General features: G+C 38.0%; 2 protein-coding genes across 12 annotated transcripts in view; one reads left to right on the top strand and one right to left on the bottom strand.

Moving 5' to 3' along the window:
• Nucleotides 1–2,368: 2,368 nt before the first annotated feature.
• PIKFYVE (phosphoinositide kinase, FYVE-type zinc finger containing) lies at nt 2,369–111,462 on the bottom strand. Of its 9 annotated transcripts, none has more exons than XM_053597624.1 (43): nt 111,301–111,448; nt 107,166–107,346; nt 104,217–104,369; nt 103,923–103,958; nt 100,843–100,961; nt 98,806–98,977; nt 92,367–92,574; nt 90,837–90,926; nt 73,532–73,670; nt 63,331–63,488; nt 62,098–62,209; nt 59,872–60,019; nt 59,170–59,337; nt 52,083–52,142; nt 50,038–50,167; nt 49,147–49,327; nt 48,185–48,259; nt 45,147–45,254; nt 41,254–41,394; nt 40,525–40,651; nt 39,132–40,300; nt 36,609–36,709; nt 34,732–34,803; nt 33,924–34,095; nt 31,298–31,476; nt 29,637–29,750; nt 28,253–28,361; nt 27,984–28,138; nt 26,046–26,136; nt 23,101–23,161; nt 21,599–21,736; nt 20,575–20,695; nt 18,476–18,571; nt 15,993–16,076; nt 15,050–15,147; nt 12,748–12,912; nt 11,037–11,096; nt 9,919–10,095; nt 9,032–9,135; nt 8,163–8,291; nt 6,785–7,046; nt 6,150–6,224; nt 2,369–5,615 (listed from the first exon to the last, which is right to left on the bottom strand). In XM_053597624.1, exons 2-43 carry the CDS (start codon nt 107,335–107,337, stop codon nt 5,500–5,502), a joined length of 6,345 nt encoding a protein of 2,114 aa, XP_053453599.1. In that variant the 5' UTR covers nt 107,338–107,346; nt 111,301–111,448; the 3' UTR covers nt 2,369–5,499. The 9 variants fall into 9 exon arrangements, with proteins under 9 accessions (XP_053453599.1, XP_053453598.1, XP_053453600.1 ...); XM_053597623.1 differs by having other exon boundaries at nt 111,122–111,401; XM_053597625.1 differs by having other exon boundaries at nt 103,923–103,955; nt 111,122–111,401.
• Nucleotides 111,463–120,651: 9,189 nt separating this feature from the next.
• Nucleotides 120,652–121,896, top strand: part of IDH1 (isocitrate dehydrogenase (NADP(+)) 1) — a 21,761-nt gene continuing 20,516 nt past the window's right edge. The window contains exons 1-2 of one of the 3 annotated variants that reach the window (XM_053597468.1): nt 120,652–120,795; nt 121,704–121,778. The gene's annotated coding sequence lies outside the window, so the exon portion shown is untranslated. Of the gene's footprint in view, nt 120,796–121,061; nt 121,160–121,444; nt 121,616–121,703; nt 121,779–121,896 lie in introns of those variants that run through there. The other 2 variants (XM_053597470.1, XM_053597469.1) reach the window with 2 other exon arrangements.

Genomic DNA, 121,896 nt, shown 5'->3' with positions numbered 1-121,896 from the left:
ACAAAATTAACTGTCGCATAACCCAAACTTCTGTGGAAGGATGAATGGACAAAATGTGGTACCTATATATAAGGGAATACTTCCATCAGTCATCTTTATAAAGAAAAGAAATCCTATCACATGCTACAACATGGATGAAACTTGAGAAATTATGTTAAGTGAAAACAGTCACAAAAAAACAAATACAGTGTGATCCCATTTACATGAGGTATGTTAAGAAGTCAAATTCACAGAAACAGAAAGGTGGTTATCTGGAGCTTGGGAGTGGAGAGAAAAGGGAATTATTTAGTCATGCAATATGAAAAAGCTCTGGAGGTCTGTTTCACAACAATATGACTACACTTAACACTACTTAATGGTGTAATTAAAAATCGTTGAGATGATAAATATTACCATCTTAACGGGGCACCCCACCCCCACCCCTAAATCAGAGCACTTACCCGGAGTGCCAGAGTCAGCAGGCCCGATCATCTGGGGCGCAGATTGAGCACCTACAGCCTATGGCAGGTGCAGCCCATCAGCTGCTGCTCTCAGAGCAAGGGCCACACCCAGGTCGCTATCTGGCCTAAAAAGGTGGTGCACAGCCACCAGCAGAGCAGAGCCAATGGGCTAAGGTCCACAACCCGCAGGGACGAAAGTCACCTCACACAACACGTCGCACGAACTGAAACGCGTACCGGAGAGCGCTGCAGGGCTGACTGCTTAGGAAGCCCGGGTGTGCGCCAGGTCCCCAATGAGGAAAAGTCTAACAGTTTGCCGCTGAGTCCCAGGCCGCGGCCGGGTCACCTCCGTCTGTTATCTCAGCTTGCAAGAATGGTGAGTGTCCAAGCACATCGCCTAACCCATTCACCCCACCATCCTCAGTCTGGTCTGGCACCCCAAAGCCATGTTTCTGGCCATCAGTTCCCATACCTACAGGGTCTTCTCGGCCTAGGTAGAGGAGGAGGGGCGGCTGGCACTCACACTCACACCGCAGCTCCAGGATGCATTCTGCAGAGCGGACACACGAAGTCCAGCCCACTGGCCAATGCCAACAAGAGGATGGCCATCGCAAACCTAGCACCACAAATGCGGCAGCTGCTGGTTTTACACCTTCAAAAGAGAAAAGGCGTCTAGTGGCAGCAACCCGGGGCTGCTTCCCGGTACCGCTTCCCGGTACCGTCTCCACCGTGGCGCGCTGGGGATGCTACGCCAGTGTTTAATAGGCCAGAAGCTGTTTACACGTGTTTCCTTCAGCAGAAGCCTGCATGAGCCAGAGCAGAGTTCTCTACGGCTGGACAAGAGGACCAGCAGGCAGGGCGGCGAGTTCCCGGGCTTCGGCCAGACCTTAGTCTTGGGGCTCCGTGCAGACAAAGCCAAGAGTTCGCCGTTCAGCACCATGCCTCCCAGAACGGACCTCAGAAGAGAGGAAGTCGAGTCAGCCTCAAAGGGCTTCAAGGTCAGAGGACCTGTGAGGAGGACGCTGCCCTCCTCCCAGCTGCTGGGGTAGCGAGGCAATGAGCGCGGGCGAAGGGAGGTCAAGGGTCACCTTGCTGAAAGTTTTTAAGGTATCAGTATAGGTCCCCAGGGGAGCTATTCACTCAGAGCTGGGGTGCTTTTCTTACCTATTCAAAGAATGTTTACATTTATGGTACAAAAAATGCCCCCAAAGCACAACGACGGTCACAAACTGCTTCAAAATATAAAAATGTAATCTCTACCAAAAAAAAAATGTAATTGTGGGGCAAAATATAATTTTTGAAAAAAAATTGTTTCTTTAAGCAAAAACCCAGGAATTTTATGAGATAATTAACTTCCGACACAGGAGACTTCCAGGTGACCACACGCTGAGACCTCCCTGCACCTCTTCCCACTGCTTCCTCTCAGCAGGGAAAAGAGGAGGCGCTGAGCCAGAGGTGCCCGCCCCGCCCGTCTGCGACCTTCCTGTCTGGGTCGCAGCCTCTGCCAGACACTGTCCTTTCTTTCGCCCGTGAATCCAGGGAGGTGGTGGGCAGCACGGCCTTTAGTCCACAGCAGCCACAGGTAACTGAAGACCTGGTCCCAATTCTCCAGAGAGGCTACAGCCCACAGCCCCATCCCCCCACCCACCACAATTCAGCCAATTGCAAATAGGAAAAGGGGCAGGACTTCCTCGAGTGCCCTATCAGGAAAGGGAAAACCGAGGAAAGACAGCCATGCCCGTCATTGGGCGACATGAACTGTGGGTTAAGTGAAAGACTCATTCATATCTTCTTCTAGGAAAAACAAAGACAATGAACAGAAAGAAGCGAAGGCCAAACTGCCAGGCCAGGGACTAAGCTGGAGCACCAAATTCCATTCATTTTCTTTTGTTGTTAATTTCCACAAACGGATTCAAAACTAAGAGGGGTTACTAGAGTCTTAGTTTATTGTAAGTCTTATTTATTTACAGTACAAGTCTCCAAAAAGTCAAGGCAGTTATATTTTAAATAACATGTCAATCATATAAAACAGCAGGAACCAAAGTAGAGAAATATATACAATATAATACATTAACTACGTTCAATATTGTTGAGTTTTTCATATTAAATTAAGAGGCTGTTATGATTTACAATGTCATTTCTCTAGTTTAAAATTCAATCTGTCAAAAGACGTAATGTACATTTCTTTTACAAAACTGACACAGCAGTACTAATAAAACTGCTAATGATTGTAAATTTTTATTTTTTCTATAATACACTGTGCCTATGTTACAAAAAAACAAAAATTGCACTAGATGGTTTGAATACTGTGTAAGTCAGTATGTTAATACTTAAAAGAAACTCCTGATCTGTTTCACTATCAGGCTCATTCACAATAGTTTTCACTCTTCAAGCTGAGCAAACTTTTTCTACAGGTAGGTTACTTTCATTGGCAGCCCTGTTAAAAACTGCCAAGAAGCTGCTGGCTACAGCACCATCACAAAAGTTGATGCCAATCTAACCATCCTATTTACATTACCCAATAAAAGCCAGAACTAGAAAACCACTCACTGCTAAATCATGGAAAAAAATTTTAAGAGATTTTGTAGTAGGAAATTTTGGATATCTATAAATTTAAAGTATTCAACAGACTACAAAAGGACTTGCAACAGCTTATTCCCAGTTTTTTTCTTAAGCTACAGTAAGAAAACACTAAATCAATTTTTTAAAATAAGTTTCAATGGCACTGAAAAGCTTCACATTTACAAATAAGATGTTTATATAAAGCATTATGGTAACAGTTTTCTCTTGCTACTATCAATTATTCTCAAGATTTCATACTACACTCTAAGAAAGGAAGTATTTATTAAGATTTCTTCCTCATTCCTAACTTTTCAATATTAATATTCTCTAGGCCTTGAAAGGGAACTCAAGAAAGGAAAATAGTCAATGTTTAACACTAAGAAGCACAATATTTGAAACATCTTACAGAGAGAGTGTGAGAGAAGCAGTCTAAGAGCAGCAAGAAGCCAGGCATACAGTTCTACCACTCAAAACAAATGGTTAAACTGTATATTCCTCCTTCATTAACACAGCCCAGACATTAATTTTAAAAGGAAAGACTGTCTTTGTATGGTAGAAACTATTGCTTCAGAATATATTCTATTAGAATTTTTTAACCACAAAATTATCTACAAGGCAGCAGTATTTTAAAATGTAGTTTTTCAAGTCATGGGCAAGGAAAACAAACTCAACATGATACATTATTGTCAAGAGCCATTCCCATGAAGTATCCTTGCTATGTACATGGTACTGAAACTACAAAAACAAACTATTTGCTTATAACTGGGGGTAGACATCATGTACTTTAGGTGTTCATGACAAAGGGGGGTGGGGGTGAACAGGAAATGAACAGGATAAATAATCCCAACTATGCTGACTGGGGGAAAAAATGAACACAGAAGACAAAGCAATATTAGCATTTCAAATCAGACACAAAATCCATTGTTCCTGTACAAAAAGGAAGTTAATAATGTTCCACATACCTTTCACCTCTATACAACTCCTTTCCTAGTCTTTGATATCAAAACTAAAATCATCAGTATTTTGTGTTTCTTCAAAAGGCACATACGCATGTTTTAAAAAGAGGTCAGAGACTTAACAGATCAGTCATAAATACTTGGTCAATTTTTTTCCAGCTTTTATCCAAAACAAACCATATTTTTAATAAGCACAAAAACCAAACGATTGCCTTCTTCTCTAAAATAAACTTTCTAAAATGTTCCTACTTCATGTACTCTCTATAACTGAACTTATCCAGACATCTTACTCTTATTTTGTGAAAACTGAGGTGCTATTATACGCAGACTACAAAGAGTGGAATCTTTAAAACTTAAATCCCGAAATTATCCTTGTTACAGAAAGAAGCCAAGAGGAAATATTCTGGGGTTACAGAATCTCCTCAAAGATAGTTTAGTCCTTTTCATCACTTTTAAAACAAACAAAAATGCTGACTATTAAACAAGAAATTCCTTACTAAGAATAATATTATTATTTATCAGTCATTGGAACTAGCTAGTATGTAGAAAGTTGGAAAAAAGAAAATGTTCACACCAGAAATTTTTAATTTTACAGATATTTTACCTCTATAAAAAACAAGCATAGGTCTTTCCTTCTCACCCAGTTTTTTGGGCCTAATTCCTTTTTGATATTAAAAGAAAATTCTTGATGATTTCTTGCTTTAAGGATTTAGTTACTGAGGACTAATTTACTAATGATAACCACGTTTCCCTGATAATGGAGGAAAAAACCTAGAATATGAGCATATGCAGGTAAATAAAATTTAGTATATTAATTACACAAAAGTTTTAAACAAGCTTAAAAAAATAGCTTCAAAGAAAGGCTTAAAGTTAATAGCTATAAGCCTTCTGTCATCCACCAAGAAGAGAGAATTTTAAAAATATCAAACCAAGTTTAAAAACACTCAAAACCAAGTTAAGCTGGGAAAATAAAGAAACTTAGAGGAATCCCAGTTTAAGTCAAATTCCTCAACAAAACAGTAAGGGCCAACCTGTTTAAATGGTCATTAGTGGAATAAATCAGAATTTTTCTAAAGGTTTCAGAAATTCTGATAATAGGCAACATTAAATTATTACATAAACACACATAAAATTCAACAGCTCTACAAATGTTTTTCCAAGAACATGTCAAATATGATGCCAAGAAAGTCACATTGCTTCTTCTTAAAACTATTAAGTTAGCAAATATGACAACCCCATTTTTTTACTCTTATCTACTTATCTCTAACTTTAGCCCTTTCAAGTCTTCAATGAGAAAATCTGCATGCAACTTCTCAACCTGCAGACAGGTATCAAAAACCTAATCTACAGGTATCAAAAACCAAAGTGCAAATCCACAGAATTTTTACTCTTCGACCACAGACATTCTAAAGAGCTACAGAACTTAGAAGTCTTTGCAAAGGTGAATATGATAAAGAAAACAAGTAGCTTATTTTTGGTCCTTTGTTCCTGCCTCTTTTCCTTCATCATCCATTTCAAAATATGTGCTTGATTGATTGATTTCAGCAATTCAGACCCAGGCCTGTCCAGTGGTCTGGTACCATCAGGAAATATTTGTCCATTGCTTCACAAAACCTAGTCCTGTACAGTTCTGGTGAGACCACAGTTGGCATTTTGCCTAAGAGTATGAAAGAGAAAAAGGGAAAAGAAGCTGTTATATAACTGACTGGGCAACTGACTATATTCTTTCATACAAACGCCAATAAAGATACAGACAACCAGAGCAGTGAGGAGTCAGGGTTATCTCACATGCCATGGGATAGAGTCTTGCCTGACAGGAGTTTCTATTTTAAAAAGTTAGCTTTTTCCTACATAGGAGAGATGTTTAAAAGTAAACGTGAGACTAACAATGCTTAGAAAATGCAGAGGGTCTCAAGGGCTAAAAAACCTCTTATTCAGAACCTCTGGCTTTATGTTTTAACCTTCAATTGTGAGAACCTCTGGCAGAGGTTCTCTTTAACACAAATTTATACCCAGTATTTCCCCCCGTAGAATTTCCCCTATTATGATTTGGTGCATAATGATGAAATAAGAGATAGGCACTTGTGTTTTAGAATTAAAAAAAAAAAAAAGCATCCATTTTTAAAATTTTAATTGATAATAAATATATGAGAACACTTTAAAGAGCAAACAAAACAAAAATTCTGCTCACCTTGTCCTCCTAAAATTCCTGTTGACTTCACAACCATCTCAAGCTTTTTGTCCCATGTAAATGTTCGAATATAATCTGGGGGTAGAGGAGGCAGGTGAAATCAGCAGTAAAACCATGCAAATGGTATCACTACTATGTCTGACATGGTTAACTTTCACTGAGTGCTGACAATGTGTCAGGTGCTGTTCTCAGGGATTCCCCCATATTAATTTGTTCAATCCTCATAACAATCACAAAGGACCTCATTTATTACTGACTTTTTTTTTTCTTTGAGACAGAGCCTCACTCTGTTGCCTAGGCTAGACCGCAGGGGCATCACTATAGCTACTGTAACCTTAAACTCCTAGGCTAAAGTGATCTTCCCAACTCAGCCTCCTCCGTAGCTGGGACTAAACGTATGCTAACATCCTGCTAATAATAACTTTTTAAATTCACATTTTTGGTAAAGATCATGAAAACAGAAATGAGGAAGATGAATAGAAGGGACTAGAATGAAAAACCATTATTTTTAAAGTTTCAAATGAAAGTTTGTAAAAATAGTCAATGAGCTATTACTAAGTCAGGTTCAAGAGCATCTGTAACTTTTATTCTACATTCAATCATGAACTGTAAATAAAGTACACTTATTGACTTACCTATAATCCCAACTACTAGCTCATTGCTAGTATCATCTCGCCCAACCAGCAAAGAATAATCTATAATGAGGTGGCTAGAAAGGAAATGGGCATCACTATGGATCGAGGTTCTGAGCACAGCTTTGGAATGAGAACGAATATACAGGGGATTGTCTCGAACCATCTTTAGGAGATTTTCATCCAGCAAAACCACATCACAACTCTCTTTCCCAGTGTCAGTTTTTACATTTCGATTCCTAAGTGAGCCCTTCAAATCAAAAACCTAGCAGAAAGAAAATCTTTGTCATTTATAAAGTGTGAGCTGACAAAATGGTTAATTAATTTCATTAAATTTAAAAGGCAGAAAGACTCTTGTGGTCACTATCATTACATACCTGTTTAACTTTAATTTTTAAATTTAATCATAATTTGTATAACAAGTCATTAAACACATGCTGATATAATTGTATAATATATAAAATACATGGTAATATAATTAGATCATATGAAATTAATACCTAGGTATTTAATTACTGAAACAGTTCAGAAATACACTGGCCAATTTAACCAACTTTAAGATGCATTAATAAGTCATTCCAAAAATATATTGCTGGATCATAAAACAACATTTTTTAAAAAAGGGATGCAAACAGTCTTAGTAAACAAAGTTTTGACACTAAACTCTTATAATGGCAATAGAGAAGCAACAGCATTATTCCAGGAATATTTGGGTGGTGGGAAAAGCAAAGCACTCAAAGGTCAGAAGACTTGAGTTGTACAATATGACCAGTCCAATCGGGAGTGTTTTCCACAGACCAGTATTGATCAGTTGCTCCTGGTTCACACTGATGTCAGGAAACTAGTGTCAGAATGTAAATCAATTACATCTTTAAGTAGCCTGTTTAATTTAGCTGATGTTTTTCTCATAGCCAGATCCTCTCAATGAAGAAACCAGCACACTGAATTATAATCTAGCACAAGCTCCTTATCTCATCACATACTGGAAACAGTTTAAAGACCAGCACTTTGCAAAGCACTGTTCTAGAACCTACACCAATCTGAGTTCTAGGAATAGTGAGTGACTTTGTAGAAGTACTTATTTCTCTAGGCCTCAGTGTCTTAATCTTTAAAACTAACATGGTTTAAGTAGATCTACCTTTTTATTCTACCAATTCTGTGATTCTATAATATTGGATGTGTTAAATTTTAAGACCAAACCATATCAATAATTCTTCTTTATTCTTTCCTCCAAGGCTCAAGAAGTCAAAAGTTAAATTTGACCTAGTAACCGAAGTTACATCTTTACTTTAAAATACTACTCTCTGATTTATTACATTTAAAAACCAAAAGGACAAAGGGTTCTAGTAGCCAACTACTTCACATAGTTCAATATCCTTACCTGTGCCATCTTTCTCCCATAGAAAAGATTTTCCATGACAAGGAGATCTAACTTCTTCTCAGTGTTATTCTGAGAGTTCTTATAACCAATTCTATAAACACCAAGAATTTTGGCCAATGCAGTGGGCCTCTAATAAGAAAAGATCAAAGTAAACTCTTATTAAAAGGAACTCTGTGTAATTTATTACTGATACCTGGACTATCTACATAATGTCTGAACGTTATTTTTTACTGATATGATCAGCCAGAGGACCTTAAAAAAAACTCAAACCCCTGAATTTCAGAAATGCATATCGCAGCAATGCCAATAAAAATATCAGAATAACATTCTTCCATGGGATAATCCTTCAGTTGTTCAAATTTCAAAAACTTAATTATAACATGTCATTTTCTCCAATAACAATAAAAATAAATAACTTTAAAGAAAAACTCTTTATAACTCCTTCATATCTTATGGAAGGTGAGGTCACCACTCAATGTTAAGTGGGCAAATCTGGGCCATTGGCCATCTAGCAATGGAAGGCATCCCTCATTTCTCAATACATATTTCAAATTTCTGTTCTAGTAAAACTACCAATTATTGAATGTGTAGCTAATTTCACCCAGTATTGATGTCTTAATTGATGACTGATTTTTATTTACATACTAGTAAAAAGCAACTTGCTCAAGATCATTTGGCTCCTGAACGGCAAAGGTAAAACAATTCCAGTTTGAAATCTCTGCATTCTATCACACCTCAACAGCACAAGAGAGATCCAGTCAAGTCCTATTCGTATCTTACCTCAATAGCAAACTGCCATTAGGACTAACCCTCAGGATGTGCAAATGCCCAGTAAACTCTGATTATGGACCAGGGTTTGGGATTTCTACCTTTTGTTGAACAGCATTTGTAATATAATTGAAGTAGTGTGGTGCAAAATCGAGGAAAGACTGGACTTCCAGACGAGGCATTTGTTTCAAAATGAATCTATCATCTAAAAGGCAGAAATTTCAAGCATTTATTCAATCACAAATATACTGTAATCCATAATACATTATTCCAAAGTTCTCAAATTATTTGGTTGCTTTATGATTTTAGGGATATTTCTTATGTCACAGTGAAAATTTTGATCAGAGAGTAATTCTCAGGTACCTGAAATGTCAGAAGGCATCCTGAGGATTTTATACAGTCAAGAAGCCTCTACTTTTAACAACAGCATACTTAAATACATTGCTAGACAATCTGCTTTTTTAGAGCTACCAAGGAAAACTTTATAAACTCTTTTGTTAATAATTCAGTAAGTCATAGTTATGAAAGTTCTTATCACGCAATATCCCTTCTGTTGCATTTTCTCAATCACATTTTCAGTGGGTATAGAGAATGGGATATGAAGTACAAATGGTTGTGATATTCTGTAAGCCTTTACAGGTTAAGAACTTGGCCTTTCTATTTTGATGTTAAATATTTCTATTTTTACCTTTCTCTTACCAGTCCTGAGGTATCCTTTTGTGTTTTCTAGATGTTCTGTTATTTTATACATGTGGAAAACTCAGAACTAGAGAGAGTTTAATAAGAACTTAATCAGCACCTAAGTCTCATTACAAATGTAGTACATGTATATTCTTTTATTAATTTTATTGCATCCTCTCAAAGCATAAGAGAAACAAAAACTTTGTTTGCCAATAGATGATACCATACTACCTCAGTTCAAGTGATTCATAAATTATCTGAGAAAATATAGAAATTGCTTAATCAGTAAATGACTGAAAAAGTTTACCTTCAGTTGCATAGAAGACAGCTCCTGATTTGCCTCCTCGGGCCTGCCAGAGTGACGAGTGGGAAAGGGAACGAATGAAATCTTCCTCGCTGCTGCCCAGAATCACGTCACGCATCTTATGAAACTCTCCCGCATAGTAGAGCCGACAGTAAAATTTTGCATTAGCATCAGAAAATTCTATAAACAGAAGTTATTTTTAAGTTTTTGTGAATCAGAAAATACCTTTTCCTTCTCCCCACTACCCCCAGCCCTGGCCAAATGCAACTATTTCAATTTCTCCATGATTGTATTTTTTTTTTTTGAAACAGAGTCTCAAGCTGTCACCCTGGGTAGAATGCTGTGAGATCACTGCTCACAGCAACCTCAAACTCTTGGACTTAAGCGATTCTCTTTTCTCAGCCTCCCAAGTAGCTGGGACTACAGGCACCCACCACAATGCCTGGCTGTTTTTGGTTGTAGTTATCATTGTTGTTTGGCGGACCCAGGCTGGACTTGAACCCGCCAGCTCCAGTGTATGTGGCTGGCTCCTTAGCCACTTGAGCTAGAGGTGCCAAGCCCATGATATTATTTGTCACATTAAGTCTAAATCCCCATTTATCATAATTCTTCAAGGTGATCCTCAAGGTGAATCAAAGAACTCTTACAATCACCCTTATATATTTTCAGAAAAAAATCAAAAACAAGACTCAGATCTAACTTTATATTGGTTACTGGATTTTCATTTATAGTATATTTACAGCAATTATTAACAAATACTTTAAAATTTACTGTATATGATATTACTCTGGACAATATATTTCTGGTAACCATATATAAAATCCTAAATACTTTGTCAATACTCTGTGATGCTAGATTATACAGTAAGTAAATATTTAAATATCAAAAATCAAAAGCATAACTTATAAATTAAATTATAATTATCTACATTAAATTTATAAATTGAATAATGTAAATTTACAAACTAAATTATAAATACACCTCATATCAGTATACGAAGTTAATATTCATTTCAAGAAATAGGATATTTATCTAGGAGGAAACTAGAAGTCTCAAATAATAGAGTCCACCCGATTATAGTCCTTCTCCCCAAACAAAAGATATTATTATTTCATACTTACGAAGTTCCACATGAGGATTTGTGATTTGTTTCTTCTGTGTATCTCCTCCATCAACCTCATCTAAAAGGTTTAATGTAATTAGTAAAGACAAAATTTTAAGTAGTCGCCAGTTTTTTTTCTTTTTTCCCTGATATAACAAAAATTAGCAAATCGAAAGTAAGAATATCCTAGTAAAGTCACCATCAAGCAAGCATGAAATATATAAACCATAGGGCAGCGCTTGTGGCTCAGTGGGTAGGGTGCTGGCCCCATATACCAAAGGTGGAGGGTTCAAACCCAGCCCCAGCCCCAGCCAAACTGCCACAAAAAATAGCTAGACATTGTGGCGGGCACCTGTAGTCCCAACTACTCGAGAGGCTGAGGCAAGAGAATCACGTAAGCCCCGGATTTGGAGGTTGCTATGAGCTGTGATGCCAAGCACTCTACCAAGGCCGACAAAGTGAAACGCTGTCTCCTATGCCATACTTTAAATCATTTATAGATTGCTTATAATATTTAATAAAATGTAAATGTTATGAAAAAAGAAAAGAAATACATAAACCATGTAAACAATTTCAATGTATCTTTTGAAATTTTAATTTTTAAGTTAAAGAAGAGACAGGTTGAGTAACTTTTCTTACATTTGGGTAATTTCTATGATAGCAATATAGTAACTCAGCTCTTATGCCAAGAATTTCCATGGCTTCTTTATCAGTTTTTTGACCAGTTTTCTCCATGTGTGTGCAATAATGCTTCACTGATAGTTTGTACTGTTTTATCATATGCTAACATATATACAATATATAAAAGAGTCATTTTTGTATTTGTATTTGTCTAGCAAACCTAGTCCCAGATCCACTCTGCTTAATCATAGTTGATTTGAAATATATCTTAAGATCTAGAAGAACAAATCATTCCCCAGGTTTCACATTTTAAGATCATCTTTTGAAACATCAGAGCCTTCCAAGGATCACATTTAAAACCTACAGACTAACAGCAGCCTATTGAATACTAAACAAACACCTTAATTATTAATCAAAATTTATTATAGCAGTCACTATATTTTAAACTACTAATCACGGTCTAACTCAGGGATCACCAAACTGTTTCTATGAAGAGCCTGAAAGTAAGTATTTTAGTTGGTTGGTAACTATTCAACCTACATGTGAGAACAAGCATACAATAAGTAAACAAATGAGTGTGCCTGTGTCCCAATAAAACTTTAATTACAAAAACAGGTTCACATAGTCTGCCAATTCCTGGTCTACACCCATAGCCAAACACAATAATGTAAAATGCCAAATTTTTTAAATATTGAGATGAAGGTGAACATAATAGCCACAACCCCACAGGAACTGGAAAAGGAAGAAGACATCTAAGGGATGGTAGAATGGAAACATCTGCATATATGCTGTGAGTTATATAGTGAGACCGATGTATCACCCATGTAATGTCACATAAACCTTGGAAGACACTGTTTTGCCACTTCACAGATATGAAACCTAAGGATTTCTGATGCTACTATAAAGTGATAGCAGTAGAATCTAAAACCATTTGGACTCTTCAAGTTCCATGCTTTCCCCATTCTACCACATCGAGGAGTGAGAAGAGGGGGAATGCTGCAGCTTTGGCAATAAGAATTATAATCATCTGTAACGGCTATAAAAAAACAAACAACTAAAATATATAACTCAAAGCCTAGAAGAAGCACATTTGGTCTGCTTTAACACACCTGGAGGCTCAGTGCCTTGATTCTCAGTCCCCTCCTTGCCCATCTGCCCAACTTGGTAGTAAGCACTATCTGCTCCACGCAAGGTCTCTCTCTTCTGGGAAGAGAGATCAGGGCTTTTTCCTGCTGTCCCTCTGAAGAAGGACAACATTCCAGAAGGCTTTTTGGCTTAAAATAAGAAAATAGCATTAAGTATAGGTCACTGGAAAATAAAAACTTTCAACTCCCGTGTTAGCAGTAACCATTATACACATGAAGCTAATAGATCTGAGTAACAGATATTTTCAGTTGCACAGATTATCATTCCATTTGCTGCTGTTTCTGAGCAGTCAAGCACCTTAGAAACACAGATGGAAAGCAATACTTAGCTAGTTGAACACAAAAATGTGAGATATTCTCCAGAAAATATCTTTTAACAGCAATTTCTTAAGCAACAAGATTACATTAGGGTTGAGTTCTTATAATACTGCCATACAGTTAATTAAAATAACACAAAACTACTTCACAAGCTAAAAGAATTCAGTTAAAGGTAACATCTCTGTGTCGTTTGTATTCCTTCATTTTAACACAGGAAAATAAAAGATTTTGTTTTTAGCATGTTTCCAAAAATAGACCATCACGGGCGGTGCCTGTGGCTCAGTGAGTAGGGCGCCGGCCCCATATACCGAGGGTGGTGGGTTCAAACCCAGCCCCGGCCAAACTGCAACCAAAAAAAATAGCCGGGCGTTGTGGCAGGCGCCTGTGGCCCAGCTACTCAGGAGGCTGAGGCAGGAGAATCGCCTAAGCCCAGGAGTTGGAGGTTGCTGTGAGCTGTGTGATGCCACGACACTCTACCGAGGGCCATAAAGTGAAACTCTGTCTCTACAAAAAAAAAAAAAAAAAAAATAGGTCATCACATGGCCAACAATTTACTAAAGCTTACTGTATAATTTTGTTCCTAGTTTTGAGGTTCATTCATCATACTTGTAAATTACCATTTACACATGTCATCCAGAGAAATTATACTTAGGGTAGGAGAAACTATTATTGCCTTCTAAGCATCCACTTCTACCTGGTTGTTAGTTACCAGAATTCTGCCCTGGAGGCGGGGGAGATAGCTATGTGTAGAAGCCCAGGAAATGGACCATGATTTTTATGAGCCAAGCAGGACGTGCTGCTCCCTACTTTCTTGGTCTCCTTCACATCAGAGCTGGCCCTGAGACTCAGTTCTGACCAATGAGACAAAAGGGGGAACCTCTACCTCCCTAATGAAAGACAACAGCTGCAGCTTGCACCTCCCTTTTTTCTGCCTCAAAAGTGAACAAAAATGGAACAGTTTTGACCCTGAGGAAAATTTAAGAGAATTATAGAGAAATTATCCCTGTACTATAATAATAATGCTGAGCAACTAAACCAATGCCAGCAAGTGCCCATACCCTGCTGTGGTTATTTTAAGGAAAGTAAACTAGCCCTTTATAGTTAGGTGAATTTTCTGCCATTTGTAGCTGAATACATCCTAACCAACAAAGAAACCTAAGTTCAAATCCAGGGCCACCAGTGACTGTCTAACTGTGAGCAAGTTAATTTTCTTTCTGAAAAATCAAGATATGACAAATAATCCTTTTTTGACTATTGTAGGAATTAAAGGAGATAATGCATGAAAATTTCTTTTCATAGTGCCAATAAGGCTAGGAAACTGTGGCTCAGTGAGCAGGGCGCCGGCCCCATATACCGAGGGTGGTGGGTTCAAGCCCAGCCCCGGCCAAACTGCAACAAAAAAATAGCCGGGCGTTGTGGCGGGCGCCTGTAGTCCCAGCTACTCGGGAGGCTGAGGCAGGAGAATCGCTTAAGCCCAGGCGTTGGAGGTTGCTGTGAGCTGTGTGAGGCCATGGCACTCTACCGAGGGCAATAAAGTGAGACTCTGTCTCTACAAAAAAAAAAAAAAAAAAAAGAAAAATTTTAAAATTAACTTGTTTATATCTTGTTTATATCTTAGGTGGTACATTTTAAACTGAGGATGGAAGGAAGGAAGAAGGGAGGGAGAGGAGGGAGGGAGGAAGAAAGGAAGGTCGGTCCTCCTTTTTGCCTAGACCAAGGAGCAATTTGAAACAAATTGAATAACTCAAACATCCATTAAAGATAAGAATCAAAAAGGAAAAGTAAAACATCTATAAAAGATGATATTAAAAATGTTTACATTTATATATATTTCAAAGACCAGAAGTACTAAATCCTTGTCAGATGGCACTTACTGTTTTTATGTGTTCTCTTTTTCAAACCATAACTTAAAATAAAACTTATTATAAATACTTCATTGTAATCTTACTTGGTTGTGGTTCTGCTTCTGCCGGACGGTTTGTCTGTCCCCCACTGCTTTCAGGTAATCTAATAGGGCTGCTACTCTTTGGTCTATTGTCTAAAGTACTAAAATGAAAAACAAAGGGAAAATTGTTTTATACTAGTTTCAGATAGAAAATAACAAGTAGTCTGATTCCTACACTAATTTACTTCCCACCTAACCCCACCTATAATATCAGAGATTTGACTTGTAATTCACATAAACATAGGCTGGAAAATGGAACAAAAATTCTTTAAATATCTACTGGATATAAGAAAGTAGAATGCTGTACTACAAAAAGATAGGGAAGTATAGACTTTTATAATGTTTCCCCAAGTTCATTAGCACTAGGTCTCTTCTTTATTTAAGTCAAACAATTATAGAAAATACCAATTTCATTTTGCTCTCCCTGGTCACCATAATGATAATTCAGATGAAATTTCGTCACGTTAGTAGAGTTAGAAATTCTATTCCAGTAAGACTCATAACAATGGGCCTATGTCAATTTCTATCTAAATGTCTAAAATACTAAACATGCTAAAAAGAACTGGTTTGGATTTTTTTTTTACTATTAGGCACTTTAGTAATAATGAACAATTCACAGATACTTTAAATTACAAAGGCAAGCAGCAGCTTACATATTTTATGTTACTATTTTTTAAATCAAAACTTTTCAAAAACATTTAAGTTTCAATCTGTAATAAATATTGAACTGCTACAGCAATTGTCAGAAAACTGTCTCCTAAGGAACTGTTTTAGGTCTTGTGCAGTTCCTTTAAATCTTCCTGTCTTTTTTATTGGTTGAAATGAGTGCCATTGTCTGGATCCTAGAAATTTTTACACTAAGATGCTATAATAAAACTAAAGTACAAGCATATACAAAATAATCATATAAGTAAATTAAAATAGATTGTACTCAATCAAAAATCACCTATTTGTTGGAAATCCTTCTTCGGCACTGTTCCACAGAGTTGCTTTAGACAATTCCTCTAAGGCATTTCGGTATTCTTTACAACTTAGGGAAGAAAAATGTCAAACATTAAGTTCTACTTTTTAAATGTATCATACATTTTAGAATAAGTTTTGCTTTATGGAACACAACCATTTTAAGTGTATATAATTAAATAAATTTTGGTTAACTAACAAAAACAATTAAGTAGAGACCTTACAAGGAAGGGCTACAGAACATGCACACAACAACCCACAAGCAGTGTCAACAAACTTAGTATTTTGGGTGCAACTGCAAGAGGGACACTACCTCACAAATGAAAACACTGTAGCTAGTTTGTACTCTCACATTAACCAGAAATTTAAAAAAAATATATATATATACTCAACAAAAATTGTAAAATCCTATATACTAACATTTAGATCAGATGATTTCAGGGATTGAACAGGTAACTGAAAAGTCTGAAACCTCAGGGTTTAGTACAATAGAGAATAAAGGAGCTTGAGAATGCTTTTCTACTAAAGGTACTAAACTTTAAGGGGAAAAATTGTTAATGCTCTATTAACCAATCTGACTCTTGGACCAGCAATCTGGAAGCACTGCTTTAGATATATCAAATTTGGAACAAGAGAAGCATGTTAGGAAGTATTAGTTTTCCAAGACACTGAAAGAAAATGACCTTAACTAGAATACTTGCTTCTAATAGTATGAAAAATATTTTTGATTTGGTTAACTTTCCTACCTTTCGTATCTATTAATGTATTATAACTAAGCAACAAAGTGAAAAGCGAATATGTAAGTCACTAGAAAGTTTTGAGAAAGACTGTGGTATGGTCCATTACTTCACTTTCAAGAAACACAATCAACAGCGTCCTTTCCGATTCACCCAGGCAAATTCCAACTTGCTCAGCTTATCAGTGTTGCTGAGAGGGCTTCATTTGTTTCTGTCCATCCAATTTTATGTTTCCTGGTTTCTGTACGTCTCAAAACTTTCATAAGGACTCATGTACTGTCTTCATAAAGGCCAAAAGGCAAACATAAAGAATTCATCATATAGAATTTTACAAAGGAAGAAATTCCTCATCATCCCAACAGTAAACTCTGAACTCCATAAGGGCTCACTCCTGCACATCCAATACTTAGAATGTCACATTTTGTAGACATTTAAATATTTATTGAATGGAATTATAACCACTATTTAAAAAGAAAATTAAAACTTTTGATGGCTCCCAATGGAAAAAACATTTTTTAATCAAATATCCGAGATTCTACTCAAAATAAGAGTAGATTTAAAAGCTTGCTCTATAATATAAATTATAATATATTTATAATTTTAAAGTAGGATGCCTCTTTATGACATATGATCACAGTGTAAATTAAAAAGTCAGACTTGTCTATAGGGGAAGGCATAACAGCTTTACAATAGTAGTACCCACTTAGCCACAGTTTCACCTTCCATGTGTTATCCATCGTCAACTGCTGTTCTAAATTATTAACATATTTTAAAAAAGAGAGACTACATTCATGTAACTTTCATTATAATGTACTGTTACAATTGTTCTATTTTATTATTATTGTTGTTGTTAATGTCTCATTGTGCCTAATTTATAAATTAAACCTTATGCCCAATGCAGTGGCTCACACCTATAATCCTAGCACTCTAGAAGGCCAAGGCAGGTGAACTGCTTAAGCTCAATAGTTCAAGACCAGCCTGAGCAAAAGCAAGACCCCATCTCTATTAAAAATAGAAAAATTAGCCAGGCATGGTGGCGTGCACATGTAGTACCATCTACACGTGAGGCTAAGCAAGAGGAGCCCAGGAGTTTGAGGTGGTTGTGAGCTATGATGCCACAGCACTCTCCTAACCTGGGACAATAGAGTAAGATTCTGTCTCAAAGAAAAAAAATTAAACTTTATCATAGGTATGTATATATAAGAAAAACATGGTGTGTATATATAGGGTTCATGACCACCCATGCATTCAGGCATCCGCTGGGAGTCTTAGAACATATCCATCCCAGATAAGAGGGCATTACTATATTCTAAGTAGGAACACTGTACCTCATATATGTATGAAGCAGGAAGGAAATGAGTAAAGAGTATAAAAAAAGATATTCAGATGATACAAGGCAGGATGTTCCAAGTATTAGGTCAATAAGTAAATTAAAGTATGGGATTAAGAGATAATTATAACATAATGGTTACACAATTCAAGGATCAGTAAATAACTTGCCTTCTCAATTTAGTTATTAGGAGCTTACTTAAGAATCGTCCCATGCCCCATTATTTGGGTAAAGAAAAGGTTTTCAGGTACAAAGAGAATAGGCCATCATGACTAAAGATGTATTTTTGCTTATAATTAATCATTTTGCATTATTCTATGTGAAAGACCCCAAAATAAAATCTATAGACATACATAAAATACATAGAAATAATCACAGGTGAAAAAGTCCCAAGAATAATACCTGAGAGCAAAAGCAATGATGGAGCTGGGTTCCTTCTCACAGACTGCAATGGGCACTCGCTCATGTTCATACATTAAGTAGTGTTTATCTGGATCACTGTTTGAATTTTTTAAATACATAAGTAAATTAGAATACAATATGAAAAAAATATGTAAAAACATGTTACAAGTAAATCTTGTAACAATTCTAAATAAATACTGCACAGTAAGAATACAAAGAAATACTTAAGAAAGCCAAAATGCACGTAGATGCTGATAACATGGATCAAATAGGCAAGAAAAAGATATCAAGAGAAAGTGATGAAGGTAATTAGAAAATTATCAGGATTAAGTTACAAACCAGAGAGTTCTGAAAGTCACTTCAAATAAAGATTTCCATATTGCCAATACTTTAGTCATACTAATTTCAAAAAGAATGAAGTCTAAGATATTGAAGTCTAAGATATTTTGTTCTACTATAAGCTTGAGAGGAAAGTCTACAAACTGTGGAGAAGACAGACATACTACTAGTCCAACTATAAGTAACATTAACACTCTAACTCCCTAAGCAGTGTTAGGCATAGTCATTGATTTCATTTAGGTGATATTTACCAAACACCTCATGTGCCAGGGACGTGATATGAAGAAAAATTATTATTAAGCACCTTACACGTGTGAGATGTTAACAGTTACAATGGTGAAAAAGATAGGCATCATAGAGTTTATAGTGTAGTAGGTAAAGAAACAAATAATCTTACAAATAAATATCATCACTGTGATAAATGCTATGAGGGAATTGTTATATAATAAATGTTTGTGTTTTTTCTCCCCAAATTCATGTTAAAATCCTCACCCTCAATGTGACGGCATAAAGAGGTAGGACCTTTGGGAGGTAATTTAGATCATAAAGATAGAGTCCTCACTAATGCTCTTCCCACTACGTGAAGATACAAAGAGAAGGCAACAATCTACATCTCAAAAGAGGTCTCCTCCAGAACCTAAACATGCTAACACCCTAATCTCAGACTCCTAGCCTCCAGAAATGTGAGAAATAAGTTTATGTTGTTTATAAGCTGCCCAGTCTATGGTAATTCATTTTAGCAGCCTGAACTGATTGCAACAGGAATCATGAGAGCATATAACAAAGAAAAAAATAACCTGGCTGGACAACAGGGATAGGCGAGATCCTAGTAATGTTTTCCTAAGAAAGAATACGATTTAATGATTAAGAAAGAAGGTGAGAGCATAAACAAAGGCTATAAAATAAGAAGGATCATAGCCCATTCACGAAACTGAGATATTTGGGTCTGAAGTAGAGAAAATAAGGAACTTGTACGTACTGTTATACTATCATGTAACACATCATACTGTACTCAGTCTCTACTTGTCTCTTCCCCAAGATTATAAGCTCCTCAGAACACTAATTTTTTTCCTTATAAATCTTATCCTACATCATAGGGCATCAGAGTAGGCACTAAATGAAAATTTGAATGTTTACTGAATAAATACATAAGTCAAATAAGAAAAAACAGAAGGTCTTACTAACAAATGTCTTCCTTTCGGATATACTTGTACTACCCTAACAAGAATAGCATTTCATGGCCACACAGGTCAACCAGTGGAAGAAAAGCAAACTTTCACAGCCAGCCTATGTTCTTTTCCAATCTGAGTGAGCCTCGTGCAAAAAGATCATCTAAAAACTTCTATGGGTCACTGTAATTTATCATCACTGCTAGAAATATGACATGTCCCAGTAGTTAGACCAGTAAGACCATCCTTACATACAAACAGCAGTGGTTTTATTATAATGAGATAATGAATGTAGCAGTATTATCTTTTTTTAAAAAGTATATATATATATATTATTTTTGGCACCAGAAATACTGTTGTTTAATTCACATTAGGAAATGCTTTCTTCATCCACTCATCTACTATCTCATCTACAAATTACATCATACCAAAAGATACCTCTTTTATTATGATGAAATAAAATGTAGGATCAAGAAATACATACATATCAATAAACAAATATAGCTCACATCTAAATATGCAGAAAATAAGTCTAGATATTTTTTTAAATTAAAGAAAAATAAAACACCCATTAGCTTTAATAATACTTACAAAGGAAATGGAATAGGATTATAGCTATTTCCTGGAAGCAAATTTGCGAAGATGGCTTTCATGGTTGACTTTTCTTTCACCTGGCTATCTGTGGATCCCAGCAAATGTCCATCAAACACATCTAAAATGAAAAATAGGTATTCTCAATGAATCCCAAATAAAAAAAAAAATGAAAAATAGTCTACTTATATATTATTGTTCAAGGAGAATAAAGAGTATAAATTATCCCCTTTATTTCTCTTCCGTTTAGAATATAGACAAATGTACTCTATAATTACCAATTATAGTTGAAAATCTCTATCTAAGAAAAGGACTCCTGAAGCAACAGTGAAGTACACACAGCACTGACACTAAGGGTCTTTTAAAAAAGAGAAAAATCTTTAAAACATTTCTTTAAACATTTTTTAACATCTCTGAAATTGAGATCATCCCATAATCAACCACTGCAGCAGCCAGATAGCAGCCATGAGGGGATTACTGCTTGAGCTTGCGTGAGCTTAGTCACAGATGTTCATGCTGTCACTTCAACTCAATTATGTGCACTGCGGCTACCACACCTGAATTTAATAGCAATTTTAAACTTAATTCCAAAGCATATACTATAATTAAGTAGTTACTGCTTAAATAGAAAGCATGGAAAGAGAGAAGCAAGGTATAAACTCACTGTTATGAAGCAAACATTTGTTGTTGGAGAAATGGCTACAATTTTACTTTCTTACAAAGCTACTACCATGTGCTTTATGAAACTTCAGAGAGCTAGATTCCCCAGAAGGCAGATGAAGCCGAATTTGTTACTAAGATATTTACAAGTCAAGCAATACAATTAAAGGGAGAAATAATACGATACAAAGCTATATCTAAAGAAGCATTTTTAATAAGCATAAAATAGAAAACTCCAAGGGATAAGAAACCATTATGTCAAAGAATTAGCAGTGTGTTTTTCTTCCTTGGAGACATACAAAGCAAAGATAACATCTTTCAGTCTAAGAGTCAGTGAAACACGTTGAAGTGACTTAAACTGCACCTTCAGAACTGCTGGCTGTATCTGGCTCAGGGGGCCCTCCCACCGACTGCTCCGACATGACTTCAGGTGGAGTAGGCAACTGGAGATGGGTAGAACTGGTAGAGCCCTGGCTAGACAGGGTTGTTAAGAAGCGATCCTCTAAAGAAAAATATAATCTTAAATGAGTCATTTATCACTATTACATCCATTTATTCCACCTAATATTAAATTTTTTTTTTTTTTTTGAAAGAGAGAGAGAGTCTTACTTTGTCACACTTGGTAGAGTGCCATGGCATCTATAGCTCACAAAAACTTCAAGTGATCCACCTGCCTCAGCCTCGAGTACCGGGGACTCCAGGCGCCTACCACAATGCCCTGCTAGTTTTAGAGACGGGGTTACGTTTTTACTCAGGCTGGTCTCAAATTCCTGAGCTCAAGTAATCCACCCACCGTAGCCTTGATATTAATTCTTTTTAATGTCAATTCATAGTTCTACTCTCTACAACATAAAATTTTTACTTTTCAAACATCATCCAGGTCATACAGCTCATCCCGAAAGGTTATACATGACTTGTACGTACGATGGCAGTACTGCAAGTGTCAACCAAGTCTGACTCCTGTCCAATACTCTCTCACCACACCACAACGTCTTCCTAAGTATTAGTTTATTTAGTTTAACAGAGAATGAAATTAGGATACTGTGGGAAAAACTAGATGCTTATTCTAAAGTGGTTTCTTCAACCACTAAATCATAATAGAAAAATAACAAGAATTATGAAATGAGCTCTGGCTCTATAAAAGTAGTCTACAGAAATTTCCCCAGAAAGTTTCTACGATGATATCAAGTTGTTCAATGAATACCGTGAAAGACATCTTAACTCTAGAAAAATTTCTAGTGATATTAAAAATGTAAATTAGGCCAGGCATGGTGGCTCATGCCTATAATCCTAGCACTCTGAGAGGCAGAGGCAGGTGGATCCCTTGAGCTCAGGAGCAAGAGTGAGACCCCGTCACTAGAAAATATAGAAAACCAGCTGAGTGTTGTGCTGGGCACCTGGAGTCCCAGCTACTTGGGAGGCTTAAGCAGGAGAATAGTTGAGCCCAGGAATTTGAGGTTGCTATGCGCTATGAAGCCCTGGCACTCTACCCAGATCAACAGAGTGAGACTATATCTCAAAAACAAATAAATAAAATTTAAAAATGAAAATGTAAATTAAACACTATAAGATTTTTATAGTGAAACCTAGGTGTTGACTTGAGATAAGCCAAATAGGTATTGAGTTTCTTTTTTCTGTTTTTTCCTCCTCTAATATCACCACTTTTTATAGTTCATGGATTTCTATAACCCAATTTTGTCTTCCTGTAATATGCCATATGATAATCTTAAACTGATAGGGTTACAGGAAGAAGTCTATATACAATCGCAATGGAAAAATAAGCTCAAAGTTAACAGTTAAAAATAACTTTACACTAAGAAATCTCTTTAAATCCAATGACAAGTGTCACTAGACTCTAGGACCAACCTTTTTCTCCATTTTGAAGTCCTGGGGAAATATTCCGTGGAGATGCATCCATTGCACTTATCTACAAAGAAGTGAATACTTCGTTCTTAAGGAAAACATTAAAATCACATTAAAAAATTTTAGCCTGGTGAATCTTCAGTTTTTTGGTTTCAGGATTTGTTTGTATTCTTAAAAATTACTAAGGATCCCCTCAATTTAAAATAGTTTTCCTCTAATTTATTAGAAATTAAAACTGAGAATGTTTTAAAATATCCATTAATTAAAAAATAATAAATGCATTACGTATAAACATAAGAACATATTTATTAATAAAAACATACTTATGTTCCAAAATTAGAAAAAAAATAGGTGAAAGAGTGGATACTGCTTTACATTTGGACGAGTATCTTTAACATCTAGTTAAATAGAAGGCAGCTAGATTCAGATATGGCTTCTGCATTTAATCTGTTGAGAAACATTGTTTTGATTAAATTGGCTTCATACTGGTACACAGTTGAAAAAGAAAAAATATGAAGGGCCTATGAAAGGGTCTTGGACTCTCAGTCATACTTTGAGAAAAGTATTCTGAATAGTAGCTTATTATTAGCATTCAATTGTTTAGAAATACTCAGGATTACCCACTAAGCCTAATAATCTTACCAAGAAACCTTCTCAATTCCTATTATCTACATATAAGAATATATCTAGAATAACTAAAAGGCCCATGTCCAATTTCATTACAAAGTCATTTCTTAGGTCTTCAATTAAAGTTCACCATATCAGAGATATCCCTCTGGCCACTCTATATAAATTAACGTACTACTTATTCTCTCAGCAACACTCTTTCTCTCTGACTCATTTTTGTCTTCATAGACTTTTTTTATGTTTTTAAATGTTTGTTAGTCTCCTCTTCATTAGACAAATATTTCATGAGGACAGTAACTATAGTCTTTGTTCATAACTGTAACCTCAGAACCATATGCAGCACTTAATAAGCACTAAACAACTATTTATCACGTAAATACAGTAGTCCTTTCATATCCGTAGTTTCACTTTCGGCAGTTTAAGTTACCTATGGTCAAACTTGGTCCAAAAGATAAAATAAATGAAAAATTACGAAAGTAAACAATTCATAAGTTTCAAATCACATGTTGTTCTGAGTAACATGATGAAACCACATGCCATCCTGCTCTGTCCTGCCCAGGGCATGAATTATCTGTTTGTCGAGCATATCCATGCTGTCTACACTATATACCCCTTACTCACTTAGCAGTATTAGATTGACTGTTGCTGTATGGCAGTCTTGTATTCAGGGAACCCTTACTTTACCTAATAATCACTTTAAGAGAAGTGATGCTGGCATATTGCTATAATGTTCTATTTTATTATTATTTATCGTTAATCTCTTACTATGCCTAATTTATGAATTAAACTTTATCATAGGTACATATGTACAGGAAAAAACATGTATAACTACACATAGGGTTCGTACTATCTGCAGTTTCAGGCATCCACCAACGATCTTGAAACACATCTACTGCAAATAAGGGGGACTACAATAAATGGTAGTGCCACAGGATTTCAAATCAATATTCAGGCTTTCAGAAAGATGATCATCTGGGCCGAGTGAGGTGGCTCACACCTATAATCCTAGCACTTTGAGAGGCCAAGACAGGCAGATCACCTGAGCTCAGGAGTTCGAGACTAGCCTGAGCGAGAGCAAGAGCCCATCTCTAAAAAATCGCCAGGCACCATGGTAAGCACCTGTAGTCTCAGCTACTTAGGAGGCTGAGGCAAGAGGATCACTTGAGCCCAAGAGTTTGAGGTTGCTGTAAGCTATAACACCACGGCACTCTACCGATGGTGACAAACTAAGACTGTCTCAAAAAGGAAAAAAAAACTGGTTGATCATCTGTTGAATGATTTTGCATTATAAATTCTTGGTCTATGTGCTAAAATTTAAAGGTCTTACACCAGTAGTTCTGCAGTTCGCTCAGTGGGCAAATGGAAAGGCCACCAGCAGACTGCATTTACTCATTAACAGCCCTAGACTAGTTTTCAAATACTAAAATACATATCATTTTTGGTAGACTTATTTAACTCTCACCCAAATTTTAAGGAAAAGTGATTCTTACACAGTTAAGAGACAAAACATCTCAAGACTCTGTCTCCAAGGGAAAAAAAAAAATCAAACTCTTAAAAAGCAAAAATTCTTGTAACTTCCCTAACTTTGCCCCAGTCCCACTACTTAGCAATAACGCCCTTCGTCACATTGTGTTTTCCTTTATTGTGGTTATCTTTAAAACTTAAAAAAGAGAGAGAGAGACACAAAAAGGAAGAATTCATTATATAATCACTAAATAACAAAAGCATCTTGAATCCATCATTCCATGAAAATATTCCCCTAAGAATAAGGCAGAGCCTGGGCCCAAACCTTGATTTTAGCTGTGTGAATTCAGCCATACATGCCAGAACTCTGAATTATAAAAACTGTGAAATAATAAATCTACACTTTTGGATACTAAGCTTGCAGTAATCTGTTACCAAGCAAGAGAAAACTAATAAAGTTGGAAAAGACTAACCAAGTCTATGTATAGAACTTACCCAGTTCAGACACCCTAAGGAGAGCTTCTCATTTAAGTACAAAGATAAAGACCATCTAAAAATGTACAGTAAAATAAATGAGGACTATTATACCCTCACAACAGCTAAAACTTTTCCTCTGTAGCACTTCCTGTCACTATGATTCTATGCTCAATGATGCCAGTAGACAGAAGCTTTATAAATATTTCAAGTAAATGTACAGTAACAGATCGTTTTATATATATAAATAATTCAGATCCTATTTTCTTAAAACCTCACAATTTCAAAACACAAAACTCTACTTGTTATTATTAGTAAACTATGTGTTAAAATACCACTTCTCAGTGTTATAAACAGGACTACAGACAGTGACATTTTATTACCTTGCTTTCCTCCCCTTGTCTCAGCCTTCCAGGACTTGGAGGAACCGAAGGTCGCTTTCTACCCTTTTCCTGCTGAAAAAGGTCTTGTAACCTATGGCCAAAGTCAAAAGCAGCAGCAGAAGGAAGAAAAAAAATAGGTGGTTTTGTTTCCACACCTTTAATGATTATGAATTTTCTCTTTACAACCTTGAAATGGTAATGAATTTTGCTATTTGGATTATAGTAAGACTTTAAAAATGTGTGTAGGTAGACTAAGTATCTTAGTATATATTAATCAACTAAGAGATCTTCCTGATATGACTATAGCTACAAAACAATAACCAATTATCATAAAAATAAAAAATTAAGACTTTTTTAAAAAGAAAATTATTATGAAGAAAAATATTTCTAAAAATATTTAAATAAAGGTATGACACAAACAAATCAACATTTGAAATTCCTGGCCCAAATACCAATAAATCATTCAAGGCATTCTAAGTCAAATATGATTCAATAGAGCACACATTTGAAAAAGCATTATTTCAGGGTGGCACTTGTGGCTCAAAGGAGTAGGGCGCTGGCCCCATATGCCGGAGGTGGCGGGTTCAAACCCAGCCCCAGTCAAAAACTGCACAAAAAAAAAACAAAAAAGGTATCATTTCAAATTATATTGGAAACAGCATTAAAGGGTGTTCTCATCTTTTGTTTTCATTTTCACAAACTACCTAAGATCTGAGTGTATAATTTAAAAGATAAAGGGGTATCAAAAATACACTACTGGGACCTGATCAAACTAAAAAGCTTCTGCACAGCCAAGAACATAGTAAGTAAAGCAAGCAGACAGCCCTCAGAATGGGAGAAAATATTTGCAGGTTATACCTTCAATAAAGGTCTAATAACCAGAATCCACAGAGAACTCAAACATATTAGCAAGAAAAGAACAAGTGATCCCATCTCAGGGTGGGCAAGGGACTTGAAGAGAAACTTCTCTAAAGAAAACAGACGCACGATCTACAAACACACGAAAAAAAGCTCATCATCCTTAATCATCAGAGAAATGCAAATCAAAACTACTTTGAGATATCACCTAACCCCAGTAAGAGCAGCCCACATAACAAAATCCCAAAACCAGAGATGTTGGCGTGGATGCAGAGGAAAGGGCACACTTCTACACTGCTGATGGGAATGCACACTAATATGTTCCTTCTGGAAGGATGTTTGGAGAATACTTAGAGACCTAAAAATAGACCTGCCATTCGATCCTATAATTCCTTTACTAGGCTTATACCCAAAAGACCAAAAATCACAATATAACAAAGACATCTGTACCAGAATGTTTATGGCAGCCCAATTCATAATTGCTAAGTCATGGAAGAAGCCCAAGTGCCCATCGACCCACGAATGGACTAGCAAATTGTGGTACATGTATACCACGGAATAGTATGCAGCCTTAAAGAAAGATGGAGACTTTACCTCTTTCATGTTTACATGGATGGAGCTGGAATATATTCTTCTTAGCAAAGTATCTCAGGAATGGAAGAAAAAGTATCCAAAAAGTATCCAGCCCTACTATGAAGCTAAATTATAGCTTATACATGAAGGCTATAACCCAAATACAGCACAAGACTATGAGGAAAGGGCCAAGGAAGGGAAGGAAGGGGAAGGGAGGGGGGAGGTTAGGGTGGAGGGACGGTAAATGGGTGGGGCCACACCTACGGTGCATCTTAGAATGGGTACAGGCGAAACTTACTAAATGCAGAATACAAATGTCTATATACAATAACTAAGAAAATGCCATGAAGGCTACATTGATCAGTTTGATGAGAATATTTCAGATTGTATATTAAACCAGCACATTGTACCCCTTGACTGCACTAATGTACACAGCTATGATTTAACAATAAAAAAATAATAATAATGAAAAAAAAAAGAAAAGAAAACCAGACTGCAAAATCATACCTGTTATTCCAAGCTTGTAGCAATTCACAGAGGCTTTGTTTCTTGGCAATCAGTGACTCAAAGACTGACTGTAGTTGCTGAGGAGTATCTACAGAGGAAGACATGAGCCTTGCTTGCATCTTCTCAATCCAGTTCTTAAACTCACCTTCTTCCATCTACAAAGAACAGAAAAATTTCATAAACTAAGACATTATACACACATACACCAAAAGAAAGGTCTAAGAACTTAATAGTTAGCTCTTTAATTTTCTATCAAAGAAATGAATTACCTCTTTTTGTGCAAAGATATCTTCCATTTTTTCTTCTCTTGTTTTGCTAAATGTATCAGTTTTCAATGATGCAAGTCTTTCATCAACAGCAAGATATACTTGTGAAACCCTAACGATAGAAAGAGACAACATTAAACACTGGATAAAAGGTAGAATCAAATTTTCTATCTCACACAAATAGAAAAGATATTACATACAAAACTATAACTGAAATGTTTTACCTAAGAAATCACATAAAATTTTGCAGAGCAAAAAATACCTGAAAGCATATACAATAGAACCTCCATATTTGACTACCTCCTACCTGGACCACCTTAAGTTGACTTAAATTTCATAGACCAGACAAACACTACATGTACGAGGTGGGACATTTAAGTTTGCAAACTCATCCCAGACTGCCGATACCTCACTGCTGAATATGTATATATATATATATATATATATATACACACACACACACACACACACACACATATCACTATAGTCACCTTTGCGGAACTCCCCTTTGAGAAGCTATGCACCAATACCAGTGCCTGGTCCACCCTCAAAGCACTTTTTCTAAGATAAGTTCACGAACTTATTGTCAGACCCCATACAACAACGATCCTGATTGGCCATTCCAGAAAAAGAGTTACAAAATTACTTTGAAGGGTAGACTAGGTGCTGCTATTGGTGCATAGCTTCCCAAGGGGAGTACTTTGAAGGTGAGCATAGAGATATTCAGCAGTGAGGTATGTAGCACCTTTTCTAGAATGAGTTCACGAATTTCACTGTCTGACTTCATACATATCATTACAGGAGGTACAGTTTCTTATGCTAACCACCTCTGTATGCTGACACATTTGTTACAATCCCTTGGGTGGCCAACTTATAGAGGTTCTAGTGTACTTTCTACAAAAAGAAAAAAAATTTTCTTTTTGAGATAAGTTCTTGCTCTGTCACCTAGGCTAGAGTACAGTGGCTTCATCAGGGCTCACTGTAATCTCGAATTCTTGGGTTCAAGCAATCCTGCCTCAGCCTCCCAAGTAGCTAGGACTACAGGCGTGCCACCATGCCTTACTAAGGTGAGATAGAGACTCTGACGCACAGGTCTTTAACTCCTGGTTTTGAACTACCGCCTCAGCCTCCCAAAGTGCTAGAATTATAGGCATGAGCCACTGTACCTGGCCTACTTTAAGATTTTTAAAGTTGTTTCCTCTATATAAGAGATTTTTACTTCTTTTTTAATATTTTCCCACATTGTCTGCATTTTCACATATACCAAGCATATGTAACATACAATTAGCAAAGGAAAGTTATTTACATTTTCAAAGAAAGTTAAATGAGCAAACAGCTATAGATCACAGATAGTACTAAATAAAAAAGGATAATTAAAGAAACTTACTTTTGAAAGAAGTCTTTCAGATCCTGAAGAAGAGACACTTTTAATGGGGCCTGACGTTTAATGAATATTTTAGGGAGTGGCACACATACTTCAAGAAGCCGAATGGGAGAATAACTAAGAGAAGAAAATATAAGAAATAGTAAAAAATAAGAAATATTTTAATATCTTTTTTTTTTTTTTTGTAGAGACAGAGTCTCACTGTACCACCCTTGGGTAGAGTGCCATGGTGTCACACGGCTCGCAGCAACCTCTAACTCCTGGGCTTAAGCGATTCTCTTGCCTCAGCCTCCCGAGCAGCTGGGACTACAGGCGCCCGCCACAACGCCCAGCTATTTTTTGTTGCAGTTTGGCGGGGGCTGGGTCTGAACCCGCCACCCTCGGCATATGGGGCCGGCGCCCTACTCACTGAGCCACAGGTGCCGCCCATATTTTAATATCTTAAATAGAGCAGTATCTTTCACGAGGAACAACTAAATCCTTTGAGACAGAAGAGAAAATAACGCTTCTACAAAATCGCATTTTAACATATTGTTGACCAGGAATTTTATGCAGAAGCTATCTACATTACCGGGTAACTAATGACTGATCAGCAATGTGTTAAAACAATCATAAAGATATTGAACATAACCTTCAACCATTATAAGTATTCTCTTCAATTTTGGCAGGATTTTCTTCTGTTTCTTCACTGCCTTGTGGTGCCATCACTTATCCTCATTTGCTATAAAAACAAAAGTGATTTTGATAGAAACCTTCCCTATGACCAAGGAAAGGAACTCCTTCCTAAGATTAGTTCAGAGGTATTCTTTACCTTTCTGACTCCTGAGTCTTTTTCTTGAGTTTTTATTTTCTTTCCACCTGCGGGTTCATAGTGACTAGTAAATGCTACACCCTAGCTAGGCCCTAGATTTATGGTCACAGCTCTTACTTAAAAAAAGAAATAAACTCTAATTAGCAAATATTTCCTGAGGGTCTATTATTGACAGGTACTATTTTAAGTGCTGAGGATACAACCCTAACCAAAGGCCAACATTCCTATCATCCTAATTGAGAAATAACAAGATTTCAGTAACAAACAAATATTCGAAACATATATCACATGGTGCATACTTTAAGAAAAAAATAAACCAAGAAAGAGAAGCAGGGAGTGTTTGGGTGGGTAGTGTCAGGGCAAGTGAAATGTTAACAAATACCTGCTGAATTAAGGAAACAGATGGCAGATATCTTGGAAATGAGCAGTTCAGAGAGGGAAGAACAAAGCACAAGGCTCTCAGGCAGGAACCTACCTGACAGACACAGCTGAGGCCCAGCTAAGAGGCCAGTGGGGCTGCAGAAGGGTAAGAGAAGGAAGATCAATAAGAGGTGAGAATAAAGAGGCCCTGGGCAGCCAGAGCAGAGAGGAGCTCACGGGCCAGTAAATGGACTCTGGCTTCCACTTAGAGTGAAATGGACACCCTTTGGGGTATTTAGAGCAGAAAAGCTCTATGAGCTGATTTTCCTCTAACAGGACAACTCAGACTGTTTTGTTGAGAACAGGATGCAAGGATAGAGACAGAGAATAACACATACCTACAAATTAATTCAATCTAGTAATAGTGAAATGTTACTATTACATGACTTCAAATAATCATGTGATCACATACAAGGTCGCTTGGACTTCTTACCTGAAAGATGCCACCATCTGGTTATAGGAGAAATACTGATGATAATCATGGTGGATGGAGTGACCACATGGCTCAGCATTGGCTCTGCGAGTGTACTGGTGCCCATAAAATCTAAGTTCAAGGTATTTTGCAAATGACATAGACCAGGACTCATTGGAAAGAGCAACAACTGGGGTTACCTGGAATTCAGCAAAAGTAGTTTAAGCACATACTGAGAATCTTCTTTACAAATTGCATACTGTCTCTTCTAATACAGACCAAATACATTCTGACTACAGAAAACCAGGAAAATAAGGAAAAGTTCAAAGACGTGTGAACAAACATGAATCTGAAAGAGCCCATCCTTCAAGATGGACCTGGGGTGGCTAGCTGGGCCTAAATTTAAAATAGAGCCAAGCAACCATTTGTTAAGTAGAGGTCACACACTGCACTGTAAGTTCTCCAAAAACCCCTACCTTTTTGAGACCTCAGGAGCTCCCCTGAACCAACTAATCAGAACTAAAAAAGTTTTAATCTTTCATATGATAAATGAATGTAACCTGGGAACCTGGGCAGGAACTTTTACTATAAAACCTGAACCCAGACGATCACTTGAACCTACAGAGTTTGTTGGAACTGTGTTGAGCTATGATCATACCACTGCACTCAGCCTGACAGAACAGCTTGGGAGACACAACACACAGAATGTTGTTTAAAAACAAAAAACCCAGAGGCCTCTGTTTCTGAAACACATCACATCATTTTACATTGAGGGATATGTCTTCCTGGTTTGCAAACTGTTCCCTGGAATGCAGTCTTTTTTCTCTGAATTCCTTTACAGAGAGCTTTTGTTCATACATGGGTGGAGGTGGGAGTGGTGAGAGAGAGATAGCAGCATCACCAAATATCCCACCACCAACATCAATAACGCTAGTATATGTTTATTTTATTTCTATATATAAAAACATATATACATAGGCATATAGGCAGGGGATTTATAAATATAAACTCTTTCATATAATTAGTTTTAAACTTTTCTTTCTTTACTTAGTAATATATCATGAATATTTTCCCATATAAAATAATCTTGTACAACTTTATAAACAGAGTACCTTATTATATAGACATATATTTAACAAATTCTATTTAATATGCAGGTAAGACATTACTAGTTTTTCCTTATTAGGATGCTGTGAGGAACACCTTTGCATATATATATTACAAATGTTAGTCATTATTTGGATTAATAAAAGTAGAAATTGTTAGATCAAAGTGCACAAACAATTTACATGGTCTTATTAATACTTTTTGGCACACTGTCTTCCAAATCAGGTACACTGGTTTATTCCATCTCCAACAATATTTGATAATACCAATTTCCCCTCATTCTTACCAATTTTAGGAATCAGGATTGAAATATTTTAAATGTGATTAAAAAACATTTTTTTGAGGCACTTTACTCATTTATTTTTTTTTTTTACTATAATGAGAAAAATTATATATATTGTATATTTGTATATTTACTGGCTATTTGCATTAAATTTCTTTGTTGTATACTCGGCCCATTTTTCTATTAGAATGAATATAGACATTTAGTACTAACTGTATTTATGATTGGTCATATATGGTATAGCTTTTCTTGACACTGTACGTTTTTCATTTTGGTATAACAAAACTATTTCTCTTTTTCTTTCTAGCATAATCCCCAAAGCAGAAATTGTAATTTAAAATAAAGTGAATCTACTAGACCATGCAAAACATAAAGATTAAATTTAATGGCTAACCTACAGAGTTCACATATTTCACAACAAAATATTATCAGCTATATATATAATAGGAAACTAAAAGGCCTATAAGAACAAGCATGAAAGACTTGTAATTGCTAGAAACAGTTTCATGTCTGCATGTTTACTGATATTAAAGGAAGTTTCATTTTGCCTTTTTCTACCACTGATTAAGTCACACTATTATTTTATCTGTAATTCCCATATATGCCTTTCAAAAGTACTTTCCAAAATAAGCAAATTAAGATAACAATTAAGTTAAATTTGGTACAAACTCACTGCAAACAATTTGCATAACAATTGTATATTAAAAATATAACATTGGTACCAAATATTTGTTCCAGAGTTAGAAAAATAAAGGCATGGAGAAGAAATTAGACAAATGTCTTTTTCTCAAAAATAGACATGAAAACCAGCAAAAACCAATTTCAACGTGGTCTCATCAACATCTCTTAAGATTGAAATTTTGATATAGGCTCAAATTTATTATACAAATATTGTTAATATTCTGCAGTTATTGCTTTAATACATGTCTGTCTCTTCACCTAGAAGACAGAAGTCATTTCTTATTCTTTTTTTCATTCCTAGGGCCTGCCAGAGTACCTGGCATATAGATAGTGCTAAATAAGTGTTTGCAGAATGAATAAACAAACGTGATTAAAAATCATCAAGATACAATAACCAGATATTCTACTGGATAAGGTACTTGTATTTTCTTTAATGACTGATACATCGCCCAGATGAGATCTTCAAAAAACAAATATTAGACTGAACATACAGGAGTAGAAAGCAAAATCCCCCCAAAAGATCTACACAAATAAATAAATGACACATAAAATATTACAGTAACAGAGTATATTTACCTGCTTGCAGATTCTGCACCAGGAATATGTGAGAATTGTATGTTGATATCCAGGGACTGGAGAATCCAACTCCTTCAGGATTATCTGCACACAGCCTTGGCCATGGACAAAGCGACGAATGTGATGCACCATGGGGGTATCACAGAACATGCTAGGACACTGATAAGAAGGCCTTTGACAAACAAGAGAGTCCTTCTCACATTAAGCATGAAACAGAAAAGCCATATATAATGAATACTGGCTAATCAGAACCACTGATAAGAAAGTACAGCAGCCTCTCTGGAGTAACATGACAGGTGAACAATCCCTACAGAGATTCATCCTACTCTGAACCTGAAGTTGAATATCCTATTTTCAACTATAGCATGCTGACAGTTTGCATGTTTTAAGCGCCTTCTAAATGCCAACAGTTTTAAAACATTTCTTTCTACCCATTAAAAGCCTGACATTTCTGGAGACTGTTATTTCCTATAAAGAGAGTTGATAAAGATAAAATTACATATGTTTTGGAATGTAAGTGGTGGGGTTAGCAGTAGGAATTAAAGGGAGGCCTGGCTAATTTCAACATTTTGTGCTAAAAATATCTTACAGATGGCAGGGTAATTAGATAAACAAAGATATGAGGAATGTGCTAGATGAGATATCCCAGAATGAATATGAAACAGATTACCTCTCTGTATGGTAGACTCTGATACGTGGCATGAAAGTAAGAACTGACACAATAATACTTGACATTCAACTCATTTTATGTTTCAAAACGTAGGCACCAAAAATGCACAATGGAACATGTAAGGAAATTTGCTCTTACCTGAAACAGTATCTCTCTAAAAATATTCCTAGTGTAAGATCATTCTTTCCATAAAATTCCATTGTTACTATCCTAAAAGAAGAGATCACCTCTTAGAAACATAAGAATTACCATACACTAAAGACATATCCTGAGACTACACGGTCTGATCACCTGTTAAACGTGTAGTGCTTACAATGAAGTATTAAAGCAGGTACTCCTTGTTGCTATAGAACGGGTCTGACCTCATCTGGTAAAACAAGTTTGGACTACCCACACTATAGCGTCTTTCTACTCTCAGTACTTTAGAAACTATTTAATGAGGCTACATAAACTATAATATTGAGTAAAATCAGTTAGGAAGAAGTAAAAGTTTCCTTTTCAGAGGCTTAATCCCTGTCAACATAAAGTGGGATCCTGTTCTCTAGTCCACACCTCTAGAGAGCATGGAAAGCAGCGAGTCGTGTTCTTGTTTTAGTGCCAATTCCTAACTTTTTATATAACTTATAAATGCCCACAAATAATAAAGTATAGCCACATACCTAGCAAAACCCACAACTTATTCAAGCCTTGACCTAAGGAGTCCATACACTCCCACAGAAAATTCCTAATAGGCTCCTGTAGCCCCAAGTCCTCTTGCTGGAGCTGTACCACCACTAGAGGAATCACTGATCTCACTGCTGGAAGTAAGATTACTGGGTGTCCAAAATCAAAACACAGAACACATTCTGTCAGGGGAAAAGTGCTCCAGTTATGTTATGTTTCATATTATTTCTTAAGGTAAAGGTAAACTGTGTAATGTAAGGCTGTGTATAGGTTTATGTAAGATATTTTTTACTATCATTTGAAAAAAATGATTTAAAACAACACAAATTAAGTTTCTATTTCAATCAATCCACTTAGAATTTAAGTTTTAGAATAAATAAAAGCCATTAATAACACAAAAGGCTGACTGCTTTTGTAAATCAGACAACTGAAAGAAACCTGCTTAAATTGTATGTATTATCATCAAAATGCTTTTAAATTATCAACTTTCTCAGATTTCTAAGTATAGGACAACATCCCTAATATGAAAATCTGAAATGTGAAACACTCCAAAATCTAAGACTTTGAGCACCAACATGTCACAAGTAAAAAATTCCACACGTGACACCTTTGCTTTCTGGTGGTTCTAAGTATACAAAGTTTGTTTCATATAAAAAATTATTCAGGGCGGCGCCTATGGCTCAGTCGGTAAGGCGCCGGCCCAATATACCGAGGGTGGCGGGTTCAAACCCGGCCCTGGTCAAACTGCAACCAAAAAATAGCCGGGCATTGTGGCGGGTGCCTGTAGCCCCAGCTACTCGGGAGGCTGAGGCAAGAGAATCGCCTTAAGCCCAGGAGTTGGAGGTTGCTGTGAGCTGTGTGAGGCCACGGCACTCTACCCGAGGGTGGTACAGTGAGACTCTGTCTCTACAAAAAAAAAAAAAAAAATTATTCAAAATCTTCTACTAAAATTACCTGTACCCAATGTTTACATGGTATATATGAAACATAAATTTCATGCTTAGATTTGGGTTCCCTCTTTAAGATATGTAATTATTCCAAAATCTGAAAAAAATGCAAAATGCAAAATCCAAAACACTTCTGTCACAAGCATTTCGGATAAATAATGGTCAACTTATACAAATTTCTTTTCTATCCCTTACATTTTTTTCCACTTTTACTTGAAGTACTCTCATTTACTTCTACCCATGCACAAACACATATTTTCATATTTACTTCACAATTTAAAAAGTTCTATGAATTCAATATGTGATAAGCAGCATGCCATGTACCTAAAAACAGGTCTTAATTTTTCTATAAGTTGCTGGAATTCTGTTTGACAGTGTGATAGTGTAGGGAAAGAAGAATCCTACCAAGGACTGACACAGGCACTGGGAGCATTGCTGGACTGGGCAGAAGAGCTGCTGAAGAGCACGCAGAGTCTCTGGTGGTTAACGGGATTCAGACAATCCACCTGGGAAGGAACAGATGCATGACTGCAAGCTAGAACATGTTCCCAACCTCAGGGGATGCTTGTAACACCAAACACATCCCACTGTACTTGGAAAGCCTCCAACCATCACTGCAGCGATACTGGGAAAGATTTAAAACTATAAGAAACTATATATAAGGAAGAAGGGTAGCTTATTTTTGAGGGAAGACAACTCAAAAAGTTTAACCATAAAAATAAAAAATGCCTAAATAGCTTACTTTCTTAAATACACTTATCTTTTAAAAGCTGCATTAAATTATTTTGGAGGAAGAATTTAACTAAATGTATCCATATGAAATAGTCTTTACTGATGGCTAGATATAACATAAATCTAAGACACCCAGAAATTTCAATTCTAAGCTATTTTTTTCATCTGTACTTTCAGTTTTTTTTTTTTCAATTTTTTTTTTTTTTTTAAAGAGATAGAGTCTCACTTTATCGCCCTCAGTATAGGACCATGGCGTCACAGCTCACAGCAACCTCCAGCTTCTGGGCTTAGGCAATTGGCTTGCCTCAGCCTCTCAAGTAGCTGGGACTACAGGCACCCACCACAATGCTCGTCTATTTTTTGTTGCAGTTTGGCTACGCTCAGATTCAAACCCGCCACCCTCGGTATATGGGGCCAGCACCCCACCCACTGAGCCACAGGCACTGCCCCTGATCCCTCATCTGTACTTTCAGATTCTGGTATTGCTGATGAAATAAAAGCTCAAAATATTTTTCAAATAAATGAAACTACCTGTGCTTTATGACTTTTTTGCTCATTACAAAGATAACACCTGCTCTGTTAAAATGAAAATAGTACAGAAATACATGAAGAAGTTCATGAAATACATAAAGCCTCTCTACCTTCTTCCGGAGCTCAGTCCTTTGACCATGGTGTCTACATAATCTAAAGCCAAGTACTACTGCACACTTATAGTCTTATCTACTTGGGAGGCTGAGTTGAGAGGATGAATACACCCCATGAGTTTGAGACCAGTATGGACAGCATAAAGAGGCCCTCTTTCTAAAAACATAAATAAATAAAAAATAAATCCGTTATTTTTGCTAGCTGTTACACATACACACATACCCCTAGGTAAGTACACAAAGGAGATTTTGTTTTTATAAAAATGGGATGATGCTATCTAGGTGAACACACAACTTGCTTTTCTTAATATTTTACAATATATATAACATGGGCTTTATCCAGGTCATTAAATAAGATTCCACTCATCATTTTTACTGCAAAAAACTGGAAACTGCTTCAATAAACTACTTTGCACATATAGTCTTACAAAATGCAAGCTAAGAATTCTTATATAAACATGCTTATCTGCAAGAATAGATTATAAAAAGTAGGAGTCCTGGGTCAAAGGTATATACATGTACACATAATTAAAGACTTCCTTATCACTTTCTATAAATTTATACAAATGTAAGCATAAATTTATATGAATTTGTACAAATGTAAGCATAAGTTTATAAAAATGTATACAAATGTAAGCATAAATTTATATAAAACTTAGTCTCAAGCTGTTAACCTGGGTAGAGTGCCGTGTGGTGTCACAGCTCACAGCAACCTCAAACTCCTGGGCCCAAGCGATTCTCTTGCCTCAGCCTCCCAAGTAGCTGGGACTACACAGCTGTTGCCCGCCACAACACCCAGCTGCTTTTTGGCCCAGGCTGGATTCGAACCTGCCAGCTCCAGTATATGTGGCTAGCACCCTAGGCGCCTGAACTACAGGCGCTGAGCCAATGAAAGGCATTTTTAACACTGTCACTAACCATGGCTCTTTCATCACCTTCCTTTTTGCTGATTCACAAAAAATTAATTAGTTCCACTATTATTTAGCACTTCTTTGACTACTAATGAAATTGAATGTCTTTTTGTTTTACTAAACAATTGCATCTCAGTATCTAGAGATGAATTTGTCCCATTATTTACTACTACCATTATCAATAATGTGTCCATAAACAAATCTTCCTTAATTTGCCTTCAATCTCAATCTAAAACAAAAAGAAAAAAGCCACTGTCATAGTTAAATAACAAGGTATAGCATTTTGCATTAAAAAATAAATAAATCTAACATTTCTTAAAAAAACACATCCATTGTCTACAATAAGCTTCTCTCACTCTGTCACTACCTTCAAAAGGATCAAGGACACATCACACCACATACAAGTAAGCCACACTGACAAAAATTATAAGCAGCTCCACACTTCCTTTTACCATAGGGCTCTTACTACTTTACTGTGCTCTCATCTTAAAATCCTCCAACCCAGTTTCATAATTTCATAATTCTAATTCACACATATTAAAGTAACACATAAACCAATAGATTTCAGACCAAAACAAAAAAAAAAGCATCAGAGAAGGAACATGTACTAAACCTGCATGAAATCTGTCAAACTGGCTCACCTTTGTTGACCACACTGCATCATTTGAAATCAGCCCTCTCTCTTCGTCATCCTCAGTTTTGCTTCCTGATTTGCCCCCACTTGAGGTACCTGATGCATCTTTTGAATGAGCAAAAGGGTCTGAATATTTTGGCTGAATTCTTCCTCCTCTGGCCCGATAATCAGCCAGCATTCTACCCAAGCTCTGGCTATCACCCAAATGCTCAGCAATTCTAGTGCTCACTAGCTCATGTGAGGGCAAGACTTGAATACACTTGGCCTGAATACTTCCATTCATGCCCTGAAGTCCAGAGAGATCCCTGAGTAGCTGTTTCTTCCTCCTGTTCTCCATTTCCTTGAACTCTTTATTGAGGAGAGGAGACCAGTAAACCTGCTCTGCAAAATAATCTCGGGTAGAGCACCTCATCCCCTTTTCAGTTAAAAGGAAGGGTTCCCGGAATGTGATTACTGGGGAGATACAGAGGATCACATCTTTTAATTCCTGTTTAAAGGCCAAAGAATAAGTCTTTCGTTTGTCTTCAGAGGAGGTGACTTCCTCAGCAATATATAATCCAGAGTCGTCCTGGAGAGGGTCTCTAAAGGCTTTTGTCTGGCTTTTGGGATCCTGTAGCTCATCTGCTTGCTGCAAAGTCTCTGGCTGCTCTTTGTCTACAGCATCCTCTTGGTCATCTACATGGAGGGGTAACAAGGACTCCGGTACTGCTGGGAAGAAAGCACGAGCGCAGGGCAAGCCACCTGCAGGGCAAGTTGTGGCATATTCTTGGTGTTTCAAAGAGGCAACAGCCTGAGGAACGCTTTTACTTTCCTGCTCACTCTTGTCAAAGACAATCCTTGATTCCAGCAAACTGCTATCATCAGAAGACAGAGACTCAGGAGGGATGTCAGGATCCCAGGGGAAGGAACTTCCACTGTACTGCTCTTGTGTAGCCCCCTCATTCCCTCGTCCCTCAATCAGAGAGTGAAATGAAGGGTTTTGCATTAATGTGGGAGGCATAGCGAATTCATCCATGAGAAAGGAGATTTCTAGTTGAGAATGATAAGCTACACAGATCATGAAGATTAGGATCTCTTTAACTCGAGCCAGTTCATAATCAGAGCCTCCTCTAAGCTTGATTGTACAGCCTAGGTGCTGCAGACAGCCTTCAAAAAACATCAGTGTTTTGGTTTGTTCTACAAATAAATAAACAAATAAATAAGTTAACCAGGCTTAGAAAGTCCAGACAGAATAAATTTACATTTTAACATCTACAAAAGAAAAGTCTTTATGTAAGACCAGAGTTGCCTATCCTCAATCACTACTAATAGATAGTTTCTACTAAATATTGTAATTTTAGTGAGTTAACACAAATATCAGTTCCCCATTCTCAGGTGAATCTATGCTAAATATCACTCACCATTAGGCAACTGAAATAGCTGCAAATAAAATTTGTGACAGGTGCCCAGGTGTGGTTTCGTAAGCAGCTGGTCCATCGACATTACTAAATCACCTTGCGTCATCCGACTAATTCGTTCCAAAACTTGCTACAACACAGAAAAACATTACATTAAAAATTTAGAGAAGAATAAAAATCTTCATAAATTTAATCTGGAAAAATTAGAAAATAACCCTCACAATCAATTTTCTTAATTTTAAAAATTGTATGGCAAATTTTTTTGCTCCTAGATTAGTCTACACTTATTTGCTTAGTAATCATTACGTGCCCACTAAAACAAACCATATTTATATAAACATTATCAAAAGGCACTTAGGCATCATGTATTAAAACAAGAAGATACTGGGGAACAAAAAAAACTTCCTAAAATTGGCTTCTATGCTGCAGAGAGTAAACGTTTCAAGGGACATAACATTTTCTGCTTGTACAATTCCCCAACTGCACTTTGGATCAACAAATATCTGCTGATTAACAAATGTCCACCCCACCTTTGATTATATAGATAATCAATCATACTTTATCTCACATCTGATATTCTCCAGTCTTAAATAATGAAACAGCTGCCATGCCTTCTGTCACACTTTCAATATACATGATGCAGCAAAGAAATAAAGATTCCTGTATAACTACCATACACGCACAGAAATTTAAAGGCTGATTTTTAAAAAGTAGAAAAATAAGAAAACTCACTGATTTGACATTAATGACCAAAGTAATGCCATGTTCCAGTAACATGTCCTGGGCAATACGAGACACTGTTTTCTCAACTAGAACCAACGTGGGTCGAACATCAACTATTCGCTGAACATAATTCTTCAAGAATTCCCTTTCCTAAATATGATAAATCACAAATATTATGCCTGGTACAATTCAAAATCTGGACATATTAAAATATCAGAATGGCTTGACTATTAATATCAGCATCAGCCTAAAATAAATATCCACAAATAAATCTGTAAGCAAATTAATTCAAACACAGCCAAGAATCTCATAAATCATTTCAAACTGTTAATCATTGTGACAAGAGCTTCAGGAGAAATTCTTTTCTCTAACTAATTTTACTTTGCAGGATTCTCAATTCTTAATAAACTGTAAAGTAAAAGCCAAGAATCTAGTTTACCAGTTCTCAAAGGTTAAAAAACAACAAGAAAAAACTTAACTTCAGAACTCCTAAAATGAAAGTAATTTCTAAAAAAAAAAAAGTAAAGAAAAAGTCATTTCTAAGCGTTTTAAATATGGTTATGAATTTCCTTTTTTATATTCTGAAACCAACCAGAATCTCTCTTCTTCTTAGCATCTGAATAACTTTCTAACAGATGATACTGTAGCTACTTCCTAATTCCAGTCTCACAACAGATTACAGTCTATCCAGAACAGCTATAATTAAAAGACCTAAAGCATACTGCTTAATATAATCTCTTCACAAAGTCTTAATTTCAAAACAAAATGAATATGGTAAATAACAACCCGAGTTAAAACAACACACTTCATTAACTGTTACATAACATTTCTGGGCTCCAAATGAGAGACAACTGAAGATAAGTGTGTTATCACTCCTGTTCCATGTGCCCAAAGTATTTTCTGAGCAAGACTATATTAACGTTCACTAACACCAGCAATGGACACCCCTGCTCCCTGCAATGAACCTGCCCTGTTAAAACAGTGTATTTCTTTTCACCTTCCTCTGTTTTGTACAAGGAAATTGGACATTTTCAAATTCTTTCACTGCTAATAAAATGAAATTTTTTCCTCTGAAATGTGTTAAATTCCTACTCTGCTTATTAAACTATAATTTAAAATAATTTCATCTGTGAAACTCAAATAAATTGTAATTAGAGTTAATTTTATAAAAGATTCTGCGTTTGGTATAGGGATGGCAAATAAATCTCCTCTCAGTTCCAACTCCAACCAACCATTTCTGCTCAAGAAGCACCATGTTAAAAGGAGCCTGCTCCAAACTCAGCTAGGAACAAGCATCAGGCACTAGGCTAAGCACGTAGAATGCAGCAGTGAAAAACCTAGGAAGATGGCATAAAGTCACAGGCAATCACTCCTTGGCCTTTGATTCTCATCCTCCTTTTTCTGACTTTCCCTTTTCAGCTTCTTCTCAGAGTAGTTAGTTATTCCCCCTGGAGGGGGAGGGAGAGAGAAAGGGAAGGGGGAAAGGAGGGAAAGAGGCAAAGGAAGGAAAATAAAGGGGAGGGGAAGGAAGGGGAACAAAACTAGGGAAGGGGAAGAGGAGGGAGTGGAGGGGAGGACGGGAAGGTGAGGGGAGAGGAGGTTGGGGGACGGGTAGGGGAGGAGAGGAAAAGGACACAAATGAGCTGACACTTTCTATAAGTATGGCAGGAATTAAAAGTATAATAAAACTTTGAAAGCACTGATGAGCAAGATGCTTTATGTAAGTTAAACCATGTCTCTTAAGAGTGCATCTGCCCAGAACATCTCTCTCTACCTGGAAAAGACTTCAGTCTATAAACCTGACTGCAACATGGAATAATAATAAAATGAATAAATTTAAGGACAACTTTTTTTTAAGACAAAGGCTCACTCTGTTGCTTCCAGCTAGAGTGCTATGGCATCAGCCTAGCTCACAGCAACTTCAAATTTCTGGGTTCAGGGATCCTCTTGCCTCTGCCTCTTGAATAGCTAAGACTATAGCCACCTGCCACAATGTTCGGCTAATTTTTTTTTTTTTCTTGGTAGAAAGAGTCTTGCTCTTGCTCAGGCTCCTCTTGAACTCCTGAGTTTATGCAATCCTCCAGCCGTGGCCTCTCAGAGTGCTAGGATTACAGAAGTCAGCCACTGCACACAGAATAAGTATAACTTTTTTAATAAATAAACATCTACGGACTTCAATTACCCTAGTAGAGCAACTCCGAGACATATGATTTTATGCATCTTAACATCTCCACAACAACACACATCTTACAATCCATGCAGTTGTAATCTAATCTTGTTTAAAGTCTTGTGCTAACATCTGTGAGATACATCAAAGTATCTTTGATTCCATGAGCAATAACAATTGTGTTTCCCCTTACTCCCATTAAGTTCTCTTCTGAGAAGTAATAGAAGAAAAGCTGGTCTAAATCACTTAAAACCCCTCGTTTTTACTGAAATCTAAAAAGTAAAGAGCCCCAGATAAGAAAGGTCATTAAATAATATAGTAGAGTTTTATAAAGCACTGTGTCTTTCACTACAATTCCATTTTTCTTCTTGGTATCTATGAATTTACTGAATCAATGAATTCAGTGATTTCTCCTACCACTCTTGGAAAAATGTGATTACCTATGAATTTTCAAATAATGCTTTTCCTAAATGTTTCTGGAACATGGTGTGTTTCCACTATACTATCATAAACACATTCCTGAAAACCTTTCATTTTGAATGGCCACAGACTAAAATTAATAGCATTTGTGAGGTTAGGCACAGTGACTCATGCCTTTAATCCTAATACACGGGGAAGTCAAGGCAGGAAGCTCCGAGGGTTGAGAACAGGCTGAGCAAGAGTGAGACCTCATTTCTATGAAACATAGAAAAACTAGCTGGGCATCGAGGAACATGCCTGCAGTCCCAGCTACTTGGGAGGCTGAGGCAGGAGAATTTCTTGAGCCCAGGAGTTTTGAGGTTGTCGTGAGCTATGACAAAGCCTGCACACTTTACCTGGGATAACAAAGCAATACTGTCTCAAATAAATAAATAAAATAAAACAATTTTAAAAAAATCAGCATTTATGGGAGAAAAGGGTTAGGACAGAAAACTTAAACCTCTGCAACTGCACTTCCACAGCACTAAAAAATAAAATGGTACCTTGAGAGGAAACCTGTACAACCCAGGCATACAGCACAGTATGGCCAGTGGTTGAATCAGGAAATTTTAAAATGCACAAAAACAGCTGCCACTCTACAATTGGAAATGGAGCTCTGAGCAGCAGAGTTACCACAAGCCATCCAGGGTTAGAGGTGAGCCTCTCTGGAGAGAGAACCCTGTTCACTTTTAATTTCCAAAAACAGAGTCAAATGGGCTCCTGTCTTTTTTAGCAGCTGAGCTGAGGCTGTTTTCCTTCGCAGGGTTATAATCCTACTGAAGCTATTGGTGGGGGTTGTGGACCTTGGATAGGAAAACATACTTTGAAACCAACACAACTTCCATCTGATGTTATTCCCATTTGCCAACCACATATAAGCTAATTAATGTTTACGAAATGTGTTTTAGTAGAATTGACCATATTATAAACCAGAGACTTCCTTAGGGACCTAGTAAGTTACAGAAGCTCCCACAGCAAATCAGTGGCCGACGGAAGAAGGAGAAACCAGTGTTTAGATTTTCACTTTATCTTCCATGTATCCCCAAAGAGTCATGTGCTCCCTTTAACATATTCAAACTTTAAAAATAAGTGACAGAGGTTTTATGTAAGCTAGTTCTAAAGGAAAAGTGTCATTCATAACTCTGTAAACTATAACAAGAGCAATCAAGTTTGTCTATCCAATTTAATCAACTAGAATGAGTCAAAATAAGAGTTTTTAAGTATCATAGTACACAAACGTCTCTCCAGATTATTATTTTCCGTAATAAGTTCTTACCTGAAGCACAATTGGATCGATGCAAGTAAACTTTGTTTCTTCTCTATAGAGATACTCAATCGAACACTTCAACAGAAGAATTTTGGGGTTTTTAATACAAGAATTCATCTAAAAAAAAAATGAACAGTTTTTAAAGCTTTTAAAGGTTTATACTTTATAGACCTCCTTTAATTATAACTTTAAATTCATATTGTTCATAATACCTACTAACTTAAAGTATCTCACATTAGAATTAATATACTATCATTTAGCTCTTCTGTGGTAGTCTCTCATATTTTTTCAAAGCAAATAATTTGTTCAGATCAAATGCAAAATTCTTCAAAATTTAGCTTTGTTTTCCAATAATAGTTTAATCTATTCCTCTATACTCTCAACTATTTTTCTTCCTAATGTGGTAAGAAGAGCTATCATGCCTTGAGTGTGTAGCTGGGGAAGGAGGGAGTGCTTACAGATAGGCTATTTCACACAATCCAAGACATAGCAACTTTAAAAACCTTCAGTTTTGCCTTTCTAAAACTCACTATGTTGCCTCAGCTGGGCAACATAATGAGACCTCATCTCTACAAAAAATTTAAAAAGTGAGCTAGGAATGGTGGTATGCACCTGTAGTTCTAGGTACTCAGGAGGCTAAAGCAGGATGATCACTAGACCTCAGGAGTTCAAGATTATAGTGAGCTATGTTTGTGCTACTGTACTCTAGCATGGCTGATGGAGTAAAACTGTGTCTCAAAACAAAAACAACAACAAAAAAAAGAAACACAAGAGGAAGAACTAATAACATATTAAAATGCCTCTTGAACATCTTTCTAATAGAATAAACTCCCAACCATAGTTAAGTTGGCAAGCTGAATTTAGAAACTTACAAAAACTATAAAGCATTTCTAGAAAAGCACAGACTCAAACAGTATACCCTAATGTTTCCCCTGGAACCCTGACCTGGGCTGGGGGCTAACAAGGGAGACGTGCTGAAGGAAGGAGGAGACTTCACACCAACTTAATGCATAAAGTCTGGGAATCCTGGAGAAGCACACATTGATTGTCTCATGCACCGAGTGGCAGACTGAGGCAACCAAGCAGCACTCCCAATTCCAGAGAAACATTTTATTGATCTCTCAAACAAAGCATTTGTGAAAAAATGCAAAGGTGTCAAAATTCAAAAATAAGAAAAGGAAGAATCTCAAGTCCCATCCACTCCCCCCAACCAAGGCTGGGTAGAAGAGTAAGGCTGGGAATACAGGATGATTAGATTGTCAACATTGGCCCAATAACACATTCAGAAAGGGGGAGGGGAAAACAAGTTTCATCTTTGCAGGGCAGACCAAGCAGCTTCCCTATCTCACTACCAATCAATCAGGAGTCCAAAGGTCTCAGCCCCCTGCCTGCTGATTCTCCATGCAGGGATGGCCTTGATCAGTGGTTCTCAACCTTCCTAATACCATGATCCTTTAATACAGTTCCTGTAGGTCCCGACCCACAGGTTAAGACCACTGGTCTTGATGATGTTACCCTCTGGCCTGCCTCAGAGCTCCTTTTCCCTTCAATGGACCTTGTGTATTGGAGGGCCCATGGAGAGATCAGCCTGTCTACCTCCCACACCCTAACAGCAACTAAAGCCACAGGCAGAACAGCCTATGTCTTAGAATTGAGGTTTCAGACCAACCAAGCTTATAGGTCTCAAACTGCCAAACAGTTCTGAAACAGTGACTCCCTCACTGGGGAACTATACTCAGATTTCCTTTAGCTACGACAAATAAAAACTATCTCTAAATATGATGAGTGGAGCAATACAGTCATTCATGCATATTTCTACCACACCCACATTCAATTTTCTTCAATTCCTAAGAAAAGAACAAAACATCTACCTCTTAATTCAACAAATATCATGTTAAAGGTCTCCTTCAAAGGGTAATGTACGAAAATACTGACTGACTTTGAATCACTGCCATGAAATATTATTGAATCCAAGAATACTTTTATTTATCTATGATCACTAACAATCTTCAGGAACCCTGATGCCTTACAAAAAATAATTTGTTTCTACTTAGAAAAGAGTGAAAACAGGACTACAGATTATCCATCCAGTTGCTCTAAAAATCTGCCTCAGCTTTTGCTGTAACAAAATCAGTACCTCCAGAGGTGGGGCCCAGGGTATCTCTATTTTTAATAAGTTCCCTTGATGATTCTGAAGAACAGAGGTTTCAGAACACTGTTATAGAGCAATGGTATATCAAAATTTGAGAACAAATGACCTAGGAAACACATGGAGTGCCTACTATAAAGACAATACAAATCTTCTTCTATTCCCCCATTTACTCCCACTCTCCTAAACATACTAAGTGAGAATTTCTAAGGGGATGAGGTTTGGAATCAACAAGGTTGATTTTTAACAAGGTTCCATAGGTGATCCTGATGAACACTACACTTTGAGACTGAGGCTTCAGAATAAAACTCAAGCCCCTTACTGAGATACATAGCCCTTGCCTGCTTCCTCCAGCCTCATCTGTCATTTCCCATCTTATTCTCAGGAACTCAGTTTCCTTAATACCCCAGGTTATCTCACCACACTTCTTTGTGCTAATGCTAGAAAGAGACCTCAGGCTGAGGATATAGAAGGGAAGAATGATAAAAGAATAACACTGACAGTTCTGTAGCTCAGCCCCAGAAGCTGAGACCAGTTTTAGAACATTAATAATCCTCTGGAAAAACTAAGGTCTGTAGGAAAAACCTGTCTGCCTGAGTTGTCAGGCAGGGTCAAAAGAAAAATGATACCAGTATCCTATCATTCCCCAGGTCTGGAAACCTGATCTCTCTCTTCCTTCTTCTGTGTGGAGAATTCCCATTATCAAAATTTCAATCCTCTCATCATTACCTCTGGGAGATCTCCCCTAAGCCTCCAAACTTTCACCCCTATTGCATACACTGCTAGGTACTCTTTAACAGCCACTCATTTCTTCTTGTATGATTAGGGTACCCAAACTTGTTAGCTTAGCACATAGCCACAGTTTGCTGAACTTCACTGTTGAACTAAATCAAATTACCTTTTTATGTGCAATATTCTTGGTACAAACAAAGCCATTGACAACCACAGAATCAAACTTCTTTCCACCTGGGATCTAATGGAACAAGAAAGAAAATAAAATTCAGTAATATATCCCTGAAATCCAGTAAAACGGATGCTATTATTCCTTTCCTTTTTTTTTTTTTTTTTAACTACTATGTAACCAAATAGGACAAAAATTTCCAGAACATAGTTCTTCCTTTCAACCAATGATTAATGGCATCTCAGTACGAAGCCTGTTTTCCTAGTCCCTAATCTCTAATGTACTATACCTGGTATTCTAAAACATTGTCTAAACAAACTGGTGCCAAGTGGCAGTTAAAACCACTATTGTTTGGGGTTAATATCAGAAGCAAAAATACAGACAGGATTCTATTAACTATCTAAATGAGCGGTTCTCAACCTGTGGGCCGCGACCCCTTTGGGGGTTGAACGACCCTTTCGCAGGGGTCACCTAAATATATCCTGCCTATCAGATATTTATGATATCTAATAACAGTAGCAAAATTATAGTTATAAAGTAGCAACAAAAATCATTTTATGGTTGGGGGTTACCACAACATGAGGGTCCGGGCATTAGGAAGGTTGACAACCACTGATCTAAATAAAGCAACCAACCACTGCTTTTCCTCAAAACAGTGACAATAATTCATGAGAATAGACAAATGTGTCAAGAAAGAGGAAGCAAGAAATGAAGAAACTATAACTTTCGAGTTCTCAACTCATCTTCTTTCCAACCCACCCATCCATTTCACTTCTCACATCCTATGTGTGGCTTCCATGACTCCTAACTGCACCACTAATGGAGCAGATGGCAAAACTTCCCACTCCTCACCTAGATCCCTGAAGGTAATGACTCTTTTTGATTACCATTAAGAGAAAAGTCATCATCAGTTTTGCCTCATCAGTTCCTAGAATTAGAAAAGCATTAGCAGAGCTCACTTTTTTGATGTGCACAAACTGACGGATATCCATGTCATCATCCTGGTTCTTGACATCGGGCCGGACTGTCTGAACTACCTGGCAGACCAGTGACACAATGATGTCCCTCCAAGATGGTGACAATGAGTCATTATGGAGCAACTGCTGGAGTAGTGCCATCATGTGATTATGATTAGCTGAACTAAAATATTACAAGAAAGAAGTTTGCATGGTTCATACTTCCAAAGAAAATAATTCTGAACAAGCAGTCTGCAGACAAATAAACATTTCAATTATGGCTCATAGATAAGATAATGTAGGTCGATTTTATTCTTTCAGTATATCTTTCAGCACCTTTAATGATTTTACATATAAGTGAAATCTGAGAATATCTTCAAATAAGATGTCCCTTTTAATAAAATGGGGACAGACAAGCCCAGTTCTTTATCCTATAAGAAATTTCATCAGAAATCAGAACAGGCTTTTCTAAGTAAACTTAGTATTTTTATTTATTTATTTTATTTTTTATTTTTTTGGAGACAGTCTTACTTTGTCACCCCCAGTAGAGTGCTGTAGCATTATAGCTCACAGCAACCTTAAACTCCTGGACTTGTGTGATCCCCTTGCCTCATACTCCCAAGTAGCTGGAACTACAGACATCCACCACAATGCCCAGCTATTTTTTGAGATGGGGTCTCACTCTAGCTCAGGCTGGTCTCTAACTCCTGAGTTCAGGCGATCTGCCCACCTCGGCCTCACAGAGTGCTAGTATCATAGGTATGAGCCCCCATACCTGGCCTCTGTAAACTTAGTATTTTTGACTTTATAAGGAAGAGGGACAACACATATGCCCATCAAGTGACTGAAGATTATAAAAATGGAAAAGTAAAATTAAAAAGCTCACTCCCTTACAGCAACCTCTCCATGGCTTGCTTCTCCCCATTCTCTTCCCTCAGGAGCTCCAGGTTGTTATGATGCCAGCCCAAAGGTGTGAAAGGCAGCTCTTTAGACTTTTCCTCTACCCGACGATTAAATAAGGATTCTCAATAAGATAAAAAATAAAAAGTTATTATTTCATTGTCATGTTTTATGCCATTTACTAGTATATTCAGAAATTACTAATTTCTCTTTTTAAATGTTTTAAGCTGGTGAATATAAGTTACTGGTTTTTTTTTTATAAGTTACTGTTTTAAAAAGACAACATGTAACAAGTACATAAATAAAATACATAACAATACAGAAATATGTACACACATAAATACATGAAAAACACCTAATTTGAAAAACTAAGAACAGTAGTAATTAGCAACGCCCAAAATCAGAAACAGAACTGTGAAAAGCAAATTTACATATGTAACTAGCACTTTCAAGCCAATGATTATAAACACAGCTTATGAAAAGCAAATAAAGTGAAATTTTTACATTGTCCTTTTACTTATTTGGGAACACTAGAAAAGGAGGGTGTTACTTTTCCCTATAAATCACAAACTGAAAATTGCATTCAATAGAAATCTGAATGCCAGCAGAACAACATGAGATATATGGGTGCTGAACTTCCAGAAGAGAAACTCAGCTCAGATATCCCAAAACAGTAGATGACAGTATAGAAAGGCTGCTCAAGACAATCCTTAATAATGCTTCTATTTCAAAATTGGCACAGAGGCATTTTAACAAAATTTTAACAACACAGACTCAAAATTAAACTATAAATATTAAAACATGTTAAATACCAATTTATGTAAAATTTGTGAAATTTTTAAATTTTTTAAAAGGGTAAAAAATGGATCAAGACAAAAAATTAATAATAAATATTCTGCAAAAAGATGCTTACTAAGTGATTGTTAAATGTGACTGAATAAATGGAAAGAGGTGGGGAAAGAGTATCAAAATCCTCTAACCCTTCCCCTCGTAAACCAAACCAAATAAACAAAAAAAAAAATTTCACCAAATAATCCAGCAGACAACACAGTAAAGTATGTGGTCCACGACATACGAGGTTTAAGAACTGCGTGTTTCAATTATGTAACGCCCAGTCTATAAACTTCAAGTTGAACCAGATACTTGGAGGTGAATTTGGAAGCACTGTCAGTTAGAAGATCAACTGTATGTGACCTCCTTTGTACCAACTTGCCCTACCTTCTTTTGTCTGAAACCCTGAGAACCAAGAAGACACTGGGAAGGGAAGTTTTCTTCCATTATCTGAGGCCTATGCTGCGGACTACTGTGGCCCAATTAGTAATGGTTTTACTTCACAGGAAGTTATGTAGGGAAGGGGTGAAAAAACACTTACATTCTTCCCTACTCTTTTTTTCCCAAAGAAATTGATCGGCAGAGTTGGTTCTTTTCCTCCTTCTGCCTACCTCTCTTACCACCTCCACGAGGCAAGCAGCATCCTTAATTGATGAGATGTTTGTGAGCTTTTGGACAAATTTCACAACCCTTAATGATATGTATATCAATACTCCTTATTACATTTACAATATAGGAAAGTATAAGCTATTCATGCCTTTAAAAGTGTAAGATTCAAATTCTACTTAAAAGTTTTCTAGTTTTTTGTTTTTGAAACAGTGTCTTGACTCAGTTGCCCAGCCTAGAGTGTAGTGTCATCATAGTACACTACAACCTCAAATGCCTGGTGATCAAGCGATCTTCTTGCCTTAGTCTCCTGAGTAGCTGGGACACAGGCATGTGCTACCATGCCCATCTAATGAAATTCTACTTACAAGTTTTTAAACAATTAATTTTCAGCTAAGAGACCTCTTCTCAAATCAAGTCCAAGTTTATATTCTTGGTTTTCAACATTTTCAAAGTCACAATAGATATTAAAACTGTGTTCTCACAAGACTAATATAACCATACATTTTTAGCACCTTCTTTATATCAATCAATGTGCTAGGTCCTAAGAATATTCTCACAAAAAAAGACACCATTCCATATATGGATGTTTATAAAATTACCTTTGATGAAGGCGTCACTTATTGAAAGCTGTTGTCCTCCAGTGTCAGAAATCAAATACTCTGCATACCAGGGAGAGAAGAGAGAGGAGGAAGGAAAGGACAGACAAATGACTACAACATGCCAGCATAATTAATACAGAACACACCCCCACACAAAGTATGACTCATTCTAAACCTACCACTGTCCTGTATACTTGAGCAAGTCTCCGGCTAAAATGTCTCTTTATACTTGTTCTGCACACTTCACACTAAACTTAGTAGAATTGTATTAGTAACTCAACAAAATGATGTAACAGCTCATCTTAATTCAACGTCAGATAATCTTTAACAAATCATTTTTCCCTCATTAAAAACAAAACGGTTTATGAAAATTGAATCAGTAATTTATATGACAACCATAAAAGGTTATCCTATATTTCTCATGTATAATACTTTGTCTATATAAAAAGTACTCACAAACAAAGCACTCACCTGATAAAACAACATAAGGGATTTTTTAAAATTTCAGAATATGAGCTAAAAAACAAATTAATACAAAAGCAACATTGATAGATAATAAAGATATAAGTCATCTGAATTTTTATTAGTTCTTAAGTATTTTTTTTTAATTCTACCAAACCCTGCCAAATTTTTGCCAGATAACTGTTGAACACACAGAGAATGCTTTTAAAATATTAAACATTTTTCTTATGAGCGAAACTTACTCTTTACTTCCCCATCAACTTTTCTCTAGATCTGTGACCAAGCATAGCTCAAATAAGGTTCTTTCCATTATGCAAATTAAAACCTACTGCATTTTAACTTCTTTAAGGTAAAGGTTCTCATCAAAATTTTTTCCAAATTCATTTATAAGCAAAAGGGCTTTAAAAGTCAGTAAGTTTATAAGCCAATATGCTCATCCTTTCAACCAAAAAAAAAGGACAAAATATTTTACATAGAAAATTCAAGTACACCATGCCAAACACAATAAAATCAAGTAGAAGCAAGTGAGTAAGATAGATATTATACTTTACTTCTACACTTCCTTCACAGAAAAGAATAATGCCAAATTCTGTTAAACTAATATGTTGTTCTTTATAAGCCTTACTTCTCACACTAAAACTTAAATATACATATACACAAGATTCGAGACATGATGAATCTCCCCCCCCCCTTTTTTTTTTTTTGAAAGAGACTCTCAAGCTGTCACCCTGGGTAGAGTGCCATGGTATCATAGCTCACAGCAACCTCCAACTCTTGGGCTCAAGGGATCTCCTGCCTTAGTTTTTCTATTTTTAGTAGAGATAGGGTCTCGCTTTTGCTCAGGCTGGTCTTGAAACTTGTGAGCTCAAGCTATCCACCAGCCTTAGCCTCCCCGAGTGCTAGGATTCAGGTGTGAGCCACCACACCCAACTCCCCATTTTATTAAGAAAAAATTTTTAAGATACATAAAGTGCTATGCACTTCCACCCAGATCCACCAATTGTTAAACATCTGTCATGTATATGTGTGCTTTTTTCCCTGACCATCTGATGCTTTACCACTGATAAGTCAGCATGGCTCTCTTGTAAGAACATTCTTTATAGCTATAATACTATCTACATACTTGAGAAAACTGATAATGTCTTAATGTCACAGAATCATTCCATATCCAAATTTATCCAACTGTCCCGAAAATGTCTGGAAAGGTGATCTTTTTTCTTCAAACATGGATCCAATAAAGTTCATAGATGGCATTTGGTTATTGTGTCTGTTCGTTATCTTTTAATCTAGAACAGATAGATACTCTACCTTTTTCTCTTTTCGTGATAATAAAATGTCCTGTGAGATGTCCCACATTCTGGATATGACTGTTTTCTCATGATGTTTAACTTGCTCTTTTATTCCATGTTTTCCTACACATAGAAAATTAGAGCTAGAGGCCGTGGAAGCCATGATTTTTACTTTCTTCTCTAGGTTCTACTTGCTAACTTTCCAAGAATAGTTCAGAATCCTGCTTGCAACACATAATAAATTTTAACTATTCAACTCTCCAAAACCAATAGTGAAAAATTACTCAAACCAGAAGATCACAACATGTCAGATTCACAAACTTCTTACGTAAAATAAAAAACATGAGTAGCTTTATTTAAAATACAGATACTCAACCTATTTTATGAAACCAAACCCAGCCTTAAATCACAGAGGACAATCAAGTGAAAACCATTTCCCTTTTTAGTTATTTAAAGAAGAGAAAACCAGGCTCGGTGCCCATAGCACAGTAGTTACAGCACCAGCCACATGCACCAAGGCTGGCGAGTTTCAACCCGGCCCCAGCCAACTGAAACAACAATAACCACTGCAACAAAAAATAGCTGGTGTTGTGGCAGGCGCCTGTAGTCCCAGCTACTTGGGAGGCTGAGGCAAGAGAATTGCTTAAGCCCAAGAGTTTAAGGTTGCTGTGAGCTGTGACATCACAGTACTCTACTGACGGTGATATAGTGAGACTCTTGTCTCAGAAAAAAAAATTAAAAAATAAAAAGGAATGAAAACCAGAGGCAGAAGAATTTTATTATTCTTTTACTCTGGCAATCTTTATTTTCAGGTAGTCAGTAGTCATCTTAACTACACAGAGCAAAATATTTTATTTTATTTCAACTTTACATGAAAAATGAAAAACAATAATTCTTGCTAGTATACTAATAAAAAAGAAGTGGGAAAGCCAGGTACATTTATTAAGGGAATTAATAAAGTCATCAAATTATAGACTTTCAAGGTTGCCTATGTGGTCAATTAAATAATTATCTTCTTTCTAATGTTGGAACCACTTCAGTAAACTTCTTACTGAGTAGGCTAAAGGATTCCTCATACTTGCTATAATTTGTTTTTATTCTAGATTTTCCATTTCAGATTCAGAATTAAAAGGAAACTTAGAAGTCTCCAAGTCTATCTAAGCTGTCATTCAACATAGGCATCTGTCCTCAATAACCCTGACTGGTGGACATTCAGACACAACCTGGACACTTGCAGAACACGATGGCAAATATTCACTACTCTGAACTATTGAAACTAGCTCTCCCTTTAACCACACACAAAATAAACATAATTTCTTTCAGGTATTCTTCAGATACCTAAAGGCAACATCAAGTATTTTGTTCTCTATTTTAAACAGTTCAATTCCCCTAGTCAGTTTTAATACAGCATGGTTTTCAAATGTCTCAGGAGCCTGGCAAGCCAGCTCTATTCATAAACCAGACGGAATACAAAACTTTACATTGGACCCTCATTCTAGACACTATATTGCCACTAATGAAAGTTAGTGGCTGTCACTGCATTAGAAAGTTGCCGCAGCACACTATAGAATTTGCAGGTAACTAAAACTTGGGTCTTCATTAAGAGTAGCTTAATGTAATATTAATAGTAAATATTTTAAGTCTAATTACGTTATGTATAACTCCATTAATTCATGTTAGTCTCAATCTGTTTAAAAAAACAAATATTAAATTACAATTCTGCTATCCAGCATGCTAGCCATTCTTTCCAGAGTTTAAGGATTTGAAGACCTAAAAAGCATTCAAAATGCTAACCAAAAAAAGTATTGACCAACACTGCATACGGAAAAATCCCTATAGCATAACTTAGACATATACCCTTCCTAATGATATCAAATTATTATCCTTTTAATATTTCCCACAAAAAGCTATAAATCCGTGTGTTACAATGATATTACTAAGCTCTTACATTCACCAAAAACACTAGAGTTTTTGTGTGTTTTTCATATAAAAAGGTATGGTGGTTGCCAGAGGCTAGAAGGTTGCAGGGAGATGTGATGACTATAGTTGATAATGCACTGTATATTTCAAAATCGCCAAGCACATATTCCAAAGGTTCACACCACAAAGTGATAGGATTTGAAGTGATGAATATATTAATTAGCTTGATTTTGTCATTATACATTACATACATATATCTTAATACTTTATACCCCATAAATACATAAATTATAATTTTCCAATTTATAATTTAAAAAATAAAGCTCAGATCGATTCCAAATTATGCTTTTAAAAAATAAAATGACCACTGCCTTTACCTCTTTAACATATTTCTTCCATATACAAAACTGTCCTGTTTGTCTGCAAAGCTATTGAGAGACCACTAAATGTCTTATTAATATCAACAAAGATAGTATTTATCACCTTCTCCTGCTCTATCATTCTTGTATCACCATAAAATATATAAACGGGGTTGTTTTGGAATGACTTACACTGGTTAACAAATGTCAGTGCCCAGTCACTACCAATTCCTTTTCTAAAAACCATAGTACATTCTGTTCATAAAGAATGTACAGAATGTACTACAATATTGCCAGCTTCCGATGTCAAGTCAAGAATCCGTCTTTTCAAAAAATGTAATGAATGTATTACCACAGTCATCTGGACTCTCTCCCACACTTCATAATTCTTCATAGATAAAAAACTGGCTCCATGATCCCAGATCTAAAGTCTTTCAGTATTCTGGGCATATACTTCGCCTAAAGTTGGCAATAGATTTACTTAAAATAACCTGGCATTCTTTATCTCTTCAATGCCTTGAACTTTACTTTCCTCTTAACCATCTGTGTTCTTTCTTGATAAGATTAGTCTTGACAAGAGGGGAAAAAAGCTTCTTTTGGTCATTAGTCTGGATTAATTTGCCTAGTTTTTCTATCACAACTTAAATATTTTCTCAAATATCCTTGGCATTTTCACCAATCTTCAGCACAATCTGAACTTCTGCTGTACTGTCATTTTTCTTGAAAGTACTGGCCCCTTTTTCAGATTCATCCTCCTATGAAGGCTGCTGATCACAACCATCATAAGCAATCTTTTTAAAGGTTTGAGATCGAAAGGGAAAAAATAAGGTTTGAGATCAGAGCAGTTCCAGAAGAATCATGATGTTTTTTTTAAACAGCAGATACTACCCCTTTTATTTTCCTCACAATTTGAGGTTGCACCATAAAAATGTTATTATTGGAGCCTCCTGTTCAATCCTCTCCCCATGTTCTAAAGCTAGAATTCCTCGCATAAGTGACTCACTGTGCTCATTGGCCTACCCTTTGCTATTATGAATTCAATAATGACAGGTCATTTTCTTCAAGATTTTCAAAAGTTCCTTAACTTTCTAAGATGTGAAATCTTCAGCAAGTGAAAAGAAGACCTCACACTCTGCTTTCAGCAAAATGAAATTGCCAATACATATTTCCAGAGAACAGATATCCTCTGAAATGTGTGCCTCTGGCCCATAACTATCAGCTTATATTCAAAAACATCATCTTATTTTCCAAATGACCACCACCTACAGTTAATTTTCACACAAGTGCCATGTCTATTTCACTGTCCTTCCATACTCACCCAAATTGTTTGCTTCTAATGTCTACTTTGAGGAGTCCCAAAAAAATATGTATTTAACTCCTGTTCAATGCTAGGCAAGTCTCCTCTTCTACTACTTTAACACATCCCTCTATATTTCCTATTTTTAAATAAGATATACTTTTTTATCACCATAACTCTTAAGTACCATCTTACCACATCTTGAAAATGACTAATGCTGACAATTATGAGATAGCTGTTGTAGAAATTTGTTGTAAATTTGTTTCAAATTATTTTTGTATAAATTTTTAACAACTTCTCTCTTCTGATTATACTTTTAAGCTCAAAATAGAAACCAGGAAAGAATTAGGCAAGCATTGCAAATCTAAGTGAAGAGACAACTCAACTTTAGAGAATAAAATGTTAAAAATTCAAACTCCAGGTGAAATTAGGAAATGAAGTGCTTCATATCTTAAGTTATCATGATATAATGAAACCCCACAGTTATTTATTTACTCGTGTATTTTTTTAATTTACTTTTACAAAATGCCATTTTAGGGCTATATACATATTTTTGTTTTCTTTTTGAGACAGAATCTCACTCTATCACCCTGGCTACAGTGTAGTGCCATGATCATAGCTCACTGCAGCCTCCAATTCCTGAGCTCAAGTGATCCTCCTGCCTTAGCCTCCTGAATAGATGAGACTACAGCTGAGTATGACCATGCCTGACTCACTTTTTAAGTTTTTATTTTTGTAGAGGTAAGGTCTCACTATGCTACCCAGGCTATAGTGCAGTATGATCACAACTTACTGCAGCCTCCAACTCCTGGCTTCATCCTCTGGCCTCAACCTCTAAGAGCTAGGATGATAGGCAGAACCCACCTAGGGCTATAAATAACACATTAACTTCTAAATGAATTGCATTTAACTTAATTCTAGTCTTGAGCCCAGGACATCAAGAAGCATACGAAACTCACACATCTCTTAATCTAATAAAACACCATAGTCCCAAGGAAAAATTGCTTTTTTTCCTAGTGTGTCATTCAATCTGTTAAACTGGCTTTTAATTATATACAACAGAGTAAACTTCATCATCCCTTTCTAAACACTGCATTTCTTTTTTTATGTACTGCTATGTTTGATTTTACCAATAGTTTACATTATTTTCCTTTTTCACCAAATGTCTTTTGAATACGGCCATTATTATTTTTGAATCAGTATACTAAAGCATATAAGACAGCTGAAAATAAAGAATGAGTTCATTTTATAAATATAGTATCTACACAATAAGCATTTTAAATTATAGTAGAAAGAGGTTTTGAAATGTGTAAAGGATTTTCTCCCCATCTAGTTCAAGCATCTTAACAGGTTTAGTGAAATACTACATTACTGGGTAACAGCAAAGGCAAATAGGCTTTAAATTGTTAAAAGAAGAAAGAGAAAAGAATAGAGCAGAACATCCATGTTATAAATGCAAAGAAATGCCACCTTGGAAGTTGCACATTATGGGAAGAACAATCACATGTTGTTCCTTTTAAAGACTACGAGCTTTAAACTGGGCACGGTGATACTGAGGGAAAAAAACAAGAAATAAAAGGAATCAACCAAAAAAGGTATAAGGAGGAGGTGTGGGGAAAATGAGAAAGGGTGTAACAAAACCCACACCAAATTCCCTCAGCCATATGGGACAGAGGAAGCCAGAAGGACAGGCTGACATGAGATCCTATGGCCCAGCTCTCCAGCCTGTGTTTGGATTCCAGATGGTGACTACCTCCTACCTTTTTGGTCAGCAGGGTGAGGGGGCACATGTGGGTACTTGGAGGGCTTCTTGATATGGAAGTTCACGTTGTCCAGCTCCACGTTCAGGCTGATAGAAGCGGCTGAGTCACTGTCCACTGTGGACTGGAAACTGCTGACTGATGTACGCTTGCTAGGACTGGCAGAATCTTTTAGTGTTGGGGAGGGGAAAGAAATATAGGGAGAGGAGGGGAGTAAAAATTGGTTTTATCAGGGTATTGGAGGAAAGGAGAAAAATTTCTTTTAATATACAAGCCCAATGTGCAATACCAAAATGGATACAGTATTTTCATGTACTTCTGTATAGGCTTAATAAAATGTGAACAAGTTAAATATAAAATCAATTTTTTTAATAAATATATTGGAAGTTCTGCAGAGAAAAAGTCTAATATCGTAGTGAAGAGGTGAGAAAGTGGTCTGTGCAATCTTATTAGTTTAGTTATTTTTAAGCTGCTGCAAACTAGAGATTACAGTAAAATCTAGAAATGTCAGTTGCCTAACAAGATGGTTTCTTAAGAAAATACTGTATCTAATCTAGGACAAGATTACCCTCAGATGTTTACATTTAATAGGAGCTATAAATTGTAAAATAGAATTGTTTCAACTAAAACAAGACACTCATTTTATCACACACACACAGTAATGACCCACAAAAACCCAAATGTTAGAAAGTTAAAACTCACTAGCCAAATTATCGTCACCTTCTTCAGCTATCTGTTCTGTGTCGCTGTCATCAAACTTAATGTCTTTAAACCAGGATGGCTCAGAATGTCCTTCCACAGAGTTCACAGAATCACTGTCTGGAGAAGGTGTCTCAGAAAATTCTGTACTCTGAAAGGACCAAGACAGGATCCAAGCAATTGACCCTCAATGGCAATCAGGATGGTCATACTACAAATAAACTGAAGCCCCATATTCCTACAAATCTAACAATTGAACAAATATATATATTAATTAACTAACAAATCCAAGTTATAAAACAACATTATACTGGTAATCCCATTCTTTAAATTATAATTTTCATTAACTAAAAGGTTTAAATAGTATATCATAAACAAAACACCTCTTTGATACAGATTTCAGTGTTTCATTTCATCCTTTAGTCCTAAGAGTGAAGACCCACAGAATTTACTTTAACCCTGGGCCAACTCTAGGACACATGCTGGAAAATAACTTTTAACAAATCATGCCACACCAAGACTTAAAGTCATCTGTCTTTTCTAACCACTAAGCTTCCAATTTTAGTTCCCAAACGTGTAACCATTATACAGTTGACCCTTAAACCACATGAGTTTGAGCTGGTCCAGTACATTTATATGCAGATACACAGATTTTCTTCTACCTCTGCTATACTGACACAGTAAGACCAACCCGTCTTCTTCCTCAGCCTATTCAATGTGAAGATGATGAGGATGAAGACCTTCAGGATGATCCACTTTCATAAAATGAATAGTAAATACATTGTCTCTTCCTCAAGATTTTCTTAATATTTTCTTTTCTCCAGCTTACTTCATTGTAAGAATATAGTACATAATACATATAACATACAAAATATGGAAATCAACCATTTATGTCATTCCTAAACCTTTTGGTCACCAGTAGGCTATGAGTAGTTAAGTTTTGGGAGAGTAAAATTATACACAGATTTTTCAACTGTTCAAGGGATCAGCAACCGTAACTCCAATGTTGTTAAAGGGTAAACTCTGTGCATATACACAAACGCCTGTGTGCACACACACACCCGTACTTTGCCACGTATAATGTGCACTTTTTTGCCCAAATTAATGAGGGAAAAATAAGGACGCACATTATACACAGGTGGTGCAGTTTGGGAGTGGGGGAGCCCAGTGGGTCTCCTAGGGCTGCTGAACTCTCCCACATGGGCCCACCAGGCATACAGGGTTCCAGTCCAGGAGAATCTAGGATCTGATGAAAGTGAGCCAGGGCAGCCTCCACCACGCACCACAATCAGAGGTAGAGGCAGTGCCAAGGCTGGCCAGGTGGCTGTGGCCATGCAGAGCAAGGGCCAAAACTGAAGGCCTGGCTGCACAGAGGAGATTGGGAGCACCACACAGGGCCCCAGGGACCCACTTGGCTACCCATGGAATAAGCAGCCTCAGAAGCTCCAACCCTACCAGCCACATGTGTGGCCATCTCAGCGGAAACCCCAACATGGCAGGGAGGAAAGGGCTTCCAGCAGAAAGTGAAGGGGCAGTCTTTGCAGAAAGGGGCTACAGGAGGATGGTGCTATCTACACGTTTACCAGGAGAGTGTTAGCCCTCCCCAGATGTTTCTCCCCTGGCCGAGAGCAGAACACTTTCTCAAGAGGCATTTTTCTGAAAGTTTTAGTCAAAACGTAGGCAGACATTATACATGGGAGCACATTTTACACAGCAAAATATGGGGGTCTGTGTGTGTGTGTGTATAAAATACATATCAAATTATAAACCAAAACTCAAAGTACGTCTTTTTAAAAGTTGACTTTATATTTCCAGTTCTCTTATGTAAAATATATAGCCAATTTTATCATTTTTATATAATAGTGCTAAACAGTCAAAACCTATTTCAATAACGACATTAAGTTTTTCAATCATTTTATTATGTATATTCTGTTAATTCTACAAACTTAGGCACAGCAAAACTAAAAACCACTGAAGTTCAATGACAAGTAATTATAATACCACAAAGCCAGGTTTAAGAAAAGTTATATCAGGTGAATAAAATGTTTGATTCTAATAAGTTTTTCATCATCACAAGTAAAAAATGTTTTACCTTCCTTCAAACAGCAGGGAAACATATTTTTAAAAAGTATCTTTGGATAAATAAACTACAGTACTTCTTATTCCCACTAATGAAAGACATGGAAACAAGCCTGCTATATTCTCATTGGCTGTAAAACTGAAAAGTACCTGCAGTGGTCGGTACAGTGCATACTCATCCCTGAAAAGCTGGTCATGATGACTAACACAGTCCAGCCAACGTCCATCAACCATTGCTTGTCCAATTGCTATAGCTTGTGCCCTGAATGAACACCCACAAAAATAAAGTTTTAAAAGTCACTCAGAATACTTTAAATAATTTATAACATAGAATCTCAATTTTTTTTTCAGTTCTAATAAAAGTTGGAATTTCAAACAGTCCTTGGATAGGTAAAGGATAAAAATATGAAAGACATGAAGCAAATTAAAAGATTCTTCCAGGTAGTAGTAATGAAGAAGAATCTATTGGTAAGGCAGTCTTAACAAAACCTAATTTTAATTACAGCAAGTACTTACTGAGTGCTGAATGCATGCACACCCTTGTAATTACTAAAAGAGAATAAGGTCACTGAAGAAAGCATGACTCCTACCCTCAAGGAGCTTAGTATTAATGAAAAGATAATACTAAATATTACAGAGATAGATATAAAATAGGAGATAGGAGACACTTAATAATACATTGCATTGTATGGTATTTCACAATTTATGAAGCATTTTAGCCATCATTTATTTCATTTCATCCCCACAGCTTATTTGCAGCACAATACACTTTCCACATGTTGGACTAATCTCAAAGAAATTGAATAATAGACTGAAAGCAAGCTAAAAGGAGAGATGGCCAAAACTGAACCCAGGGCTTCAAAGCCTACAGCTGTTTCTTACTTTGCTTGTTTACCCACCTGTTTCTTCCCCTGAGAGGAAGAGTAGCTAATCTGAGCTAGTAAAAAAAGCCAGGGGATTTGTTAACTAGAAAGGCAACAGAACCTGACGCTCTCTTTCAGAAATGATTGGTGAGGGAGGGAGGACCTTCTTGGCGCAGATTATGGACACAATTCTCAACACGAGATTAGAAAACAGGAAAGCCTCTTACCGTAGACTCTAGCTACATTCTCTAGTCAAGAGTTGTGTTTTAGAAATTACTAACTTTTCTATATTTAGTAAGGTAAATTATGACTACATTTAGCTCCTTGCCTCTATTCTCTACTGGTTAAAACCCAGATTATAGAAGGGTAGAGTAATTTGTGCCTCAAACCATCCTATACATGAAACAAAGAACACCATAACCCAAAAAGAAATTTGTTACTCTTACATCTTCAAATACATGTCTTTCTTAAAAGTAAATTTAAAAATAAAATCAAGATTTCTTTATTAAAATCATAATACCTTGTAGCAATGTGTCCATTTCGGATCAGCCAGTTAACTAACTCCTTTCCTACAATGCAGTTGGGATGTGTTCTCAGCCAGTAGCGGTGATCCTGAAACTCCATTCCACTACTGTGATGGCAGATTTTTTTCCAAAGATCCTTTAACTGAACACTGTCCTACAATGACACGAAGAGTAAGTAATTACTCCTGAGAAGGACTGTATCAGATAGGGAAAAGAGGAGAAATCCAAAAGGAAATTCAATTCAGATTTCTTTATAGTAGCTAACTTCAGATGATCTAATATGAATGACACAAACATGGGGAACAGCTTGAATGCAGCTCATCTAATTCCAAACTTACTCTCTTAAAAACAACTATCTCAAATACTATTTTTTAATTTTTGTTTAACTAATCCTGTGACAAATTACCAAATACAATAGAACCTTTATAATTCGACCACCCAAGAGACTAAGAGACTGTAATAAACTGGTCAATATATGGAAGTGGTCAACATAGGGAACTAGGCCTACTGTACTGATATGTACATGTGGTGCACATCTGGTCTATGAAAATTATATCAGTTTAAGGAGGTGGTCATTGTAGGGAGGTGGTCAACTATGGAAGATCTACTGTACTTCTTTTCTCAATCAATGGCATATATTATCAGTCTCCTATTTTTTTTTTTTTTTTTTTTGAGACAGAGTCTCCTATGTCAACCTTGGTAGAGTGTTGTGGCATCATAGCTCACAACAACCTCAACTCTTGGGCTTAAGCGATTCTCCCGCCTCAGCCTCCCAAGTAGCTGGAACTATAGGCGCCCACCACAACACCCAGCTATTTTTTGGTTGTAGTTGTCATTGTTGTTTGGCAGGCCCAGGCTGAGTTTGAACCCACCAGCTCTGGTGTTTGTGGCTGGCACCCTAGCCGCTGAGCTACAGGCACCAAGCCATCAGTCTCCTATTGTAGTTACCTCAGTGGAAAATAGAACTACTCTTTAGAGATGGAGCAAGGGAAAGGGAGACAATGGTCAAACTAACCTAAGGTAACTGTTCCTAGGGCCTTCACTCCACCAGATTCTCACCATTCTTACTTATACCAAACCAGAAAGTGGATTTACCTAAAAGAAGACCTTCAGTGAATTACTCCCTGTTTAGAAAAAATTCCGATGTTGCTTAGCAACTACCTTTCAAATCTGTAACTTGTAAGGACTAAATTCACTGCTCTCTACATTGACCACAGATTCCAACTTATCCTCTCTCCCAGTCAACAATTCCTACCTAAAAACACTAAAAACACCATGCTTATGGGGTGGCACCTATGGCTCAAGGAGTAAGGCGCCAGCCCCATGTACCAGAGATGGCGGGTTCAGACCTGGCCCCAGCCAAAAACTGCAAAAAAAAAAAAAATATATGTATATCATGCTTACTCTATACCTCTATACCTTTCCTCACACCTTCAAATAAGCTTCTCTGTCCCGTTAGGTAATTGCCCCAGAGAAAGCCCCTCCTACTTTCTACAGACCAAGATTAACAATGGCCTGCCCCTAAGGCCTCTTCCGGCCAGGGCAGTAACTCCTTATTGGCTATTCTACCCTCCCATCACCATTCTAAGACCTTCCCTAACCAAACCTATATAGCTCACTCTAGCACGCGTGCTCTCTGTCTCTGTCTCTCTCCCAACCCTTCCCTCTCTCTCTCTCTTTTCTCCTCTCTCTCTTCGTTTCTCTCCTCCCCTCCCTCACCAATAAAAACCTTTCGTACAAGCCTTGGTGGTCTGTGAGATCTTTGCCGGTCGAGTGCCCCCCCTTTCATCTGGTGTCAGAAGCGGGATGAAATTGGGGAACGCTCCCAAGGGTAGCTCTTCCACCTCTTCCGGGATTTTAGCTCCTAGGAGCTCCCTATCCTCTTCTCCCACTCACTGCGCTCACCACTGCATGGGCTTGTGTCCATTTGCCAAAGCACTCTAACCAGCACCCAATACTGACCCCATCCAGACTTGGTGAGTACCCCTATGGGAGTAAATTTTCCCTAAACGTGGGCTGGGTTGCTTACATTCCTGGCGATTCACCCATTTCTCGAGGCTTGAGTTCCCTATTCCCCTTGACCTTGCATGGCTTAGCGCAGAGCTTCCAGGCCTTTGCACGAAAATTCCTGGTGCCAGGTGTCAAGCTCTCCACGGCCTCAAGGACCTGACACTGCTGTAGTGCACGGTGATGACCGCCGGCCTAGACTGTGTTCTCGTTTTCTCGGCCAGCAACAAAGTAACGAAGATGTTCATTCTTTGTCCTGGTCCTGGCATGATTCTACTTACACTTCATTTCTGCAACAAACTGCGATGAGTGCAAGCCATTCTAGCCCACCTAACTCCCCCTGGGGTGCTCCTTACGCCACCTGGTAGAATTAAGAAACTCTCTACCCAGGTTTAACCACTTTATTTAATTTTTAATTCAAAACTTATATAACTGTTATAAGCACCGTAGCAAATGGAGCGAGGTCCTCTACGTTCAGAACTACTTATATCTTAAAACCAAGCCTAATTTATGTTCGGATAATTCCAAAATTCTTGTAACAAAGGACTCTCCTACTCTCTATCTCCCTAAACCAAACCTATTTGAATCAGCAAATAATCCTCCGCCACGCAGAGGAGCCGCCACAGGTTCCTAAATGGGAGTAATTTTTGTTCCAGCCCGCCATACTCACTCCTCCCTCAACCACACAGTTACCTGTCCACCCTCTGTCCCTCCTACTTCCCCGTCAACCAATCTGAGCTCGTCTCCTAACTCCTCCCCCCAACTGGCACTCAGTTCTTCTGTATGGTCTCTCAGTCCACTTCAGACTGCTCCAAGAAACTCTTCCAGACTTCTTTACTCCTTTCTCCCTCCAGCTCCTCCATATAATAATCCTACAGTACCACCGTATAACAATGTATTACTATATCCTATCAACTTACCTAGCATAATGTTTTTATTATTTTAACCAATACCCTAACCTCTAACGAGTGCAAACGAATGTGGGAGAGGATGAAAGAGGCAAAAATCAATTTCATATATCAAACAACAAGCATCCTACAGGTAACACTACAGTCCCTAACTCCCAGCCATATTAGAATTATAATGATAATGCTGGGAGAAAAAGTAGAGACATTTTTATTACCTACATTCTTTTTTTTTTTTCAAATGCAAAAATCTTTTTTTTTTTAATTTCAAATTAATATGAGGGTAATGATTAGGTTACATTGTTTGTATTTCTTTTTTTTTTTTTCTTTTTTTTATTGTTGGGTATTCATTGAGGGTACAATAAGCCAGGTTACACTGATTGCAATTGTTAGGCAAAGTCCCTCTTGCAATCATGTCTTTATTACCTACATTCTTTGCAGACTTAGAGCTTCCGCCAAAAAGGCTATCAATTATAATAAATTACAGGAAATCATACAAGATAAATCAAAAATCCTTCAGCTTTCCTCCAACACCTTACCGAGGCTTTTATTAAATATACTAACTTAAATCCTAAAACAATAGATGGGAAAAACGTTCTCATAACTTATTCCTTTAACCAAAGTTACCCGACATCAAACTTAAGCTAAAGCGCTTGGGGCACGGACTCCTGACACCCCAGGCTGTAATTTTAAACACAGCCTTTAAAGTTTACACGGGATGAGATGATATTTTCCGAACAGAAAATAAAAAATCTCAAACCCAAAATCAAATACTAACTCAAAACATTACAGTATCTCTAAGGCCATCATTCCTAACCTACCTAAGTAATCAGGGGCAAAAGACAGCTTCATGACTCAACCACCTGAATCATTCTACAAATGCAATGGAGAAGACCACTAGGTAAAACGTTACCCCAATCCCAAACCTCCCCCACGGCCATTCCCTCTCTGCAAAAAAAAGGGTCACTGGTAGGCTAACTGCCCCTTGGCTCAGAGAGGTCATGGGGCCAGCCAACCTACAACACCTACAAGCAGACTTACTGGGAGTTGCCTCTTCTGAAGACTAATGGGACCCTGGCTTCTCTCACCCAACAAAGATTACCTCTACGGAGCCAAGAGTAACCCTTATGGTGGCAGGTAGGATGATCGCCTTTCTATTAAACACAAAAACTAGCATCTCAGTTCTTAAAGAGTTCAGCGGTCCTACCTCCCTGTCGCCCATCTCTATTGTCGGAGTAAAGGGTTTTTCCCACCGTCTACCTCAAACTCCTTTTTTACACTACATGATTGGCAATTTCTCATTTATACATTCCTTTTTAATGTTACCTTCCTGTTCAGTTCCCCTTCTGGAACATGACATACTTTCCAAACTAAGTACCGCCCTAAGTTTTGATCTTAGGTTGATAAATGCTGACCCATCTCCCTCTGTCTCGTCCTTTCCCAAGCTATAAAAGACTCGTCGCCCTAGCCCATTCCACCAGAGCAAGTAAATCCTAAAATTTAGGATACTAAAACCCCCTCAATTGCCTCCTACTCTCCAATTCTTATTAAACTAAAAGACCCCTCTATTTTTCCTCAACGTCAATATCTACTTCCCAATCTAATCTCCTGGAACTCCAACCTATTACACAAGATCTAAAAAAAAGGGGGAGAGGGGGGTTTACAACCTAACCATTCACCATGTAACACTCCCATTTTAGTAATTAAAAACCTAATGACACCTATCACTTAATACGAAATCTCAAACTCATTAACTCTACGCTCATTCCTATACACCCAGTAATCCCTAATCCATACGCCCTTCTATCAACCATTCCACCTTAAACAATTTATTTCTCCGTACTAGACCTCAAAAATGCCTTCTTCTCCATTCCCTTGCACCCTATTTGCAAGAACCTATTTGCCTTCACATAAACTGACTCTACTTCTCAGACTTCTTTGCAACTTACTTAAAGTATATTCCCCCAGGGAATTCATGACAGCCCCCACTTATTTGGCCAAACATTAGCACGAGACCTCCAATCCTATAATCCCTCTCCTTCAACCTTAATTCAGTATAACCTCCTACTCTATAATCCCACCTTACATGACTCTAAGCAAAACACCTATTCCTTCCTTAATTTCCTTGCAAATAGGAGATATCAGATCTCTCACTCAAAAGTTCAATTATTACAACAGAAAGTCACGTACCTTAATATCCTTGTATCCCAAACTTCAAAACTATTACCAAAGACAAAAAAAGCCTTCTTCACAACTTTCCTCTACCCACCACAAAACAAGAACTCCTCTCCTTTTTAGGATTAGCTGGATACCTCAGAGCATGAATTCCCAACTTTTCTCTCCTAACTGCTCCTTTATATAATACTACTCGAAATAACCCTCATAAGCCTCTCTTAACCTCCATTTCCACTTCTTTTAAATTTCTACAGCATGCTTTATTAAAAGCTCCAGCCCTCCACCTTCCTAACCTTTCTCACTACTTCCTCCTATATATTACAAAAAACCATATATTTTCTCTCGAGGTACTTAAACATCAGCTAGGCCCCACCTTTACTCCAGTTACTTATCTCTCAAAACAGATCACACTGTTCAAAGTTGAACCCCTTATCTCAAGACATTAGCAGCCACAATTACTCTAATACAAGAATCCAAGAAACTCACTTTAATTCCCCTACTACTGTCTTATCCCCTCATTCTCTATCTGATCTTTTAACATACAAAAATCTTCAAACCCTCCAACCATGCCACACTCTTAACCTTCAAATCTCTCTTATCTAACCCATCATTATCTTTTAACACATATCCACACTAAATCCTACATCCCTCTTACCTACTCCCTCTGACTCGTCACCCACTCATGATTACCTTCAAACACTAGACACTCTTCTCCCTTACCTCTCCAACATACAAGAAAGAACTCTTAACTCTCACTTTATTATCAAACTACTAAAAACTTCTAAATTGCCTAAAACTATAGGCATTATTCATTGCCATTCACATCAATCTAACACTCACCTATATGAAAGGGTAATAACCGAGCCGATCGTGCAGCGCGTACAGCTGCTTTCCAACGATCATTTCCTAACACCTCCTCTCACGTCCTATTATTTCTACTCCTATCACTGCTACAGTAAAAGAAACGAATCAACCTCCCACTCATGACCTCCTCATCTACCTCCACAAGTTATTTCACCCCAACTCTCAAACTTTACTACAATTTCTTAAAGCTTTCTTTCCTCTCTCACAAATAGATTCAGAGTTTCTGAATCAACTTCCAGCATCCTATGAAATCTACCAGTGCTCTAACCCACAAACAAAGTCTCACCTCCCACACTTTCCAACTCACCAGGCTAGGGAACTTCTTCCTAAAACAAACCACCAACTTAATTTCACACACATACCTAAAATCAAATACTATAAATACCTCTTAATATTAATAAATACCTTCTCAAATTAAATTAAAGCCTTTCCTACTACAAACAAGAGGACTACCACTGTTACCTCTATCATACTCCAAGACACTATTCCCCACTTTGGAATCCCTTGTTCTTTACAGTCCAACAACGAACCTGAATCCACCTCCACCATTTCTCAAACCTTCACCAAAGCCTTAGGTATCCCCTGACATTTCCATATTCCTTTCTATCCTCAATCTTCAGAGAAGCTTGAAAGGTCTAACAGATGCCTAAAATCTATATTAACCAAACTTTCCCTTGAACTTCACTTAGACTGGATCACTCTTCTACCCCTGACACTTCTACGCCTACATTCCCTTCCAAAGAAACCCTCCAACCTCTCTCCTTTTGAATTAATGTTTAGTAGACCCATTCTTCCTCCAGGACTTACACCATCAGATAGCCCATTATCTCCCTTCATCTTATCCTCTCTTCTTCAGTATATCCAATCCCTTTTATGGAAACAAACAGACACACTTCTTCCTATCCCAACACCTTCATTACCCACCTCCTTTCACCTAGGAGATCAAGTTCTTGTAGGTCCTCCTAATCATCCCAAAAAAACTACTTGAGCCAAAATGGCAAGGACCTCATGGAGTAATTTTATCAACACCCACTGCAGTAAAATTAGCCTCATTTCCTGGATAGTTTCATATATCTCGCACTAAGCCTTTCCTTAATCCAACTATTACTACAGGTCAACAGACAACACCTAAAAATCTTCCCTCATACTCAGCTCAAGAAACAGGCCCCCTAAAGCTTAAACTCACTTAGATCCCAGAGATCCAGGAAACGGAAATTCATCCTCCACCTGAGGTCCCAACGCTCTAAAAGATATGTCTCATAAAATTTCAATCATTACCTCCTTTAATGCTCACCAATAGACATATTCATAGTAATAACTATACTCCTAATATTACTCTTTAAAATTAATCCAATCACCATTACTCCACCATAATCACAAAAACAAAATACTCTCTTATCCCTTTACTCCATATTCATAAAGTATTCTCTTACCTTCCTAAAGTACCTCTCATAATTTTCTTATTCCTAATAACCTCTCCTAATACTTACGGGTCTCAATTACAAAACCCTCAACTTCTCTCACTCTCTGGCCACTGAGAAGAAATATGAAAATTACACATCGACTCGTGGTCTAACACCTGGAAATCATATCACACCTCTATTAACAAAACATTAATTAAAATATCAAATCACTCTAATATATTATTTAATGTCACCTTATGTGAATTATTTAAAGGTGATTCATATACCTTAGTCGCTTTATGCAAACATTGTTATCTAAACTACACCCTCCAAATATATGCTTGCAGTACTCAAAATCCTAACTCAAAATGTAGAAAAGGATGTGCCTATTGGGGCTGTGAATCCATAGCCCCCTGGAAGGTCGCCGACACCAATATACAACTATCAAAAACTACTTTTCCATGCCCTTAGCCATACTTTTACGAACTCACCATAACAGTATTAAAACCAAAATTTATCCCCCCTCCTTTAATAGATATTATCAAAATCATTAAAACTCATTCTCAAATTTTAAAAGAAGAAATTAGCCAAAATCAAATCTGAAATTTCAATCTCTCCACCCTCACACCCCAACTAAATCTTAATCTAACCTATAATTCCATCTTACGAATATACTCGCTTTTAAAACATCACCCTAAACATAAACTGGGCTACTGAATTAAATTAAATCTTCAAGGTCTCTTACACTAAACTTCAAACCACCCCAGTCATCATTCCTAACATTTTATCTCTCAACCTTTCAGACCCCACATCTCTTAATTTAACAACTTACACACATGAAACTAAACCTTTTGTACCCTCACTCAATCAAGTCATCCAGTCATACCCTCTTTACTTCAACTTTACCGGCACCACTCCCCTATCAGGCCTAAACCTATCAAAGTGCTCTAATATAGTCACTTTCTCTTTCAAACCAAAAAAGAAGTTACACAGAAAGTGCCATCCTTCCTTCCAGTTTCTTTGCAGGAAAAAATTATACCGAACTCCCCCTATCCACATTCAAAGTATCTGTTCCATAATTATACTACTACCTGATTTTAAAATTATTGCAGGAGATGAATCTGTTCCAGTGCCTCCTCTTTCTCTCTATCCAACATCGCATATGAAACGAGCTGCCCAAGTTGCCATACTTTCCTTACTGGCAGCAGTGGGAATCACAGCTAACATAGACACAGAAACAGCTAACATTTCCTACTCAATAACTCGTTTTATTTAAACTCAACTCTCAAAGTTATTTCAACAGGTACTCAATTAGTACTCCAAACCTACAACAAGAGAAACTATTCTTCGTGAATGGACTACGCTACTCCGAACCACAAGACTTTCCTAAACACCACTTCTAAACAACCACCACTAAAAGGACAGTCTGAAAGCAAAAACTTACATCCTCCCAACAAAAAAAAAAATCAGAATCATCCTCTAGTTGGCCAATTGAAACTACAAGCCTCTCTCAGCAGGAAGAAACCACAGAAGAGAGAACTCTAAATCCCCTATCCCAAGGCTGACCCCCTATTTTTAACACATCAAGAAGGGAGGAATGTTAGGTAATTGCCCCAGAGAAAGCCCCTCCTACTTTCTACAGACCAAGATTAACTATGGCCTGCCCCTACCACCTCTTCCAACCAGGGCAGTAACTCCTTATTGGCTATTCTACCCTCCCATCACCATTCTAAGACTTCCCCTAACCAAACCTATATAGCTTGCTCTCGCACACATGCTCTCTCTCTCCTCTCTCCTCTCTCTCGCTTGGTCTCCATCTCTCCCCCACCCCCTTTCCTCTCTCTCTCTTTTCTCCCCTCTCTCTCTCTCTTCTTTTCTCTCCTCCTTGGTGCTGCTCTGCAGCATCCCTCTCCTGCCAATAAAAACCTTTTGTACAAGCCTCTGATGGTCTGTGAGATCTTTGCCGGTCGAGTGCCCCACCTTTCACTCACTGCCTATCCAAATCCAATCCACCTTTAAAGGCCCAGTTCAAGTTTTTTGGTTTAAAGCCCATCTTAACTCCTTCACAAGTAATGACCTTTCTATTTTTTGATTCTAATGTAACTTATGGTGATATTATTCATTTGGTACTTTTTGTCATTATTAAAGTATTACTTCTTTTACTATTAAAAATTGCCCTATTCATATTATTTCTAATTTCCCCCCCCCCACCAGAGACTGATTCTCTGTTGCCCAGACAGGAGTGCAGCAGCTATTCACATGCTCAATTATAGTACACTACAGCCCAACTCATGGCCTCAAGCAATCCTCTCACCTCGGTCTTGCAAGTAGCTGGGACTAACTATATGTCACAGCACCTGTCTCCTATTTCTACCTTATAAACTTAAAGCCAAAAGTCATTATCTTCCATTTCTTTGAGTCACTCTTAGGTGAATGACTAAAAACTTAGTATTTTACAAATAGGTAAATTCAAGAAGCAACTAATTATTATCACATATAAACATACAGTATTAAATGTCTGAAAAGTTTTCCATGTATATGAGAAACATGTTTCCAAGTTTAAATAGCTATCTGGGACCTAACTAAAAGTAAAGTGCTCTTATTATGTAGACAACTGAACTGTCATCTTATCAGATGAAAGGTATAAAGAAAATATTTATGCAATGAGTTCAGAATGCTTGACCTATTCCTCAGGTGATCTTAGTAAAAACTTAAGCTAACTACTGCTCTGTTTAATTGATATGCTTACTACTCATTAATATATTTCTTTTAAAAAAGCATCAGTGAAATAAACAGTCTCTATGATCGAAACGAGAGTTGGGTCAAAGATGCTGAACCAGTACCAGAAGAATTTTGCGTTCGTCCTCAGTGGTCTCTGTTCTAACATACGTTCGGTTAGCCTGGGGACTGACAGACGTTTCATATGAAGGTACCATAGGAGAACCAGATCGATCCAATGACAAGTTAGTAATGCTGGCTGATCTGGAAATAAAAACAGAAAGTGAAATCACAGATTTAAATTCATCATCACAAAAGTTACAGAGAAAATTCATTTTTAAATAAATGCTTACTTGCTAATGTTAAGAGAACTTCAAAAAGTAGTTATGACGATTATATATGATGTTATCATTGGAGGAAAGTGGGGAAAGGATATTCAGAAACTCTCTGTACTATATTTACAATTCTATGTGAGTCTAAAATTATTTAGAAATAAGTTTAAAATAAATTATGAAAAAATTACAGGAAATCAATTATATAGTTCATATATCAGTAATATTTCAATGGAACTATATACAAAGTCTTCTTGTTAAATTGCTACAGATCAGTGGTATTTTTTTTTTTTTGTCAAATAAAAAAACGACAACTAAATTATTTTGCATATCAGGGTCAGGGAACTATGGCCTACAAGCTAAATCCACCTAGTCTCCTGTTGTTATATAGTCCATGAACTAAGAATGGTTCTTATTGTTGAATACCTGGAATCAATCTAATAGGAAACACTAATTTTGAACCCTACCAAGCAAAATGTCTTGCCCCCAAAAAGAATTCCTTTCTTGGCTCGGTGCCTGAGGCTCAAGCAGCTAAGGCACCAGCCGCATACACCTGAGCTGGTGGGTTCCAATCCAGCCCAGGCCCACCAAACAACGATGGCTACAACCAAAAAATACCCAGGCGTTGTGGTGGGCACCTGTAGTCCCAGCTACTTGGGAGGCAGAGGCTAGAGAATAGCTTGAGCCCAGGAGTTGAAGGTTGCTGTGAGCTGTGATGCCACAGCACTCTACCCAGGGCGACAGCGTGAGGTTCTCTCTCAAAAAAAAAAAAAAAAAAAGAATTCCTTTCTTCTTGCCTCCCAAATGGGGGAAAGGAAATAGACAACACCAGCCCCCTCCAGCCATCCTGTCTCACCTAAGGGAGACAGAAACTGAGAAGCACTGAACAAGTTCCCAGGCCAGGGACACAAGCTCACCATGAGACTTCATCATAGAAGTATCAAGCACTGCACCTCCCTGTGCATCTTGTCACTACCTTACTAAAGACCTGTTCAGGATAGTTCCTTTTACCAAGTACATCATGTCACCTTTCAAGAAAAAATTATAAGATACACTCAAAAAAGCAAAAAAGACAATTTGAAGACACTGAACAGGCATCAAAAACAGTCAGAAGTGGCATGAATGCTGGACTTATTAGTCCAGGAAATTTAAGAATCTATGATTAATATGCTAAGGATTTTAAAGAGACAACATGCAAGACCAAACAGATAATGCAAGCAGAGAGATGGATATTTTAAGGAAAAATCAAAAAGGAAATGCAAGAAGTCAAAAACACTAACAGAAAGGAAGAATGCATTCACGGGCTCATTAGTGACTAAACAGGACTGAGGAAAGAATCTTTGAACTTGAGGAAACCTCAACAGAAAATACCAAAACTAAAAAGAAAAAAAGAAAAAGACTGAAAAAACAAAATAGAATATCCAACAACTGTGGGAAAACTAAAAAAGACAATATTCATATAATGGGAATATTAGAAAAAGTAGAAAGTGCATAAGGAACTGAAGCAGTGTTTGAAGTAAAAATGACAGAATTTCCCAAAATTAACGCCAGACACTAAACCATAGATACAGAAAGCTCAGAGAACGCTGAAGAGGAAAAATGCCCAAGACTACTCTTAAGTATAATGAAGTATATTCAAACGGCAAAAAAATCAAAAATAAAGAAAAACTCTTGAAAGAACCCAGAGGAAAAAAATACCTTAACTCTAGAGGATTAAAGATAACAATTACATGTACTTTTTCTCAAAAACCATGCACGAAGAGTAAATGAAATACAGTAGAACCTCTAAGTTGATCACAAACTGAACAATATATGGACGTGATCAGCATAAGGAACTAAGTCTGCTGCACTGATCACATACATGTGGTGCATATCCGGTCTTTGAAAATTTTGTCAACTTAAGAAGGTGGTCAATGTGGGGAGGTGGTCTACTATGGAGGTTCTACTGTATTTAAAGTGTTAAAGAAAAAAACAAAGGCCACCAGCCTAGAATTCTACCCTCTACAAACATACCCTTCAAAAGTGAGAAATGAAGATGTTCTCAGGGCCCAGGCACGGTGGCTCACACCTGTAATCCTAACACTCTGGGAAACCGAGGCAGGGGGAGCACTTGAACTCAGGAGTTTGAGACCAGCCTGAGCAAGAACAAGACCCCATCTCTACTAAATAAATACACACCCAGCTACTTGGGAGACTGAGGCAGGAGGATCACTTGAGCCCAGGAATTTGGGGAGATTACAGGCATGGGACACATCAGGCCTGCCTTTATGGTTTTAATTGAACATTTCTCTCCTTTTTTAGCACATTAATTATTCTTTTTCCCTTTTTTCAGGGATTGTTCTAGAGTTTTCAATATACCCTTCAAAGTAATCCAAGTCCATTTTCAAATAATACTATACCACTTCACAAGTAGTCCAAGTACAGTGTAATTGCAAAATATTCCCAGTTTCTTCCTCCTATCTCTTGTATCATTATTGTCATTCACTTCACTTTTTTTTTTCCTAGAGACAGAGTCTCACTTTGTTGCCCTCGATAGAGTGCTGTGATGTCACAGCTCACAGCAACCTCCAATTCTTGGGCTTAGGCGATTGTCTTGCCTCAGTATCCCAAGTAGCTGGGACCACAGATGCCCACCACAACACCCAGCTATTTTTTGTTGCAGTTTGGCCAGGGCCAGGTTTGAACCCACCACCCTCAGTGTATGGGGCCAGGACTCTAGTCACTGAGCCACAGGCACCGCCCCACTTCACTTTTTTTTTGAAAAAAGAAAATTTGGAATTAATCACCTAACCTTCCACATTAGGAAAGTAGGAAAAAAGAGCCTATAAAATTCAAAGAAAGTAGAGGAAAAAAATAATAAAAATTAGAGCAGAAGTAAATGAAATTGAGAACAGGAATCAATAGGGAAAAAAATCAATAAAATCAAAGCTGTTTCTTTGAAAAGATAAACAAAATTGGTAAGCTTTTAGCCAGACTAAAAAAAAAAAGAGAGAGAGAAAACACACATTACTAATATCAGAAAAGAAAGAGAGGGACATCACTAAAAATCCCTTGGACATTAAAAGGACCAATGCCTTGAAAAACACAATCACATGGCAAAAATGATGCAAGAAAATAGACAATTTAGGCCTACATCTATGAAGTTGAATCAGTAACTAATAACCTTCCAAAACAGAGATAACCAGGCACAGATGGGTTCCCTGGAGAATTCTACCAAACATGTAAGGAAGGAATTATATCAATTCTCCACAATGTTTTCCCAAAGAGAGAATCAGCGGGACTATTTCCTAACTCATTCTAAGGGGGGAGCATTACCTTACTACCTAAAGCAAAGACATGAGAACAAAAGAAAATTATAGTCCAGTATCTCTTATGAACACAGATACAAAATCCCCAACAAAAGAGTAAAAATACAATCCAACAACGTATAAAAAAATGCATATATCACAACCAACTGGGATTTATCTCAACTATGCAAGGCTGGTCCAGCATAAATACTAATCATGCTCCTTGGTATTTACCCAAATTAATTAGAAACTATGCCCACACAAAAACCTATCCAAAAGTGTTTGTAGCAGCCTTACTCATTACTAATAAAACTTGGAAGCAAAGAAAACAAACTATGGCATATCCAGACAATGGAATGTTATTCAGCACTAAAAAGAAGTCATGAAAAGACATGGAGAAAAATTAAATGTGTATTACTAAAGTGAAAGAAGCCAATCTGAAAATTCTACACGTTGTATGATTCCAACTATGTGACATTCTGGAAAAAACAAAACTATATAGACAGTAAAAAAAAAAAAAAAAAAATCAGCAACTGCCATGTTGCTGAGAGAAAGGAATGAACAGGAAGAACACAGCAAAGAAACTATTCTACATAACACTATAATGGTGGATCATTATACATTATACATTTGCCCAAAGCCACAGAACATACAATACAAAGAGTGAGCCCTAAAGTTAACTATTATGCACTTCAGATGATAATGACGTGTTGATGTAGGTTCACTGACTATAACATAACACTGTGATGCATTTGGGCATGTGTCATGAAGATTGTGCACATATGTGGAAAGAAACTACAAGGAAACTACACTCTGTTCAAGTTTGCAGTGAACCTAAAAATAAACTTTGAGGGAGGGAGCAAGATGGCAGCAAGGTAATGGCTTCTTTGCAACCAGGCCCAGTGAGATTGAGGAGAGAAGACTCCAGGCATCTCTGGCTTGTGGGATCTGCCCAGAAACATGCCTTTGGGGGACACAGGGAGACAGTGAGAGACTTCTGGACCCCAGGAGAAGGACAAAAGCAGTGGAGAACTGGCAAGTGGTTGCGTGCGTTCGGTCTGAGGCTGTAGCTGCCACTGCTGTAAGTAACAGCGGCGAGATTGCAATGCGGAAGGCTTTCCCTGTGGGCTGTTCTGTCTTTTTGGACTTGGGCACTTGGTTGAACTACCTTGGGAGAACTTGGGTGAGAATTTGGATGACTTTAACCATTTGTCTAGGGACCCGGACTGAGCCACTGAGCCTGAAGGGAGCTATCAGCTGTGGGCCATGCACAGCCATTATGGGACAGTTGCCCCCGGAGGTTCTGCCCTTGCCCTCAGGGTTGCAGAGACAGGGTCTGGCTAGGAGACCTTGGGCAAGTGATCTAGTGACTAAGCAGCGCCAAAAGCCAGGACTGAGACGCTGAGAAACAGCAAAGATTTCAGTCTTTGGCAGTAGCAGGGCTGCCATGCAACCTCGACCCTCAGGGGCATAGTGTGAGATGGGTTTTGGCACACTGGATAAGAGGGCAGCCACTTCAGAAGAGATCCCAGTGAAAAGTGGTTTCCCGAGAAAACTTCAGCTCAGCCAAGATTAATGGTTTTAAGTGCCTTTTAAGCGGGCTGAGGAGAGATTTAGGTTCTCAACACTGCAGGGTTTGAGAAAGCAGCAGAGACCTCCAGTCTGCATCTCATTCTGCTGTATCAGCCTTGTGATTAACATCTCATACCCCAGAACACCTGCTGCCCAGACGGTATTCAGCAAGATATATGTACTGCTTTGCTTTTATTGTTGGTTGTTTGTTTGTTTCAACATTTTCCCTCTAGATTTTTCTTTTCTTTTTTTCCCCTTTCTTTCTTCATTTTTCTAGTTTAAATATAACTTTCCATTGTTGCCTTCTTTATAAGAAATTCATTTTTGCTAGTAGTGTTTCTGCCCCCATTGTTTGGTTTCCCCCCCAATTTTATCCTTTAAGGTTTTGTTGTTTTGGTTTGATTAATAGTATTTCTGTCTTTCCTCTCTATTTGGTGGAGGTGGGGCACTGTGTCTGAAAAGGATGGAAAAGAGCTACTGAACTCAAGGGAATCATCCAACCCAGCACCCCCGGAGGTTGGGGGGTTTTAAGGTTGGGTCAAAGTAGCCTACTGTACACCTTTATACTCCTATCTCCCTCTTTCTGTGCCTCTCTTCTTTTTTGTCAATATTCCCTTTTACTCACTCCCTCTTCTTTCTTTCTTTTTTTTTTTACTAATATTTTTTCCCTTCTTAATTTTCAATCTTCTCATCCTTTTGGTCCTGTACCAAAAGGACTCATCAAAACCTTAGGCCAGAGGCACAGTAACTTAAAGAGCAAGAGGAAGTGAAAGGAAAATCAGGGCAAGGAAACAGATAAAAGAAAACACTCATGAGGAAGAATCAGCAGAAAAATCCTGGCAACATGAAACACCAGTCCAGAATATGAATCCCCCTGCCAAGGGACCAAGAGGTAGCTACTGGAGAGGATTCCACCTATAAAGAAATGTTAGAAATGACAGAAGGATAATTTAAAGTACAGAAGATGAAAACTATGAAGGAAATTGCTGAGAAAGTAGAAAATAACCAAAAGGAAATCCAAAAATAGAATCGAATAAGAGATGAACATTATGAAGAATATAGAAAGGATATAACAGAGCTGAAGAAACTGAAGCAGTCAATTAGGGAACTTAAAGATGCAATAGAAAATATCAACAAGAGATTAGACCAGGCATTTTCAAACTTTTTAAACAGGGGGCCAATTCACTGTCCCTCAGACCACTGGAGGGCCGAACTATAGTTTAAATAAAAAAAACTATGAATTCCTATGCACACTGCACATATCTTATTTTGAAGTAAAAAAACAAAACGGAAACAAATACAATCACACCACCTCATGTGGCCCACGGGCCACAATTTGAGGACCCCTGGATTAGACCAAGCAGAACAAAGAATCTCAGAGGTAGAGGACAAAGCTCTTAAGATAACTCAGGTAGTTAAAGAGGCAAAAAGGAGAGAGAGAAAGTAGAACGTTCAATGACAGAATTATGGGACTTTATGAAGCGTTCAAACATACGAGTTATAGGTATCCCAGAAGGGGAAGAAGAATGTGCCAGAGAAATGGAAGCCATACTAAAGAATATTATAAATGAAAATGTTCCTAATATCACCAAAGATTCTGATACATTCCTTACAGAGGGATATTGGACCCCACATCACCTCAACTCTAATAGAGCTTCTCCAATAGAGCTTTTCCAAGACACATTGTGATGAACCTGTCCAAAGTCAAGACAGAAGAAAGATTTTGCAAGCTGCCAGGAGTAAGCGCCAATTGACCTACAGGGGCATATCCATCAGAGTGACAGCAGACTTCTCTAAAGAAACTTTTCAAGTCAGAAGACAATGATGATCTACTTTTAATCTACTTAAAACAATTTCCAGCCCCGAATTCTACATCCCACTAAGCTAAGCTTTAAAATTGACAGAGAAGGGTAGCGCCCATAGGTCAGTGGGTTAGGGTGCCAGCCACATACACTGAGGCTGGCAGGTTCGAACCCCAGCCTGGGCCAGCTGAAACAACAATGACTACGGCAACAACAACAATAAAAAAAAAAAAAAATAGCCGGGCATTGTGGTGGATGCCTGTAGTCCCAGCTACTTGGGAGGCTGAGGCAAGAGAATCACTTGAGCCCAAGAGTTAGAGGTTGCTATGAGCTGTGACACCATGGCACTCTACCCACGGAGACAGCTTGAGGCTCCGTCTCTAATACAAAATTAAATTAAATTAAATTGACAGAGAAATCAAATCTTTTACTGATATGCAAACACTGAGGACGTTTGCCATAACAAGATCAGCTCTACAGGAAATACTTCAACCTGTTCTACACACTGACCATCACAATGGACCACCAGCAAAGTAAGCATACAGAAATTAAAGGACAGAACCTAGCTTCCACAATGATGCAAAAGACAAAACTAACCAATGGACTTTCACAAAATAAGATGAATAGAACACTACCACAATTATTGATTATCTCAATAAATCTTAATGGCTTGAACTCCCCACTGAAGAGACATAGATTGGCTGATTATATTAAAAAACACAAGCCATCTGTTTGCTGTCGGCAGGAAACCTAGCCTCAAAAGACAAATTAAAACTCAGGGTTAAGGGTAGGAAGACAATTTTTCAGTCAAACGGAATTCAGAACAAAAGAGGAGTGGCAATCTTATTTTCAGATACATGTGGATCTAAAGCAACTAAAACAAAAAAGACAAAATACTTCATATTGGTCAAGGTAAAAATACAACAAGAAGACATTTCAATTCTAAATATTTATACACCCAACTTAAATGCTCCCAAATTCTTGAAACAGACCTTAATTAGTCTGAGCAGTATGATATCCTATAACAACATAATAATAGAGGACTTTAACACTGCTCTTACAGAGCTGGACAGATCCTCTGAACAGAAATTTAAAAATGATATAAGGGGCTTAAAGGAGACCCTAGAACAACTGTGCTTGATAGATATATATAGACCACTCCATCTCAAACCTACAGAATATACATTCTTCTCAGCACCCCATGGAACATTCTGCAAAATTGATCATATCCTAGGACACAAAACAAACCTCAACAGAATCAAAAGAATTGAAATTTTACCTTGTATCTTCTCAGACCACAAGACACTAAAGACGGAACTCAACTCCAACAAAAATGTTCAACCCACACAAAGGCATGGAAATTAAACAAACTTATGCTGAATGACAGTTGTGTGCAGGAAGAAATAAAAGAGGAAATCATTAACTTCCTTGAGCATAACAACAATGAAAACACAAGCTACCGAAACCTGTAGGATACAGCAAAAGCATTCCTAAGAAGAAAATTTATCGCTTTAGATGCCTACATTCAAAAAACAGAAAGAGAACACATCAACAAACTCACAAGCCATCTTACGGAATTGGAAAAAGAACAATCTAAGCCTAAGCCCAGTAGAAGAAAAGAAATATCCAAAATTAAATCAGACATTAATGAAACGGAAAACAAAAGAATCGTTCAGAAAATTAATGAAACAAGGAGTTGGTTTTTTGAAAAAATAAATAAAATAGATAAACCATTGGCCAGACTAACTAGAAATAGAAAAGTAAAATCTCTAGTAACCTCAATCAGAAATGACAAAGGGGAAATAACAACTGATGCCACAGAGATACAAGAGATCATCTCTGAATACTACCAGAAACTCTATGCCCAGAAATTTGACAATATGAAGGAAATGGATCAATATTTGGAATCACACCCTCTCCCTAGACTTAGCCAGGAAGAAATAAATCTCCTGCACAGACCAATTTCAAGCACTGAGATCAAAGAAACAATAAAATCGGGCGGCGCCTGTGGCTCAGTGAGTAGGGCGCCGGCCCCATATGCCAAGGGTGGCGGGTTCAAACCCAGCCCCGGCCAAACTGCAACAGAAAAATAGCCGGGCGTTGTGGCGGGCGCCTGTAGTCCCAGCCGCTCGGGAGGCTGAGGCAAGAGAATCGCGTAAGCCCAAGAGTTAGAGGTTGCTGTGAGCCGTGTGACGCCACGGCACTCTACCCAAGGGCGGTACAGTGAGACTCTGTCTCTACAAAAAAAAAAAAAAAAAAAAAAAAAAAAAAAAGAAACAATAAAATCTCCCAACAAAAAAATGTGCTGTTCCGGATGGCTTCACACCCTATTTCTATCAAACCTTCAGAGAAGAGCTTATTCCCATACGGCAGAAATTATTCCAAAAAATTGAGAAGGAAGGAATCTTCCCCAACACGTTCAATGAAGCAAACATTACCCTGACATCAAAACCAGGAAAAGACCCAACTAAAAAGGAGAACTTCAGACCAATTTCACTAATGAAATAGATGCAAAAAATTCTCAACAAGAGGCTGGTGAAGGTTGGAGAAGGCGCTGGAAGGGAAAGCAGACGCTATCCAGCATGTGTCAGTGTTGCTACCCTGCAATCAAGGTTAGCCCGCCTCCTGCAAGCTTGAACTTCTAATCTGCATCACTTCCCGCGGAGATCTAGACCAGGGCCATAGGGGCCACTAGGGGCTGTGACAATAAAGATGGCAGCCAAGTAACAGCTTCTCTGCAGTCGGGTGCAATGAGAGTGGGGAGAGAAGACTCCAGGCATCTCTGATGAGTGGGTTTTGCCCAGAGGTTTCCCCTTGGTGACACAGGAAGCCGGTGAGAGACTTCTGGACCCCACGAGGAGGAGAGAAGTAGTGGAAAATCTGGCAAGTGGTAGGTGCATTTGTTTGGTCGGAGGCTGCCTACAGCTGTACCCATAGCAACAGCGAGACTGCAAGCAGGAAAAGCCTTATCTGTGGGCTATTTTGGTTTTCTTGGACCTGGGCACTCAATTGAACTGTCTTGGGAGATCTTGGGCCAGTGGGTGCAGACAACTTTGGGCGTTGTCTGGGGCCCCTGGAGACACTGAGTTGGAAGGGAGATAATATCATTCAGCTGTGGGCTGCTGGCACAGCTGCTATGGGAGAGCTGCCCTTGTGTGTTGCAGCACCCAGATCAGCCAGGAGACCTTGGGTGAGCCATCTAGTGACTGAGCTGCTCAAAGAAGGGTACTGAGACACTAGGGAAGTGCAGAGTTCCAAGTGTGGCAGATTAATAGCCTTGGCCCGTCAGCGGCATAGTGGGAGTCAGGACTTGGCACACCGGATAAGCAGGCAGCCACACCAGGACAGATCTCAGGGATAAATGCTTTACTTAGAAAGCTTCTGCTTGGCCAAGGTTCATAGTTTGGAGTGTCTTTTAAGTGGGCTGAGGACATTTTTGGACTTGCAAGCTTGCGGGGTCTGCGAGATCAGCAGAGGCCTCCAGTCATAATCTCGTACAGCTGTATCAACATTGTGATTAACATCTTATACCTCAGAAGATCATCTGTTGCCCGGACAATATTCAGCAAGATATATATACTATTTGGTTCCTCGGTTTGGGGGTTTTGGGGGGTTTTTTGGGTTTTTCCTTTTTTGTTTCTTTTCTTAATTTCAACATTTTTCCTTGGCATTTTTCTTCCTTTTTTTCTTTTCTCTCTCTCTTTTTTTTTTTTCACTATCCCAATTTAAATACAATCTTCCATTTTTTCCTTCTTTAACAATTATAATTTCATTTTTGCCAGTGTTTCTGCCCCTATTATTTGTTCTTTTTCCTCCAATGTTACCCCATAAGGGTTCTTACCTGTTTTTTTTTTTTTGGTTTGATTCATAGTATTTTTGGCTTTCCACTCTACCTGGTGGAGGTGGGGTACTGTGTATGATCCGGATGGCAAAGAGCTGTTGACCTCAAGGGAATCACCCAACCCAGCACCCCCAGAGGTTGGGAGTCTTCAAAGTTGGGTCATAGTACCCTAGTATACACCTATATTACTCCTGTTTCTTTCTTTCAGTGCCTTTCTTCTTTTTTCAATATTTCCTTTTACTCACCCCCTCTTCTTTCTCTTTTTTCTTTCTTTTTTAAATCTTTTTTCCCTTGTTGCTATTCAATTTTCTCATCCTTCTGGTCCTTTACCAGAAGAACTCATTAAAACTTTAAAGAGCAAGAAGAAGTGAAAGAGTAATTAGGGTAAGGAAACAGATGCAAAAAAGCACTCATGAAAAATCCTGGTAATACAAAATACCAATTCAGAGCAACCCTTTCTAGGGATCGCGAGGTAGCTACAGCAGAGGACTACTCCTATAAAGAAATGTTAGAAATGACAGAAAGGGAATTTAAAATACAGATGATGAAAACAAAAAAGGAAATTGCTGAGAAAGTGGAAAACAATCAAAAAACAAGGAAGGAAATTGCTGAGGAAGTAGAAAATAACCAAAAGGAAATCCAAAAATAGAATCGAATGAGAGATAAAAGATGTTTTTGGAAATCCAAAAACAGAATTGAATAAGAGATAAAAGATTGCTTAAAAGAATACAGAAAGGATATAGCAGAGCTGAAGGAACTGAAATAGTCAATTAGGGAACTTAAGGATGCAATAGAAAGTATCAACAACAGGCCGGGCGTGGTGGCTCATGCCTGTAGTCCCAGCACTGTGGGAGGCCGAGGTGGGTGGATTGCCTGAGCTCAGAGGTTCGAGACCAGTATGAACAGCACTGAGCCAGAGTAAGACCCCGTCTCTACCAACATCAAAAACATCGCCAAAGGAAGAAGAAAATGAACAACAAAAAAGAGTACTTCAAACAAAGAAGAATAAACAAGGAAGCTGAAATTAAAATAAAAAAAAATTAAAAATTAAAAAAAAAGAAAGTATCAACAACAGATTAGACCATCCAGAAGCAAGAATCTCAGAGGTAGCAGATAAAGCTCTTGAGATAACTCAGATAGTTAAAGAGGCAGAAGAGAAGAGAGAGAAAGTAGAACGTTCACTGATAGAACTATGGGACTCTAAGAAGCGTTCAAATATACGAGGTATAGGTATCCCAGAAGGGGAAGAAGAATGCGCCAGAGGAATGGAAGCCATACTAGAGAATATTATAAATGAAAACGTCCCTAATATCACAAAAGATTCTGACATACTCCTTTCAAAGGGACATCGATCCCCTGGTCGCCTCAATTCAAACAGAGCTTCTCCAAGGCACACTGTGATGAATCTACCTAAAGTCAAGACAAAAGTAAAGATTTTGCAAGCTGCCAGGAGTAAGTGCCAACTGACCTACAGGGGCAAACCAATCAGGGTCACCGCAGACTTCTCTAATGAAACTTTTCAGGCCAGAAGACAATGGTTATCTGTCTTTAATCTACTTAAACTGAACAACTTCCAGCCCAGAATTCTATATCCCACTAAGCTAAGCTTTAAAATTGACAGAGAATCAAATCTTTTATTACTTTTGTTACTTTCTTTGAATTATTATTATTATTGCTTAATATTTCGACATAGCAATTGTCTGATTCCTTTTCTGAATGTATTTATGTTCATTCGTTCTTTATGAGGTTGTTTCTAGTCCTTATCTTAAAACATTGTTATTGTTATTAAATTTTAAGTCTTTTTAATTTTGTGAAGGCAAAAAAATGAAAACCTAATTAACACATGTATATGTAAAAATAAAAATTAAAAAAAAAAAATTCTCAACAAAATCCTAGCCAATAGGTTACAGCTTATCGTCAAAAAAGTCAGACATCATGATCAAGTAGGTTTCATCCCAGGGATGCAAGCCTGATTTGACATGCAAGTGCATAAACATTATTCACCATATCAACAGAAGCAAAAATAAAGACCATATGAGCCTCTCAATAGATGCAGAAAAAGCATTCAATAAAATCCAGCATCTTTTAATTAGAACACTAAAGAGTATAGGCATAGGTGGCACATTTCTAAAACTGATCAAAGCTATACTATGACAAACCCACAGCTAATATTTTACTGAATGGAGTAAAACTGAAAGCTTTTCCACTTAGAACTGGAACCAGACAAGGTTGTCCTCTGTCACAATTACTATTCAACATAGTGCTGGAAGTTCTAGGCAATACAACTAGGCAAGAGAAGGAAATAAAGGGTACCCAAATGGGAGCAGAGGAGGTCAAACTCTCCCTCTTTGCTGATGACATGATCTTATACTTAGGGAATCCCAAAGACTCAACCACAAGACTCCTAGAAGTCATCAAAAAATACAGTAATGTCTCAGTATATAAAATCAATGTCCACAAGTCAGTAGACCTTGTATATACCAATAACACCCAAGATGAGAGGCTAATTAGGACAGAACTCCCTTCACCATAGCTTCAAAGAAAATGAAATACCTAGGAATATACCTAACAAAAGAGGTGAAGGACCGACTGCTGTAAAGAAAATTATGAAACTCTAACAAACGAAATAGCAGAGGATATTAACAATGGAAGAACATACCATGCTCATGGCTGGGAACTATCGACATTGTTAAATGTGGATACTTCCCAAAGCAATCTACTGATTCAATGCCATTCCTATTAAAATACCAACATCGTACTTTCAAGACTTGCAAAAAATGATTCTGTGTTTTGTATGGAAACGCAGAAAAAAACCCATATAGCTAAGGCAGTTCTTAGTAATAAAAACAAAGCCGGGGGCATCAGCATACCAGATTTTAGGCTGTACTACAAGGCCATAGTGGTCAAGACAGCATGGTACTGGCACAAAAATTAAGACATAAACATTTGGAATCGAATAGAAAACCAGGAAATGAAACTAACATCTTACAACCACCTAATCTTCGATAAACCAAACAAGAACATACACTGAGGGAAATACTTTCTATTCAATAAATGGTGCTGGGAGAACTGGATATCCACATGTAAAAGAGTGAAACTGGACCCACACCTTTCTCCACTCACAAAAATTGATTCAAGATGGATAAAGGACTTAAAATTAAGGCATGAAACAATAAAAATCCTCAAAAAAAGCATAGGAAAAACACTGGAAGATATCAGCCCGGGAAAAGACTTTATGAAGAAGCCTTCCATAGCAATTGCACAACAGCAAAAATAAACAAATGGCACTTAATTCAACTGAAAAGCTTCTGTACCGTTAAAGAGACAACAACCAAAGCAAATACACAACCTATACAATGGGAAAGGATATTTGCATATTTTGAGTCAGACAAATCTTGATAACTAGAACTACAGAGAATTCAAAGTAATCCACATGAAAAAAGCCAACAATTCCATGTATCAATGGGCAGAAGAGATGAATAGAACCTTCTTTAAAGAAGACAGATGAATGGCTAACAAACATATGAAAAAATGCTCATCGTCCCTAATTATTAGAGAAATGCAAATGAAAACCACCCTGAGATACCATCTAACCCCAGCAAGAATGGCCCACATCACAAAGTCTCAAAACTGCAGATGCTGGCGCGGATGTGGAGAGAAAGGAATACTTTTACACTGTTGATGGGACTACAAACTAGTACAACCTTGTTGGAAGGAAGTATGGAGAACCCTCAAAGAACTCAAGCTAGACCATCCATTTGATCCTGCAATCCCATTACTGGGTATCTACCCAAAAGGAAAAAAATCCTTTTATCATAAGGACACTTGCACTAGAATGTTATCGCACCTCAATTTACAATTGCCAAAATGTGGAAACAGCTTAAATGCCCACCAAGCCAGGAATGGATTAATAACCTGTGGTAAATGTCTACCATTGAATACTATTCAGCCTTTAAGAAAGATGGAGGCTCTACATTCTTTGTATTAACCTGGATCGAAGTGGAACACACTATTCTTAGTAAAGCATCATAATAATGGAGAAGCATAAATCCTACGTATTCAATTTTGATATAATGACAATTAATGACCTAGTACATGGTAGGGAGTGGGGGAAGGAGAGAGCAGAGAGAGGGGGAAAGGAGAGAGCAGAGAGAGAGAGAAGAAGGGAGGAAAAGAATATCAAGTATTGAGGAAAAGGAGGTAGGGGAAAGGAATATCAGAAAGAGGGAAGAAGGGAAGGGGTTAGGGGAAAGAAAGAAAAAAGAGAGGGAAGGAGGGTGGGGGATGGGGTCTCAGTGTGTGACGACACACCTTTTGGGGGAAAGACACAAATGCAATCAGTGTAACCTGGTTTCTTGTACCCATCCAGCTACTTACCGTTATTTAATCTTTGACAAGCCAATTAAAAACATTAAGTGGGGAAAAGATTCCCTATTTAACAAATGGTGCTGGGTGAACTGGCTGGCAACCTGTAGAAGACTGAAACTGGACCCACACCTTTCACCATTAACTAAAATAGACTCTCACTAGATCAAAGATTTAAACTTAAGACATAAAACTATAAAAATACTAGAAGAGAGTGCAGGGAAAACCCTTGAAGAAATGGGTCTGGGTGAGTATTTTATGAGGAGGACCCCCGGGGCAATTGAAGCAGCTTCAAAAATACACTACTGGGACTTGATCAAACTAAAAAGCTTCTGCACAGCCAAGAACAAGTAAAGCAAGCAGACAGCCCTCAGAATGGGAGAAGATATTTGCAGGTTATGTCTCCAACAAAAGTTTAATAACCAGAATCCACAGAGAATTCAAATGCATTAGCAAGAAAAGAACAAGGGATCCCATCGCAGGCTTGGCAAGGGATTTGAAGAGAAACTTCTCTGAAGAAGACAGGCGCGCAGCCTTCAGACATATGAAAAAATGCTCATCATCTTTAATCTTCAGAGAAATGCAAATCAAAACTACTTTGAGATATCATCTAACTCCAGTGAGACTAGCCTATATCACAAAATCCCAAGACCAGAGATGTTGGCGCGGATGTGGAGAAAAGGGAACACTTTTGCACTGCTGGTGGGAATGCAAATTAATACATTCCTTTTAGAAAGAGATATGGAGAACACTTAGAGATCTAAAAATAGATCTGCCATTCAATCCTGTAATCCCTCTACTGGGCATATACCCAGAAGACCAAAAATCACATCATAACAAAGATATTTGTACCAGAATGTTTATTGCAGTCCTATTCATAATTGCTAAGTCATGGAAAAAGCCCAAGTGCCCATCGATCCACGAATGGATTAATAAATTGTGGTATATGTACACCATGGAATGTTATGCAGCCTTAAAGAAAGATGGAGACTTTACCTCTTTCATGTTTACATGGATGGAGCTGGAACATATTCTTCTTAGTAAAGTATCTCAAGAATGGAAGAAAAAGTACCCAATGTACTCAGCCCTACTATGAAACTAATTTATGGTTTTCACATGAAAGCTATAACCCAGTTACAACCTAAGAATAGGGGGAAGGGGGAAAGGGAGGGGAGGGTGGGGGGAGATGGGTAGAGGGAAAGGGATTGGTGGGATTACACCTGTGGTGCATCTTACAAGGATATATGTGAAACTTGGTAAATGTGGAATGTAAGTGTCTTGGCACAGTAACTGAGAGATTGCCAGGAAGACTATGTTAACCAGTGTGATGAAAGTGTGTCAAATGGTCTGTGAAGCTAGTGAATGATGCCCCATGATCATATCAATGTACACAGCTATGATTTAATAAAAAAAAAAAAAACTATAAACAAGGTGGAATATTTAATCTACCTGAGCAAACCAACTGTTTTGAAGTACTTATAAAATCAGCATAAACTAGGGATATACCAATTAAAATAGTTTTTATTAACAAAATAATAAATAAAATAAACTTTAACTAAAAATATGTAAAAATTGATGATGTCTGCAACTCACTCTTCAATGGTTCAAAAAAACAAAAACCAATGTATGTAGACTACATAAAAAGTAACAAAGTAAACAGGCAAAATGTAATTTAGCAAATCTTAACAAAGAATACATAAAGATGTATTTTTCTATTCCCATAACTTTTTGTAAGTTTGAAATTTTTTCAAAACAATTAAAAAATTAACAAAAAAGTATAACTCTCCAAGAGCTTCCCATCTCATTCAGAATAAATGAAAAAGTCCTCACTAATTTTAAGACTGTCCTACTACAGCCACATAGGACTCTGCGTTATTCCATGCCAGCTGTGTTCTCTCACAGGAATTTGCTATTGTGTTTTTCTTGGCACACTATACCACAAAACATCCACATAGTTCATTCCCTCACATCCTTCAGTTTTTATTAAACAAGAAGAGAGTACATGTTTTAGGTTTCAAGCTCTGAAGCCAGTGAAGAACACTGAAAAAAGCCACTGAGAGAGTAACAGTGAAAGCTAACTAGCAAAAAGAAAAGGATAGATTAATTGAGCTTTTAGAGCTAAAAAAGTATGACAATCAATCTCACCATTTTTTAATGTTTGTTCTTTTCATTACTATGAAAAGAATTAAAAAATAGACACAGAATACAGTGTAATTTATTTGGCAGTTTACCTATTTCTAGCAGGAGATTTCCCAGCATCCTCTTGAACAGATACAAGTCTTGTTGAAAGAGCAGTATTTGAGGAATCTGGATGAATCAAACTATAAAAAAAAATAGGAAAATAATGAGATTATTTCGGCCAGGAAAAGGCAATGTCAATGAGGTTAATTTAACATTAAAAACAGATTAAATATTTTTCCTTGCAAAAATGAGATTTTGAGTCATTTTTGTTCTTCTTTAATTTTTATCTTTTTTTTTTCTTTTTTTTTTTTTTGCAGTTTCTGGCCGGGACTGGGCTTGAACCCACCACCTCCGGCATATGGGGCTGGCACCCTACTCCTTTGAGCCACAGGCGCCTCCCTAATTTTTATCTTAAATATAACAAAATGCCAAAAGAATGATAAAGAAAGTTCTTAAATACAGAGAGTACCAATAAAATAGTAAAATTGTTGACTTAGAAAACTCTTTTTCACATCATAAATACAAGATGGAGTTATTGTAGAGGGAAATCTAAGTTCAAATATTTAATTCTCAGTCCTCATAACCTACTGGAATAGCACCACAGAGCCTGACAAACCGAGGTCCAAGTGCAGGCTCTATCTCTTACTAGCTCTTCGTCATTTTATCTCTTCCACTTAAGGCGCCGGCCCCATATACCGAGGGTGGCAGGTTCAAACCCGGCCCCAGCCAAACTGCAACCAAAAAATAGCCGGGCGTTGTGGCGGGCGCCTGTAGTCCCAGTTACTCGGGAGGGTGAGGCAAGAGAATCGCTTAAGCCCAGGAGTTGGAGGTTGCTGTGAGCTGTATGAGGCCACGGCACTCTACCGAGGGCCATAAAGTGAGACTCTGTCTCTACCAAAAAAAAAAAAAAAAAAGATTCATTATAATTCTTCTCTCCTTTAAGGAGCATCTGAGAAAACAACTTATCAGATATTATTAAAACTCTTAAGGTTTTTGGCATGCCAGATTTGGTATTATGCTTAAAAAAACAATTCAGCCAAAGAAAATAATAAGAAACAGATGACCCTAATATTCTGATTCAACTAACTCCAGGTAACTTCCAAGAAAGTTAGTAGCACTCTCCACTAAAAGGCAATGCAGCATATTTAGACATACACTAAAACATGAACTGTTCTTTTAGAAAAAAAAAAAATTCTAATTCCATTTGGAAATATTATAAATACAAATCTTATAAGCATTTCTCTTCCCAAAGAAGGTTACATTAGGACTTATAAATCTCAGTAACTTCTGTTACCAACTCAACCATATTAACAAGATCGTATACATGCCATGCCCTGTTCTTAGTGCCTGGGGTAGAACAATGAAAAGAAAGGTATAAAGTCTTCTCTCACGGAGCGTACATTCTAATTAGTCAATATCATCACTATCCATAAACATCTGCAATCCTTCTGGAAGCAAGCCAAGAAAAAGTAGAGAAAATAATGAATTTGCAGGAAACTCAAAGAAAGTAAATGTGAACCAATAGTGCTCACAGGCACTTCTCAGATTCAAATAAAATTATTATATTTAAGTAAGAATACCTTTGCCAGGCCAGATCATCCTCTAAAAATATGTTACGGCTGGCTTTTCTACTCCCAACAGGTGTTCGTGGCTCACTAGGATCAAGTACAGACACAGAGCAAGTAGAATCTGAAAGAGCATTCAAGTCTTCCCCAATGGAATTACTGTCAGTGGAATGAGCGTAACTTAAGGCTATTTTTCTACAATATGTGCAAGCTCGAAGGTCCCCTAGGAGAAAAAAATAAATTAAATTAAGTAAAAAGGTACCAGAAACAGATTATTTAAAACATTTTAAATCCTTAGGTTAATAGTTAATCTAATAACAGGGAAAAATCAATGTCTTTAAATAAAGACTCCGTTTTAAAGAAGTGAAATAATTTTGTTAGCTCTGTTACATATCTTAAGAATCATCATTACAATAAATTCATGAAAGTGTCTAAATTACCTCACATATTTGTATCAAATTGCCTCAAATATTTGTATTTGACCGCATGATACTAGAAAGTTCTGCTTTTCTCTAGGTTGCAAAAGTGAAATAAGGGATTTATTATATCACAGGCAAGAGTTTCAAAGAAAAACATTTTTTAATAAAACAAAACAATACAAATGAGAACAACATATTTTCCATAGGCAAGTAAGGAAGAAAATACTATTATTGAGTAAAGCCCTGAAGAGTGGCCTGCACTTGGGGGCAGAATTTTAAAAACAAGTTAAAAGAAAATGAGTTTATATGTAATATGATATATGGGGGTAAAAACTATAAATGAAATTCTTATAGTGAAAGTTAGGATGAAAATGAAATTGGGGGGCAAATAGTTATTTAATCTTTCTAAGTATATTTTGTAAGGATGCAGTCCTTCTCAAATACAAGTTTTAATTTCTACCTTATTTTTCTATATAATTGTTTTGGGTGATTCTGTAACATTTTAGTGTACTAAAAAAGGAGGCAAAATAACTAAACCATACTAATAGCATGTTATTTAATAATTCTCTCTAAAATTTTTCCCATTAATATTATAAAATTGAAGTTATCCAAAAACTTCTAAAAATTAACTATATAGTGTTTTTACCATAATTACTAACAAGTATAATAAATGACCTTTTTTCATTTTAAGATTACATAGTACTCAACTATATTAAATTATGTAAATAAAAATAAATGCCACTTATTACATTATTAATTTCTGACACCACAATTTAACAAATGAAATGTATTAAAATCTAAAGAAAAATATATCCCCTTCAATCAGCAATTCCTCTCTCCCCAAAAAACCAAGAAAGGAAACTCCAGTCTAGAATAAATGAAAGTGTTAGGACACACTACCACCAGCCAAAGCAGAAGTGCAATAAGGAAGTAAATTACTCTGTACAGAAAGACCTTCAATTTTTCACAACAAAGGCTTGGTTTGTTTCTTAGGTTACAAAGGAAATATCCCTTAACCAATCAACAATTAGAACCAAAATTGCCAAATCAATAAACACAGCCAAGCCTGACCAGAAAAGTTTTCATTTCATTAAGATCTTTAATCAGCAAGGGCCTGTTAAGTGCATGCCTGCATTATGTGAGGGGAATACAAAGGTGGATGTGATTCAGCCCTGCCATGAAAGAACTTGTAGTGCACTGGAGGCAAAAGACATATATAAAATTAAAAAGCTGTATAACAGATGCAGATACTACAACAATAATAATATTCATCAATCCTTTTCTATGTGCCAGACATTTTTATAGGTATTTTGCATTTATTCAGGGTCACAATGCACAATTGTGCCCAGTATGTGTTTGGTTAATCTTTTTGTTTTTTGAGACAGACTTTTATTCTGTTGCCCAGGCTAGAGGTGCTGTGGCATCAGCCCAGCTCACAGCAACCTCAAAGTACTGGGTTAAAGCAATCCTCCTTGCCTCAGCCTCCCAAGTAGCCAGACTCCAGGTACTTGCCAAAACACCTGGCTAATTTTTTCTATTTTTAGTACAGTTAGGATCTCATTTTGCACAGGCTAGTCTCAAACTCCTGAGCTCAAGCTCAAGCAATGCTCCCACCTCAGCCTCCCAGAGTACTAGGATTAAAGGCATTAGCCACCACACCTAGCCAGCCAATGTTAATCTTATGTGTCAATGTGACCATACTAGTTGTTTGGTCTAGCTTAGTTGTTGTTGTGAAGGTATTTGGGGAGGGTGTGGCTAACATTTACAGTCACTTGACTTTAAGTAAAACAGATTACACTCCAAAATGTGGGTAGATCTCAACCAATCAGTTGAAAGCCTTAAGATCAAAAACTAATGTTTTCATAAGAAAAAGAAATTCTATCACAAAACAGTAAAATAGAAATCCTACAGTAGTTTCCAACCTGCTGAGAATTTCAGACTTGCCAATCCCTTAAAATAAACCTCTTTCTCTATAGGTATAAATGTATTTCTGTATTTGTGCAGTGGGGTACTCTATTGTTTCTGTTTCTCTAGAGAACCCTAAATCAGAGTATGATACCAAGAATGGTTCTACAGCAAAAAAAATCTTAAAGATGAGTTTTCTGAGTTAGTTCTTGAATTTCAGTAATGGTGGTTTTCTAATTCGATTAGATTCAAAGACACTAATAACTCTATTTCCAATAGTAAAGAGAACACTACTATCAGCCAATGGTAAGATATGGTAATAATCACACACAAAATATCACCTATTGATACTCCTAACCAAATACTTGTATGAGGGATGGTTCTGAGTGAGCATGTATTTAATACCTTAGATTACAACATTTTTATCAAACTGACAAGCATAATGACATTGGCTGGTTGTTCCTAGTTACATGAGACAAAGTGGGAGTAGGGTGCTCCTGACCAGCCTGAGCAAGTCCAAGACCCTGTCTCTACAAAAAATTGAAAAATTAGCCCGACGTGGTGGTGTGCACTGGTAGTTCCATCTACTAGAAAGGCTGAGGCAGGAGAATCACTATAGCCTAGGACTCTGAGGTTGCAGTGAGCTATGATGACACTACTGCCCTCTAGCCCAGGTGACAGAGAACCTGTCTCAAAAAGAAAAAAAAGTGCTTCAATTTTGAGCATCTCAGGTCAAAGAACTATACAAATTATCTAAGTTTCTATGTCCCCCTTAAAAGAAATCCTTGCGTCCATCGGCTCAGCACCTGTAACTCAGCGGCTAGGGCACTAGCCACATACACCGGAGCTGGAGGGTTTGAACCCAGCCCAGGCCTGCCAAACAGCAATGACAACTACAACCACATAATGGCCGGGCAGTGTGGCAGGCACCTGTAGTCCCAGCTAGTTGGGAGGCTGAGGCAAGAGAATCCCTTAAGCCCAAGAGTTTGAGTTTGCTGTGAGCTTTGATGTCACAGCACTCTAACCCAAGGCAACATAGTGAGACTCTGTTCTCAAAAAAAAAAAAAAAAGAAAGAAAGAAAGAAAAAAAGAAATCCTTGCTTCCTAAAGCCTTAGTACCAAGATTCTTAAAAATGCAAATCCAACCAACAATCTCATCCTGCAAGTGGCTGAATTAAAACACAGACTGAATTGCCAACTTTGTAGTACATCTGCTATTAATGTGAGGGCATTATGAGGAAGGAATGGGATCCTAAAAGTTGGAATGGGTATATATATGGCAGATTGTGATGAAACTGGGAATATTAAAAACCAAAACTCGGAGTCTTCTTTACCAGTAATAGACTTTGCACACCATTTGAAGAGATTAATCCTGCTTTGCCTAAAAAATCTGTCATGAACTTCCCTGACTTAGCTGCCTTGCAAGATGCTGCTAATTTTCCTCAGAATCCACCCCACTGCTCCTCTTTGCTAGTAGGCCTACAAGGAGAATCAAGTCCTAGCAGGTACTGAAAGATGAGATACAAAGTGCAAGGTGCCAAAAGAACTGCACTATTTTTCTAACAGGAAATATATATGAGAATGGATATTGAGGGTATGGAATAATGGTGGAAAGAACATAAAGTTAGATCAAGTTGAATTTACTAATATATGGGTCCACCAAGCAGAGATTCATTCTATAATCTAATGTGATTGCCTGAGGCATTAAAAAGGTCAGTAACAGGGCAAGGTGAACAGTGGTTCACACCTGTAATCCTAGCATTCTTGGAGGCCAAGGCGGGAAAATCACATGAGCTCAGAAATTTGAGACCAGCCTGAGCAAGGGCAAGACTCTTTCTCTATTAATAACAGTAAAAATTAGCCAGTGTGATAGCAGGTGCCTGTAGTCTTAACTACTTGGGAGACTAAGGCAAGAAGATTGCCTGAACCAGGAATTTGAGGTTGCTGTGAGCTAGGCTAATGCCACAGCACTCCAGCCTGGGCAACAAAGTGAGACACTGTCTCAAAGGTCTCTAACAACCTGTTTAGCTGATTGACTAAAACACAGACCAAAAGGTGGCTTACACTGAACAAAGCTGAAATGTCCTATCTGCCCTGGTCTACCAGAGAAAGGGATCCAAAGGCTAACAGAGATTCAAATGTTAAAAGTGGATTTACCACAAGATCTGCTCCAATGACCCCAGGAAGAAATACCTTTAGTTTTCATAGTGACTATGAGAAATAAATTTATGAGGGGAGCCCCTGCATCCCTGAAAAGCTTTGTGGTTGCTTTTCTTTGTAGGTCAGAAATTACAGCAGAAACTGATGCCACTGAATCAGTGGATCCCAGGGAGGCAGAGGCCAGGTGACAACACTTTATGACCGAAGAAAAGGTAGGCAGAGTTACTGTAAAGGACATAAGAGCCAAAGCAGTGATTAGAATAGCCTCATTCAAAGAGACCTATGGCATTAACTGGTTGATCATGGTGTCCCTAGAAGTGAAGAAGAAGGGCAGTCAACTAAATTCTTAGTTGATTTGTGTAAGAGGAAGAATTCTACATCAGGTAGACAGAAGTCTAACTTGAATCATCAAAAACAAAGAGTCATGATCCCTCAATCAATTCAGATTTGAGCCATTTATAGACCCAGAACTCCTTGAATAAAAAGTCCTCTTGAGAAAGAGCCCCACTACGCTAAAAATGTACACGTTACTCTTTCTACCAGCCTTCCCCCAAGGAATCTATAGTATTTTACTAAGGTGACTGTACAATGACTCTAACCACACTGACTCCAGGAAACCCAAAACATCCCTATGGTCTACCAGTCAAAGTAGAGCTATAAGGAGGTCTGGTGGTCAGTGGAATTTAAGCTCAGGTCCACTGCACTTGTAAATTTAGTGGGTCTCCAAACCCATTCTGTGCTTATTACTCCAGTTCTGGAATACATAATTAGAATAGATAATTGTCAGAATCCCTACATTGTTTCCCTGACTTGTACTGAACCGTAAGATAATAAATTTCTGTTACTCTAAGCCATGCAGTCTGTGGTGCTTTAGTCAAGTTTTACACTAAAAATAACGGGAGCTCTGCAAGGGTCTTACACAGAGAAATAACCTGACGCAATTAAATTAGCATTTTACAAACACTACTAACATGACTATAAAAAATGAATTAAAGATAAGGAAAAAATTCTTTTAAAAGCTGTAGTCATGATCTGGGTAAAAAATAATGGATTTTGAACTTTGAATTCTGTAGTACTTTAGGTTAAAAAAAAAAAAAAAAGTAAATAAGACCATGAGAAAGATCTGCACAATAACATGAAAGTGGGTGGCACCCGTAGCTCAGTGGGTAGGACGCTGGCCACATACACTGAGGCTGGCAGGTTTGAACCCAGCCTAGGCCAGCTAAAACAACAATGACAACAACAACAAAAAAAAAAAAAAAACATAGCCTGGGCGTTGTGGCAGGTGCCTATAGTCCCAGCTACTTGGGAGGTTGAGGCAAGAGAATCACTTAAGCCCAAGAGTTTGAGGTTACTGTGAGCTATGTTGCCACAGCACTCTACCCAGGGCGACAGCTTGAGTCTCTGTCTCAAAAAAATAAATAAATAAATATATAAACAACATGAAAGATGTTACGAGTGTTCTCTTTTGGTTAACTTACTCCCATCTTCCACTCCCAAATCACTGTACGAATCCATACACCACTGTTCAGTTTTTTCTGTTTCAACAAATCACTTAAATTTTCTGTATTACTAAAATTTGACTATGTTCTTTATAAAAGAACATGAGCAAAATACAATTTGCCAAAGTACAGTGTCATGTAAGATTCATACTTTGTAAAATGAAAATTCTCATAGTGATAAAATTAGCAATATATTCTATTGCAATCATCTTGTCTAAGAAGTTTTAGAGCTCTTATAGTTTTTTGCTAGCATGTACAATACACTTTTACTCTAGTTATTTATGAACATTCCCATCTACTTTATTAAGTGACTATAAAGTTCTTAAAAGCAGTATCTCCCTCACCTTTGTGCCCCTGCATTTACACACAAAGCCCAAAATAAAAATTGGCTTAACACTGGTTCTGTGTTGTGACTATTTATAATTATGACCTTTAAAACTTGTAAAACTGTCAATAAAATACATTTACCTGTATAGCCCATAAACTTTCCAGGGATTTCTTGATTACAGCAACGACTACAGAAAATCTGCCCACACAGTCGGCAGTGGTGTCTACGCCTAAAGGTTGTAAATTTCTCACTGCAGTCATAGCACTCTTTACATTGGCTATCTGGCATCCAGTATTGTTTCAAGTCACTGTCCTGTAATAATAAAAATGTGTAAAGGCTTCTTAAAAACACTGTTTATTAAGATGCAATAGCAAATGAAATCCTAGAAGGTTTCTTTTGCAGCAAATGACAAGCTAATTTAAAAATTCATATAGGAATGCAAAAGGCCAAAATGACCAAAACAATCTTGACAAAGAACAAAAATGAAGGACCTACATTACCAACCATCAACACTTATACTAATTCTAGACAGGGTATTGGCACAAGGATAGAAAAAAAATACAGCTATAGAACATCAAAGAAAGCCCTGATATACCCCACGTACACGGACTAATGATGACATATGTAATGCAATCAGTGTAAGATGGTCTTCTCAGTGGGTAGGGCGCTGGCCACATACACGGAGGCTGGCAGGTTCAAACCCAGCCTAGGCCAGCTAAAACAACAATGACAACAACAACAAAAGAAAAAAAAAAATAGCCTGGGCGTTGTGGTGAAAGATGGTCTTCTCAGTGGGTAGGCGCTGAGAATGAAGAATGTTGGGTACAGTGGCTGACACCTATAATCCTAACACTCTGGGAGACCAAGGCAGAAAGATCACTGGAGGTCTGGAGTTCAAGACAACCCTGACCAACAATGAGACCCTGTCTCAACCAAATATTGAAAAAGATTAGCCAGGTGTGGTGGGGTGCACCTACAACCCCAGCTACTGGGGAGGCTGAGGCAAGAGGATCACTTGAGCTCAGGAGTTTGGGGATGCAGTGAGCTATGATCACACCATTGCACTCTACCCAGGGTGACAGAGCGAGATTGTTTCAAAAGTAAAATAAAATAGCCAGGAGTAGGAGCTCACACTTGTAATCCTAGAACTCTGGGAGATCTGAGCTTAGGAATTTGGGACTAGCCTGAGCAAAGTGAGACCTCATCTCTACTAAAAACAGAAAAAAAGCCAGGCATTATGGCAGGTGCCTGTAGTCTCAGCTATGCAGGAAGATTGCTTGAGACTAAGAGTTTGAGGTTGCTGTGAGCTATGACACTACAGTAACCTTCACGAGCAAGTAAGAGCCACTAATAGCACTCTACCCAGGGCGACAGAGTAATACTCCTTCTCAAAAAAATTAAATTAAACTAAATTAAGCCGCTTTTTTTTTTTTTTTTGTAGAGACAGAGTCTCACTTTATGGCCCTCAGTAGAGTGCCATGGCATCACACAGCTCACAGCAACCTCCAACTCCTGGGCTTAAGTGATTCTCTTGCCTCAGCCTCCCGAGTAGCTGGGACTACAGGCGCCCACCACAACGCCCGGCTATTTTTTGGCTGCAGTTCAGCCGGGGCCAGGTTTGAACCTGCCACCCTCGGTATATGTGGCCGGCGCCTTACTGACTGAGCCACAGGTGCTGCCCTAAATTAAGCCTCTTGAAGAAACCATAGGAGACCATCTACTGATGCTGGCCTAGATAAACATTTCTTAAACAGAACGTGAAAAGCACTAAACATAAATGAGGAAAAACTAATGAATTAAACTACATTAAAATTAAGAACTTATGTGTACAAATACAGTGTTCAGAGCTGGAGGAAATACTAATTTAACTTTTTTTCAAATGGCATTATACCATTGTCAGCAGGTATGGCATGATCCCCATAAGTGTTTAATAAGGAACCTGTCAAATTCTCTAGACCCGGAGTCCTCAAACTGCGGTCTGTGGGCCACATGAAGCGGTGTGAATTGTATTTGTTCCCGTTTTGTTTTTTACTTCAAAATAAGATATGTGCAGGGTGCATAGGAATTTGTTCATATTTTTGTTTTTTTTAAACTTTTGTCCAGCCCTCCAACGGTCTGAGGGACAGTGAATTGGCCCCCTGTTGAAAAAGTTTGAGGACGCCTGCTCTAGACAGTACCTGACTTTTCCCCTCCATGATTTCCTTGAGTCGTTTTAATACTGTGCTGAGGCTTCGAAGCTGAACAGCTGTTCGAGGGTCATGACCTCCAAAAGTAGATTCTGCTTTCCTTCTTGTGTCTGAGTCAGATTTAAAAAAAAAAAAAGCATCACTGTTAATACCCATGGTATTTATCCATATACAATAAGGTACATGTGATGTAAACTGCCTCATGTTACTACATACTTACGTTCTCCCAGCCAGTGATATAGATTGAGAATTAGAACTAGTCATAAAGAGTAAGAGGCTATTAAAAGTATTTCTTATTATTATGTAAAAATAGTTCCATAAGCAAGTAAGAGCCACTTAAGACAAGCGATCTCTGAGACTGTTGACGGTTTTGAGGCTTGGGATGAGACCACCACTTAAATGGCCCAGAATTCAATAATGACTTCTTGCACCCTTTAGTCTCCATCTATAATAAATACCTGCCTGAAATTTAGCAGAAGAAAAGGCAATCCCAGTGGGTTACCCTCGCTTCGTCTTAAAAGTCAAACAAGAAAGCAACAGGATCAAACAGGTCAGGTCTGTCTGAGGACCATATATCTAAAAGTCTCATGCAGCAGATCAGAAAGAAATTTAACAGCCCAGCCTCCAAGATTTTGACAGACTTCACAACATCCCACATGGTAAAATCTGCCATAGTAAAATATGACCCATGCCCACACAGATTAAAACTTCTAGAAAATTGCAATTTTACCCTTCCCTGTCACTTTCCCAACCTTGCAGCTCCAAACTGAAAGAGATCGATTACACTTCAAATAACAATAGTACCAACAATTCTACCAAAAAGAAAAGGCGGCCAAATGCCAGCTTCGTGGCCAGACTGCAGTACGCCTGCCAAAGTTGCTACTTGTGTCCTTATTTTAGACCAAAATTATAAATGAAATTTCTATCTGTTCCTGGCTCCAGCAGTTATAAAACCCAACGATAAAGTATAGGTAGTTTGACAAAAGGGATGAAAATCCTATTAGCTTAAACCCAGTAATCTAATGATGTATGACAAAGTAAGGTGGAAAACAGTCCAGCTTGATTCTTCCTCAAACTCACTATTTGCTAGATTTGTCGTAAGTGGTCTTTATGTTGGCTGGGTCGGAAAGAAAAGATTACAAAGAAAACAGATGTTGGTATCTCAAACTAAATTTATAAAGAATTTCCAAGCTAATTTAATTACTGAAATAATTATCTAAACTACATATCAATGAAAAAAAACTCAAACTAAGAAACAGGCTCAGCACCTATAGCACAGTGGTTACAGCATCAGCCACATACACCAAGGGTGGCAGGTTCGAACCCAGCCAGGGCCTACTGAAACAACAACAACTACAACAAAAAATAGCTGGGTGTTGTGGCAGGCACCTGTAGTCCCAACTACTTGGGAGGCTGAGACAAGAAGACAAGGCCGAGAATCGTTTAAGCCCAAGAGTTTGAGGTTGCTGTGAGCTGTGATACCACAGCACTCTACCGAGGGCAACACAGTGAGACTCTGTCTCAAAAAATAAAATAAAATAAAATAAACTATAAAATAATTTTAAATGGTTTATTATGAGCCAAAGACATGCAACCATGGCCTGAAGAGCCACACCCAAGAAAGCTTGAGTAAGTAGTCTTCCCATGGCTGAGTTACAGTTTGATTTTATACATCTCAGGGAGAAAGGAATTACATGTAAAGTCATAAATCAAAACACAGAAGACATATATTGATTTGAGCCAAAAAAGCAGGAAATCTCAAAGTGAGAAATTACAGGTTATAGATTTTGTGTGTGTGTGTGTGTGTGTGTTTTTCTTGAGACAGAGTCTCAAGCTGTCGCCCTGGGTAGAGTGCCATGTTGTCACAGCTCACAGCAACCTCATATTCCTGGGTTTAAGCAATTCTCTTGCCTCAGCCTCCCAAGTAGCTGGGACTACAGGCACCTACCACAACACCTGGCTATTTTTCTGTTGCAATTGTCATTGTTGCTTTAGCTGGCCCAGGCCGGATTCAAACCCGCCAGCCTTGGTGTACGTGGCTGGCACCCTACCCACTGAACTACAGGCACCGCTTATAGATGGTTTTAAAGAGTCTTTGATTTATAATTAGTAAAAGAAATGAATCTTGGAGCCCAGACTCATGCCTATATCCTAGCTATCTGGGAGACTAAGGCAGGAGGATCTCTTGAGCTCAGGAGTTCAAGATCAGCCTAAGCAAAATAGACCCCCAAGTCTACTAAAAATAGAGAAATTACACAGGCTACTCGGGAGGCTGAGGCAGGAGAACTGCTTAGCCCAGGAGTTTGAGAATGCCATGAGCTAGGTTGATGCCAGGCCACTCTAGCCTGGGCAACAGGGTGAGAATCTGTCTCAAAAAAAAAAAAAAAAAAAAGTGTTGCCATGGGTCAGGTTCAAGAGCTAAGGAAAGTTTATTAAGGTTATAGATCAAAATGGAGATGATTTGCAATAAAAGGAGAGTTCCTTTCTCCCTCCTCCCCTTTGGATTCTTCCTCCAAATAGTTGATGTGACCCAGGCTAAGTCTCATTGCCCTAGAAAACCTATGGAGGTAATAGGGACAGTGCTGCCAACCACCATTACCTACACCTATTTTTCACTCTAAGATCGCATGAGAAAGATCACCCAGACCAGATCAGATCTGGTATTCAGAAACACCAGATTCCCAAACCTCCAGCTTTTCCCCCTTTATCATGCCACCTCCCACACATTTCTTCCATCACCCTGACTTGGGTAACCACTTTACTGAATTTAACAATCTAACAGAAATAAAACACAAACCACCTTTAGCCTCTCATTCTGACACTGATCCCCAGCCCATACTCATCAGAAGAACATGAAAATGAAGGAGATGACTGTGTAGGAGACGAGGATGAAAAACAAGCAAGGAGCTCACTTTATCCAGCCACACTGAAAGGACATCCCAACAAGGACAGAGGCCAAGAGCAAGTGGCAGCCCATTGATGGAGTTGACAGAGTTCTGCAGCCAGAGGCATGCATATCCCATTTCACTAGCACCCCAAGAATAGAATTCATTCACAACGTTGAAACTCACCTGTGTTCTCCTGGGAATGCTGCAAACTGTCTTCTGCTGAAACCCAAGCAAGTAATTAATCAAAATAAGTCAAGAGACCTGTGCCTTGTCTAAATTAAAGATTAATGACATGGTTAAGAATCTTTTCTTCAGATGTCAACATATTCTTTCACTAAGTAGATAACAGTTTTACTCTGAAAAGTACTTTTACTAGTACAAATAGCAGAAAAGTTAAGTCAATAAACAACCTAGGAAACAACAATGACTAGAAAAATCTAGCATACAGAGAAGAAGGAAATAAGAACTCTGTTTTACCTAATACTGCTGAAGAGCGCCGATGAAGTTCCTCATTAAGCTGTTTTTTATAAGGTGTAGGAGACCTCACAGACTGTGTCCGTGGAGGAAGCTGCGGGCTGGTCCAACTTCCACCAAGAGGCTGCTGCTCTCCTTGGCCTCCTTCCGCTCTCTCTATAGTGAGGTAAACCTTGGTGTTATTTGGAATACTAAGAGTTAAGAGTTCAGCAAAGAGAAGAAATTAGATGAAATTTTTCAGGCAACAATCAATGTATTCATGCATTACATTTATAATTTAAAAAGTCGGGGATTTTAGCTCATCCCTGAACTCCTAGCACTTTGGGAGGCGAGGGTAAAAGGCCAGGAATTTAAGATCATCCTGAGCAACATACTAATACCCTTCTCCACAAAAAATACAAAAATTGGGCAGCACCTGTGGCTCAGTGGGTAGGGCAACAGCCCCATATACCAAGGGCGGAGGGTTCAAACCTAGCCCCAGCCAAACTGCAACAAAAAAATAGCTGGGCGTTGTGGCGGGCACCTGTAGTCCCAGCTACTCGGAAGGCTGAGGCAAGAGAATCACTTAAGCCCAGGAGTTGGAGGTTGCTGTGCACTGTTACAATGCCACACCACTCTACCGAGGGTGACAAAATAAAACTCTGTTTCGGAAAAAATAAAAATAAAAAAATTAGCCAGACATAGAGGTCCACATCTGTAGTCCCAGCTACTTGGGAAGCTGAGGCAGGAGGAATGCTTGAGCCCAGGCATTTGAGTTTGCATGCCACCCCAGGCAATAGAGTGAGAGTCTATATTACAAAAAAAATAAATAAATAAAATTGTTTTTAATGTAAAAATTAGGGGCTTAAAGAAAAACTCAATGGGGGCAAAATTGTAGGCCAATAATCATATCCTTGGTATATATGATCTTCTGTTTTATAGTTCATTAGAAATTTCTAGTTTTTTTTGTAAGAGTCTCACTTTTGTCCCCAGTACAGTGCTATGCTGTCATAGCTCACAGCAACCTCAAACTCTTGGGCTCAAGTGATTCTCTTGCTTAGCCTCCCGAGTAGCTGGGACTACATGCTTCTGCCTGCCACAACACCTGGCTATTTTTACAGACAGGGTCTTGGGGTTTCACTCTCAGAACTGGTCTTGAACTCATGGGCTCAGGCAATCTGCCCACCTCAGCCTCCCAGAGTGCTGGCATTACAGGCATGAGCCACCATGCCCAGTCTTTAGAAATTTCTTGATTTACCTATTGCACTTAGTTGATTTAAAAAAAAAAAAAAAGAAAGAAAGAAAAAGAGGCTGGGCTCCTGTGGCTCAGGCAGCTAAAGGCTCACATACACCTGAGCTGGCAGGTTTGAATCCAGCCTGGGCCGACCAAACGACAATGACGGCTGCAACCAAAAAATAGCTGGGCGTTGTGGCAAGTGCCTGTAGTCCCAGCTACTTGGGAGGTAGAGGCAGGAGAATCGCTTGAGCCCAAGAGTTGGAGGTTGCTGTGAGCTGTGATGCCATAGCACTCTACCAGGGTAACAGCTTGAGGCTCTGTCTCAAAAAAAGAAAAAGAACTTTCTTCGGCACACTAAAGGAAAGAGAATGTAAGCTTCACACAAAGGCAAGGATTTTTTTTTTTATCTGCTTATGAGACAGACAGACTCCTTGCACTATTAAAACGGTGCCTAGCATAAGCCAGGTACTCATTAAACATTTGCTAAATAAATAAAAATATTATCTTATGACAAGGAAATGCAATGGAATCTTAGAACAGAGAAAGAATGTTAGGTAAAAACAAAAGAAATCTGAATAAAATACATAATTTAGTTAATAAGGGCCCATTAAATAAATGCACCATACTAATGTAAGATGTTAATTATTGGGGAAATTGGGTATGGGAATATGTGAGAACTCTTTGTATTATGTTCTTAATTTGTCTGTAAATCTAAAACTGTTCTAAAAATGTTTATTTTTTTGAAAGATCACTGTCTTACAAATGTATCAAGAGAAGCTTCTATAGCACTTTAAACATGACCACTAATAAAAGTCAATAACTACTAAGATTTCTAAGTTAAACTATAAAACAAACAAAAGGCAAAATATATACACATTTTCGTTGTTTTCCCAGTAAAAAAACATATGACTTGAACAGAGATCATTATTAACTTTTCATTTGATGTCATTACATGTACACCTTAATCTAATGGGTTTAAGTCAACAAGAGGCCTACTGCTGACAGCTTCTAATTTTTGAAAAACAAACCTTTCCTCTCATGGACCCACTGTTCCTTTTAGTTCATTCCTTTAATTAAAATCTTTTGCCTAGTAACCCCAAAAAGAATAAAAATCCATTCCATGAATTCAAGGAAGTTTAAGCATATTAAAAAAAAAGAATAGCAAAACAAAGAATACTACTTTCTCTTTTAAAAGAGATCTCTTGACTGGGCATGGTGGTTCGCACCTATAATCCTAATACTCTGGGAAGTGAAGGCAAGAGAATCCCTTGAGCTCAGGAGTTTGAGAGGAGCCTGAGCAAGAGCAAGACCTTGTCTCTACTAAAAATAGAAAAACTAGCCCTCCATTGTGGTGGGCACCCGTAGTCCCAGCTACTTGGGCAGCTGAGGCAAGAGGATCGTTTGAGTCCAAGAGTATGGGGTTGCTGTGAGCTATAACACCATTGTACTCTACCAAGGGGATCAAAGTAAGACTTTGTCTCAGAAAAAAAGAGAGAAACTGAGGCAAGAGGATCACCTGAGCCCAAGAGTATGAGGTCTATGTGAGCTATGGTGCCACAGCACTCAACCCAGGAAGACAGAGACTGAGTCTCAAAAATAAATTAATTAATTAATTTAATTAAGCAATCACCTTATTAATATTTCAGTTTCTTACAAAGATATAACATGAAAGTTGAACAAGAGAATTTCAAAAATCAAGTCTGTTAAGTTCTCTGATCTTTAAGAATAAGTCTTACCTTTATTAAATCGAAAGAGATTTACAAAAGAACTATAAGCTGATTTAAAAGGAGGGTCATCCTGATCGGGAGTTAAAGGCTTAAAGTGTGTGAGATGTGAAGGACTGGTGGGAGATCGAGGTAAATCATTAGCAGAGTCCAATGTTGGGGAGGTCTTATCATCTGTGGCCATTTCATGAGTCTGAAAAACAAACAGAAACCAGCAAAAGACACAAATTTCTTGGGAAGCCCAAAACTTGTTTCCAAACAATGTCCAATTATCTGGAAAATCCTATTCAGCAAAAATTCATATTTATGAAAATCAGAGAGTAATCTAGTTTAGGATACTCCTAAATTAAGGCTTGAAAACAATGCTGACTAGTCACAGGAAATCCCAATAACCAAAACTGTAATTACATAGCCAGGCAGAAAGAAAAAGCATCTTTACATCATTTATTGCTGCCATTTAAGATTTTCTGGAATAAAAAATACTCAATAGTTTTTTTAAAGTTACATGGAAAAATGATTTTCCACAAGCATATACATTTTTCAATCTTACAGTCTTATTGTACTTATATTAGCTTTATTTTCTTAATGTAAAAAATAAATATTCTATTTCCAAGAGAAGGAAACAAAAGTCACCATGTTTTTTTGAGACAAAGTCCTTCACTGTTTCCCAGGCCAGAGATAGTGGGCATCATCATGTAATCTTGAAATAGGTTCAAGTGATCCTCCCACCCCAGCCTCTCAAATAGCTGGGACTACAGGCATGTGCTACCACTCTTGACTCATTTTTTTTTTTTTTTTTAATTTCTGCAGAGACAAAATCTCACCAAATTGTCCAGGCTGGTCTCCAATTCCTGGCCTCAAGAGACCATCCTGCCTCCGCCTCCCAAAGTGCTACCATCACAGGCGTGAGCCACTGCACCCATTCAAACATCATCCTTTAAAGACATTGCTATATAACCTTAACAATTACCTGAAGCTATGCTTTCATTGCCTATGACAATATTCAAGTCAACAAGCTGTTTCACATCGTCTTTCCTCCTAGACATCTGAACCTGGTTTTTCTTCACTTTAAGTTTCAATTCATACAGACATTAAGATGAAACTTCTTAGAAGAATTTTTATCTAAATAACCAAAAATCACAATTCAACCAAAGCAATAAAGCTAACGACATCACCATTTGGAAGTTACAGAAAAGCACTAATTTCTATTTTCTGCTATATTGACTTATATTTCCAAGAGAAAAAAACCAAGCATGACTTCAGTCATTAAAATGCTATAGTTTACACTCTTGCAAAGTGCTTTTCACATTCAAAATCATATCTACCATCTCATTTTATGCTTACAAAAATCCTGCAGGCAGAGCTGGCTTATTACTATGTTTTACCTTTGAGAAAACCAAGACACACTGAACATAAAACAAATTCATTGAGGGTTACATAGTCAGAAACAGAGCTCTGACTATACCCTAAGTCTTACCCCAAAATTCTTCTTTAAATCAAAATTACTTTTGTAGCTCTTCAGACTTCCAATTTCAAGCTATCTGAATTCTCTAATAACTCAAAACTGCCTGATTTATAATTTAATTAATAAATTAAAGGAGAAGTGAAGGCACTAACTTGAACAAAATTTTGGCAAGAAATGTATGTTAGAAGGGACAGGGGCCGGAGGGAGAAAAGGGAAAATAGAGGAAGGGGAAGGGGAAGGGAAAGGAGGAAGGAATAATAGAAGAAAGGAAACAGGAGAAGGGGGAGGAAGTTCTCTAGTATCATCTTTTATCAGAGGAAGTAAAACGATACTTCCAAAGTGTCATGACACTCCATATTTCCAGCATAAATAAGCTCATGACTGATCAAGTATACACTCAAAAAAAAAAAAAAAAAAAACTTATACTCACACTTTCTTATGAAAGACAGATCACAGGAAAAAAAAAAAAAAAGACAGATCACAACTATAGCCCAGGATGGAGAGAAGTAAAGGGGGATGGGAGGGGAGGGGTGAGGTTTGATAGAGGGAGGGTAAATGGAGGGGGCTGGAGGGGGGTACCACACCTATGGAGCATATTGCAAGGGTACAAGTCAAATCTATCAAGAATAGAACATAAATGTCTTAACATAATAATTAACTAGAAGAGGTGAAAGCTATATTGATTAGTTTGATGTAAGCACTCCAAATTGTATAAAAATCAATACATTGTACCCCACAATTGCATAAATGTATTCATGATCTATGTGTATATGACTTAATAAAAGGAAAAAAATAAATAAAAATGAAAATAGAAAAATAAAGAGGACTGGAGGAAAAGGATGTGATGGTGATAACAGCTCTATGAAAACAGCCTACACTCTGCTTCCACACAGGTAGCATCAGAAACAAAGACAGTTTCTGCTGGGCGCAGTGGCTCACACCTGTAATCCTAGCGCTCTGGGAGGCTGAGGAGGGCGGACTTCCTGAGCTCAGGAGTTCAAGACAGGCCGCACTCTACCAAGGACGGCAACAAATTGAGATTCTAACTCGACAACAACAACAGAAAAAATAAAAAACACAGCAATCTGTCTGAAGAGTCTTAGAATTACTTTAAAAGATTATCTAAATACCAAACTTTCATTTGGCTTTGCATATATGAAAATAAAAACTCCCATAAAAACACTCTGCAAATGTAGTCTCTAAAATACAAATACAATCACACAAATTTAATCCTAACAGTCATGTAAGGACACTAGGGTCCTGAAAAAAATACCTTACAACTTATTCTTTGGCACCATAGTAACCTAATATAAACTAGGACTCTTTCCTGACAGATAATTAGAAGTATTAATCTACCTATCCAAAGATCTCTGATGAATCACCAGTAATTCTCATTTCAAGGTTACTAGTATACGCAGACCTACTATATACTCTTACCTTGTTGCTAACGGCAATGAGAAGGCTAATTGGGTACTGAAATGTAGAAAATAAGCTTATCTACCAGCCAATATCAAAATTTTAGAAGATGGAAAATTGAAGCTTCAGCCTGGTCATTTCCAAGTAGGTGAAAGATTTAAAAAAATGCATCTAATAGTTCAGGACAGTTGAATACTATAAATACTAGCATTCACCAACAAAGATTTTTTTGTTCAGCTTTTGAGTGACAGAAGCACAAAAGGAAAACCACAATATGATCCACATTACTCTTCCCAGAAAAGGGAAAACAGAGAAAATTTAGTCTTCCTGAACAGAAAAGACTTAACCTACCCAATCTTTGTCACAAACTCACACCCAAGAGAAAGAAACTAAGAACATTTTTTGTAAGAATACTGACAAAGTGGCACTTTGGAGTACCAAAAAAGGATTCACACACTATACCAAGTAATAAGCACAATATACCAAATGCCTAGCTCTACTGTCAATATTGCACTAATTTTACAGCACAGGAGGCACTGAATCAACACACCAGATACACAGAAATAATTGTTTCATACAAAATTCTACTATTTCTTGTATTTCTTGAATGTCTTAGGAATAACCTCTGAATTAGACAGAAGACCCCTAATTCCCACTAGTATACGCCGCATTCCATTTCCACCCTTTTGCTAGGAACATTCTAAGCAAAGGGAAAATAGCAAGTGGGAAACGAAATCCTTCTCCAAAGAGACTTTGAAACATAAATTGAAGAGGAATCTCCTGAAACAGCAGAGGCCAGCACTTAAGGAGATATATACACATCTCCCACGGTCGTCGTTTCTGGAGCTCATGAACTTTCAGATGCACCTGTGACACACAGACTTACAGTTCATTCACTCAGGGAGAAATGAGATTGGACTATTCACTACCAAAATAATTTCAGGCGTAAGGGAAAAGAGAGAGAGTTTAGGGAACTTCAAATGTGTCCAAGAAGCTCTCTTCAAGAAGAGCCCCACCCGGCTCCCGTACCCACTGGAAGACAAGGGACAGCCAGGCATTCAGAAAAAAAACAGTTAATTCTACTGACAGGTCCTCTGTCCTTCCTTGCCCAGCCTCGGGTGCAGCCAGGCCTCAGCCCCCAGTTGTGGAGCCCAGCTCTCGCCTTCCTCTCAGCTTTACGCCTCTCGCTCCTGCCCGGCAGCTCTCTAAACCGGCCTTCTTCCCTGTCTCAGCCCCAGCAGCCGCGCTCCAGGCCCGCTCCCTTACCTGCGCCTCCCGCCCCAGCCCGGCCGGCCGCCCTCCACCCCAACCACCGCTTCACTCGGCTCAGGCCCAGGAAGCCGGCCCTGGAGCCCAACACTTTAATACTCCGGCCGCCAGCAGCTGAGGCAGGAAGCGCAGCTGCTTACCGGGTAGCTGCGGCTTCTCGCTTCCCCCCGAGGCTCCGCCCCCTGTTTCTCCATCCCTCCAATCCGCAATCTCTCCTAGGGGCCGGCTCCGCCCTCTCGTCCCGGTAGCCTGCCCGAAGCTCAGATCTGATGCTCAGGCAGAAGGAGTCCAGCCCAGATAGAGTCGTCCCCACCGTTTGGACGCTGCCTCAGCCTCAGCCTTTGTAGAGGAAGCTGGGAGGACCGCGCGCGTGAGCATCATGCGTCCAGGGGTCACCGGGTGGGAACTGGCTGGAACGTAGTTACCGTATGTGTTCGATACTGTGGGCACTCATAATATATGTTACGCGTTGTCACCTCGGCGTTCTAGTGGACTGACAATTCGCTTCTGTAGTACAGAGCGGCAGCGTTAAGAGCCAAGACTATTTTCAGACTTGCATGTCTCCAGTAGCCCTGCTGACTTAAGCAAATTGCTGGTTTCTTTCAACCTCTGACCTCTGATAATAGGACCCACTTAATAATATTTTTTTTTTTTTTAGTATTTAGTAAGTGCACTTAAATGATTGGCACAGTGTCTGACCCAGAGTACGTGGTGTTGGCTCTGTGGTTCACGTTTTTTGTGTTGCATATACTTATTCTGGTAAAGTTTCCAATCCCTCTCTTGCTGAACCTGGCTGGCGTTATTCGTCATTTTTGTCCTATTAAGAGGGCTGTGTTGTTAACTGCAGAAAACATGCCAAAATCTGGTGAACCCAATTGTGGACCTTGGCAGGAAGGACAGAAAGGAGAAAAAACCTAAACCGCGGTATTATTCTAATTAAATTCTGCGAGCCCTTTTCCTCAAGAGTTTCGTCACATCTCTACCTAGTTTTCCTTGAGTTGGTGTTTTCAGCAGCTGCAGAGTATCACAGAAATTGCGGATGGGTACCTACAAAAGCCCACTGGGCCTTTCAGCAATCATTCTAGGAATCTGTAGTCAACTTCTTTTTCCACTCCAAATTACTGCTGTGCCAAACCACCACCACTCTATCACCCTTACTGTCATTCTCAGCAGAGAATCTCATCTCATCTTCTACTCAAATGAAAAAGCCAAGGTTATTTCAGTGTGACCCTTAATAACCTAACAAACCCCGCCACAACATTTGCCTGCATCCTCATCTGCCCTGTCCCGTTTCCCTCACCTCTGAGAAAAAGGGGCCTCTTCTTCCCCAGTTCAATCCTCCCAGCCTCCCCCACCTCACCCCCCGCACGCATCTCCCTGCGAGCTTGCAACATTATCTGCAACCTCTCCTTTTCCAATGACTCTTCCTCCTCAACCCATAAAGATGTATAAAGATGCCTTCCAAAAAAAGACCTTCCTTGCAAAAAAGTCCTTCCTAGTAATTAGTCCACCAGTTGTTAATATTTCATAAACCTACGAGAAAGTATGTAATAGACACAGAGAGCATTTGAACAGAATAGATAGCCCAGCCAAGACAACTTTTGGTGTACATAAATATACAGAAACTCCATGTATGACCAAAGGAAACATACATTCCACAAACATTTTTTGAGTCACTAATTTGACAGGCAATGTGTTAGGTACGCACTACACTAGGCATAAAATTGTGAACATAACACAGTCCACATCCTCAAGAAGCTTACAGTCTAATATTTGTATTAGCTCACCGTTTAATTTCTATGGAAAGAGATGGAAAACTAGACTTTTATTCTTGAGAGAAAAAATCAATTTAGAGTCTCCCCTTATACTAGACATCCAAAATTAATTCCAGATGAATTTTATCTATAGAGAGTTTTGGGGGGGTTGTTTGTTTTGGGGGGTTTTTGTTGTTGTTTTGTTTAGTTTTTTAAGAACAGATCTTGTTCTGTCATCCAGGCCAGAGTGCAGTGGTGAGACCATAATTTATTGTAACCTTGAATTCCTAAGCTGAAGTGATCCTCTTGCCTCAGTCTCCCAATCAGCTGGAACTACAATCATATATGCCACCATGCCCAGCAAATTTTTCTATTTTTTGTAGAGATGAGGATCTCACTCAAACTCCTAGCCTCAAGCAATTATCCCACCTCTGCCTCCCAAAGTGTTGGGATTAGAGTCATGAGACATCATACCTAGTCTAGAGAGATTCTTTGTGTAGCTATTTCTCAAAAGCTTTCATCTGAGCCCCCATTTAGGATTCTTACTGTGAGAATTATTGTTTGATGGTACTATACTTATATTTCTCTATATAAGTTTCATTTTAATAAAAATAAATAGCTTTCCTTCTTTTTTTCTTTGCATAAATTACTGTCAATATGGACTCAGTTTTATTTTCAATGTGTTATAATTTATTATGACCAGTATTCATTTTGATCCTCAGATTGTCCCTGATTTGTCCCCTTTGAACAGTCACTGGACATACCTGAGTCCTTTTGACAGGCCTTCATTACTTCTTTTTCTTCTCTCCCCTTACTATTCTACTCTCAACTTCTGTGAGTTCTTTTTTAGATTCCCTATAAATGAAATCATGCAGTATTTGTCTTTCTATGCCTCACTTATTTCACTTAACATAATGTCCTCTAGGTTTATCCAGGTTGTCACAAAGGCAGAATTTCTGTCTTTTTCAAGACTAAATAGTATTCTATTGTGTATATTATCATATTTTCCTTATCTAATCATCTGTTGATGGACACTTAAATTGATTCTATGTGTTACTATTGTGAGTTATGCTGCATTAAAGATGAGAGTGCAGATATCTCTCTGGAATAGTGATTTTATTTCCTTTGGATATACCATTGTGATTGCTGGATTACATGAAAGTTCTATTTTTAACTTTTTGAGGAACCTCTATACTGTTTTCTATAATAGCTATACCAATTTGTATTCCTACCAACAGTACATCCTCCACATTCTCTTTAATACGTGTTATCAGTTGTCTTTTTGATAGTAGCCATTCTAAGAGGTATGAAGTAATATCTTTCACTGTAGTTTTAATTTACATTTCTGTGAGCCTGGTGTGGTGGCAGTAGCACATGCCCAGTAGTTCTAGTTACTCTTACTCAGGAGACTGAGAAGGAAGGATCCATTGAGCCCAGGAATTGAGTCCAGCCTGGGCAACAAAGCAAGATGCCATCTCTAAAATAAATAAATAGAAAAATGATTCACATTTCTCTGATAATTAGTGATATTAACAGTTTTGTTGGTTTTTTTTTTTTTTTTTTTTTTGAGACAGAGTATCACTCTGTCACCCCGGGTTGAGTGCCATAGTATCATCATAAAGCTCACAGCAACCTCAAACTCTTGTACTTGAGCAATCTTCTTGCCTCAGGCTCCCAAGTAGCTGGGACTACAGGCACTCACCACAACACCTAGCTAGTTTTTCTATTTTTAGTAGAGATAGGGTATCGCTTTTGCTCAGGCTGGTCTAGAACTCCTGGACTCAAGCAGTCTGCCATCTCTGCCTCCCAGAATGCTAAGATTACAGGCGTGAGTCACCGCACCCAGCCTTGAACAGATTTTTCATATACCTGATGGCCATTTGTATGTCCTCTTTTGAAAATGTCTACTCATATCATTTGCCCATTTTATAATCAGATTGTTTTCTTATTATTGTATTTTTTGAGTTTCTTATCTATTTTAGATATTAGCCCCTTATCAGATGTACAGTTGGCAAATATATTCTCCTATAAATTGTCTCTTCAGTCTGTTGTTTCTCTAGCTGTGTAGAATCTTTTTCATTTGATGTAATCTCATTTGTCTATTTTGCTTTTGTTGCCTATGCTCTGAGGGTGATCAAAAAAGTCATTGACTCACAGACAATAGACAATATCATGGAGCTTTTCCCCTATGTCTTCTTCTAGTACTTTTACAGTTTTGGATTTTATATTTAAGTCTTCGATCCTTTTTGAGTTGAATTTTTTATATAGGGTGAGATAGGGTCTAGTTTCCTTCTTCTGCAGGGGGGTATCCCATTTTCCCAATACTATTTATTGAAGATATTGTCCTTTTCCCATTGTGTATTTTTGACCCTTATTAAAATCAGTTTTGACCATTAATGGGTAGACTTATTTCTGGGCTCTTTGTTCTGTTTAGTTGGTTTATGCATATGTTTTTATGCCAATACCATGCTATTTTTTTTTTTTAGACAGTCTCATTGTGTTGCCCTCAGTAGAGTGCTATGGCATCACAGCTCACAGCAACCTCAAACTCTTGGTCTTCAGTGATTCTCTTGCCTCAGCCTCCCAAGTAGCTAGACTACAGGGGCCCGCCACAATGCCTGGCTATTTTTTTGTTGCAGTTGTCATTGCTGTTTATCTGGCCCGGGGCGGGTTCCAACCTGCCAGCCTTGGTGTATATGGCCAGTGCCATAACCACTGTACTACGGGTGCTGAGGCAGTACCATGCTATTTTAATTACTTTTGTTTTATAGTATATTTTGAAGTCAAGCAGGGTCTAACTTTGTTCTTTTTGCTCAAGATTGCTATGGCTATTTGAAGTCTTTTCTCATTCCATACAAATTTTAGGGTGTTTTCCTCCATCTCTGTGAAAAAATGCCATTGGAATTTTGATAGAGATTGCATTGAATCTGTAGATCACTTCGTGTAGTATGCACATTTTAACAGTTCTTCCAGTCAACAAAAATGGGATATATTTACAGTTATTTCTGTCTTGTTTAATTTCTAGCATCAACATTTTATTTTCAGTGTTCAAGTCTTTCACCTCCTTGTTTACGTTTATTCCTAAGAACAGGTATTTTAATATTTTTATAGCTGTTGTCAATGATATTGTTGTCTTGGTTTCTTTTTCAGATAGTTTGTTGTTTGTATATAAAAACACTGCTGATTTTTGTATGTTGATCTTATATCCTGAAACATTACTGAATTCACTTATTCTACTAGTTTTTTGGCAGAGTCTTTAGAGTTTTCTATATATAAGATCTTGTCATCTCCAAACCAAGACAACTTAACTTCTTCCTTTCAAATTTGGGTTGCTTTTCTTCCTTTCTCTTGCCTAATTTCCCTGGCTAGAATTTCTAGTACTACGTTAAATAGAAGTGGTAAGAGCAGTTATCTTTGTCTTGTTCCCGACCTCAGAAAAATAGCTTTCGGCTTTTCATGTTAAGTATGATGCTAGCTGTGGGCTTGTTATATGTGGTCTTTGTTGTGTTGAGGTATATTCCTTCTGTACCTAATTCGTTGTGTTTTTTTTTTTCTTTTTTAGTTGTTTCTCCAATTCATTAACAAATTATTGTACCTAATTTGTTGAGAGCACTTTCTTACTTTCTGACCAGCAGGCTCACCTTGAACTTTCCCTATCGCAGACATAGAATCAATCGGTTCTCTAAGGAGCCTGGTTTCCTTTAGTAGGGAATGCAAAAATGTTTGTAAAAATTATGAAACTCTGGGTGGCATCTGTGGCTCAGTGGGTAGGGCGCCGGCCCCATATACCAAGGGTGGTGGGTTTGAACCTGGCCCCGTCCAAACTGTAACAACAACAAAGAAAAATACCAAGGGCAATAAAGTGAGACTCTGTCTCTAAAAAAAAAAAAAAAAATTATGAAACTCAGTTCTGGCTAGGGTATAATGAAATTAGCACTCTCTTACACTGCATAGAAAATGATTTGGTGGATATAACAAGCACATTAAAAAAAAGTTTATATTCTTTGATCTAATAATTCTACTTATAGCAATCTAGCCTAAAAAAACGTATCTGTGTTAAAAAAAAAAAGGATGTTTGTTACAACTATTTAAACAATAAAGAAATAAAAATGAAACAACCAACACAAATGACATGAAAGTAATGCAATGGAGTTCATTCTTTTGGGGGGAGGGGCGGAGAGAGTCTCTCTTGCCCAAGGCTAGTATACTGTGATGTGGTAGCTCACAGCAACCTCAAACTCCTGAGATCAAATGACCTTCTTGCCTCAGCCTCTGGAGTAGCTGGGACTACAGGCACCTACCACAATGCCAGGCTCGTTTTTCTATTTTTAGTAGAGATGGGATCTCACTCTTGCTCAGGCTGGTCTTCAACTCCTAAGCTTAAGCAATCCACCTGCTTTGGCCTCCCAGAATCCTAGAATTACAGGTGTGAGACACCATGCCTGACCAATCAAATTCATTCTAACCAACACAAATGACGTGGAAGTAATACAAATGATAGACTATTACATAGTCTCATCAAAAATTATGTTTACTAAGACTTATAAAGGCTTTTTCTTCACTTCACAATCAACCTTCTTGAAAAGCTTTCTTATCTCATTTTCAATACCTCGCATTCACACTTCAGTTCCCTATAGTATGGCATCTATTAGAATCTTTCTTATAGAATCATTCTACTAAAAATGTACTTAAGAAGTCCTCCTACTTGCCAAAATTATCTTCAGGCTGTCTTTTTTGATCTCTCTGTAGTGTTGCCTCTTATTTGAAAACTCTTTTGTGTGTTGGCTTCCATGTTACCAGGCTCTGTTAATTCTTTTTTTTTTTTTTACATGACTTTTTTATTGTTTCAGGTTAATTGAGGGTACAAAGAATTAGGTTCAATGTTTGCATTTGTTAGGTAAAGTCTCTCTGATAATTGTGGTTTTCCTAACTCTTAACCCCCAGATTCTCCTTTGCATTCTCTTTGGGAGGCTCTTTTTTTCTCTACCTGGCCCTTAAGGATGTAAATTTTCCTCAAAGTACTTGCTGAGGTAGACTTTTATTCTTATTTTGTAGTCCTAAATGATATCCACCATGTCTTCAACTATCAATACATGCTAAATATTCCCAGATTTCTTTCTCCAGTCCAGACACTCTTTCTGAACTACAGATAAATTGTTCTAACTGCCTCCTGGACATTTACATCTTGCTGTCCCATCAGTATCTCAAATTTAACAAATCTTAAATTTGACTCATTATATTGGCCACCAAATTTGCGACTCTATGTCTATCCCTTCCTTATTAACATTTACCCTCTCACTCATACTTCAAATACAGCAGTCCAGTGTTCTCTAATCTTCCTGGACAATCAATGATCAAGCTCTGTTCTTTCTACCTCATTTTTTAAATTTTTTTTTTATTTTTTTGAGACACAGTTTCACTTTGTCACTCTTGGTAGAGTGCCATGGCGTGGCATCATAGCTTACAGCAACCTCAAACTTCTGGGCTCAAGTGATTCTCTTGCCTCCTCCTCTCAAGTAGCTGGGACTACAGGCGGTCACCACAATGCCACAACCCTCTAGAGTCAGGGTCTGGCTCTTGCTCAGGCTGAGCTCAAAAAGTCCTGAGCTCAAAAAATCCATCTATCTTGGCCTCCCAGAATACCTCATTTTTTTTAGATCATGAAAAGAAAATACAACAATGTTAGAATATTTATGAGAATCCTGTTATCTGAATGACTATCTCATAAACAAAACACTAATAGAAGTTTCATGGCCCATGTTTTCATTTGTGTATACAACAGTATTTGAGACCAAATAATACCGAAATATTCAGATTCTTTTATTAGCAAAATGAAAGATCATATCAAGGCATGCAATAGTAACCAAATAGAGAAGAGTGGGAGGCTAAAGAAATCATCACATACATACAGTAGAATAGGCTAGCTAAATTCAAAATAACCTGTAAGCAGTGAGCTTCATATTCACATTTTAGTAAGTAATTTAATTTCTGAAAATCATCATTTGTCATACTTAATTGACTTGACATTGTTAATATATTGTTTTCTAGTTTTCTTTCTAATCATTGTCTTTAATTTTATAGTTGTCTAAGAGTTGTAAGCTTAAGCTCATAGTTTTATGCACATACATAGTAATATTTTAATATGTCGATTCTAGGGATCTACTAAAAAAATTGGTTTTTAGTGGAAAAGGAGTTCTTTACTGGCTTAGGAAACTGCATTTTAGATGTTGAACTCCCGTAAGTTCTACCTTTTCTACCACATTGGCTTGAAATTAAATTTGCAGCCATCTCTAGCAAGTGTTTAGGATTCAACTTAATGTATCTGGTGATTAGATTTGCCTTGGTTCACTGTGATATCCTATATTTATTCTTTTTTTACCTCATTTTCTCACCTATCATGCTATATTTTATGTATCTGGATAACCATCCTATATCCTTTCAGGAACATGAGTGGGTGTGAATGTTTGCTTTTAGCAGAGGGCAAGGGATGTATGGAGTAAAATTTGATTTGATATATGGAGTAAAATTTATAATCTCGGGTAACTCAGGGCCAGAGATTTGAGATAGAAACAAAAGCTCTCCCACCTCTTTAATCAATTCTACAGGAATAAATGGAAGTGATTGCTAATGTCCCTTAATCCACCTCAAAAACTAAATCATCATGTCTCTACTTTTTCTTGGCAAAAATTCCAATGCCCTCTAGATGTCAAAGTTCATCTTGAGTAGCGCTCTGAATATCAGTTTATCTTTGAAAAGTAATGATCCAATGCTAGATACTTTTCAAAAATAAATTTTGAAGCAGTGAATACTGGACAGAACTCCGGAAGTATACTGTTATCCCACAAATTACAATATAGAATACCCTTTTTTCCGAGTTTTCGAGGGTAAAAAAATTACCAAAAAAATCATTTTCTGGAGGAGAGAGGATTTTCAAATACACTGTTTTCTGAGGCTTCACATTTCTAGTCCAGCTTCATTGAACTCCAGAAAATAGGCCCTTCCATTATCTTTGGATGCAGATGAACGTGGTTTACTTATGGCATGTAGTAGTGATTGGAATTATAGGTACTGAAACTCTAAAGACCTAGTCATTGGTGGCGGTGGGAATTATTTACCGTGGCAACTTGTGTTACCGTGCCACAATTTGCATTATGGCCAAGCGGAAACGCTACCACCCTCACCGGTAGCACTTTCTCCTGCCAAAGGCACGTTCCAGTCCTACCAGAAGTGGACTGCCGAGCAGCCACCTCTGTCTGCCTTTACTGCACTCTGAGGTGCCCTGGATTACAAAGCCCTGGAAACCGGAGCCCTAATGCGTCCCACAACACTGCCTGCAGGTGGCAAATGCGTCCCCACTGCCGCGAGTTGGGGCGGAACCCCAGCGGCTTGAACCACTTCTTCCCGACCCCGAGAGCTTGAAAACTGCTCTGCCCCCACGTTCCAGTTCCAGCCCCGCGACCTGGCTCCGCCCGCCCCCGAGAACACAGCGCGCGACGATTGGCGACGCCTACGGGGCTGGGCTTCGGGAGGTGGGCTGAGGGGGCGGTACTTGGGAGGAGACAAAAGCCTGGAAGGGGCGAAACCCTGCCCCGCCCTCTGGTTCTGGATTTCTGCAAGGGCGGTGTCAGAAACCCAGAGAGCTTGGGTCCAGTTAAGATTGCCTGCCTGTGCGCTTGTGAGTTTAGCGTGAGAGTGGCTGTGGCGACCCTTGCGCTTCGCCAGCGTTCCTTCCCTGCAGGTAACCCTTGGACTCCGAAGGGCGTGGGGGAGGCTTTAATTCTGGAATGAGGAAAAGGAAGAAAGAACAGATCTTGGGTATGAGGGAAAAACTTAGCAGCAAGACTTGGGTGCTAGGAAGGGAAATCTAGGTTTTGGCCGTGGGAAAAGGAAATGAGAAGGAAAGGGGTGCTGGTTGCCTGGGTGTACAGAAGGGGGGAAGGGCATGGGAGGAAGGAATTGGGCGATAGGAAAGTTGGATGCAGTGACAAGTGGAAGACCGGGTCTGCACCTAGGGAGAAAACTGGAGGTGTGGGACACGTAGAAGTCTTGTGTGTGAGAGGAAGAAAACGTGCCGCAGTTGGGACCTGAATGCAAAAAAGAACGTAAGCTGGAGACTTGGGCGTGTACAGCGAACTCAGGCGGCGGGGACTATCAGGGAGGCCGAATGAGTGCGTCCGCCAGGAGGCGTGGGGGGGGGGTGCAGAGCTTGGCAGCTGGTTGGAGGGAGGTTCGCAAGGCCACCCGGAGTTGGGGAAGATAGAGTGGAGAGACACCCGGGCTGGCTCCCAGTGCCTGGTGTTCAAAGGTCCTGGCACCGAGGAGGGAAGGGGCGGGCCTGGAAACCTGAAGAAGGGATCACAACTTCGACTGCAGCTCACTTGCGCAGCAGCCGGCCTCGGGACGTCCTTAGACCCAGAGCCTGCTGGTCATAGAGTCGCTCAAGGACGTCCAAACCCCAAGACCCGCTAACGGGCCAGGTGCTAACGGACAATTGGGGACACATCCTCAGCTGTGCACACGCAGAGATTGTTCGTGCTCCCTTGACCTTTATTTGGAAGGTGCCTGTGAACCTGAAACTGCTCTTTGCCCCTCTGGATAAAAGTATTTTTTTTATGTTAAGACTTTCTATTCCCTGTTTTGTTTTAGAAGATAAACTTCTGTCACTTGAGACTGCAAGACTGAGAGGACTTGGAGGGATTAGAAATTGATTCACTTGCAAAGGTGAGAATAACAACTTTCCCCCTTCTGTACTTGCTTTGATATGGCAATACTGCCCTTAATCTTGGGGGATAGCCCTAGCACTGCAAGGGAGTGAGCCATGAATATTTCAAATAATAAA

This window comes from Nycticebus coucang, chromosome 7, assembly GCF_027406575.1.
Source record: "Nycticebus coucang isolate mNycCou1 chromosome 7, mNycCou1.pri, whole genome shotgun sequence".
NCBI classification, from domain to species: domain Eukaryota; kingdom Metazoa; phylum Chordata; class Mammalia; order Primates; family Lorisidae; genus Nycticebus; species Nycticebus coucang.
Note: the sequence above shows the minus strand (reverse complement) of the source record. Positions and strands in the feature narration are given on the sequence as shown.

Excerpts from the sequence above, each read along its gene's own strand:
- PIKFYVE (XM_053597624.1), bottom strand. The coding sequence starts at position 107,337 with ATGGCCACAGATGATAAGACCTCCCCAACATTGGACTCTGCTAATGAT. Across the intron at positions 90,927-92,366 it reads GATGATCTGGCCTGGCAAAG|TTTGATTCATCCAGATTCCT; the intron begins GTATTCTTACTT and ends TTTTTTTTATAG. Across the intron at positions 9,136-9,918 it reads TGTCTTCTATGCAACTGAAG|ATGATAGATTCATTTTGAAA; the intron begins GTAAACTTTTTC and ends TCTGCCTTTTAG.